Here is a 141,366-nt window from a genome sequence, read left to right on the forward strand (position 1 = left end):
GGACCCGATGGTTCACTTCCAGCTCTAGCTAACCTGCCCATACATCAGCAGCAAATCTCACACCTGCCTTCTGTGGCATTTGCCCATTTACACAATTAACCAGCTAAGGTTGTCAGAACAGTACTGCATTGCTATGAAAGGCATCCAAACATATGTGACCAGCCCAAATTTCTATCCCCACTCTCACCCTGCTGCAGCTGTGGAGGTGACCTCTTGGGGCTGCTACAGAACCTCATTTTTCAGCTAACACCTGGGTGTAGTAGCCAGAACCAGGGGCTTGACACATCCGACTTTTGTGTAGGAGCCCATGGAAGGGGTAGTTTCATTAATACATGTGTCTTGTTTAACTTGGACATTGAAGTAGCTGAACTTTTTGTGACTTAGTTCTCCCTGTATATATATATCACACTTTCCTGTAATCAACCTTTCCTTTTTTCCTGACTTGGCCTTTCCCAGCGAGTTCTTGGGTATTGGTTTTCTTCAAAGCTGCTTTAGTGCTGCTGAAGGATGTTGAAGTGACAGCTCTGGTGATCCAGGCGCTATACTCGCCCACAAAAGCTGTCCAGCTCAGGCAGCCGCAATGCAGGCTTCACAGCTCCTCGCTCCCCTGGCCCCGCTTCCAACCTAAGTATGACCTGATTACAGCAAGGGGTGAAAAAGCTAAAGCAGCCAACAAGAGCAGCACCTCTCCATAACCATCAGAGACTCCCCTGACTTCCTTTGTATATATCCTTTAGCAACCATGGGTGAACACCAAGCTGCTCAGCTGCATGCAACTAAGCCCCTGTCACATCAGGCAAGAGCAGCTGTGCTGATGCACGACACACAGACTGCAGCTGGCTCTGATTCGGTGCCCAAGGGGCTGCAGCAGAGCTGGCAATCCCAGGGGCTTCATGCTCCACTCTCAGACCCTTTGCCAGGGTCTGTTGGGAAGTTTGCCTGAGGCTCAGCCTCATAAAACTGCCAAGCCAGTGCCCTGAGAAGGGATTAGATGCGAAAGTCTGTGACCTCAGCTGAGTACGGCAAGTCAAAAGCACTCTGACTTCAGGCTTATTGCCCCACAAAAACATCAGTGAAATCATTTCATTAATCCCCAGGGCCTCATTTCCTTCCTTCCTTCCCTCAGCCAAGCTGAAGCTTAAAATAGTATTTTGCATTCCTCATATTTCACTCCCAAACTAATTAACACCCAATCAGCCAAAAAGCTCTTCTCACAGCAGCCTGGCCTGATCATGCAACCTGCCCACCCTTGGCAATGGCAAAAGCACCCTGCCAGGCTCCCAGCTCCTCCCAAAAGACATTTCTGATGGAGCATCTCGAGAAGACTGCGCTAAGGCAACAGAAAACAGGAAAACACCGAAATTAAAGCCCCACGTGCAATCTTACCTCTGTCCCACGTGCACACACAACTCTTAGGTGCCCATAAACAAACTCAACACTATGGTAATTCCCCGGCATCACAAGCACAGCTGCTCTTCACCAGCTTGTAGCAGTCCCTAAAGGCAAAAAACACAAGCTACCTTCTGCCTCCTCTTGTTGGTACCTGCGCTACAATGCAGGGTTGAAACTACACTCCAGCCTGCTTTCCTGGGCTCATGGAAAGAAAGAGGTAATTTTTTTATTCAGCTAAAAGGGCCTGGCAAGGCCCTCAGATTCAGTGCAGGGGACAGGAAAGACGATGGAGCATGGATCTTTCTTCATTTGGACTTCCCAGCTATTTTTCACCCTCTTGGTAGCCCAGGCCAAGCGTGAGTCAAACAAGGTTGTGCAGATGACAGAGTGTACCTGCAAAGGAAGGGATGTGAGCCTAAACTGGAAAAGAAACCTCATCCAGGAGAGCTCTGAACACATCACCCCACGAGACCTCAAGCCCCTTGCTACAAGATCTTTCCTGCTCGAGGCCCACGCACACCAGGCACGGGCTCAGAGGATCACAGCTCTTGGCTGTTTCTGGCATGCAGGGACTATGGAGCAGGAGAGGCTGTAATGAGTGTCCTAAACACATTGGGAAGACATGGCAGCTACAGAGGAGGGAGCAGAGGTCAGTGTGTGCCACCTCACACCAACCACCCCACATTTGACACGTCAGTTTGTTTTTCAGCCTGAACTTCCACCCACGGACCAAACGCAAAGGCAGACTTTACGCTCCAGCCAGTCTCACGAGCATCAGCCCTCGCTCACTGCATTAGCACGACAGCCTCATTAATGCAACCATCAGGAATGTGTGGCAGCACCTCAGATCCGGAGTCAGTTTTGTGTTGGCTACAGCCCATGTCAGAGGACAACCCCAGTCCCCAGAGACAAGGTGGCTTTGTCTCATGGCCTCACCATCCATCCTTCAGCCTGGCCACAGCAGGAGGAAGGCACGATGGCACACAGCCCCCTGCAAGGAGCACAGACCAGTTCTTCCCATGGGCCATCAGTGGGAAGACGAAGCCCTCCCACACCTCAGCTGGGTTAAGCTTGAAAATGTTTCCAAAGGGTAACATGGAAAATCCTGTTGCCGGAGCAGCAGCAACAAAATTCTGCCCATGGGATAGCTCTAAGGCAGATTTACAGCTCTGTGTAACAGGAGATGGCTCATCCCCCCAGTTCAGGCTGAGCACCTAGCAACCCAGCCTTGCATTTACTGCTTAAAAAAACCCCAAACATACAAAAACCCACACCAAGCACCCTGCATCTCTGCAGAAAGATGACAATCTCTCCATCTTCTCCAGCTGACAGCTATGAAGAAGCAGACGAGCCAGACCCTCTCCCCAAAATCAGGGAACGCCCCAGAAGCCACAAGAGAAAAGCCCATCGGTGTTTTTCTCCTCTCCCTCAAGCCATGACTAGGCCTGCTCCTGCTCAAGAGCACGGCCTGGGACAGCAGCCGGTGTTAATCCCTGTTAATCCCGGATCCCCCACAGGATAACTCCCAGGAGGTGCCCCAAAACAGAGAGAAGTCCTGAAGAACCACAACAAGGAATGACACCTCTCCTGGGTGCAAGGGCCACACGCCGGCCTCCTCTTCCCACTCAAGCAACCCTGACACGGGGGGGCCTGCGGGCAGCCCCCCAACCAACCCTGACCTCAAGGACTCCCCAGGGCAGTGGGACTGCCTGCCCCCACGGCCAGCCCCTTCCTCAGGGTCTCCCCCACCCCGAGCAAGCCTAGAGGGCTCAGGGCCTCCCACAGCCGGACAGACACGGCCCTCGGTAGCGCTACGACCCCTCGCACAGCCCGAGCAGCGACCACCCCCCCCTCAGCCCACCCCGCCCGCCGCTGTGAGGCAGCCGGCCCTCAGCCGGCCCTTTTATACCCGCCCCGCCCGACTCGCGCCCGCGTCACGTGGTCCCCGCCCCTCGCGTCATCGCCGCGTGCGGCAGCATGGCGGCCGCGGCCGCAGGGGTGGCGCCGGTCCGCGCCCGGTGAGTGCGGGCCCAAGGCCGACCCGCCCCTCCATAACCCCCGGGACGTGCCCGGCCACGCCAGCCCCACCGCTTCGTGCCCAGTCCCTCCATAACGCCCCCCTCGGTACGTGCCCGGCCCCTCCGTACTCCCTCCCCGCTCTGTGCCGGGGCCTGCCATCCCCCCAGCTACGTGCCCGGCCCCGGCACCCCGCCCGGTGCGTGTCCGGACCCTCCATAACCCCCCCAGTGCATGCCCGGACCCTCCATAACCTCCCCTCGGTGCGTGTCCGGACCCTCCATAACCCCCTCCGGTGTGTCCCCGGACCCTCCGTACCCCCCGGTACATGCCCAGCCCCGGCAGCCCCCCCACTTCCAGGCAGGCAGACCCCCCTCTCCCCCGTCCCCCCGGGCTGTGTTCACACGGGTGCTGTGTTTCCGCAGGTTTCTCACCTCCAAGGAGCAGTTCCATGCCTACCTGCGGGCTGGGGGCCAGCCCGGCGGCCAGGCAGGCAGCAGGGGTGAGGAAGAGGAGGAGGAGGTCAAGGAGAAGAAGGAGGAGGTCGGCAGCTGCCAGAGTGAGCCCCCCGCCAAACGGGTGAGGTTGGAGGACCTCGGTCAGGATGGGGAAAGCCAAGAGGATGCTGGAGCAGGGAAGGAGCCTGCGGAGCGGAAGCGGGCCCGGGGGCAGAACAAGAACAGGCCGTGTATGAAACCCAACCACTACGAGCAGAGCAGGCTGTGCCCCTCGGTATCACAGGTAGGGTGTGGGGGCCCTGCTCTGAGCTGTTCTGGAACGGGAAATCTGGGACCTGGTGGGCCCTTCCTGCTCAAGGGCTGCATTTATTTTTAAGTCTGGGAAAGCACATTGAAGATGGAGCTGCACCAGGGCAAATTCCCAGCAGGGTGGGCATAGCCGGGGGCTGTGCTGGCAAAACTGCCTCCGTTGGCTGGCTGGGAGAGGGTGAAGTGGGATGAGCTGAGCGGGACAAGTAAAGTGTCAGCTTCCCTGAAGCGGTAGTGCTAAAATGTCCCCTCAAGTGGGTACGTCGCTGCCCTTCTGTGGCACGTTCCAGCAGTCAGCTTCCTGGGAGCGTTTCATGGGGTGCCTGATGTCAACCAGGGAGCGATGGGTGCTCAGAGCAGTTCTGGCCCCTCTCTGGGCCGGGGCAGACCCAGGCTTACCTTGCTTGTGCTGGAAGGTACAGGCATGCCCAGGCCAGCAAACGGAGGCCAGAGGTTTTAACCTTGTCTTTATTGTTTTAAGGGGTGTGCAGAGAAGTGCTACTTCGGCCCGCGGTGCCGCTTCCTTCACGATATCGGCGAGTACATGGCCGCAAAGCCAGCTGACCTGGGCCGCAGCTGCGTGCTCTTTGAAACCTTCGGCAAGTGCATTTACGGCGTCACCTGCCGCTTTGCCCAGGCCCACCTCGGGGACGGCTACCAGAACATCATCAACACGGACCTGGCCAAGCAGTGGGAAGGGAAGTCGCTGGTGAGGAACAACCTTTCCAAGGACCTCCAGCACCAGCTGCGCAAGAGGAAGTTTAGCTTCAAGAAGGCTGACGAGTACCTCCGTGCTCTGGCCCAGACCCACGGTGATGGTGGGAAGGGAGGCAAAGCCACAGGGCGCTCTAAAGAGGAGCAAGAGGTGTCCAACTGCACAACACCCCAGGAGGGTCTGGGAGACAGCCCCGAATGTCCTGTCCTACCTGAGCAGGGAGAAGATCCCAAAACAGACGCCTTGCAGAGTCCCGGCCTCACAGGTAGTGAGGAGGCTTCCTCCGTCAAAACAGTGGGCCCGGTGACAGATGAAGACGTTATAAAGCTGCGGTCATGTGAGAAGAAGAAGGTGAGAGTTTGGTCGAGGGCTGCCGTCTCTTGTGTACCTGTCAAGTGATTAAGATTGTGCTTGGGAAGACAGAAGAGACCTCTGAGCTGGGTGAGAGGCAGGCAGAGAACAGAGCTGCCTGGGGACCGTGTTACTGTCATGAGGGGAAGGATGCAGGAAGGTGAGCTCTTGGGGCTGTGGTGGTGTCCTTAGAGGGGTGAGAACCAAGAAAAGCTGCAGTCCCTTGCACGTGAAGGAGGGTAGGGGCTGAGCTCTTAGGGAGGGTGGGAATGATCTGCAAAGAAAGCCAAGGCTGGGGCTGGTTGGTTTGTGTGTACTGCACAGTGCTCTCCTGGGGTGAGAACATTGCCTCCTTCCTCTCCTCCTCGTCACTTCCGTCCTTCCTCATCACCTCCATCCTTACATCCATTAGCCAATCTATCTACCTTCTATATCTGTAACTGCTTTGAGTTTTCTCCAAGCTGAGCAGTGAAAACAAATTGAGCGGTTCAAGTTTCTGGTTCTTTTATCCAAGCGATACATTCTCAGGGAATAGTTGAGGTTCTCGAACAAAACTGGTCACTTCCTGGGTTTCCCACTGAGTTTTTCCCAAAGCAAGTGATAAAATTGCTAACTGGAGTATCTTCCTGTTTAACCACTGCTGGTTCAGCTCAGCTAACGTGCTCCTCCATCCTTGTTTTCCAGCTGGAAATCCAAGGCAAGCTCTACTTGGCTCCACTGACCACGGTAGGTAGATAATTCTGTCCTTTTGTCAAAATTTGCCATTGCCACATTTGGAACAGAGCGCGATCTCCTGACAAACCATCTCTCTGCTGTCTCTTTCAGTGTGGTAACCTCCCTTTCCGAAGGATATGCAAACGCTTCGGGGCAGACGTCACCTGCGGAGAGATGGCTGTGTGCACAAACCTGCTTCAGGGCCAGTCCTCTGAGTGGGCTCTCCTCAAACGGCATCATACTGAAGATATTTTTGGGGTGCAGGTGAGTGCTATCATCTTGATAACCAGGCAAACAATAACTCACTTCTGAAGAGAAAAGCTGCTTTTGAACTCATGCAAACTGTCCCCCTTTGGTAGCTGGAGGGAGCGTTTCCAGACACAATGACCAAATGTGCTGAGCTCCTGAACCAGACAATTGAAGTGGACTTTGTCGACATCAATGTCGGGTGTCCCATTGACCTGGTCTACAAGAAGGTAAGAAGATGTTCTGCAGCATGTTTTGCTTTCTTCAATAGATGCTTGTCTTTTGCCTCATCCCCTGCTATGTGATCTGCTCCTGCCAGTCTGATCCAGAGCTCCCAGTTCATTTATGGGCACTAGACTTTAGGCAGAAGGCAAATGAGCTGTTCAAAGAGCAGGGAATGGTTAGCTGTTTCTGCCTGGCAGCAAGCAGAAGTTGGGAGGGAAAAGGACTGTGGGGTTTTTTTTGTTGAAGAGTCCCCTTTCTCCAAGTCTTGAGATGCTCCAAGCCTTACCTGCATTCCCTGAGTAGAAGGCTGCTGTTGAGCAGCTCCAAGGAGGCTCTTCACTATTCAGGGAAGCAGAAAGTCTTGACTGTGCCATTTTTTGTCCACCAGGGAGGAGGCTGTGCTCTGATGACTCGATCCAACAAGTTTGAACAGATCGTCCGAGGGATGAACTCGGTGAGTCAGAGCACCTGCTGGCAGCCAGAGATGAGCTGATGGAGCCGACTCTGCCTCAGCCTGGCCTCACTCTCCCATTTCTGCAGGTGCTGGATGTCCCACTGACTGTGAAGATACGGACGGGGGTGCAAGAAAAGATTAATGTGGCTCATAAAATAATCCCCAAGATCCGGGAGTGGGGAGCATCCATGGTCACGGTACAGGGATACTTGCTGTGGCGTGAGATTCTTGGCTGGTGTCTGGGGAACTCTGCTTGCATGTCAGCCTAGAGCACGATATGGGGGTGACCTTACCCTTCCCCACAGCTGAGTAGCTCTTTCAAATGCCTTTGACCAGCTGCGTACTACCTTTTAGTGTTTTCTGGTAACAACAGAAAAATTCAGAGAATTTTTCAGAGCAGAGAGCATTTTTCTAGGTGCTCCTGAGCCTTGTAGCCATTACGAAGGGAGATGGTTCCTGCAGTGCTCTGGAACAGAAGTTTCAGCCAAATAAACCTCATTACAGCAGGGCGGGGGAAGGGATAGGACCATCTCATTTGCGTGAGGATGAGTAGTTCCTGCCCACAGTGAATATTCCCTTTCATTGTGAACGGTCACTTCTTGCTCCGGCTTGCAAATAGCCAAAACATTACTCAGAAAGCATCCAGCCCTTTCTCAGCTCTGCTAACTACTTCCACAGCCCGGTCTGTTAGCAACTGGCTGCGCTGTAGATCCAGAGGGATCCTTTACCCCAGCCCGGTATCATTGCCTTTGCTGAAGCACCTTTCTCCAGCGCTCACGTTCTGCCCTGCCTCCTCCAGGGCATTTGGTGAGGTCTCACTGTGACTTTCTTCCCCAGCTTCATGGCCGCTCCAGGGAACAGCGGTACACGAGGGGTGCTGACTGGGACTACATAGCAGAATGTGCTAAAATAGCAAGCCCCATGCCTCTTTTTGGTAGGTGTTTCTGTTGTTTTGTCACGTGGACTGAAAGTGCCACATGTTTGATTTGAAATATTTTTTAAAAAGAAAAAAACCAGGCTCCCAAGGACATTTAGCTGGGGGGAAAGGTTGGAGTATGCTGCTGATGATACGATGGAGTGTTACCAGAAGCTCTTGCACAGCCCAGATCTGCCTGTGCGCTTGGGGCCAGGCGTGACGAGCACAGAGCGGAGTAAGAGGGGAAAGGACAGGCAGGACACAAAACACTTCGTTTTTAGCAGGTGCTTTCTCTCGGGCACCGTGACAGACAGTCCCAGCTAAACCTTCAGGGTAGGAGTTGGGAGTGGAGAATAAGAGAGGAGAAGGCTCTCCTTTTCCTTGTAAGGGGAACATTAATCAAAAGCATCCCTGGGAGTCTCTAAACATGAGCCCCAGAGCCTCTTTGGACAATCTGGCTCTCGGACCCTGTGTCCATTTTGAATTTTATCCCATGCCTGGATTATCTCATTTTGACTTGCCCTCATGTATCACTTTGACCTCTGGCTTCTCCCTTCCTTCTGGACAGGAAATGGTGATATTTTGTCTTACGAAGATGCTAATCGAGCCATGCAGATGGGCGTTTCGGGAATTATGATTGCAAGGCAAGTGCCTGTGTTTCCTCTTTGTTTCTGAGCTCTCTCGGTGCAAGAGTAAAAAATGAATTAAAAAATACCTAAACAAACCCAAAACATGAGAATTTTCCTCTTGGTGAAACTACTCTTTAAAAATTGGTAAAATCAGTTTGCATCTGGGAACTTACAGCAGCTTCCTGTTGAAATTGAAAAAAAAAAAAAATGAAAGCAGCATTAGCTGGCAAGTAAGTGCTGGAAGGACTCCACATAAGTCTCTTAGATTAGTTGGCATCTTCGGAAGCATCAGTCATGGGAATAACAATGCACAGTTTTTTTGGCTACAGAGGGGCACTCATCAAACCGTGGCTTTTCACTGAAATCAAGGAGCAGAGACACTGGGATATCTCCTCCAGCGAGAGATTTGATATCCTCAAAGACTTCACCAACTATGGCCTTGAGCACTGGGGGTCAGATACTCAGGGAGTGGAGAAGACCAGGAAGTTCCTGCTGGAATGGCTCTCATTCCTGTGCAGGTAATTCTCCCCAGCTGAGAGGATCTTTAACGCACTGAGCCTGTACCAGTTGAACAACAGCACACAGTGCCATTACATTTCATTGCAGGTATATTCCAGTTGGCTTATTAGAACATCTACCTCAGAAAATTAACGAGCGGCCGCCTTACTACATGGGGAGAGACTATCTGGAGACGCTGATGGCGAGCCAAAACGTGGACGATTGGATTAAAATAAGGTAATAAAGCATTGAATTTCATTTAAATTGCTAGGAAGGGATGTTGCAGAGCCCCACAAAACCACTGTGCCTGCATGTATCCTCCAAAGAGGTGGTGGTGACTCTTTCCCCTCAGTTTAAGAGGTTGTAAGAAAGCAGCGAGGGTTAACCAGTTCTTTACTTTGAGGTTTTAACTGAGTTTGGAGTTGCCATAAAAAGCTCTCTCAATCCCTGTATCTGCTTCAGCAGGTCATCCAGTACCCACTGCAAATCTAGAATAGCTGGCCTCTCTCATGACACGCTGTTCATCCCAGGACAGTTGTAGGAACCAACAGAGGAGAGTGCAACGATGGGACGTCTGAGGCTTTCAGCATCGGACCCCTCCGTGCTCTGCCCCGACAGTCCCACCCTGCCAGGCCCATACAGATGCCAAGCAGGAAGGCCGTCCCCATCCCCAAGTTAGGAGAGCTGAGCATTTTCCCCATTTTTCATGATCTGATTTCTGAGTTCATGCAACAAAGTCCAGGAAACTGTTTTTCCGCACACCTAGGAGTCCTGAGGCACTGGCTTGAAATGACTTTGCAAGCTCAAAGACAGATAAAACGAGAGCTGGAGCAGCCAGCTGCTATTTCCCATCTCATGGAAACAGAGATTAGCAAAAATAGAGCATGGCTACAGCCTTCTCTGGTTTTGCTAATCCTCAACCATTTTGTTAGTACTGTGAACAGCTGCCTAAAACCACGTTAAAAGTACATCAAGTTTTGATCAGAATTTTTAAATGCCGTTTTTCAAGTGGAACTTGCCTCCATTAGGCTGCACAAAGCTTTGTAACCTGCGGTCTTTACAGTGCCATGTAATAGACATTTATAGCCATAAGAACTCAAAATTTTAAAGCAATTTAGGTTTATTCATTAAAGCTCATTTTAAGGAGATGCTAACCAGAAGCAGGGTTCTCTGAGCACACTCTATTTCTGCTTTTGTGCTGTAGATTCAGGCTCTTGCTATGCAATTCTATGCCCTGCTGGGATACTCTCTCTGACATGTCTTATGGAAAGTTTTAGCGATGCTGTATTGAACCAGCATCCAGGAAATAAGTTAAGCTGCCTTGACTATAAAGAAAATTACTCTGCACTGAAAATACAACGTGTGTTCCAAAGTGTGAAATAGTTGAAGTCTTAAGCTAGGATAAATCTGATTGCAATAGAACTGGCTTACATCATTTTAGGATCTGACCTTAATACTTTTTGGCACTAACAGGGTTTTGGCTCTGCACCAGCACAGCGAGAGGTGGGGAGGAGCTTTTCAGATGCTCGTGTTGATTATAGGCACGTCATTGCCAGCGGCGAGGCTGGTATTCAGGTCACCAAACTTAGGAACCCATTTTGGCATTGACTCTTGGTGACTCCCCAGCAAGAAGGGCATTGCCTTTATCTGGAGGCTGCGTCCCTCCAGTACTGTGGTTCAGGGTTAAAGCTCAGCACCAGAGGTGGTTTTGTGCAGCAGCCCTAAATTTTCGGGAGGGTGAAGGCTTATTTGACACAGCTGACTGCAGTCACCATCACTATAGAGCCACAGGGCCATGCAACAGCTGGGTACCAGTGGCTCTGTTGTACTGAACACAAACCTCTTTTTTTTTGTTGTTTTGTTCTTGGTTTTGTTCTATTCTTTCTTCCAGTGAGCTGCTTCTGGGACCCGTACCTACCAGCTTCACCTTCCTGCCTAAACACAAGGCAAATTCCTACAGATAGGGCTGATGAGGCCCTTTCCCATGGCATCGAGTCAAGAGGAGGCATTAGGATGGTGTGTGTTGAGGAGCGGGGTTGCTCAGCTGCGCTCTGAAATGAAATAAAAGTTTTATGTTTTTAGAAGCGCAGTTGCCTTCGCGCCCCCGGCATCGATCCCTGCCACGAGTTAGGCGGCAGACGGCCTTGCACAATCTGGCAGCCAGAGGTGCCTTGCGAACAGAGAGCAATCTCTTTCATTAACCCTACCAAGGGTGTCCTTGGGAGTGCCAAATCCTCCACGTACGAGGAGGGGATGTACTAACCCCATCCCTGTGGAGCACAAACAGCCCCAGCATCTCATCATCGGACGTTGTGCAGAATCCAGGCCTTTTCTGGGAGCACGCGGCGGCGGGTACTGTCTCCTCCTGGGTGTCACGCACCCAGGGCAAGCGCGGCCCCCTCCGAGGGGGATCCAGAGCTGCTGCTTTTCCGACCGGGCGACTAAAAGCCCTGACAGCACTACTTGAGCCAGGGCTGAGGGAAAGCAAGCCACCGAGTGACACTGCGGGACCTTCCTTCGCACCCTCAAAGTCCTTTTTCCGATTTCTGCATCACTCCAGCCAATGCAGTGAACAGAAGCACGGCCAATAGCCACAAATGCATTTGCCATCTGCCACAAGGAGGCTGCGGTTGCGGCTGCGGCTGCAGCTTGGTCCCCTCTCGGCTCGGCCGAATCAACTAGTTCTTTTTCCCCCAGCGGAAAAATCCTGTTGAAAGCCAAGAGGATTTGCACCCACAGCCCCCGAGAGCCGCCTGTAGGCCCCGGGGGCACCCCAGCCTCCCTTAACCCTTTCCCTCCCCAGGAGGAGCTGGGGAGGTTCTTGGGGGTGGGGCGGAACACAGGGAGCCCCCACATTCCTTCCGGGGAGACGCCAAAGAGTCCTTAGCAGCCAACAGCCAGAAGGGACCATGGCGCAGCCACCGTGGCAGCTCCCACTGCCTGGGCCCTGGGGCCCCCCGGCGCCCCAGCGTTTTCAGGCTTTTGTGCTCCCCGAAACCTTCTACCCTGGAGGTAGGGACCGGCCCCAAGCCCCGCAGCCCAGGGACGCTCTTGGGGGCAAGAGCGGAGCTCACCGCCAGCCATGGCTCCTCTCTCTCTCTCTTAGGCTCAGCCAACCTGTGCCATCTGCCCGGGCAGGAGCAGCCCTTCCCTGCAGCCTGGGCACCCCTGCCAGGGGGGGGCACCCCAGGCACCACCAGCAGGTATGGCACCCCAATCTGCTCTGGCACCTTTGGCATCCCCAGCACACCCGTCCCCCCGGCAGTTTTCGCGTGGGCGTTCAGCAAGCCTGCGGGAGCACACTTGCCCTCGCCTGGGTGAGGCGTGCCCACTCAAGCCAATCTGCAGAGAACTTCCCAACTATCTGGGGCCACCTCTCCCGTTTCACCTCCTGGAAGGGAGTCTCCTCCCCGACGTGAAACCCCGTCCCACCGGCACAGCATCTCCCCACGCGCCTGGCGCACAGCTGGGGGATGGCGGCCATGGGGGATGGCTCGGCGGGTGCCCCTGCAGAGTCCCCCCCGGCCCAGCACGGCTCCCTCCCACCCACGCAGGTCTGCCGAGGGATCCGTGTGGCTGCCTCTTCGACCCCCGGGTCTACCACATCCAGTGGACAGCCACCAACCTGCCTCCACCGGCCAGCGCCACGCTCGGCCAAGGCGCCGCTTCTCTGCCAGGGGCTGCCCTGTGGGGGCCCTGGGGCTGCGGGGCCCCCCTGGCCTGGGCAGCCCCGGGGACCCCCCAGGGCCAGCCACAATACCTTGCCCCCTACGAATATCAGGCAAGAGCGGTGGCCCCAGCCCCTACGGGGCTGCTGATGTCCGTCCATCCCTGCCTACCAGCACATCCACGGGCAGTTGCTGAAGATCAACACCTCCGGCACGGCCACCCCTGCGGGGGCACCCCCGGGCAGCGACGTCCCCCCCAGCCCCTGTGTTGACCCCCACAACCAAGACCTGGGGGACCCTGCAGAAGACCTTGAAGTGTCTGAGGAGATGCTTCTGCAGGAGGCCCTCAGACTCTTCGGTTGTTCCTTGGACGTGGTGGGGGACAGCCAGGGCGGTCCCAGCAGCAGCCCTGTGCCTGGCCACCCCAGTGGCACCAGCGGAGAGAGGACAGGGGTGGCCCCAGCCTGCCCAGTGCTGCCGACATCCATCCCCGGCTACCAGCACATGCAGGGGCAGTCGGCAAAGATCAACACCTCCGGCACGGCCACCCCTGCAGGGGCACCCCCGGCCAGTGACATCCCACCGGGCAGCGACGTTGCCCCCAGCCCCTCCGCTGCCCCCCACAGCCAAGCCCTGGGGGACACTGCAGGTGACCTTGCCGTGTCCGAGGAGATGCTTCTTGAAGAGGCCCTCAGACTCTTCGGTTGCTCCCCGGACACGGTGGGGGCCAGCCAGGGTGGTCCCAGCAGCAGCCCCGTGCCTGGCCACCCCAGTGGCACCAGCAGAGAGGGGACAGGGGTGGCCCCAGCCTGCCCAGTGCTGCCGACATCCATCTCCGGCTACGAGGACATCGAGGGGCAGTCGGTGATCAACACCTCCAGCACGGCCACCCCTGCAGGGGCACCCCCAGGCTGCGACATCCCCTCAGGCAGCGACGTCCCCCCCAGCCCTTCCGCTGCCCCTCACACCAAATCCCCTGGGGATGTTGCAGGTGCCCTTGCGGTGCCTGACGGGGTGCTTTTTGAAGAGGCCCTCAGGCTCCTTGGGTGCTCCCTGGACATGGTGGGGGCCAGCCAGGACGGTCCCAGCAGCAGCCCCGTGCCTGGGGACACTGGTGGCACCCCCAACTGGGACTTCAGCCCCTCGTTGCTGCCTGAGGAGCTGCTCACCCTTGACTCCTGCATCCCCGAGCTCAGCGACACCACGCTGAGCCTGGAAATATTCCACGGCATCGGGATGGAGCCCCAGGAGCCACGGGAGGATGCGGGCATGGACCTGCCACCATCCCCGTCTGCCGTGGCAGAGGAGCGGAGGAAGAGGCAGGCGCAGAGCTCCTTGCCAATGCCACCCAGCAAGCGCAGGGCTCTGGCAGACAACATGGGGGTGTGAGGGGGGGGTCAGACAGGGGTGAGATGGAGATGGGGGGAGTGGGGGGTGGGAGGGGAGGGGGAGTATTGTTTGGGGGGGAGGAGGGGGCAGGGGGGGGCTGGGTGGGGGGTAGGGAGGGTTTAGAGCAGCTTTGGTGGGACCTTTTCTTTTGTCTTTTCGATTAAAAGCTCTTTCTCCAGAACCGCTCCGTGCCTGTGTGGGACGGGGAGGGAGCGCGGGGGGCACCGGGAAACGGCACCCAAGAGGTGCAAAAGCCCCACTGAGCCCCAGATCCGAGCCGGCGAGCCCCGAGGGGAACCCAGCCACCCCCAGGCCCGAGTCACCACCAGCGGGGCAGGCGATGGTGGGGGGGGACGGGAACGGGAACGGGAACGACTGCCCTGTCCCCTTCCCCAGGGGAAGCAGCCCTTTGGTGGGGAAGCCAGGACAGACAGGTCCCTGCAGCACTCACGGACACGGCCCCACGCAGAAAGCAGCACGCAGCCCCTGGGGCAAGGACAGACCTTGGGGGCCGGGGGGGGACACGGACACACACGACAACAAGGGCTGCAAGGCCTTCGTCTTGAACCCCACCAGCGTCCCCTCCAGCGGGGACAGGGCTCGCTGCAAAGCCCTTCAAAGCCTCAAGACAATCACACCCTTCCTCGCGTCCCACCGCGCTCAGCCCCGCAGCCCAGCTTTGCCTCACCGACACAGCAAAATAACCCCAAATCACCCCAAGAATGGCGAGGGAGGGAGCTGCGGGCCAGGCAGGGGCCCTCCGCCCCTTCTCTGGCTGCACCTCGGGCAGCCGCAAGACCAAGAAGGGGGGAAAAAAATGAATATATAAAATCTCAGCACCGGCCAGAAAGTGCCTGGAAAGCTCATCTCTCTTTATTGCCCATTTCCCATCCCAGCTCCACAACCTGGGAGCAAGGCAGCCCACGGCACCTTCGAGAAGCAGCCTCACCTTTCCGGGTCTGCCTTGCAGAAGGTGCAGGGTGAGGTCCCCGTCGGGTTGGTCCCCCAGCACCGAGGGGTTGGGGGGGGCCGAGCCCCTTCCTTCAGGCAGTCCCAGGGGTGCCGCTGGGGCAGCGGGAGCCGCTCCGGACCCCGGGCAGGGGCAGTCCCGTCGGCGTCAGCACGGCGCAGCTCCCGGTGCCGCTGCTGCTCAGCGTCTCGCCCCGCACGCTGACTCGCCCCAAGCACTGTCCTTGCCCCAAAACTGTCCCCTGGAGCCGCTGCACCGCCACCGCCCGCAGCTCTCGGGGGCCACCGAGAGTCCTTCTGCTCAAGAGGAGGAGGAAAAAAGGAAAGAAAAGAAAAGGAAAAGCCCCAAACCCAAACGTAAAGGAGCCTCAGCGCCGGAGGACGAGCTCTCCTCTCCCAAAGCTGCCGCAAAAGCCCTTGGTGCCATCGGGGCCGTGGGGCAGGCGAAGCAGCTCATCCCGCAGGCCGAGGGGCTCAGGCACCCGTTTCGCTGCCGGGGGATTGCCGGCAAGACGATTGGCATCTGGAGAGGGGCTGCTGGGCCAGGGTGCCCAGGCACCCACCCCGCTCCCCCAGCCGCAGCCACGGGTGCTCTCGGGGCTGGAGCAGAGGCCGTAGCGGTTGGCCGTGCCCAAGCCTGTCCCAAGCGGAGGGAAGACTTTCCTGGTGAGGAGCGATCCGGTGAAGGCGTTGCCGAAATCGCCGGGCTTGAAGTCGCTGCCGGGCCAGGAGGGTGCCGAGGGGTCCCTGCGCAGGAGGAGGGGTGGCAACGCCTGGGCACCTTTCGACTCCGGGGAGCTGCAGAGCAGGGAGTCCCCGAGGCCGTAGGGGAAGGTCGCGGCCACCGCCTGTGCTTTCCAACCCGGCTGGTCCACCAGCTTCTCTGCCACCTTCCTCTCGACCCCGGCTTTCTTCTTAGAGCCCTTCCCGCAGAGCCGGACCACCCTGATGTTCTCGCCGCCCAGGCGGCTCTGGCGGCCGAGGTCCTCAAAGGCGCTGCGGGCGCTCTCCAGGCTCTCGTACTCCACCAGCGCGCAGCACTTGCTCAGCAGCTCCGGGAAGCGCGACGTGTATTTCCGCACATCCGAGGGCAGCTTGCGGCCCGGCCGCAGGATGCGGATGGAGGCGATGGCGCCGAAGGGGCTGAACATCCTCGTGATGGTCTCCAGGAAATTCTTCTGGAGCGGCAGCAGCACGTCCTGCTCCGGGGGCAGCAGCTCCCAGGCCAGCAGCAGTTTGCTGGGGGGGATGCTCAGCAGGGACTCGGGGATGGGGACCCGCCGCCTCACTTTGGTGCCCTCCTCGTTCACCTCCAGCAACTCCGAGAACTGCAGGGCGTAGAGCGTCAGCCGCCAGTCACGCGTCAGGTATTTCACCTGCGGGAGAGAGGGGTGAAACCGCGTCACCGGGAGTCTCCCCCGGGGCAGGGACCAGCCTAAACCCATCATCCAGGCAGGCTGCAACCCCATCAACCTGAGGTCATGGCAAGGCGATATCCCCCTTTCACATGAGCATCTTCAGGATTTGTGGGAGAAGGTCCCCTGTGCCCCCGGACCACGGCAACAAGCCACAGCTTCCCTGTACATCACAGCACCAGTGCTTCCCTGCAGTTTTTTGGTTAAGGGATGATCTCTGCCAAAGCAGCCTGGGGGAACCACGGGCAGAAGAGGTGAACCCAGCCCTGGGCTTGCTTTGAGGCAACCAACTGTACACCGCTTCCCCAGCCACCCTCCCTGGTTGGAGAACTGCTGCAGCCCATGGAAGGCAGAGAGCAGGGCCCAGCTCTGCACCACCAGCGCTTTGCTTTGCAGGGACACAGACAGCCTGAGCAGAGCCTGGACCTCCCCGTCCACCTCACCGCAGACAGCCAGAGCACACCCAGACACCCAGGCACCCTCCACGTGAAGGCCACTCTCCACCCCGGCCGGCCAACGCAACGGGCTGCCTACCTTCTTGAAGGACGTCAGCAGTTTGATGCTGACAAAACCCATCTTGTTCTTCTGGACGTGTTTCAGGAGGAAAGCATCCTTGGCCAGATTCTCATCAGAGAGGTAGTATTCCACCTGGGACACAATCCTCCTGACCAGCTGCGGGTCAGGGACAGAGTAGTCGCAGTCCAAGAGATCAGCCCCCAAAACATCGCTCGCAGCGCAGAAGCTCCTGGCAAAGCAGCAGGGACACAGGTGTGCTAGACCATGAAACCAAACCCATCCCAAAAGATGTATTCCCTCGGGGACAAACATGAGGGAAGACCAGGGCTCACCCCCACACACGTATCCCAGCAGCCACGTACCCACTGAAGCTCTTGAAGTCCTCCTGGCTGAGCAGGGCAAACGAGCGGCTCTGTGGCGAAAGGAGTTGCAGCGCTGGGAAGGAATTTCTTTGCGCAGGCAGAGGTGTGCTGCAGCCGGGCTGGGAACCGAGCCCCAAGGCCACCCCAGAGCTACGTGATGACATGGTCCTTCATCTGGGACATTACACAGAGAAAAGGACAGCGCTGGGACACCTCCTGACTGCAGCCAGCCCCAGGGCAGAGCCCAGCTCTGGGCTGTAGCCCCCAAGCCCAGTCCAGGAATGGGGGAGTGGAGGCAACTCATTGCTGTGCCCTTACCTGCTTGGCAGTGTTGGGAAGGGTAGAAAATCCTGGCACTACCTCCTGGAGACCTGCAGGCAGCAGGTCCCAACCCTCCCCAGCCTCCAAACTAGGGCTCCTAAAAGGCAAAGAAAAAAAAAAAAGAAAAGAAAAGAAAGGGAAAAAAAGCCCTTAAGGTGAGTAGGCTGCTGCTTTATAAGAGCAGGCACCCAAAATGAGCCCCAGTGGGTGGTTATGGACCTGCCCCCTCCACGACCCAGCAGGCTCCAGGTGAAACCTGTCTGCAGGTTAAATGGCCCCAGCTGCTCAGCCGGGCCAGGCGGGCAGCAGAGGAGCAGAGGCAGCAGTACTGGTACCAGTACCCCGGGGTACCCAGTGGGCCGGTGAACTTCTGCCATGAGGCATCTCAGTCCGTGCCTCAGTTTCTCCGTGTCTTGCACAGGGACAGTAACACTCACGTGGAGGTGGAGGGAGGGTTCGGTCCGGGGCACTGTTTGGGCTTGGGGTGCTGCCAGAGTGACAGGCAAAGGTCCTTCGTCCTGCAGAAATACCCCCCACCCCAATGAGAGGCAGCAGAAGAGCCCCAATTAGGGGGTGAAGCCCAGGGACGGGCACGGGAGGGGGTGACGCTGCGGGGCAGGCCAGCCCGTAGCTTCAGTACATACAAGATGGGGAAGGAGGTCCGGGATGAAACTCATCCCCGTTGCTTGAGCCCCGCGTTGGCAGCAGCGGGGGGCTAGGGCAAGCGGGGGCGGCTCTGCCGGGCGAGGGGCGATGCCAGGGCACGGGAAGGGGTGCGGAGGGTGCCGTGATCCAGAGGTGCTGTCTGGAGGGATCGATCCTGGGAGCCTGACCCGGCTGATCCTCAGCCTGTCTGACCAGGCACGGGGTTTAGCTGATGTTTCTCGGCGCCCTGTGGCCACAAGGACTGGCCAAGGGCTCGTCACACGTCCACCGTGGGCTCTCGAAACAACCTGTTACCAGACCGGCAGCATCTCCCACACGGGCAGGCCGGTCCCTGGCTGCAGCACTGCCGTCTCCCCTGCCCGACCACCTTGTCCCAGCCACGCAGGGCCGCTGCCGATGAATCCCTGGGCTGTGCCGCAGAGTCCGGCTGAAAGCTCATCCTTCTGGGACGAGTCACAGGGACTAGCAATGCCAAACCGCTCCGGTTTCCCTGGGGTTGGTGCAGTTGGTGTCACCCCCCCACCTCCACCTCCCCTGCCACCTCCCCGCTTTCTCTGCCGGTTGGGGACTGCGGGGCGGTCAGACGGTGGGTGCAAGAGAAAATCCTGGGATGGGAGAGGTGGCCAAGTGCCACCCAGCAGGGGAACTGGGAACAGCCGGGATCCCTGAAGGGTGGTGGCACTTGGTGGCAGGTGGCAACGAGGACACACTTCACCTGAATTTGTGGTGGGAGGCAGATCCACTGCCAGTCAGGACACCGCGGGGCGTCCTTCGCTGGGCTCCCATCGCCTGAGCCCGGCAGCTCCCCAGCCTGCCAGCCCGGCCCTGCGCCGAAATCTCTGCAGGGATTTGCCCATCTAGGAGAGGCGATGGAGCCAGAGGCAAACTGAAGCCGGGAGCGTGTGTTTTAACGTGAGCATTTTGAGCTGTGCTTTGCTTTCCACTTGCAGCTGGGTATGCTCAGGGTCAGGAGGAGCTGCGCGGCTCCCCAGGGGGAAATAACCCCCTTGTTCCAGCCCTGAGACTCAGTATCCCAAGTGAGAGGCTCAGGCTGGTCCAGCCATCCCCACAAGACGGGGCATAATCCAGAGGGAGAGTGAAGGAAGCAAGGACACAGGGGGAGAGAGGCTGAGGCTAAACCTTCCCCTTCCCGAGGGGTCAGAGCAGGAATGATCTGTCACTCACCACATCCCTGTCTCGCTGCTTCCATCCTCCACAATTGGTCTGGAAGTGTAATTAGAAAATGCTTCTTATGGCCCTGTGCTTAGCAGCAGCCTGATCTTTCAGCCTCTTCTCCCCTCTGTGAACTCTGGTGTAATGGGAGTATTACCCCGACCAACTGGCTGCTGTTGCGTGGTGAATGTGCCTTCCCACAGACACCAGATCCCTGGCCAAAATTGCTTTAATGAGACTGCACTAGGCAAATCCTGCATCTCCCCCTGACGCTGCAAGGCTGCAGCATCTGCCTGACATCTCCTTTCAGTGATTAAAGAAGAAATGGGACCACAACAACTATTGTACAGGCCTGAGCATTTGATATATATTTATTGCTATTCAGGTTTAGCTGGGAATTTTGTGCATATCGGGTTTAGGTGGTTATCCAGACTCCTTGCACAGTGCTGCAGAGCTCCAGAGCATCTCGTTTGCACGTCCGTGGTAAGCAGAAGGTGGCTGGGTTCGGTCGGTAGCGGCTGCAAAGAAGAGCCAATGTACCAGCTGAAGTTAATATCACACTCAATGGGAGCAGGGGAGTTTAAGACTTGGTTGCTCAGTTGTTTTTTTAGACCATCTTATCTCATCAGCAGGATCTGAAGTGCGGACTCTGACCCAGGGAGTATTCATTGTTGTTATTTACACATAAATCCAGCTTTCTCACTTGTCTCCTGCTACTTCGATATGAGACATTTACAGACAAACATCATCCTGACAGACAACAGTACGGGACAGTAAGAGGGAAAGATGTGCCACTATACACACTTTCTTTTTACTTTCCATTAGCAATACTTTTTAAAGTGTCACAGCTACCTTAGTACCATTCGGAATGAGTAAATAATATATTTGGATAGAATATACTCTGATATGCAAATGTACACGAGACCCCTGGAAAAGCTCACATCAAATACTGTATCATTAGAAATAATAATAGTAAAAGCTATTTATGACACAGCCTTTATTCACACAGAGATTTGCCCCGGGGCTTTGTTTTTGCAGTTTGGCTTGATGACAGATTCCACCCCCTCCCCGCCCTGCAGTCCACGTCAGCCCAGACCCCACAGGACACGGAAAGGGAGAATAAAACCCCGCTGGGGCAGAAGCTTTCCCAGCTCAGCCCCAGGGGAGCCACCGCCGTAAGGATGCCGCAGGAAAAGGCGAAGCGATACAGCAAGGGAAAATGCCACCGTAGTGTTGAGCAAACCCGGGGCCCATGACAGCCCCTCGCTGCTACATGGGATGGGTTGTTTTTTTCAGGGTCTGAGCTGCGCCGGCTCGCCCAGAGCGGGGAGGGGGAAGCAGGCACGCTGGCCCACCCTAAGGCACTGCAATCACACACCCTCTCCCATGCTCCGGACGCAGCCCCACAGGCAGCTGCACTCTACCTTCAACATTTTAGCAGGACATCAAGCGAGAATTTTACAAAACCCAGGATGTGGGAGGAGTTCCCCTCTGCCCGGGTACCCTGGCGAGGATGGGGATTGCCCGTGGGCTTCAGAGCGTAGGGGGCAATGAACACACTTTGCGACCAGCTGCCACTTCCTCAGAGTCCTTTGGTATCTTGAGTTGGCCTGACAGTGTCCCAGGAGCATTTGCGGATCAGCGATGGAACGCCAAGCTGGGAAGACACGGGAGCAGGTGGGAATGCTTGTCCCATAGTCCCAGAGCATGTATGTGTCAGTCCCAGAGCACATACGTGTCAGTCCCAGAGCATGCATGTGCATTGCTCCGCCGGGACGAGATGGATGTGCAGCCTGGAGCCCTCTCCCCAGGCGGGTACAAGAGAGATGTACTGTCCTGTGCTCCCCGAACGAATGATTTGGCAAAGTCAAAGCCAGGACAGCTTGTCTTGAAAGGCTGGAGGAGAAGGGTCAGGTATTTTTCCTTCTTCTTGGGCACTGATTGGTTCAAGTTTGTATCACAGTGAAGTCTGAGAAGTGGGGAAGAAACCCAAACCATCTTCCCTGAAAGAGAAAGCCTCGTTTGCCCGCCTCGCTCAGGCTGGAGAGGAGAGCCTCTCCTAGCTAGGCACATCCGATCCGCTGCTGACAACGGAGGCTTCCATCGCTCGGTAGCAGACTTTGGACCTTCGCCCTCCGGCCAGCAGTCATGCTGGAGGAAAAGCAGGCGGCCAAACCAGCCCCATCCCACCACCCACCCGGGCTCAACCCCGGAGCCCATCCTCAAACACAAGTAAACATAAAGAGAAACTAAGAGGCACTAATAATGCAGATATGGGGAGACTCAGGCTTGCGACCGTCAAACCTGGCTCCGGATGTCTTCGTCCAGCTGGCGAAAAGCCGAATCCCCATTTCAGATCTCCTGCAGCGAGTGGCCGGGGTCACTGCGTTCCCGTTTCACCAGAGGCTCCCCCACGTGTCGGGAGCCCGTGTCCACCTCGCTGCCCAGGTCACTAATGTCATCTGCAAAGGACAGGTCTCAGCATGAGAGTGGCGACCGGAGGGGAAGAGGTTCTTTTTCCCAACAGAGCAGGGTGGAAGAGCCAAGCACGAGGTTCCCCCTCCCACAGCGATTCAACCCTGACCCAGCAGAACTTCCCTTGAGGGAGAGGAGGTACCTTTGTCCAGCAGTGTTGGGGACAGGGATGTGAGGTCACCAAACTGAAAGAAAAAGGAGTTACAAGTTAAGTGAGGCTTATTGGAGACCCAAGGTGCCAGACAGGCAAGTTGGCATCTATTTCCAAGCAATTCTAACGAGCAGCTTAAGCGCTCAGGAGAAACCACAAGCATCAGCAGTGCTGGTGGTGAAGAGCAGAAAGCAAAACCAACCACATGTTTTGGGGAAAAGTCTGTCTCTGCCATTTAAACCTCTGAGCAAACACCACACGCAACAATCTAGGGCAGGATCGAGCTCTGGAATGAAGGGAGAAATTTTTCCATCTCCCAAGTCACAACCAAGTGCTGCCACAAACCAAAGGGTGGTACCTTTTCTCCAGCCCTCTGCATCTCTCCGGCAACTGCTCAGACATGCCAGCTATTCACCTCTCCTGGGACTCTACCTTCACTCCACCTCTCTGCAACCCTCTGCAAAGCCTTTGCATTCACGTCAGGAGAATGCTTTGGCTTGCAAGGCCACGGTGCCAAGTGTAACCAGAGAGCTGGGGATATATTTGCTTCTGGAGATGTGTTGTCTCCCTCTATGATGAGGTCTGAAACACTAAATTGCTATAAAAATAATGCTGGAAAGTCATGCAAAGTTAGGCAGCAGGAGGAACTGAGGAGAGCAGGAGTTACAAAGCAAGCAATAGAAGTGGAAGGACACGATTCATCCTCTTTTGCTGGGAAGAATCAGCCTCCTCCTGGAGAACAGAAATATTGCAAGAGTTTAATGAAGGCAAAACCTGAAGGATGAAAGCCTCCCACAGCTAAGTTTTGCTGGAAGCCACTCTCTGCCTTTCGTGTTCCTTTAATATCAATAAAGACAGAGGTTTTGCAGGGAATAGTGGGAAGTCACGGCACTGCTATGTGCAACAGCATGGGTCTAACTGGATGGGAAGGGAAAGCAAAAGGCATGCAGTTGATTTGTCTGGCTCCCCTACATGAGCTTTGTGGAAGAAAAAAACCAGCATGAGCTTCAAGGAGCAAATGAGATCAGTTTTAATCTAAGAGTAGTTTCTATACTGCTGTCACAGGTTGATCAGGGGCTTTTAAATATGTGCATTTCAGAGTGAAAAACCGGATGCAGCAGCTTCAGCTAGGCAGGACAGGACCTGCCTGCAAGCCAGGCACCAGATTTACTGTCTGATTTGTTAACCCCCCCAGCCCCCACCCCCTAACAACACAAAAAACCCATCATTTCTCTTCTTCAAGTAAAAAATGGAGAGAGCGGCCGACTGCGCATGTAACTCTCGAGCCTGCAGAGGCCTGAAGAAGTTCAGTAAACAGTACCACTGAAAGTTGCAGGGAAAGTAGCTTTTGGACCTTTTTTTGCTTGGTTTAGTTTTTGTGGTTGATGGGACTTTGCTCTGGCAGGAACCTCAAAGTCAGGTTGGTACCCACAGGTTATGGAGAGAAGTGGGGAGATCATTTTCCTCCCTCCTCCAGGCCTCCAAAGCCCCGCTGATGCCCAACAGCCCCAAAACCCACCAGCTCAGGTATTAACGAGCCAGGATGGAAGATGCTCAAGGAGCTGGATCCTTGTGCCAGGCACCCAAAACAATTCAGTAAATCCTTCCGCAAAGATGGTTATAAAAGCATGTTCAGGACACGTTGCGGTTTGTGCTCTTTATGCGCTGCTTAGTTTGGGTATGTTTCTAGGGAATAAACAATTCTCACCTCTCCCATTACAGCAATTGGTGTCTCCCCTGTTGCCTGGGCAACACGATGCTCTACCAGATAAAACATGTATTCATCATAGAGCAGGCGAATCAGGTGGAAGGAACCAAAGCTGGCAGCACTGCGCAAGGTGAGGTCACGGATCACCATGGAGCTGGAAAATGGCCGGGAAACAAAATATTTGGGTTGTGTTTTACACTTGCATGACGGCTGATGTGAATTCTTGACCCTGAAGGTACTGTGGGACACGGTGCTCTGTTTCTACCTCTAACCCAAGACTATCAAAGCACTTTAAGAAATTAGTTGACGGAGCATCCTATCCCCATCCTGAAAGGACACAGGAGACACAACACTCCCTTCTGTACCAGGGCAGAGCAACAGTTAACCAGAGTCGCATGGGAGTAAAGAACTTAGCATTGGCTTTTCAAGTGGCTATTTACATGCCCTAAGCCCGATGCAGAAACATCTCCAAAATGAGAAAGAAAATGTACCTATAGAAAGACCATTTTAACAGGAACTGCCTGGCTGCCTTGGGGAAGCTGGGACTGCCCTCGTGATGCTTCAGGACTTGAGTAACGACATTATCCAACCAACTAGCCCACTGGTCCAGAGAACTCTGCTGCTGCAGAGTGAGCTTGAAATCCTGCTCCAGCTTCTGTACCATGCCTTCCTCGCACTGGCACACCCACGAGGCTTGCTCCTGCTCGGGAAGAAGGGTTGACAGTTACTCATGCCAAGCCTGCATGGTTGTTGCATCCCAGCCCAGGAATTAAACTTCGTTTCTAGTAGACAAGGACTCCAAACCAGCTCTGAATCACGTCTTCTCCGATCCATCCAGACCACAGTACAATATTATTATTAGAACTATATTATTGTTGGTAGCACTACTTCTTACAGAAGTTCCTTAGTACCTTCTCCACTATTCACAGTGAGATGGCAAACTTACCTGGAAAAGTAACACCAAAACCGTTAAATTGTTTACTTAATTGCTTTTTAGCAATTGGAAATAAGATGCTGGTTACCAGCAGACAACCTCATTATAGAGTCCCAGTTCTAGACAACATGACCTACAAAAAGATACCCTAAGTTACCTGCACATTGGCAAAGTCGACCCGATTGAGATCACTGAGCATCTGGTTTATCTGGGAAGTGTTCTGCAGCACCGCACGGGCAGCCTGAGCCAGGTGGTTCAGGGACGTGTACCTCCGTAATGTCTGCGCAAAGGCACTCACTACCCCGACCTGCAAGACAGCACACAGGGCACCACGAGCAGGAGCCACAGAAATGGAAGCCAAACTCTTCTCAGTGCTGAGCTCAAGCACACAGCACACATCAGCTGGGGAAACCTGCACAGTCCCACCCACGCTGCTGTCCAAAGCATACACGAACGCTCCAGAGCAGCACTTTCACAGCATCTATTGCACCTTGCAAACCAGTCTCTGCATTTCTGTTCTTTAAACTAACAGGTTTTCACATTCTGCCTCCAGCAGAGACCAGCAAGGTGATAACAGGCTGCAAGAATCCATGGCTTTAGGAGAGGGGAAGTAGGAGCCTTAGGTTTGGTCTCTGCAATGCCATTCAGTCCATAAGGTGTCCTGTGCTTTCTAGCAGGACAGCCTCATTCTGGTGCAGAGATTTTCTTCCACAAAGCTATATCTGCAATTTTGGAACATAGGACAGAGCATCATCAGCTTCTGGTACAAAGGAATTGCCCTACCTGTCCTCCCACTCCTTGCTGATTTTGGTTCATAATTATTCATTACACCAGTCCGGAGTACACGTGGCCAAACCCCAGCAGTGATTTGCAGTCACTGTGGAAAACTGCAACATGCACACACACACTCAGTTCATATCCCTGACCTGCACCGTGCTCCTTCTGCTTACCTTGGTCTGGACAACCTGCGGGGGAAATTCATTCATTGCGTTCATCAGCCACCCTTCCAAACTCTTGGCAAAATTACGAATCGCCTGTGTAAGCGTGCCTGCAAAGAAGTCTGCAGTTAGAAAGGCAGTTCTGTATCATTTTTGGACACCACTTTCTAGCTTAGGACTGCTGTGGAAAGCACAGCCTCTGAGCTGGTTAGCTGTGATCTCGATTTAGCATCAAGGAAATCAACTGGGTCCTGAGATGCACTCAAATGTTTCTTATTCTCTAATGTTGTTACTCAAACTTTTCTTCTTATTCTTATTCCTATTGATATTTGTATTCATATTCTTACTCTTTCTTATCCTTTTCTTATTCATGGCGCTTCTGAGCATTTTCCAAATGTTGAAATACACTCTTTAAAAACACACACGTGCCACAGCATGTAGACTGACAACAGGAGCTCAAAGGGACATGGCTTTCCAGTACTGCTCAGTCCAGTCTAGGGCTGAGTTGAGGCCTTGGGGAGACCGACACATGCACTTCACTGAGGAGCCAAATCAGAGAGAAAACCCTCAATATCCCATCATCTCATCTCCCAGATGAAAGCTGACCCCAAATTTCCAGGAGATGCAGTAGGGGACATGACGGTCCTACGTAAACAAAGATACTATCTCCAAGGAAACATCTCACAAGGATTAGCCACACTTACTTGTGCATTAAGCCTATGCTTTTACCTTGACTCCTAGCCAAAGTCAGGAGACGTGATATGCAATAAACCAAATTTTAAAAGGCATGGGAATTTCCAGGGGCCACAAAGTACCGTCGACGCAGAGCAATGCTGCAGGAGGAATATTGCTGTTGCCATAATATTTTAGCTTGTATGCAAAACAAAAACCTCTAAATCAGCTTTTACAATGGAAATCTTCAGGGCAAGTGGTAGCCAGACCGAGTGAGTCATGGATCGCTCTTTGTCAGACCCAACATCCCATGACTCAGCCAAGCGAGGAGCAGGAGCTGAGCAGGAGCGGGGACCACCCGTGACCTCCTGACCACGCTGCAGGATACTCACTGGGCACTGGTCTGAGCACGTCTGGGATGAGAATCTCCACCAGGGCCTGGTACAAGATGTGATCGCAGCTTCTCATCCATTTGAGGATGGGTTCGTATTTGCACAGAGTGATCAGCTTATCTTTCGGGAGGGTCCCTTCGTGTTCTTCTTCGCTGTGGGAGATGGAGGAGGGAGACAGCGTTAGCAGCAGGTTTGCATTCAGTGCATTCACCCTTCCTCTCGATTTCTAACCCCAGTTTTCAGCAGAAAAAAGCCATTCATGTTTCTTTTAAAAGGAAATGTCTGATCGTTTGTACAAGTCATCTTTGACTGTGCAGGCTCCTCTCTGTCCATGGGTCAGAGCTCTAACCACAGTTTTCTCTCAAATCCACATCTCCCTGTGCTTGGCCTTTGCTTCTTCCATCTTTAGCCTCGGTTCCTTTCACACACTCATGTTCACGTGTACCTGGGAATTGTACTTCAGTACAGCCATTTCAGCAAGCAAAGGCTTAGCTGGTTCCTCCTTACAGACCCAGCTATTTCCAAAACCTCCACACCTCTCTCCTGTGCTCTAAACCTCCTCAACTGTAGCAGTGGAGACAAAAAGTTTGCAGCAAATGTCGTTTGAGCAGATAAGCCGGTATCGATAGATACTACGAATGGTTTCAAGGTGTTTGACACCTTCAAATGCTGAATGTTTTCAGAAGGAAAAAGATTTGCTGTTTTGATGAGAACAAAGCATATTGTCTCTAACTGAGTGAGATCAAGCTTGCATTATTTTCGCTTTATAGATATATGGAAACTTCTTCTGCATGATTAAGGCATAAGATATCTGGTTAAACAGCAAGCAGAGAAAACCAAAGCCTTAATGCACTGCCAGAGCATCAAAGCAGAGCTGCTCAGACACTATGCTGGGAATTGGGAATTTGGAAGGGACTTGCCCCATGCGTTACAACAAAATCATTAAAGCCAAGCCTTGGACTTACTATAAAGAGATACTTATAGCCTCTGCCTGAGCAGTTTTAGTAAATGAACTCCACAGGCATACTCCTAGAACACTCACATGGAAAAACTGGCCATCAAGCACCTAAAGTTTCAGTTAAGTGGAACCATATTCTGCATTTTATCATGCTTTCAAACAGTTTGCCACTTTGATAATATTTTGGGTTTATATTTGTATATATATATATATAAAGCAGGGGGAGGGAGTGCTTTATTTACTTATCTTGATTATTAACAATGGTATGGAGAGGTACTAGAGCACATAGCCTTAGCAAGATACGCTAGATTAGACAGAGCCCTGCAGAAACACTGCCTCCAGTATCCAAGTGAGCCTGTTTGTACCTAGCACAGCTCGCTCTGTGGTTTTGCAATATGCCTTGGAGATATACCCTTAAGTAAAAGAGATTTTGAAACAATCAAACACAGCTACAGTGATTCTTTGCGGGAAAATATCCATTGGGTAACATCTACTGAGGACAACAGGGCTATTCTACAGGTTATTATGGGCTATTTGATGGGATATTATACAGGATATTATGGGCTATTATTACTCAAACTTTTACCACTTTTCTTCTGAACGTAAAACATCCATATCGGAAGTCCTTATATTATCAGTAGAGAGGACAATACAGACTTTTAATGCAAATTTTAAGAAGAAACCTTCACCTTTTCTATTTTCTCTATTTTGACTTATTTCCATTCCCCTGTCTCTTGGCAGCAGCCTCCCAACACATGAAGGATGAAGAAAAGGCAAAAACGACGAGCCAGGCAGGAGTACAAAGATCAGAGTAGCTTCATTTGCCATATCTGCCTCAAAACACGAGGCACTTAAAGATCTGGATAGCCAGCCAAAGAAGTGAGTCAGTCTAGATGTCACCAAAACCTCAGAGCCTGAGATGTCACTGGAGACCGATACCTAATGGCACAGAATCGTTACTGTCTGCTCCTGATGACGAAAGCAGCATCCCGTTCTCACTCCTCTCTGCATTCTGGATTAGCACTGGTTGCAGGAGGTATAGGGCGCATAGATGTACATAATCAAAGCAGATGCTTTCCTTGGAGGTCTGAACTTTGTGTGGTCATTATGATATTAAACACTTCTGACACTCTTTGTAATGATTCTGCAGGGAAGTAAATACTTTCAAGTCCTACAAAGCACTCAAAATGCCTAGTGAAGCTGAAAATACTTCATGCATTTTTAAAACTAAAAATACCACCAAACAATGGAGCATTCAGAAATAATCAAAGCACAGCAGCGTATACCTGGATGGCAGGGCAGTAGAGCCATCACTAGATGGTGTTTTAGGACTCCAGAAGGATTGCCACAGTTTCTCAATATAATGAAATTGAAGATTCATTACAACATCCAAAGTTGCCTAACAACAAAGAACACAACTCATTAGTTGCTCTGCTAGCATCTTGTCACACAGTGTAAGCATAAATTTCATGTGCTCCCATTTAGATTAAATTAATTACAAGAAAAATAACAGAAAGGACATTGTTTTAATAATCAACATAACATAAAACAGGTCACACAATGAAAAAATAACATAAAGCACAATATTTGAGTTATAATACCCAGCAAATCAAGCATTCCCTATTATATTCTAGCTTTTCCTAAGAGCAGGATATGAGATGAGCACATGGGTTATGTCCCACATCAAATAATAAATAAATTAAAAATATTCCAAATAATCACCTCGCAGTGTCGCCTGTAAAGAAGCTGCAGAGTTTTCACATCATTCATGGTGACCCCTTCTTGTAAGAGGACGTTACCTAGACGAGGGGCTGGGAACTCGGGAAAGACATGGGTTACATCTAGGGAAAAAAAAGATTGGGAAAGATGGTAAGAGTTAGGAGCACTCAATTACACAGGACTACAGATGAGTGCAAGGTGCTGCTGTCGCTGGTGGCTATCTTTCATGTTTCAGTTGGGGATGAAACAGGAGAAATTAGACCAATAATCTAGTTCTTTCCCAATTCATGCTGCTATGCTGTGCAAAAAGCGAACAACCGCAGCCCATTTTATTCAGTGTGGAAAGGAAAATGTTTTCTTTCTCTCTGTAATAAAAGAAACATGAATACATTGTCCTCATCTACTGTGCTTCCCATTAGATTTTCTCTGAAGCCTGAAAAATGTCTCTCTGTTATTTTGAGAAACGGAAAATATAATTTGACAGCAGACATATCAGGAGCAATTGTAAATTGTATTTCAAGAAGGCTCAGAGCTGGCCGGGATTTGGTATCTGCTTAAATGATGGAGACACATAGATCCATGACCAGCAAAGCCAGAGAGCTTCTCTCACAAGGAGAAGGTCCGTATGTATTGTCTGCAGTCAGACACATATTGCAGCCTTTGCAATGAAGAGAATCGCTGTTCTCCCTCCGGCTGCCCGTCTTAGCAAGGCTCTTCAGGACCTCCACTCCTTCCATCCAATTTGGATAAAACCAGATGGATTAAATACATACTAAGAGGGAACCAACAGACCTGGTGGTACAAGGAAAAAGCCTTCCTGTGGGTATAGGAGTTAGCAAATAAACTTAGCAAGTGTGACGTTACAAGAGCTTATTAGAATACATACTATATATAAAATATATATATCTTATATGTATAATGCAAACAAATGCAGAACAGCCAGGGCTTGCTGGACTAGACCTTCCTTCCTCTTAAAGTTATAAGCCTAGACATGAGATATCTAATACATTAAAGCAGTCTCCTCACCTATGAATTGCAGATGATGTTGACTTTGAGCAGCAACCGATTGCTCCGGCGTAGTGTGTGGGTTACTATTGGACCCACTCTCTGCCATGCCATCCATCTTCTGCGCTGGTCTATACCTAAATTTAGAACGTGGCTTGGGATTTACACAGGCATGAGCAAACATGTACATGGTATTTGCAACATAGTCATGCAGACTTTTGCGTTCATCATGTAATACATTCAAGGCCAGCACTGTGAGGGCTGACCATTTGTATCACCTACTTATGAGAACTTCCTTTTGAAAAGCACTCCCCAAGACAGAATTAAAGGGGTTAAGATGTTTGCCCAAGGTGACACCAAAAAAAGTAGAAAATGAGAAGCAGAGCTGGAGTGGGTGCCAGAGTGCAGACTCTCAGTCTCAGGAGCTGACTTTGGCATTTACTTTCTGTTTTGGAGCTGAAGAAATAAATTCTTCTGCTCCTTCTTCACTCCAGCAAGAACCAGAAGTGTCCATGCTTCCTGGAGACAATTCCAAATTCCTTTGCACATTGTTTTTTATATTCAAAATTACTCAGACACAAGACTAACCACAGCACTATTTAACTTGCACTGTTGCACAACAAAAAAACTCAAACAAAACCCAAAGCCCCAAACCCACCCAAGCAAGACACAAGCCCCCAAGTCCTTTACACTGATTTGGCACAAATAATGCCATAGCCGAGGTCCTAGAACAGTTCGGTCAGAGGGAGGCAGTGAAAAGTGGCACATACGGTGGCATTCTCTGTAGCAGCAGGCTGAATCAAGCCGCTGGCAAACAGAATAGGCAGATAAACGGCATTTCATAGAATCACAGGACAGTTTGGGTTGGAAGGGACCTTTCAAGGTCATCTAGTCCAACTCCCCCTGAAATAAGCAGGGACACCGTCAACTAGAGCAGGTTGCTCAGAGCCCCATCCAACCTGACCTTGAATGTTTCCAGGGATGGGGCATCGACCAGAATGGGTTTGGGACCCTTCCACTACTCAGAGCAGCCAGTGACTTGCAGACCCCTCTTCCACAGCTCAGCTCTGGCAGTTCAGCAACACTTGGGTTTGAACTGTCCCAACACGCTCCCTTTGCTCGCACGGCAAGCCGAGTCCCAAGATGGGGTCTGCAGCTTTCTTTGGCAAAGGATCCTCGCCCGCGGCAGCGTCGGGGCACCGCTAGCAAGATCCAAGATGCTGGAAGCACCTACCTTTGCTTCTGGTGGATGGGCTGCTGCCTCATTGCCATGTACTGGGTGTCCTCCTGCAAGCGGTTCAGCGGAGACTCTGGTTTTAGACGGATCCCGTAATAATGATATTTGGAGTTTCCCCTGGAAGTATCAGCGTTGAAATTGCTCAGTGTAAGCTAGTCAATGGAAGGGACATCGTAGCCCTGTGACTTATTCTTAGGCTTGTTTTGACAATACACCCTACTTCTTACAGCACACGTCGGTTTGCTGCCAAGCGCTATTTGAATGGCTGAACTAATGAATGCCATCATCCCCTATAAAATTTAAAACCACATGTCGCAGAGTTCAGTGACATCCACATTTAAAACCCGGCAAGGTTTGTTCCAAGTAACCCATGGTAACTGGAGAAGAAGAGACAAGTGTTACAATACAAAGTGTTATTAAACAGAATGACAGAAAGACCTCAGGGGACGCTTTGCTATTTGATTAGGGTTTAAGGATTTGTTTTTTCCATAAAAACAAACTTCCATCTTTATCTAGACTTGGATAAAACAAGCCTGACTGAATAGTTAACTATGATAAGAAAACATCTTTCTGTTGCCAGCACTTTCACAGCAACGGCAATGGGCTTTGATGTGGCTTTGTTCTTGGAGTTGCTAATTTTTGTAGTTTTTGTAAAAACTGAAAGCTTTTTTCAAGCAAAAGAGGCTGTAATTCTTTTTCCTTTGCTGGTCAGTAAAGCTGCTGTGATGCTCCTTAGGAGAATGTCTTTCCATCACATTAGACAGATGTGTCAGTTAAAGTTTTTCCACCAAACTGGAATTTTTCAGTCCCCAAGTGTCTACTTTTGGGAACGAGAAGGACAATTACGCAGCCATGGATACATGACAACAGTGTGTCCAACTTGGCTTTAGCCAATTTGTCACTAACAACGGTTGAGCTGAGGCCTCAGTGGGAGAGGAGACCGAGCCAGGGGAGCAGCAGCAGAGCCTCCAGAGCCCTTACTGGCAATGCTTAAAATTCATTTGCTGTGTCTGGAGGCACCCTAAATCCAATGATGCTTCCCATTGGAAAATTACATAGAGAAATTTAAGAGAGGAATATTTGGCAAAGAATTAACTCTTTCTTCCTTGTTGGGGAAATTTTGTTTTTTTCAAGGGCACACTTGAATCAGTCAGTCTTTGTCACTGTACCAAAGTGTTTTACACACACTGAGTGCTCAGGTACAAAGTATGCTTCGGCCATGTCTTAAGTGATTTTAAGTGCCTGCAAATTAAATAACAGCTGCATTGAGGTTTACTGTATCCTTCCTGGCCTGCACATTCGCAATTTTAAGTGGGTTTTTTGCTTGTTTGTTTTTTCTTTAATCCTTGACGGGATTAAAAAATTTCTCTCCTCTAAAGAAATTACTTCAGAGCTCTTGCACTTGAACCAATCTACAAAAATCCAAACTCTCCCCGGCTCTTCCTACGACTGTTGCCTCCACGTTCCAGCTGTGGAATGCCCCAGACACATCTGGTTTTGCTCTTGTTTAGAAGCCTAAATATCTAAGCTTGAATTTTATTACAAAATCTTACACAATCAGAGCAATCACTGTTTCTCTAGTGCATTAGCTACTTTTTTTAAATTAGAAGCTGGGATAAAATGCAAACTCAGCTGTGTAAGCGGTGCAGATACTTTGGATGCTCCCTTGAAGGACACATACGTAATTACAGCAAGTATAATTTCTTACATTATGTTTTTGTTGTAACATCCTATGGATCTTTGATGTTTTAAAACAAAAAATTCTGTCACAAGATTCAGCCTGCCACTTTGGAAATTTAAGAAATAAGCCATTCACATCTGTACAGCTTGTCTGCATCAAAGACGTGGTCACAGGGTGTGTTCTCATCCGCGATGGAGGACCTTTACTGGACCCAAAGGGAGAAACCGTTTCACTGCACCAGAATTTTGGGGTCCGCAGCTGACAGTGGCAATTGTGAAAATTACTTATTTCATCTTTTTGAGACAGTAGTGGAATGAGAAGCAGCCTAAGTTCAAATAAAATATTCTTAGACTCGTTAGGAAATGGACTTAGACCAAATTCCACTGTGTGGCTGGACAAGGCACTGCCACCAGCGACCTGGCGCGTGTCTGAAATTAACTGTATTGTCAAGCCTCTCACACCACTGATTCACGGCAAGAAAGCAGATTTGCCTCGTAACACACGGAAATTACTTCTGTGCCTCAGAATAGCAATTCTTTTTCCCACATGACCATGGTCGGTTGTTTCTGTAGATCTCGGAAGAAAGACCTGTGGCTGCTAAATGATGCTCAGTAGGTTCTCAGTACGCGTGCGAGAAGTTGTAGGAGTTTGGGGTTTTTTATTTAAATGTAGATTCATACCAACCTGGTTCCCAGGCGGCGAGTCCTCAGCCCCATGAACACCGAACGGATCAGTTTTCCGAAGGAAGCGGCGTTCACTGGATCCAGTTTGTGCTCCTGGCAGTGCCGCAGGTAATGGTTATAGAGAGAGCTCCTGGGAAGGCTGACACCTTCCGCTGTCTCGTAGTTGTCCAACAACCACTGGAGCTTTATGTATGGAAAACATAAATAAATAAAGAAGACATGAAAGTCTAAAGAGGGCTGGAATGGGCTGCGTCAAACAGTGTCAAGGCTTAAATGTCAGGAGATCCCATCTGACGTTAAGAGTTCAAGAGAACCTAATGCTGGGTAGTTAATTTATGTAAGTTTTATAACTTATGCTAGTTGCATTTTTATGAAAGTAAAAGGACCCCCAGCCCAAAGCTAATAACCCAAACAAAAATGCTGTCAGATTTTGCAAGAACATTAAAACATAATCCGCCTGCGATCTCAGTGTCCGCCTTGGATTTGGATGAATTCCTGCAGAGCCAAAATAAAGCTGTAAGAACTCATGTTTTCCAAGAATAAAAACGTTAAGATATTGCCTAAGAGGAATAAATTTTAGGGGAACCAAATATGCTGCAAAGTCTTTATTAATTTGAAGATTGGCATGTCTGCAACTGTTCCCTTAACAATAAAATTAACAGTTACCAAAGCAACCTTAAAAATCTGAGGTGGTCCATCTATTTTTCAAAATTTACCGTCTGAACTTCTTCTGACAATTGTTGATTAAAGTTTGCAATTTATATAAATCATTTATACCCAGCTGGTCTGAAAGGGCAGGCCAGGAGCACAATGTCAACACAGAAATTAAAATGCGAAAACCCCCAAACCCCAATCTCCTTTAATTGGCTAAATGACTTCAACATCAATAAAAGAAAGTGCTAGATTAAGTGAATTTTTGAAGGAACTAGATGTACAAATGGACTAAAATCAATAGCTTTGGTAAAAGCCCTTTCATTGTCGTTAGGGATGTTTGGGATTAACATTTTCAAGACTTCCCTCTCCTTCCAGACCTCCATCCCTGCGGGCACAGGAGGCACAGCTCCACCACCAGCAGCTGCATTCGCACCAGATCAGCGGCAAAACAGACTCAGGTTACGGATGCCAAAATATTAGCCACGTCATCTCCTTACAACAAATAGTTCAAGCACATATTGTAATTAAGCACAAACTTAGTCTAGAAGTCGATGGGATTTAACCATGCACATGGATGTACAAGTTGGCCCATGCTTAAGTCCTCTCCACTCATACTCCCATATCTGGCTCTTTTCTACCATTTTCTCTTGCTGAAACCTTGGGGTCCCAATTCACCACTATTCTCGAGTTTTATATCCATAACTCTGTGAAAATACAACCTGAAATGTGCAATGACATCTCTGACACCTCACTCCATTGAGTTATTTTCAGTTTATGTATTTCATATCCCACTTTGCTCTCACACAAAGGTTTTTCAGCACCTACGAATGTATGTTCTGTGGTTATCATTCTCATACCCAAATTTAAACTTCTGCTACATCAAATAAGCTGAATCCAAAGCTGTACAGTTGAAACTATTTCATTCATTAGTTGGGTTTGACCCATCAGTTTTGGTGGCCTTTGGAGCAGACCAGGGGCTGCCACAGCGGGAAGAAGAAAAACCTCTTGGCCATTTTCCCTTCTGTCCTGCTTTTCACAGAGCTGCTTGTCACCTTCCCACCTTCTTCCACTTACACATCACCCAAGACACTCTTTGATGTGTTCTTCCACAGACAAAGATCTTTCTGACCTCCAAACCCTACAGTCCTAAGAGGTGGTGTTTGCTAATGATCCGCGTCCCTTCATGCTCTCATCTGCAGAAGAGACATCCCTGGGAAGCCCCAAAAAGCCGTTCCGTAGCCCTGAGCCTCCCCCACCCATTAAGCTATCTCTAACAAAAGTGGACCCCAGAGTTTTTGACATAAAAGACCAGCTGGAGCTCAATTTTTAATTAGTCCACATCTGTGCTAATTTTGGCCCATCCCCTGTATTTAAATGATTAATGATTAAGAAGGTTCTTTTTTTTTTTTTTTACCATTTATTTTATTTATCCTATGGAAGATACTGAATGTGGATCAGCTATTTATTTTCTAAACCTGTTCTAATTCCAAGCCTTAAAAAAAAAAAAAAGTTGCATGTTACTATGGAAAATTCAGATATAGGTAAAACCCTCTCATTTAAATTTGATCCTAGACATTTTTAGTCTAATCCCCGATATTTCGAGAATATTCCCTTCATCTTCCAGCTTTCTTCTTCTGCGAGTGTCTTTTTATACTCCTTTACACATTACAGAGTTTTACAATATGAACTCCCACGATTGAATTAGAAACCTATTATGAAACGCACAAAAGAGCTTAAAAAAAGAAATGTCAGAATGTAAATAATTTTCAAAACATGATTTTTGCTCTTCCTGCATTAGTAGTAACAGACCGGGCACTTAAAATGAGAACATTAAAGATTCTTTCCATTTGTGTCCCTTATTCTGTTTACTTTTTGAATTTTGCTCAGTTGTGACAATGACAAGATATTCTACACTTTCATTTCTGTTTATACTACAATCAGGTTCCAATAAAATCACTATGCAGCCATATGCTGCTTTGTTTGTTATAGGCACTACAGGGGAACATTGCGATTTCATTTCTACTTTAACTTTATTTCTATTGACTGTTTGTTTTGATTTAAAAAAAATAATCTTCAGCAAAAACCTTGTCCTTGTTCGATTCAAGGATGGCTTTTTAAGGATGGAAAAAGCGACACATGAGCCTGTCTGAGAAAAGAAAAAACCTTTTTTTTCTGAAGGTCCAGGTCTGAAAAGGTTTTCTTATGGGCACTTCTATGAAAAAGAAACCTCTGAGGACACACATTTATGGTTTGTATTTAAGGTGGTTTTATCTGAGACTAAGAGGAGCAGGTTCCTAAGTCCCCGTTCAGTGCAGCTCAGAGTTAGGACAGACCATGGACCACCTGCGTGCCTGCCGAGCATCCCGAGCTCAGCGATGGGGAGAAACGCTTCCCACGCACCAGGAGTTCCCTGCTCGACCCCACCAATCTTTTGCAATTAAAGTTTCATCAAAACCTGTATATTGTCTTGGAAAGTCTCTTTGCCAGAACAAGTGCCTGTCAGCTCTGGTCCCTTGCATAGTTAAGCCCCCAGCAATCCGTGTACATGAGCACAAGCTCCAGCATCTCCCGAGAAGGAGATTCATCCTTCATTAGGTCATTACATTCCACCCCCGGGCAAGGGAGAGTTATTCCCTTTAACAGTTTTCCTACTTCTCTGTTCAGTCTCATTTTAGGTGTTTCCACCTAATCACCGTTTGGGGATAAGATCTTTTCCTCAGGGGAAAAAGTCCATCAGCACCTACCTAAGAGCAATTCACCCACAGGGAAGAAGTCCAGTGTTTTTTGGGGGGTTTATTTTGGTGGGGTTTTTTTTGGTTTTTTTGTTTTACAGGCAGTGAGGAAAAAATGCATTTTCCTCCTATTCCTATGAGTGCTATGGATATCTAGGAGTCCCAGGGCCTCAGGCAGGTTATAGCATCCAACTGCTTCCTTAGGTGCCAGCTTTAGGCACTCGTGTACAAAAATTGTAGTCATTTTTCTCAATTTCTTTGCATCATCTGCCAGCTCATAATTGGCAAAGAAGTAATCCTCTGACCCAGTGACTCTGGAGTACACTTGTGAGCAGAGGTTTTTCAGTAACAGTAATAGATTGACATGATTTCATTAGAAACATCATGTGTCACTGGGGTATTAACATTAGCTTAGGCTTCCAGATTTGATATTTCAAGTGCACTTAAATAACCTCTCAGAGAGTTTTTGAAGCGCAATTAAGTTATCAAGTGTGGCTCCATTTCACATTGACTTTGTTTAAACAGCATTATGTAAAAAAAAATCTCTCTTGACTGAGATACCTTTCATTTTCTTTTTTTTTTTTTTTTTTTAAAAAAACCCCAAAGATTCCTGGCATGTAACCTCTGCTGACGGCAACAAGATAAACCATTACCCCAAGAATTTACAGATTTGCAAAATGGGAAATTTAAAATGAGGGAGAGAACACTTAGTGAAAAAATCTGCAACCTTAAGACTAAAAGCAATTAAGTCACAACTAAGAGTGCAATTAGCATTACCTCACAACTTCCTCAGCTACTAGCTTTTGTCAAGCTCATATTTTGCTTTCAGCCTTGAAAAATCAGAGTCACCTGCTGCTTCACCTTCTGGTTCTCATGCGCAAGCCTGACAATATCGTGTGTCAGTCACACAAGCATTTGGGATAGGTAATCCTCTGTCTGTTTTTTTGTTTTGTTTTTTTAACATAAGGAGGTGGGACTGGGACCTGAAACATCCCGGACAGCAGAAACCCTTGTAACACAGCATGTGCCAGGGAAGACGTGCAGAGAGGCTCAGTGCTGCACCCTCATCGGGCTGTCCCATACACTGTGGTTGGGAGCAACCTCCGGCAGCCTCCAGTCTCCGGGTGGTCGATGCCCCATCCCTGGAAACATTCAAGGTCAGGTTGGACGGGGCTCTGAGCAACCTGCTCTAGTTGAAGGTGTCCCTGCTCATGGCAGGGGGTTGGACTAGGTGACCTTGAAAGGTCCCTTCCCACCCAAATCATTTGATGATGATTCTGTGATTCCAGTCCAGCCTCCTACTCAGTTCAGGGCTCAATTCCAAGGGAGGTCAGGTCCCTCAGTCCAGTCGAAAGGCTCATTCAGTTGAGTCCTGAGAACCAACCCAGGCAGAGGCTGCACAACCTCCCCAGGCAACAGAACTGACCTTCCTCCAGCTCAGGAAAGAAATTGCCTGATCCGGTTCTGCAATGTGCTGCGTTTCCTACAGGCACTGCTCGTACCATCGCCTCCTTGTTATTCCCACATGTCTGCAGACATCGCTCCGTGCTCCAGAAAGGCAGAGCAAGGACACTGGAGGTTCACGGGGCAGCAAGGGCCCCACGCGTTTCCTCGGCTCAGGCAATTACCCACCCCAGCCCGGGAGCTGCCCAGGGCAGCATGTTGCTTGTGCCTGGACCCACATCTTCAGCAGGGAGGAGCAGAGAGCTGATGTGTACACACATGCTCAGGAAGTAGTTTATTTCCTTTAGAATTTGTAAGAGAACTTAAGCCTTCTGCCAAACTATGAACTGTGATCTGAGAAGAGAGACATTAAGTTCTTTACTTCTACCCTGCAAGACAAGGGTGGGGAAGATCTGATCAGAGGCTGGATCGGGCCACAACTCCATCCTGCGCAGCCTGCAATCAGATGAAATCTCTTTTCTAGCTTCGCTTTCTTTCCTCTGCCCTTTTCCTGCTTTTTTTTCAATACCACACCACGACCCACCCCATCCTGCTCTGCACTGGGACGGACAAGAAAAATTCTGTGGAGCAACATTATCCTTAGACAAATCTGCATGGCACTCAGGACACAGCACGGGCACGTGAGCACGGCCACAGCCTGGGACAGAAGGATGCACAGAGATGCTCAGAACACAAACTACCAGCCTGATTCTGCAGGTTTGTGTTTCACCAACTACAACAAGGAACCTTCAATTTCTAGAAGCTGAAACAAGGATCGAACTCATCCGGGAGCCCTGGCTTGGAGTTCGACTTCAACTTAAGAGCATCAGACTGTTAGGTTTAATGTCCCTTTCATTTTCTCAGGCTATTTCTCTAGGGTGAAGAGGGCAAAGATTTTTTTTTGCAGAACCAAAGAATGACAACAGATCTGCCCCCAAATACAAAGCAAAAGGAAATCTGTTAGAATAAAGAAGTGCCACTTTGTGCACTGTGATTTATCAGTGCAGAACATGCTTCAGCCTAATCCAAAACACAATGAAGTGAAGGCAAGTCCAATGACTTCAACAGGACTTGAATTAGACCCTTCAAATCTCACACAAGCATGTGCTCACCGTTAAGCATTACTGCATGGGAGTCATAAACCATGATGCAGAAGGCCCAGTAGAATAGTGGGAACTTCACACAAAGCAGGGAAATTGTTGGCATAGTGAGAAGAGAGAGGTCTAGCAAATGGATTTAGCATAGCATTGTAACAGTAACGGTCTTCCTGAGGCACAGAAAGAGGCAATAAAGGCATTCACAGGCTTTTGGTATGTGCTATCTAAGGGATATCTGTCATGATTCACGCCAAGTTATTGCTGTAGAATTACAAGTTATTTTCCAGCCATCTTTCAATTCCAGTGAAAGAAAAGAACTTCTTCAAATGTGTTTACCTAATTGCCAGCAATTTCCATTGCAAGGCAGATGAGATAAATAAACACAGGCTAAAGGCAGTTAACAGAATCCAGAGCATCTCATAAACAAACATTAACATCATGGCACTTTTTGCAGATTCTTGTTCCTTGGGAATGGGCTGCTTTGGGCAGCACAGCTGAATCACAGGCTGCTTTGAGTGGCTCATGCTGTTGAATACACCAAAGGGCTACAAATAATGCTCCTACCAAAGCAGGAAAAAGGTTGTAAATTCCGATTGTAACTTACATGGCTGTTGAGCAAACTGCTTTTGTGTGATGTAATCCCTTCATTTTTTTGTAGGTTTTCAATCGCCATTTCAAGCTAAAGAAAATGTGCACAGGGAAAAAAAAAGGAAAAAAGAAAAAGAAAGGAAATCAGATAGTTAGCAACAGCCAGGATTATTATTTCTTTATTAATATTTGAATGATTAATGCTTTGTATCAACAGGCTTGTGAAAAAGAGGCAAACAGATGAGGCACAGTCCTTATGGGATGAAGCTGCAGAGACGTTATTGTATGGCATGCAAACTAACAACACAGCAAGAATCCCTGTTAGGGTGAAAGAGTGAGACCGGGGGAGGGCTTTTGATGTTCCACTAGATGCACTGCCCTTTTATAAAAGAGAAGCAGTTTTCCTTCTCCTTTCCCCTCCATGCCTAGACCAAACCACCACCAGACAGATAAGCTGCAGTAGGTCAAAGGAGATTTGCTCCAGAGAAGGTGCATTTTACCCAGACCTTTCAAGGAAAACTGGAAGTAATGACTTCAGTTATTATTACTTCTTAACATTTTGATAAAAATCTAACGGCAACTAAATAAAACAGGGGCACAAGGAGGGTTGACACAGAGAATAAATAAGCTGGAAAGGGTAAGAGCTCTTTGCTACTGAAGAGAACTGCAAAGGGACTCTGAAGGAAGAAGACAGATTTCAATTAAGCGAGCTTCTTCCTGCAAAGACAGCCTGGCACATCTTGATGCTACTTGTGCTCATTTCCATTGATCTCAGAGCTTCTGCAAGCAGAGTCACAGTGAGGCATTCTGGCCCCTGAAGAGCCTCGTTGCTTCCCTCTGTGTAGCTCCTGTTCTACTCTCAGCCTAGCTATGGCTGCTGCCTTGTGCTCGGACCCTCTCCTGGACCCCTGTCTTCTCCTTTCTGCTGCTGGGGCTCCCTTGGCAATCTCTGGCAAACTACTTAGCAGATGACTGCTGGTCCCAGAGCTCTAGTGCTCCTGAGCACAAGTTTTTTGCAAGTGAGGAAGGAAAAAAGAACGCCAAAACAAAAAAAACCCAACCAAACCAACCACATTAAGGGACTGGCAGGAGCAGAACCTGCTGTTTCTCTCCAGTAGATGTTCTCAAAACCCTGTTATCTGTGACCTGTTAGTGCAGGCAGGACAAGGCAGCACATATCAGCCAGTAAAACTCCCAGTCAGCAGCTGTCTCCAGCATCTGTCCTCATTTAACATGCAGGGTCGCGCACTCATCAGTAGGCACAAGCACAAAGCATCTGCACAACGATCTGCCAATGGCCTCCTTCACAGGCTAGCTAGCTCCTGTACTCCAGTTTGCACTGACTCATAGCATGGGGAAGATAAAGGTCGAGGTGAAAACAGCCATTTACAAAACCAAGCTCTGTCAGAAAGGTGGGAGAACAGAACAAATCAGATCTAACTTCTGAAGTAACATTCAACAACCAAAGACGCAGTCTGTGCCATATCCATATCTGATACTCTGTCCAAGCACCTCCAGCACACGTCCCTTGGTTTCCACCCAAAAATGCCATCACCGTGGCACTTCTCAAGAAGTTATCACTGAATTCAAAAACAGGTCAGTCACACATAGTCAGTGGGGGTTTTTTTTTTGAGAAAACTGTCTAACACACCGTGATGCATCATGAGGAACCAAAGACTGATTGCTGATGCAGCCTTCAGGAAATGAGTCAATGTTAGAGGGAGACACCATTTCCTTCCTCTGTTCAAGGAGCAGCGCAGTGCCAGTTGAGCAACACCTCTTCCGCAAGCACAAAAACACTGCCTGTCCTTTTGGCATTTTGGTAAGCGTCCCATACAAATGGACACCTTGCATCTGCAGAAAAAAATATTACAGGGGAAAGGCTAAAAGCTCTTAAACACCTCTGCACAAAGGTGAGGAGCTCTGAGGACCCACTTATGGGAGGTCTCAAGGATCTCCTCTCTTGGTATAGCCTAATTTAAATGAAGATTAATAATGCTCTATTGGCACAGGCATTGAATGGGACTGCTTCGTGTCCTGTTTCAGCCCATTTGACAGAGCAGAATGTCATTATTCCAGCAGATATGGATGACGGGTTTCTTTAAATATTTGAAGATTTTATTCTAGTGTACATAAAGTCTTTACCAAATGTCCCTCAAACTCCTGAGGTAGCTCTCACACCATTGCTAATTCTGAAGCGCTACCTTGTTCCCAGTCTCCTCTGAAGATACTCTCCTTGCTTTCGAGGTCTTGGTGCCGGCTCTGCTCAAGCATTCAACACCCTCCAAGCCCTTTCGCTTCCCCATTCCTTGCAGCTGCCTCTCACGTTGCCAAGCCCTCACATTGCTGGCCACTTTGACATCCATCCTCTTTGCACTATATCCCCAAGGCCACACGCAAACACTACGGCTTCCTTGGCTACATCAGCATGAACTGTACTTTTTTTTCTCTCCACAAAGCTCTTAATCCTGCCCTAAATACATTTTGCCAGGACTGCAGTCTCTCCAGCCTCTTTAACACCAGCCTTTCCTATTCTCTGTTTAAGCAAGACATTGCAACAAAAAATAATGTTCCTACCCATTGATGTGATTTAGTCATTGCTCTCCTTAAGCCTTCCACTATCTGTCCACCCATTATTATGTGAAATTCAAAGCAGTTATCATGGCTCTGCTCTATCCCCCTCTGACTCTGGTCTGTGCTGAAAGAACTGAAAGCCACACATCATAGACACATCCCTATACTGTCTTCCATGCACTATTTCACCCTCTTGAGCCCCCCCCCAAGATCCACACACATTTTGTTTTAAAATACCTTCAGGAAGTTCATTCCTACATGCAACAGACTGAATTTATTTCAGATGCATTTTCATAAAGGTCGCTTTTAAACTCTTTTTTTGCTGAACAGCTTTATCTCATGTGATAGACAGCTACAAACTAAATCTGTTCATGGGACATTTCTATTGACACATATTCTACTCAAGCTTTTTATATTGTGCCCATCATCATGGAAATAAAAAAAAAAAAAACCCAAAACCAAAAACCAAGAGTAATTTTGTGCAGCTTTGCAAGATGCAGTCCCACGCAGGTGACAAGATCAGCAGCTACTTCCTTCAAAATAACAAGCTCGAGCAAAAATCAGAAGATGGTCCAATGCTAGTTTTTAACTATGAACAGTTAAAATACACACAAACACACACAATTCTCACACAAGAAATGAACCCCAGCTCATCCAGATGCATCTGTCATTTTCTTTTCCACCCAAGTCTAAGGACTTTTCCCCTATTTTGACCTAAGGCAGAGCACATTTACTCCAGGATCAAAGGCAACCTTTCAAGCCCCAAATATTCAAAAACCATTAAGTCCATATTCTAAAACTCTGTGGGAAAAGAAAGTACAACCTAACCAACCAGATTTTCAAGAGTACTCAGTAGCAAACAGCTCCTGTTTTTTTCCCTGGGTGGTGCTGTTTGCATCTTAAAATCTGGCCACATACACTGAATTACACCTACATTTGTAATTATGTTTACATAACATATACAAATGTATAAACATACACAAGGCAGTCTGGAAAGGAAGGGGAGCAGTGTCCCAGAAAATGAGCTCCAACCCACTCCTGGCAGCAGTTGCTACTAAGGGCTGGTAGATTCTCAGATAAAAGTCCTGGTAGCTTCGAGCTGCGGAAAAGCTGTTTTGGGTTAATAGTTGTATCCCCCTGAGTCCCACACAGCTGTACAGCTGTGCTTCTAGCAACCTGGCACCTCAATTGACAGTTGGAGGGACATGATTAAAAAAAATTAGAGCTTTAAAACATTTCTGTTTGATCAGTATTGTCCCTAAAATACATTTTCTGTAACATATGGCACGGACAGAATACACAATGGTGTAGGAGATACATACAAAGACTTTTCGATCACTGTGCATTTGGCATGGTCAGCTTGACATACCTTATGTGCTAATTATCCACTGTGTTAGTAACGGATTTTTCAGGTCTCTTCATAATTAAAAATATATTTATATATTTCTTTATTTTGGGTAAGCCAAACCCCGTGTTCAGATATTATACTTATTAGAAAATGTAAATACAGACAATTCTTTTGAATTGGAAAGACAAAACATTTTGCTCTGGGAAAAAAACCAAAATCCCCGAGAATTTTCTTTTATGTCCATGCTGCATAATTTCAGTGATCCACTAGAAAGTTTGACAAGCCTCTGCCCAGCAGCAAAAGAGACGTTCCAAACTCCCGTTGAAAAATATCTGTAGTACACCAGTGTCTATTCTCTCCCTTGCATTTGCATGGCATGTTATACAGACATATACACAATGATAATGATAGGAATTTTTATTTTCTGAAGGCTTTTCAGTTCCCTTGGAAAAATTCCTGGCCCCCGAGCTGCAACATCTGCAGGGCTACATACCGTTGCTGGAGAGGAGCGTGAAGTATGTGACAGAGAATGTCTAGTGTTTTCCATCCCCCCATGAATGAGATAGGCTCCCGAGCCGGAGAGGATCGGACTTCCCCCAATGTCCATGGTGATGCCCACCATGTTGTGAGAGGGAATGGCTGTAGGAGAGGATGCCGCTGTAGTCACCTGAGCTCCACCTCCCTGCGATTCGAAATAGGATGCTGCGCTGCTGGGGGCGTAAATCTGAGCTTCGGTGTTGTAGGAGTAAGCGGCTCGTCTGTCAAAGGAACAATAGGGTCAGGAGGGGGAGAGTGGCTTGCAGATCTAAAGTCATGGACAACAGTTTCTGAAATCTGGACCACCTTTCGAAAAAAACTCCATTTTTGGTGGGATTTGCTCCATTGAAATGGAACCCTGTGCTGTAAAAGTCAGTCCTGACAATGTTAAGCAGTCCTGTGACAGCCCTGGAGCAAAGGCCCACAGCCACAGTGAGAGCACAGAGCCCAGGAGTTGCTCTGCAGCCATTGTAGGCAACCTCGGTGCAGAAGGCTGAGAGCATCCCGGAGGGCAGCAGGCCCAAAGCAGGGGGCACAGCAGACAGGACGAAGAGGAAACCTTACAAAACCCCCGTCTTCCTCTAGCAGTTATGCTCTGGTTTCTAAAGCTGCCCCACCTCACCACACAACGGGCTGGGCAGAGGAAAATATTGGATTCCCTGGAGAACAGTCCCTCCATGAGGACAGCACCTCCTCCAAGGCTGGAGTCTGGCTGAAACTAGTCCCCACACACAACATAACATGTGAAACAGTTGTTCCTCCTCTTCCTCCTTTTAATGGCGGGCAGTGCCAGCAGCAGAGCTGGGGTGGAAGGAGCCTGGGAGGACCAAAGGGCTCAACCCAGCTGGGAGGGAAACAGGGCTCTGCTACGGCCAACAAGAGACTCTTACATGGTTCCATTGGTATAAACAGCTTCTCCTTCCACATACTGGACCTGGGATGGATATACGTGCTGCACAGATTGCACCTGCAACAAATATGATAAACTTGAGTTACAGATATGTTATTGCCTAGGAACAGCAGGAGAAATTGCATATTACATCCTTAAACAACTTTCAACCTCACCTTGGCATTTAGGCTTTCTTTTTAAATGAGAAAAGAAAAACAAAACAAACAAAAAACTGACATGCTTAGGAATCTCAAAGGACGTATTTATTTTAAAAGGTCAAATTAAAATAAAATAAATAAGTAGTTGCTCCATGAGCAGTGGAAACAATGGAGCTGGGTTTCCTCTGCACACATGTCTCAGGGCTGGTTCTCTGCTGACTAATAAGGGTGAGATCATGCTGCAGCCTTTCCTTCAGAGAGGAGGTTGGCAGTGTCCATCTGCACCCCAGCCCCTTTTTTAATGGTCTGGGAGGAACGTAGTTGCCCTCTGTCAAGTTTTTTTTCTGAAACTGAGCAACCAAATAAAAAATTGCTAGAGGAAAAAGTCAAGAGAGTCAGACTCACTGTACACATGAAGCAGCACCACATATGCCTGGTTTCTTAGGAAACAAGGACTGCAAAAGGCAAAGTTCAGATAAACAAAAACTCTTGCATGGCTCTGTCACCTAACCTTTCTATGAAGCCACATGCAGTCAGTACATTTATTTGTGTAATTAAAAAAAATCCCAAACACTTTGCCTCTAAAAAAGTCTTTACAGAGGAGGACTGTTTTTAAATGGCAATTAAAAGCATCCATCAAATCTTCAAATATATGAAAGACAACTGCTACAGTAAAGGTTCTTTCTAAACTTTACATATCTTGAGAGTCTCTTTTGCCATCAGCCTAAGAAAGGAAGAGAGAGATGGAGAAAGCTGCTCTCACAGTGATCTCCCGTTCTCTAATTGCACACAACAGTTTAATTAAGAGCATGGATTTTTCTAAGCAGCTCTCTGGCACAGTCTCAAATGTTGTGTGGGACGTGGGGTCCTGTTGACACGGGGTCCCTGGGTGGTGTCTCACCCCAGAGGTATTACCTGTTGTGGAACCTGCTGAACTCTGGGAACAGAGATTTGCTGCATCTGCGCTCCTTTGGGAGCGGAGCCTGCTGCTTGGACCAAAACCCTCTGAAAGAAGAAGATATAGTAACATACACTTAATTTCAGTCTGTAACACAGATGAGTTAGGTATTCTCTTTCAAACTTTCATGGAAAGCTTGCCTCCTACTCCAGCAGCAGCAGTACGCCTCACTTAGTGTCCCTGCTGTCCCCATCCTTCCAATGTAATCTGCACCAGACACCAGCCTGAACTCAGTACCCAGATCTTGGGAAAAGCTCGATTCACATTTTCTGACACGCATCATCTTTAAGTCTCTACACAAGGAAATAACAGCTAACAGTTGACTGATGGGAGGAGCTCAACGTGAGGTTCAGTCGCAGCTAAACAAGAACCACTCCTCACACATTCACATTTTCCTCCTACGGTTGCAAAGTTTCTTCTCTTACAGCTGCTATACCAAACCACACTCTGCCTCCTGCAACAAGAAATCACACTCTCCAAGGCACCACAGCCCTTACGGTTTCTACCAGCACCAAAGCTCTGATGGTTCTGCGTCTCCTTTCAATGCTGCCAAGGGCACAGAAACGCTTTTGTGTTGCCTTACGGTGGTCACTCTGTCTTCTACCTCTGCACTGTTATTTCCACCGTCCCCCTGCTCTTTGTGTAATGCTCAGCATTCCGTTTGAGGTTGGACACACATCTTGTAGAGTGCTCAGCACCTTGCAGATCCAGCAAAACAAGCATGGGGATGTGGTGGATGGAAAGAAATGATTCAGTAAGGCCCATGGGAACAGAGCCAAATAGCAGTATGGCCTTTTAAACTGATGAGGACCTTCTCCAAGGAGACAGTCATCCTCTGTGGCTTGAGGCTTTAAAAATACCCAGCAGATTGGGCCAACAGAAAAAAAAGCTGCAAAACAATCCCACATGAATCCTAGAAGAGACCTTGACAATTACTGGCTACCTTATATGTATATATTTATGGGTTTTAGCCCTCTGACACCCTCCCAACATGCCCTTTGTAACCAGCCAGAAATTCTATTCTAGCAGAATTATAGGAATACGATAATTGCCCAGATTTCTAGGCAGCCTCTACATCACCAGTCCCCAGGCTGACCTTCAGCAAGTCTGGATACATTGGAGATCCTGCAGCTGAGCCAGTACACTTATGCCAACCATCACTTTGTCCATTCTCTCTCCAAAAGAGGTTGCAACCAGTGCACAATGGAAACATTATAAGCCGTTTTTCAAGTCATGTCTTGGCAGTGCCACCTACGCCAAAGTCTCAGCAAGATCCTTTCCTTTCTCCTACTTTTTACCCATTCTCTGTCATTGCTTCTACCAAACGACATATCTCCTCCTTTGGCGCAGTTGCCCAGCTCAGCTACTTCTGTAATTTGCCACTGTCCAGTTGCTCCTACTACCTTCCTACCTACAATCAAAAAAATTAATCATCCCCAACCTGTAAGATGAGGCCATCCTGTTCATACAGCCTTTGCTCACACTGAAAGGTAGACCAGTGATCAACAACACCAAAGGCTTCAGCCTCACACCAGTCATGCTGACAGTAGTTCATTCCTAGTATTTTCTTTGTCTTGCTGGTGAGAAGGGAAGGCTCTGGACACTCCTCCTCTTCAGCAATCTTTCACCGTCCTCTGGGTCTTCCTTAATCCATGGAGTTCCACTCGATATTCCGTGTCATGACAACAGCACTGGCAAAGGCTGGACGGGTAATTTCATAATCCAAAGTCGATGGGTTTTCTAAACTTCTTTAAGACGTTGTCACAGTCAAATTCACACTAATGACCAACAATCCCTAAGATACTTGACACTATTGATCAGTGGTATCCACATCATTACAATACGAACAAGAAACGTCACCCAGAGAAATCAAAGATGGGAAGGCTGAGAGATGACAGCGAGCTGGCCAACCATGCACCGAATCACACGATGTGAATTTCCCTGTCTCCTGGTGAATCGAATGCTCCTGCCAATTCACAATTTTTAATTGTTCCTTTTCATCAGCATCCAATGGCAGCTACTTCTGCTCACTTGGGAGCTGGAGAAGGGTGTAGCTAAGTTATACCCACCCATCCTCTTCTCCCTCCAGCTTCCTGCGACAGAAACTTCTTTTGATAGTTCCCCAAAAGGCATAAAAAGGAACCAGTTTTACTTAACCCTTCCCATTTTGCAGTAGCTAGTTTTCATTCATCAGTTGAAGCTATCATTTCTCTCCTATCAGACCTCCCACGTGCATCATATTCATGTATATGAATCATGAGTCCCCCTTCCCCAATTTAAAATGTCAGGATCCACCTACCAAAGGAAGAGACCAGCACGTGGCTCCTCCACCCTCTCCCTGCATTAGCACTCCCTCCACCTCTTCTCTGTTGAGCTCAGTACCTCATTTGCAGAGATGCCTTTAAGGACTATTTCATTTTCTCTTGCTTTTATTGACACACCAAATAATGACAACAGGATATTATACTGAAGCAAACACCAAACTGGCATGAAATGACCTCCTTGGGCAGCTAAGTTAAAATCCAAATCCCATGTTTTAAAGCTTGCTTATTCGTAGGGCTAACACATGAAATATCTATGGCCTTTATCAACACAAAGTCCAGCAACAGGTTCTCCCCACTAGCTCAACGAGCTGATTAATAATCCTCTCCCTCATATAAAAACCCTGGCTTAAAATACATCTACCAGTAAAGCAGCTCTCTTCTCCATGGAAACGGCATTCCCAGCTGTGCATACGTTACCTGCTGAGACGCTGGCACTGGCTGCACTACCGGAGCTTGGGCTGATGCAGAAGTGTGAAGTGCCACAGAAGCTGCTGAGTCTGATCCACCCTCTGAACTCTGCATGCTCACTGCTGGGGAGAGCAGAGAGGAGATCAGCCAGGGAAAGCACAGCTGTACACCGCAGCAAACGCCCGAGGAACCCGTGCCTAAAAGGAACAAAATCCCAGTGGAAGATCCAGGGGAAGTGCTAGGAAGGAAGGTAGCTACCTTCCTACACAGAGGACTCTTTTTAGTCTTGGAGCTAATTTTAATACAGTATTATATTAAGAAAAAAGAAAGTTGCACAATTGTTCCACAGAAAGGAGAGGGAAGGAACAGAAAATGCACTTCTAAATATAACCGAAAAGTAGCATTGGAAAATTATTGTGTCATAGCGAGGATAACTTCAGATCTGGAAGAGTAAGAACATATTTTAAAAATAATTTTTTCCCCCCCTCTGCCTTATCATGTTTAACTACTGCAAAAAAAAATTTTAATCAAATCTAAGTACACGCCTGGAGCTTAGGTGATGCTTTCATTTGGAAAGTGGGGCGGTCAATTCAGGTTTATAATCACAACCAATAATCAAACATGAATAGCAGAACAGTGATTCACCATCATTTTAAAACTCCCAAACCACCCCCACAAAGAACACCTCCATCCTCCCATCCATGCCCTTGCCCCAGAATCCCATCAGCCTCACCAAGGTCCCCAAACACAGACACGCCATCACCCTCCGGTCCTGCTCCTACGCTGCAACCCTACGGAGCTGATGCCCTCAGCATCTTCAAGTCACCCGGGTGCCCCCGTCCCGGCACTCACCCAGCAGTGCTCAGCCACCTTGGGACACATCCCAAGGGCCACGCGGGAATGTCCTGGGGATGGAGAGATGGGACGAGAGCAGGGCTGAGCGCCTGCCCTGCAGCACAGGTTCTCCATCCCCTGGATCTCCTCGTTCCCTTACGGCACTGCCCCGGCACCCCGTGTCCATCCTCCACGGGACACGGGGCATGTTAAAGCCCAGCTGCCTGAGGGACACCAAGGGTTGCTGCGGTGGTGCTTCCTGAGAGCAAATAATGTCATTTGGGGGTTTTTGATGTAATATGGAGGGGTGGGGGAGCCTTTTTTTCTCAGTTTCTTGTGAAAGTTCCTGTTTAAAAAACTATTTTAGGAGGTTTTCTGCTGTCTCTTCAAAAGATTTAGAAACATCCAGATTTTAAGCAGTGTCATTTCTCCTTTCTCAGCCTTGCTGCTGAGCGTAACGTAGCCTCCAAATAACGGCATGAAATCTTTTCTGTTTTATTCCCCTTCTCCATCCAATATTTAAACTTTTTCCTCAACTTTGTGCAATTTGAGGCAAAAGGAAAAATGAGAAACCGAGCGACACTGCACCCTGCTCATTTGATAGCTCTTTGCGGTAAAAAGAAACACAAGGGGGAGGTGAAGTTACAGAAGTTACCTGTTTATTCGCCTTCAGCCACTGAAAAAACCCCCGAATATTTAGATTCTTCACAAAACAGGTTTTTAAGACTTTTTTCCAGTCAGTGCTGACGCCATAGTCCCATGCTACCCATTAGCAAATTATAACAATTACTCTCCTGACTTCCCCGAAACCCCACAGCTTGCATGCAATTTTCTCTTTCACATCATCTTTCTCGCACCCAGGAGAAAAAGTAGATACAGAACCCACATAGTTACTGCTCCAAATACAGCTACCAGCTTAATTTAACAGGCCAGAAACAAGGCAAAGAAATTTAGTCACTATTTATCACCATCCGTAGCCCTTCATAGCCCTCAAGTCTGCCTGTAGCAGACGTGCACAACCCCATTCCCTGCAGCTCCACTATATAAAGGCAGCACCTGCTTCTCCCCATCACTGTGTCTGCATAGTTTTTAGCCAAAACCTCTTTGTGAGAAGATACCAGTTGCAATAGCGCTGTGCGATCATGAAAAGAATAATTCTTGCAGTAAATTAATGAAATAGCCTCCCGCCTGTTTCAGCCCCGAATTATTTGCAACTAAACATTTGGCCAGCACTGTTGGCAAAGGAGGCAGGTTTATAAAGCTCACGTGAAGATGCTCAGGCAGAAGAGAGGGGTCACTTTTAGCACACATATTCTCCTAACTTTTGCAAGAGTGTTTTATTGTCTATCATTTGTGCCCAGGGCTCCAGTTCCTGGGTTTCTAGGGTTTTGCGAGTGGAAAAATATAGCATGGTGATGTTACAGAAGAAAGGCGGTTAAGTTGCCAAATACATTTTAATGATCTATATGAGAATGATTCTGGCAGGGTCAGATCTTGGCATTTCAGGTCTCTTTTCAAGTGTAGTTATAATCAGAAAAGGACACTCAGAAGAGATCCTCTCTCAAAATTACCACCTACTCATCTCTGCTGATAAATTTTGTCTTCTGGTTTCCCTCAGTGACCAAAAGAGAGCAGAGAGAGGCAGGCAGGGTAGAAGATTAATTGTCTGCTGCCAAAATAAATCATCAACATTATTTTCCAATTTGTTACAAAATGCAGGCTCTGTTAATGATGACAACCAAGCCAGACACAAAGACTCCGATGAAATCTGCAGCTGGTACTTCCAGACAAGGTAGACAGACACAGAAGTACTGGACCGCCAAGGCACACATGCAAGACTTCTTATTGTTTTGTTTATCAGTGAAACATCCTGGATAAAGAAGAATTTCCCATTAAAGCCATCCTGTGCTTCCTGAGAATTGGAGAGACAGATACATGTGCACCATCTGCTAATATCAATTTGCGCTGATGAAAAGCTGACAACGTAAACAGAATTCCTACACTCTGAGAAACCATCGCAAGGTGCTACAAAGCTTTGGCGACGTCCTGGGAGCACAGCTACCAAGTGAGCCAGCACCCGAGCCAAGGCTCCAGAGGATGGATAAAGCATCAGCTTTCAAGGAGGAAAGGAAACGTGGCAGCCGAAGTCTTCCTCTTCTCTATTCTTGGGAGCTGTGTGTGCAAAGTAAGGAACAACCTTGTAGCTCCTCAATGAACATCAGCTGCTGGAGCTCGGCCATCCGCTTGCACAGCTCTTGGGCAGTTCTGCCACGTCCCCAAAGCAAATGCCCATGAAAGGACTCGCTGCTCTCCTTCGATCTCATTTTTCACCTCCCACAGGGGAGGAGGTTTTACAGTGTTCTTGATCATCCTCTCCTAACAGAGACTCAGTGGCTCAAAAGCGAACCCTCCTGTTTCCCAAAGATCTAAGATTTGCTGCCTGCCTCTTAGATCTGGTCTAAGAAAGAGAGGTTCATCCCAGCCGCGCTTGCTTCCCACTCCTGGCTGGGGGAGAATGCTGTAGCTCTCTCGCAGCAGAAGTGACCAACAGAAGCTATTAAAAGGTGTCTCGTGGCTTCTGACAGTCTGACAGCTTGGCAGCCCCCCTGGTACCGGGGAGTTTGCACACACTGAGAAGCTAATTAGTAGTCAACAAAGCTGCTGGTGGGTCACAGAAAGGATGAGCAGCCACAGTTGACTTTCTCAGCTCCAGAGCTCCTTACCGGGTTAAGAAGAGCAAAAAGACAAGTCAGTTATTATGCCAGGGGAATGAGCAGACGGGACCTGACCTTGCATAAGGAATAAAATCGCCGTGAGAAGGTCCTTACTTAAGACATTGGCATTTCAGGTAGAGGCAAGTTTAAAAGTCTGGTTGCTCAACGTGGCTGGTGATGTCACATGCAGCATCAGGACTGTGGAAAGCATTGCAGAAATCTGGATTCCAGGTTGCATCATCACTGAATGAATCAGGCAGATAACAAGGCTGCTGCCTCTGGAAACCGTCTGTTTACACACAGCTATCTTGGTATCCAAGCAAACAGCAGTGACAGGAAAGGAAATACAGAAAAAACTATTAACTTCTGGGTGCTATTTCTGGTTCTGCCACCAGCTTGCTCTGTGACCTTGAACAGGATGCTTCCCCTTCCCCGCGCTTCAATTTTCCCACTCCTAAAAAAGCCACAATACTCCCCTAGGTAAGGTATTTTTTGAGCACTGGTCTCAGAGGGCTGTCAAAGTCTGAATGCATTTGAGAAAGACAAGTAGTAATATTGCAAGCCTTGAGGGCTGATAAAAACTCCAGTTGTCACCGTTTCATTCATAAGCCACGTTGCCTTCATGTAAATAGCCTTGCCTTTGTTAATCTCTCCTGCGTAAACCAGCTCCAAAATGCTGGGAAAACAGAGATAAGAGAAGCATTTCAAAATATTTTCCACATTCAAATTTGCAGTGAGACGGGGGAGAAAAGGAGGGGGCAGCAGAAGAATATCACACAGCTTTCTCCTGCGAGTCGCCTTCGAGTGCCGAGAAGGGAAAGCAGCAGCATCCTCTGCACCAGTCCCCAAGCTCCCAAAAAGAGCTTGGGAAAGGAGGGGGGCTGATGCAAGAGCCCCCAGTAGTGAGAAGGGTGCCCCTGGGTGCTCGGTCTGTGCTGCAGCCCACGAGCTCTGCCATCCAGGAGATAAGGAGGAACAGCAAGTATTTTTCCACAGAATGTTTTAATATAAACGATCAGCTCCTGAACACTCAAACAAAAACGTTTCGGAGCTGAACACCGAGACCTCAAACGTCTAATAACCGCGCTGATCAGAGCCAGAGCAGGGAGTCCGCCCCAGGGAAATATTTGGTTTATTTTTCTTTGGTGCTCTGGTCCTCACTCAGCGGGACATGGAGGCACACAGCTAGCTGAGCACCAGCAGCCATCCCAAGGGCTCCAAGACTTCGAATAAAAGAGGATTTAAGTCCCTGCCTTCCTCAGGCCTGCGGTCGCTTTGGTTGTAATTGTGGGTGTTTTTATACTAGAAGAAAATGCTACCATTTGAAGTGAACGTAACTTCCCCCCCTCCCCATTTTTATTTTTTTAAGAGCCGCCTTACATAAATCAGGGGTGGGACTGGCACAGCCTTGGCTCTCGTGGGGTATTCAGGTCATGTATTTACATTTCTTTATTTTTTGAAGGTGAAAATGTAAAAGAGATTAGCTACACTAAACCAACAAGCAGTGAATGCCTTTTTTTAATCCAGAATAATCATACAATCATACTAGTGTTGCTTACAAAATACTAAAATTGTTACTGTTTCAGTGAATCACTTGCTCATTTGAAGACAAAACATATCATTAACTATTTTATTTAATTTGCTTTTCAAAGATTACCTTGTCATCCTTTAATCTTATTTAAAGTTTCTAAATTCCTTTATTACATCTTTTTTTTTTTTCTGGCAGACCTTTTGAAATAGAATATAATACTGGGACAAAAATGAGGGAAAGGAAAACGTCTTTGATGAGGTTTTGGTTGCTGTTTTTTATGGTGAACAGTCAATTATTTTACCTTTGGGACAAAGTTTCTCACAGCTACTTATATCTAAGCTTCCCAGTAAACCTTGGTGGGTGTTATTACCTCTATTGAGTAAGTAATTCCCTCCATTTGCCATTTGTAAAAACTTCTTCTCAAAGAGGATTTAAATGTGGGGCATAAAAATCCACCAGGAAAATGACTGCCTTGAAGTACAGCAATCAATGGTGAATCAGATTTTTGATGACTGAAGGATGTACTTCATGGCTTTCATTTCAAATTAAGATATAAAGGCAGAAAAAGTTTATTCTTCCAGGTGAACCTGCTATAATTATGCTTGCCTTTTTATTAATGAGATTTAGTATACCCAACAGCCAGGATGCTCAGCTGTGCACAGTTTGTGCTCCAAGTTTTCTTTCTGTTCAACGGATCTTGGGCTGACCAGGGGGTAAAATAACCAGGGAATCACATACGGTCACATTTCCATATACAAGTTCATGATACAGCTATGAATTTTTTATACAAATCTCCTGATACCTGGTATTTTACTGAGAATAATAGGAAGGTTGTAGTTTAATTAAAAAAATGAACTATTTCTCATCCATAACATTGACCTGCTAGGATCAAAATTCAAACCCAAGTTTTTGCTGTTTTTTGTTTGGCTTTGTGCATTTTTTGCATACTTTGAAAGGAAGGCTTACATATAAAAATAGTTATTTGGTTTCTGGAACTTTTATTCAGGTTTAGTTGGCTTGGAGCTTAGATAAATAGGAAAACCAGAACAGCAATAACTGAATTCAGAAGAAATAAAAATGCCATATAACCATCACATTCCATATGGGCTCTAAGTGGCATTTTCTCCCCTGACTACAGAAGAAGGAACTATGGTTTTTACATTTAATAGATTCAGTACTGAGAATCCTCAACGCTCTCAAAAGTGACTGAAAATAATAAAAGGAATGCAGGGAATAGCAGCTTTTGACTTTCTTTTCTAGCAGATGCACACTATCCATCAACTTTATCCACCACACTCTATGCCACATTTATTTTACTAAAGAAAACCTTCTCTAAATATTTTCCATTTCATTCAACATTTTTGGCTTCGTCTGTATTTAATAATTTGCCCTGAAAAGGCATTAGCTGTGTTTTAACCAGAGCACAGAAAGGAAGTGTTTGGTTCTTTGGAAGAAGAAACTTTTTTATCTGATGTGAATGAAAATGCGACTGAGTGAATTACACCACCTTAGAGCAGGACTAAGGGAAATACTTGTATCAAACCCAGCTTGCCTCCTGCCTCCACATGCATCCTTTATCCCTGCTGTGCATTCTCCAAAGCATGATCTCTGCAAGAAATAACAGGCGTTCCCCTGAAATTCCAATCAGGAAAATATTTTTTTTTTCCATTGCCCAAAAAACTCACAAGCCAGAGGAGCACACGAGCAGGCACTTGCAGCCTGCCAGCACATGGCTCTGAACCGAGACCAAGGGCCAAGTATGCACCCATCTTTGCACCCTCTTTGGAAAAACATGATTCCAGCTCACCCATCTGTGAAACCGAAAGAAACTCTTTGCTTTTGGATGGCTGAGCCAAAGACAACCTGCTCTGAGCCAAAGAGAACCTGCTCTACCAGCATCCCCGTTTAGGAGTTCTCTTTTCCTTCAGACTGTACAAGGGATGCTCGGAGAACAAAGCTCCCAACATGGCTGTTAGCAATGGGTGCAGCTCAAAGCATCTGGAAGTCTGGCTGCTTAGCACCTGAACTTAATCCCTGTCTAAAATGTTGTACAACCGGCAATCATGATACCAGCTTGACTTAGGAGAGCTACATTACTTCCTGGGTTTTTAACTGCTCTAAAAGCCTTGGAAGAAGAGCCTGCTATTCTGGCTTTCAGAGGGAGCCAGAAATCACAGGAGCAGGTTGGGACTGGACGGAGTCTTGGCTCATCAAAACCTTGGCGTCCGCACCAAAACCCCTCATTCCACGCCGAGGACAGTCCGTAACGCCTGCAGCCACGCGACACAGAGCCTGGGATACTGCGGGATGGTGCCCGGCATCCCCACTAGCAGCAATAAGCACTTGTGTCCCGTTCGCATCCCGAGGGCTGGAGCAGCATTTGCCTTTCACAACCAGCCCCTCCTAAACCAGCATCCCCTTCCAGCAAAGGATGGGGGAGAGGTTTGGGCCATCTCTATACTCGGAGCAGTGTGAACATGCCCTCATCCCCATCGCAGCTGAAAGCGAGCTCTTCCAGACGAACAGGAGCTGGCACTAAAGAGTGTCCTGAACTGCATGTCGTAACCTTTAGCCTTTTAATAAGCAGTGGTAAGTGGAGGGGATGGAAGGGGGAAGCAAACATGACAAGGAACTTGATAATAAGCTGATTCTGGAGAGGCTGCTTATTACATTGCTTCAAAATGTTATAAACAGAGAAGGCACCAGAGCCTTCCACTGATTAGGTTAAATTAATTTAAAACAGAAGCAAACGCGGCTTGTCTAAGAGCTCTAGTTACCTGGAAACACAGATAAACCCAAAACATGCGTTTCAAGGGCAGCAGGCAGTATAGCTGGGTTTTTTTCAGAGACCTGGTCCTCATGGAAAAATACAAATTTGGAAATGGCTTTTATTAGCAGGTTAATAATACACCGAAATACAAATATACACTCAGTCTTTAATTAGATTTCATGGAATCAAGTCAAGTAATATACACACACACACGCGCGCGCGTAATTGTTGCGTAACAGCAGTTCACTGATCTTTGCTGTTTCTTTAAAAGTAACTTTCAGACAGGCAGAAGAGAGCGAGGAATGTATCTGTGCTGGCTGTATAATTTGGAGTTTCCTTAAGAGTCAGCTGAGACTGAATAGCAGAAGCCGTGATGGTTTAATGTTGCTGGCAGCAGCCTGTGCACAAATCCCACGTGCATGGACCTCAGACCTGAACATGGGCAAAGTAACGTTGCGACCCTCCCTCCCATACAAAAACCTGTGCTATTTTCTTTCTGCGTTAATAATACGAATACTCTTCACGTGTCAAAAGCCAGGACTGGATTCCTTCAGATCTGAATGCATCCCTTCTGGTGCTCAGAAATGCAGGGGCCAGCATACAGCCCATTTACTGCCGTACTGCATTTCACCCTCAGTCTCCCAACAGGCTTACCTGCACGAGTCCCAGCTGTTTGTTCTTAAGAAAAAGTTCCAGATTTTTAGCCTAGCACAACCCTGTCAACAAGTGCTTGAAACTCCTTGTTTCTATACTAGCTAAATCTTGACTTCAGAAAAGTTTTGCTACAATGATGGCAAATAATGCTACCCAAGAAACGACATCTTGGTATTTGCTGAGCAGTAAGGAAGCTTTCACATCTGGAAAGAGGAATTAAAAGTCATACACTACCCTGTAGTCCATGTCCAGGCCCTTCAGATACCGGCTGCAACATATGCATTGGTGCTAGCTGGTGAAAGCAAGCACAAGTCCCGGGCTCAAATTAATAATTTTCCCACATTTTTAGTATGTGCACTGTACAGGTTTCCCAGGGCTGTGATTCAACAGGGGAAATACAACATGTCAAGCAAAAATCTGGCACAAAAGCATTTCAAAGGTTCCTTTCTAGGACAAATCTTAAAGTTTCAATTGTCAGCCAAACCAGAACATCTGGTTACTCGACCCCTGTGGTCTGTAGCTCTGCTATCTGCATGCTCCCAGGATGATCCCAGGTACCTGGGTACAGCTAATCCTTGCCCGACTGAACTGGGCTCATTTTGGAACAAGGAAATGCAAACCTTGGTACTCGACCACGTTTCTGCAAGACCCGCTTTTATAGCTTGTCCTATGGCAGAACTATGGAATATGTCACTTATTTTAAATTAATTTCAAGAGATCAGCTTAATTTAAACCTGTACATTCATCAACCCTCACTTTTTACTTGTTTAGACTAGACAATCCTTTCAATGGTCTTAAGGTTAGCCAGCCTTTTGACAATTTAAGTGTGAAGTAGGAGATTTGCTGCAGTATTTCATTTTGATGTGGGGCAGCAGTAGCAGCTGTTTCCATCACGCCTATCCAGTGAACAGCAGAAACAACCACTGCCAACACAGCCCAGTATATTGTTATTTATTTATACAGCACCATTCACAAGCATTGTGGTGCTTAACAAAGTTAAGCAGAACAAGCCACAAACATAAATGGTAGCTGTTCAGAGCAGAGACGACTTTGTCCCACATTTTATAGCATCATCTGAGTCCCTGCTCCGGAGGCCTCCGGAAGAGATTCCACCATGGGGTGGACTGAAACATGGCATGAGGGGATAAACAAGTGGGCACGAGTGTTACTGTTGCTGTGGGTTTGTACTGGAGAGTTTGAGAAGCTAGAAAGGAGAGCTGGAGCAAGAAGAGAAACAAGAAGTGGTCACTTTTCCCCTCTGAAAGGCAGGTAGTGCCTGGGCAGGCAGGAGGAGGAGGAGGAGGAGGAGGAAGGCTTTGCTTTCTCCTGATACTAAGGGCAAGTTTCTTTGTCTCTCTCAAACATCTGCGTGAGCTCCGACCCCACTGTCCTTCTGCCTGCACACGAGATGCTCTTCCAGGCTGTGCTAACTCTGCACGCTCCCGGGGAGCATTGTCCTGAGCAGGGACTGGTGTTACTGGGGAGGAACCACCACACAGGTCTGGGCTCTGCTCCTGCACGCCACAGAAAATGGAGTCTCACCCTTTATGTGATGGTGCTGTTGTCCCACAAGTGGGGTCGTTTACCCGGTATGCGAAACGCCAATACACACAGAGCGGAGGTATTTTATCCCAATTCATGTTTGCGCAAAGATGGGGGCTAGGTGGTAATCCACAAAGCTAGCACCCCTCATGCCTAAACAGGCAAGCAATTTACACTGTTCAGTTATACATACCTAATTTCCAAAGTTCTTCCCCCAAACTATTATTGGTAGTTACTTATCTAGCACAGTTTCTACTGGGCTGAAGTTTTCCCCGCTTCAAATTAAAGGTCCGGTGTTCTTTTATTCTACAGCACATGCTCAAGGAGAGGGGGGGGATAAATCTTTTTGGTCTGGAGTTGAGTCGGCGGTCATGATCTCCTCCTGCCACCTTTACCTTTCCTCCAGTTATCGAAGATTTTGGCTGACTTCCTGCCTATTAGCAACTACTCAAGTTTTCGGCGCCTCCTGGGGCAGAATGTTCCCTTCTTATCAATCTTTTAGTTCTTCTTCAGGGGCACAGTGGCTAGCAGGGCATGCATTGGTTATACAGAGCGAATCTTGTTTCACAAGACCTTTGTGGCCTTTTTAAAGTGGCTGAAGTACCTCATTTCTTAAGTACATCAGTGCCACACCAAAACACCCTCATGGGGACGTGCAAACTTTTCTCACGTGAGTTTGGGATTTGCTTGTTGATGATTCTGCTTCTACTCCCCAAGCTCAAAATCCGCATTGCCTACGTGCATTTGCAAGTGTGCTCAACGGAGCCACAGGCTGGCATGGGGGGGGTCTCAAAACTAAACTCACAGTTGTTATTCAACTGTTCCATTGCAGTATTCAGTGCATGTTTCAGCAAGTAATGGGACAGAAGCGATTGCTTTCCAGACCAGTGCACTGCTACCAGTGAAGAAGGGGAATGAGCTTGGTTTTTTTTCCTGTGGAAATTTAAGGTTCATACAGCTATTGGTGAGTGGTACTGCGGGCTCCAGGACTAAACAAGACCCCAAATAGAAGACACAAACTACCTAGAGACATGCAATTCTTCCTGGAAAGGCAAAGAAATGAGAAGCCTGTTTTAGATGCCCTAGAAACGCAGTTTGGGAATATGTATTTGAATATTCTGCACTTGGAGAAAGGCACTGCTGTATTTTTGGTGAGGACAGTAATAGGACAGACCGTATTCTAGATGAACAGGGGAAAATAAAGGCTTGCAACAGCTGTACACGGCTCTAACAGTTCACACTCTCCCAAAGAAAGAGAATTGACTGTTACCGCACTAGAATTAACAGAGTTCTATCTTGTTATCCAGGCAATAAATTCCTGTGGGCAGTGTTTTTGGCTTGAAGACACGAGTGGGTGGCTTCCCAACGGCCCTCTGGGCCCACTAAACCTTCTGTGCGTAGTCCGGCCGGAGCGGGGTTCAGAGAACCCCCCAAAACCCACTTACGTTTATCCATCCACTGAAGCGGCCAAAGGCAAAACCTGCCGTTTTAAAAGCTCGTCATCCTCCAGCGCTGGGCTGACGGACCAGGATCGGGCTTAAACTCTCACCAAGCCGAGTGGGAAGATTTAAATCCTTTTGAATCATAAAGTAACTCGGAGGGGGGGGGGGGGGGGGGAGTTGTCTTTAGTCCTTGGAGGGGTTTTGGGGGCAGGGGGGACCCCCCCGCACCCCGCAGATCCATGAGAAGCGGGTGCGGGAGGAGGACGAGGCGGATGCTGGAGCGGGGGGGGGGGGGGATGCGGAGCCGGGGCTGTTTGGGGAGCAACAGCGGTTGCCAGGGGCAACGCGGTCCGCTGGCGTGTCCAGGGCGCGTTGCTAGGCAACGGGGGGAGCGCTGCCCAAACCAAACATCGCCCCCCCCGCCGCCGAGGCACACTCAATATGTCAGCGGGTATTTTCAGAAGCCCGGGAGGACTGACAAATAATTTCTTTGCTATAGTAACTGGGAGGGGGGGGGGGGAGGACTGCGGGGTTTGGTGCTTTGTTTGGGGTGGTTTTTTGTTGGTTTTTTTTTTAATTGTGATTTTAGAATAAATGGATTAACAGGCTGGAGGGTGTTCTTCAAAGCAGATGTCCAGGAAACGAACCCTTTTTTTTTTTTTTGTTCTGTTTTTAAAATTATTATTAAGGAGTTAACCTCTTTTGGAGACGGTAGGAACTAGTCATTACGCAAAGCCCCGTGTCCCCAGTTCGCTGCCCTGGGAAGCACCGCACAGGCACCAGCATCGCACGGCCAGAGCTACCCGCAAAAACCCAAGTCCCTGAGCAAGTACTCTTTCAACTTTTTTTTTTTCTTTTTTTTCCCACCTATTTGTAGATTCCTAGAAGTTTCCCAGCAGAATTTAGATCCCTCTAGAGCAGGATTTAGCTTCCTTAGAACAGGTTTGCTTTTCTTGGTGGTATCTCTGAGCCCGGGGAAAGGTGGTCTGGCTGGGAAATCAGTTTTCAGGAGAGGGCTTGTGTGGTTTTTGAGTGTCCTCTAATTTGATGGAGAGGAGAAACTCACCAGAAAGATGTTTTTCCCATGTTAATGGAACTAGAAGAACTAATTTAAATTCTCGAATTTGTAATTTTTTTACATTAAAATTTGAGGCAACTAATCCTAAGCAAAAATTTATAAACACTCGGAGGATTTTAAGGGAGAGCTTGCTCTCTGTGGAAATAAAGACTAGAGATAGGCTTTTGTTGGGCTGGCGGAAGCAGATCATTGTCCTGGGAGCAGTGGTATGATCTAAAACATAAAAGTTCTGCTGTGCTTGCTAATCATCATTAAGGCCACATGCTGCTGTCACAGGTTCCCAGATTCAATAGGAGCAGAATTTGGGCAGAATTTGTCCCTCCAACTTTTAAATCTAAGCTTAGGCATTGGCATCACATCAGTTCACCTTCACAGTGATTAACAATAAAGCTTATCACTGAAGTTGCTGATTTCCAAGTGTGGGCACTGCCACAGAATTGCAGCAAGGCGTTCACTTCTCTGAGGCAGATGTCATGAAAACCAGAAATCACTCATCTGCCGGATAAAAAATAAAAAGTCATAGTACTGGGCCACTTTTAAAATAAGGTCTTTCAAAAATTCTGTTCTTTGTTTAAGGATTTTTTTTTTCCAAACTATTGCTGACCTCAGCCCCCAAACTACTCCTTGGTCTTCTAGCATTTGATTGCATTTATCTCCTTCTCAGGGGGACTTGCATGCCTCTTGCATGAGAACAGTAGACCCAGGAACACTTTGAAGGAGGCAGCTTTTCTTGTGATGTTCAGAGCAGGATTCAACTGAGAGCAGACACTTGTGCAAGACAGCCAAGAGCTCAGCATAGCTTGGTAACTTAAAAATGACAACTGAAAATTAAGAAATATCATAACTTGAAGAATCTGCCCAGCAAAGGGGTAAAATACGCACCATTTGCAGCTATTTGAGGTGATCTGGTAGCATTTGCACTCATTACACAAAAAAGTAAAATCAAAACAAGCTCCTTTACTTAAAGGTATCCTTGCCCATCCTACCTATTACCTTACGGTAGACTTCAGCATTGAAGTCTCCAAGCTGTGTGAAACATGGTTAAAAGATGCTTTAACATTGCAACATTTGGCCAAGTAAAGGACTTTAATAGATAATTCTGGCTAAGAGGAACATCTCTGCCAAGACAGCAGAAGCAGCATAGATGAATGTGACCAACTTCTTGATAACTCTGGTCTCACTCAAATGCCAGCCTGTGAAGCAAGCCAAAACTCGCTTTCTAGACCCTCTTGGCTCCTTGGTCCTTCCACCAAAATTACTAAAGCGATATTTTTGCTGGCATCGATCCAAGACCTATCAACTCATTTCAGAGTGTAAAAGAGGTTAACTGCCTTGAAAGAGCCACTATTCTTATTCCTTAAGATGGGCAAATTAAGTCCAAGATTCTTCTCATTCCATTCCTTTCTGCTAAGTGCCCTCGTTCCTGCTTTAATATGCTAAAAAGTTACTGCTGGGATGAGGAAAACACATTGAAATTGAGAGCTGACACCTCTCATCTCAAGTTAGGATGCTAGTGGGGGGTTTTAGGGTTTCAGCTGCTAGAGTCCTGTTACTCCCACAAAGCTATGCCTGGCAAGAAAAAGGGTTTCTAGCTTTCCAACTTTTACTGACAAAGTAAAAAGAACCACCCAATTTCAGAAAGTCACTATTTAAACAGCCAGTCTTCCTTATTTTTATCTCCTAGTGGTTTTTAATCCAACCTTATACTTTTGGGAATTTCTGGCCTCATGGGGGAGGGAGCAGTCTATCTGCAATCATATAGCAGCTCAACCCCCCCCCTTTTTTTTCCCCCAAGTATCTTTCTACTTTTGCTTTCCAGAAAATGAAATGTACATCCACTTCTTGCAAGAATGAGAGCAATGTTAGAAGCGTTAAGTGTGACTGCAGGAGCTATTTCCAGTCTATACAGCATTTACTGCATGTGCTGAGCAGTATATTGAAGAGGCCGTGAAATGCTAATGATCTCCAGACTGCTAGAGATACAGTCCTAAATAGAAGGAAAAAGTCTCTTTTGAGAGATTTTTTGCCCATTCCATCTCCAGAAACCATACAAAACTTTAACACCTCCCTTTGGCTACAGCTTTCCAAGTTACTCTTGAAAAACTGAAAAGGAAAAACAGATGGGGGTGGGGGAGTGGATAGAGATGATCCGACAGAGCTAAAATATCCATTAGTGGTAAATTCCACCATCTCCTCCCCCTCCCAGAAAAACGGACTGCATGGGTCAGATTCCACCCGCAAACCAAGAAACCAGCTCCAACCACATTCACTCAGACAGCCCTTTTTATTCTCTTGCTTGTCTAACCGGCTGCTAGGCAACCTGAGGAGCATTGCTGCTCATATGCATTAGGTATTAACTATTATTTCATTCCTTCCCCCGTATTTACAAAAAGGCAGCAACCTCAATTCATAGCAGACTGTTCTTTTCCCAAAAGCTAATGCTGGCTAAACTAAGCTGGAGACAGAGTTAAAGCCATGTAAGGGTTGAATATACCCACTTTAGCTATAGGATGCTCTCGATGTAGGTGCTATGGGGTGCATAGAATTTCCAGCACCCAGCATTAGCCACCTACCCTAAGTGCCCTCGTTAGGGACTGAAGAACTCATTTTTGGTATACCAGGAGATGCAGCTACTCTGAGCCAACCTCTGGAGGTAACTGCCTCTGCGCTCCCTGCACTGAGAGTCTAAAATCCTGATTTAAGCTTAGTGCCCAGAGTGAAGCAACGCAAACATCCCCACTGCTCCTGCTGCATCCAGCCCTCGAATGGTGAGAGACTTTCCCTTTGGAGGTGGTAATCTGTGATATCTCCTGCCATAATAAAGCCCTGATTTTGGCAGGATGAGTCACAAAGGTGTAAAGCAGGGGAGATGGACAGCACAAAGGATGCCCTTGCCCTGCCTGGGAAGCTAAGGTGGAATTTGAGAAACTACACAGTGTGCAAGGCTTTCTGCTCCCCTCCCTCCTGTCAACCAGTTCTGCAAGTAGCATCTCCATCTTTGCCAAAGGCAACTCTTCCAGCAATTTCAGTAGACGTTTTGCCTGAAGAAACAAAAAATCAAAACTGGGACAGGACAAAAGAAAGCAGCAGCTGCCAGTGTTTAGAAATGGCCGGGATACTTCAGCTCAGCAAAGAAATTCAGCGACATACTCAGCTCCCCTTGAGAGCCTGGTCCCAAACTTTGGTGACCTTCCTGTATCGAAAGTAATTACCAGAACGACCCTTTACACTAGAGGAGGAAGGTGCTGCTAAGGACACTAAGGTCTGAGAACAACACATTTTTCACCTGCAGGAAGACTCCAAAGGCAGGAGAAGGAAGTGGCAGCACACGGCTGGAAGCCCTGGAAGGAAAGGCTGCTGACAGGCAGAGCCCAGCACTCTTCCAGCTCAGTGACATTTTTGAGTAATTACAAAACCTTAAGATCCATTATAATGTTAATTTGCTGGCTACTTGTTGTGGAGAAGTGTAATTAGATGTTTTGTAGCTACGATGCAGACTGGAAGGAATGCTAAGAATGCCTCCGCTTGCAAACTAAGCAACAGCAGGAAGACCAGGAGCTGGAACAGAAAGGAGCATCCACACACCTTTAGAGCCTGGGAAGGAGTCCAGATAGACAGCAGGTCCTGGTATCAGAAGGTCCTGGTATCAGAAGGTCCTGGCATTAGAGCCCCTCTTCAGATGCAGAAGGCTCCACTGCAGTCAAAACACAAGCTGCCAAGCAATGGCAATGTTCAGCCAAGCCACCAGCTAGCAAGCAATGAGAAGGTCAGGCATGCTTTGCTTTACAAAGTTACGCACTCCTCCTCTATGCGTGCATCGGATCAGGGACTAGAAGGGTACCGCTCTGTATCACACCTCGCATTGCCATGTTCCGCACAAAGAAATAAGTATTTGCATCAACTGAGAGTATCCTACTGATTTATGTCACCATCTTAATTCAAGTTTTCAGGCTAAATGTTTCCTCCAAGACAGGCCAGCCAGAAAATGTTTCGTTTTCAAATTAGGAGCTATTTCCTGGGTTGGGGCTGCACTCCTAAGCAAGGATAGTGGGCTACAGCTGAGGATGACAAAACCTTTTCAAATTAAAATGAATCTCTTCATACACAATGGCTCTGCCCATTTCACAATTAAGAGAAGCAATAATTGTGGGTTTTGGTGGGTTTGTTTTTTTTTTTTAACACCGATGTCACAGCACATTTGGAACCAGAATCAGACATCATTTCATTTCTGAAACACACCTATTAAAAGGACTGCCAGATTTTATATAATTTTTCCCCCGCAAAATCAATTGATTAATTGAAAACTAAATTGGAGTCCCTAAAGCTTTGTAACAGTAAACTTCATGTAACAGTTTTGTAATTTGCAGGTGGAATTACAAAAAAGTACTCATTTGCAGTCTAACGCAAGTACCTAGTTACTCTGCAAAATAATATTTTTAAGCTATCAATAGTATCTAAATTATTCAGGGCTGGAAAAAACAAATCCATCTCCTCTAGAAAGGAAAGCCATCAGCAGCTGAGAACAAAGTAACTATTCTCCTAAGGCCAAATAATCAGCAAAGCAAATAGTAGTAGAAAAGTGCAGCACCATTAGCAAAGAGAAAAGTTTTCTAGGAATACTCTTGCAGTCAAAAAGTGTTCTGTAACAGAGCAAGTTTTATATTATACAGTATTTTACAAAGGAGCAGAAAAGGCAGAGTGAGAAGCAATATCCTAAGCATCACCATTTATTTTCTCCTGAGTGATTGCATGGGACAGTGAATCAACCTGACAAAGTGAGTGATCGCGAGGCTCAGCACTTGGGACACCTGCTTATTCTTTTTTTCATAGATATTTCACATGGCAACAGCCTGCCACACTTGTTCAGTCAGGCGGAGTTTAAATGGCGAGAGACCCCCTCCAAACAGGACAGAGGGTCTCTCCTGTGCCACTCCATCACCGAAACGGCATATGCTGTGCTCTTGTGTTCATCTCACCACGATAACCTGCACGGTCTCGGTCCCTCATCTGTAAGACTTGCACAGATTTTAATTCTTAAATCATATGAATGAGATGACGGTGATAGAGGACAAATCGGGGCTCTTCTGCCAGGTTCCTGAAGGATGGTGGAACTCTCTTGGCCACCCAGATGTTTGCAAATTCACACAAAGAGCCTAATTAACAGTGCAAGGATTAACAAAACTTGTTATTGTTATAAGCAAGGTCAACCTCCCTCACACTGACACCGCAGCCAACTTTTGTATCAAAGCTGCAAAAGCCAGGAGCAGCTATTTTCTTTCTGGAACAACTAAGGAGGTGGGAGGATGTGTCCGAGCTGTAGCACCTGGACACCCGACACCCGTGCCTCCAGGAGCACCCGTTGAACACTGCAGTTTTGAGCACCCTCCAGAACCGCCTGAAGCATCGACCCATTCTGTTTTTTGCAAAAAGCACAGTGCAAGAAACACAGAATTGCTCTGAACCATCAGCAGCAACTTTTCTCCCTTATTCTGCTGCAAAGAACAATGAAGATTTGTCATTACATGAAGTAGAGGGAGATCAGTCTGAGACACTAAGAGCCAAGACCCTGCTCCTCTGTGTGGGCTGTGAAGCTTTCAATGGATTTTTCCGTAAGAGAGACTGCACAGGTGGCTTGATTAAATCACCTCAAACTGATTCTCCTGTCTGAGCTGCGCAGCTTCAAAAGCATCAGAGGAATCAGTCAGCATTCATACCTTCCAGTGGTATTGGGGATTCACTTCTTAAATTATGAATTGTTTAGCTATCGACCCATTACCACTCTCTCTTAATTTTCCTTTCATTGACTGAATTGCATAAACCTGTCTTTAAAAAGAAAGCCAGAAGATGGGATTGAGTGCACCCTCAGCAAGTTTGCCGATGACACCAAGCTGCGTGGTGCGGTCGATGCGCTGGAGGGAAGGGATGCCATCCAGAGACCTGGACAGGCTGGAGAGGTCAGCCCGTGCAAACCTCATGAAGTTCAACAAAGCCAAGTGCGAGGTCCTGCACGTGGGTCGGGGCAATCCCAAGCACAAATACAGGCTGGGTGATGAAGGGATGGAGAGCAGCCCTGAGGAGAAGGACTTGGGGGTGTTGGTTGATGAGAAGCTCAACGCGACCCAGCAATGTGCGCTCACGGCCCAGAAAACCAACCGTATCCTGGGCTGCACCAAAAGCAGCGTGGCCAGCAGGTCGAGGGAGGGGATTCTGCCCCTCTACTCCTCTCTCATAAGACCCCACCTGCAGTACTGCGTCCAGCTCTGGGGCCCCCAACCTGTTAGAGACCTGTTAGAGCAAGTCCAGAGCAGGGCCACCAAGATGATCAGAGGGCTGGAGCACCTCTTCTGTGAAGACAGGCTGAGAGAGTTGGGGTTGTTCAGCCTGGAGAAGAGAAGGCTCCAGGAGACCTTAGAGCAGCCTGCCAGTACCTAAAGGGGCCTACAAGAAAGCCAGAGAGAGACTTCATACACGGGCATGTAGTGACAGAACAAGGGGTAATGGCTTTAAACTGAAAGAGGGTAGATTTAGATTAGTTATAAGGAAGAAATTCTTCACTATGAGGGTGGTGAGGCACTGGAACAGGTTGCCCAGAGAAGTTGTGGACGCCCCATCCCTGGAAGAGTTCAAGGCCAGGCTGGATGGGGCTTTGAGCAACCTGGTCTAGTGGAAGGTGTCCCTGCCCGTGGACCCAAACCATTTGATGACTCTATTAAGATACAAGCTAACACTAATCTCACCATTCCATAGGGCAAATCCCCTGTTTGCAGCATGCTTCCCCGAGACAAAGAAGAAAAAAAAGACATTTATGAAGCGGAGAGAGGACAGGTCAAGGAGCATTAATTATGGATGAGTTTTGGCACTGTCAAATGAAACATCAGTTTATTCTGTTACTTGAAGTATTGGGACTGGGGTTTCTAAAACATCCATACTCGGCCCTTTCCTACTCCCTGACTCATAGCTCTCTCATGGGCTATGATCTGTAGGTATTTATGAGCCAAACGTGCTTCGAATAACTCAAAGCATTTTAGAAAAAGCTTCCAATACCTCTGGAGAGCCTCAGATCAGCAGGTAGCCAGTAAAGACCATTGCACTGCCAATTTTAAAAGCAGAATGATTTGTTCTCTTAAAAAATAGTTAACCTTTTCAGGGGCTCCTTTATTTACCGAGAAGAGATTCGGGTGGGGAATAGAGGGAAGAGTTTCTTCAGTGCAGCCAGATGGAATTCCAAATCCAGACAGTTTAGTCAGGGAGCTAAGGGGAAGATGTCAAAACATGCTTTCCATTAACGTAATAGCAGAAAACACAACAGGTTTAAAATACTATATACAAACAATTACTGTTCTGCTAACAGAATCTTTGCCAATACCAGTGATTTTATAACCATAGTTAGTTTAAACCAACAGCAACAGAGTTGTAAGTCAGCGATATGGTATTTTATTCTTAAATATTTGCTTGGGATGCTACTTGACATCAGACTTCAGTCAAAATAAACTTCAGAAAAGTCAAAATAAACTTTAGCAAGTGATATGTTAAATGATCCCATCTGCCTGTTTCAAAGGCAAAAAAGTAGATTTTGTTAATCCTGAATTTCCAGTTCAATCTTCCAGGACAGAATGGTCAGCTTCTGTTCTTGTTTAGCATGTTGTAAATCAGAAGTGAATGGGTTTAGTTCAGTGGTATAGGTCAGAGGAGTACATACAATCAAGACATTAACAGCAGTTTTTAAAAATCAAGTATGACAATTTTCTTAGTGGTGAAGTTCTACTTTCTGCAGATGGAGGGGAAAAAGAAAACACCATCATCTTCCCTACATCTGCACTTACGTTGCTCAGGCAAAAAGCACTCCAGTAGAAATAATGCACATTGTTCAGCTGAGCATTCACATCAGATTTTTTTTTTTCTCCCACAGTCGCTATATGCCAAAAAAGTCAGCTAGCTCACCCTCCAACACTGACATGAAACTACAGAGGGATCTTTCAAAGACACAAGTCAAGAAACGGACTCGAAGTACTACAAGCAGCTTATATTAAGTTCACAAGAGACATTGTCTCTAGGAAAGAGGCAGTTACAGCAACAATGCCAGAAGCCAGTTGCAAAGAGAAAAAAAAAATTAAAACAAAATTGTTTGCAGCCTTGAACTTCTGCGAGTGTATGCACACGTGTCCAAGCGAGAACCTTGTTTGTGCTTCTGCAGTGGGAAAACACTGACTGTTGTTATAAATTCGTACAACGGTATCAGTACAGAGATCAGATTACCTTCCAAAATAGGTTTTCAACGCACTATTGTCTCAAAGGAATAAGACACTCAACTCGCTGTACCCCGCTGAGTAAGATTTCTGGGGGGTGAAGAGGGGGGCAGGCTTTTAAAATTAAAATCCTCTGTTATTACATTATTGGACCATATTATTGCATACCTTCTTTAACTGATCAGCATATGCTACTGCTGATTTGGGGGAAATTCATGCTTCCAGGGAACAGGCAGTAGCTCAACCATTACCTTTCTGATGCAAGAAAATTAGTAAAATTTTTATAAACCTGATAGAGAAGAAGGTATAAAAATTATTGCAGAGAGGCTACAGGCTGTCAGTTCTTACCAACTTTCAATTCACTGTTAGTCTAGGATGGCTATAAGCCAGAAGTGTAAAGTAGAAATTAATCCATAGACAATTTACTTTTCTCCAGCAGAAATACTGCATAAGTTCTGGCTAATCATGTAATTCAATCCTCATATATGAAGAAAGCAGTTAGAAATCAGGAGATGCATTCAAAATGTTCACCGTGGAACATTTTGTTGTCCAACATCATAATATAAATTCAACCAAGTAGCTGCCAAAATGAAAGCTATCACAAAAATTCCTTAATGATAGACTAATAAGAGACTCATCACCAAAGTATTAAGTAATTCTTCAGGGAACATGAATAAGGATTGCAATGTGTGATGTATTAATTTAGTTATTTGGTGGCATTTAAGAAAAAAAGCTTGAGTTTTAAGGACCTGAGGTTAGAATACAGCTGGAAAAATTCAATCCACGACATAAATTGTCTCTTGAAATGTGCAAAGAGAGGGAGTGTCACTGAAACTATTCTGTGTTTCTCATTGGGTACTGCAAACAGAGCAACATGGAACAACAGAGTCTAGCTTTTCATCTTCTCAACTATTTTGTTCCAAAATTCACTTTTTGACAGCACTCTACACGTGTGTTCACTTGGATTGTAAAACAGACTGAAGAATGATAGTGGAGTCACTTCAGCAAGAAACCCCCCAATCCCTCTTTTCCCCCAAAAAACATTTATTCGATTAAATAATTTTTCCAGGGGTTGGTTAGTTGATTTCCCTCTCTCAATATATCAGGACCAAAACATGGCTCTCAGCATGGTTTCTGCATCTCCACAAGCCAGCACCCTGCAAGATTGCCAGCACCCTGCAGAAGGGAGAGCAAACTGGGGGAGGAAAATCCACCAAGTAGGTGCTTCTCCTGGAAGACCATTCCCATGCACATCTAGGGGAGCAAAGAGAAGCCAGCAACTGCATCGAAGTTGCATCTTATGCTTCTCATAAGAGGACACAGAGCAGCCAGAGCCGTGCAGCATGCACCCCTGTTCTCTGTGTCCAGAGGGTAAAAGGCAAGTGCCTCTGCACAAAGCATTCTGAGAGGGCATGAAGCACAGCGATGATCATAGAATCATTTAGGTTGGAAAAGACCTTTAATAATGACACCATCCAAAAAATGCATATGTGATTTTGATCAGCGAGTAAAGCAGCAATCACTTGAGGATTTCAAAGCACTTTACAAATATTAATCCTTACAAGTCTACCCATCTCAACTTTCTGGCTCCTGGAAAAAAGGCAGGTATTGAATTTTTCCCTAATGGAAAATGGAAATGAAAGCACAGAGCAAATAAAGCAGGGTTTCCCAAACAGACTCAGATACCAATAGACTTGGATTCTGGATCAGAAAAAGATGGGACTTGCTATATCAGAGATTAATTTATGCGTCAGAGCACAGTCCCACAGGACAGTCTACAGTGGCACAGACACCCCAGCGAGGACTGGGTCCGGAGGCAAGGAGGTGTATCAGAAATGTGGAATAAACATCCTTCAGCATGGTGTACTCTTGGAACTACACTCTATCATAATGTATCTATATGTACATATACAGGTATATTTATATATGTATGTGTGTATATATATAAAAAAATAAAATACACATGCATTTCCACATACACAGATACGGATATAGCCCCAGGGCCTGCATAAACATACAGAGAGCTTTTATTGTGACAGACAAACCCTCAGATGTTTTGACATTAAAATGTCTCCTTTCAGTCCGCATCAAGGAATTGATGATTAGTGCTTTTTACAAATGAGATACAAAGACAGAGCTTGCATGGTACCTGTGGAGCTAAAGACAAAGTACATTTCCCTACAGGGCAGTAGTAGGGGACTTAAAAATTCCTCAGCGTTACAATAAGGCAGATCATGTTTTTATGAGTGATTGTATCCATGAAAAAGATGCAGAAAAGTACCCGGTCCGCAGCTTGTACTTAGGAGAGACTTATCCTGCAATCCTCTACCCTGCTCAGCTGTAATCCACCATGACAATAGATACAGTGGAATAAACAGAAAGGCACTGCCTGGCCCATAGTTGTGCATGCTCCGTCTGCATGCCTTGCTAAGAATCAGAATACCGACTCCCAAAAATCAACTCTAAAAATTAGGCGTTTGTAGTTTGTTTATTAAGCACCAACATGACAGCTCGCATGTCATGCTTTTCCTCTGTGAAGGCACAGGAGGGTGTTTGCTCTCAGTGAAGTTGATCTCTAAAAGGGTTATGTATCTTAAATAGCCTAAAGATCCTTTAGGTGAAGGCACATCGGGCTCTTCCCTAGTAACGCAAGGCTGTGGCGACAGCTCTTCCCAACAGTACGGAGATGACGCAGCAGCTGATGAGGCATCACACTGGAATGTCTTGGATGGGGACTGCAGAGGAGGTTTCTGTGAGGGATAAAACACCGCTGCCAGCACAAAATAATTAACCCCCATCTTTGGCGTAAGACAATCTTTGCTCTGCCTCTCCCATGAAACCACTGCAAGCACTTTGGGGCAGAGAGAGTAACAGGTCATCGGGGTACATGGGCTTCCTGGCACTGTAACAGCTCAAACAATCATGGTTTTTAACTGACATTATCTAATGAGTCTAAAAGAAGCTATTTCTACTTAGTGCCTCTACCTCAAGAAAGACTAAATAATGAACTGACTCAAAATTTCAGTGGCCAGGTAGACCTCCGGGAATACACAGTTTATTAAGTGTTACAGAAATGTTGATTGCACTTTTTATCTAAAGACAAGTTGGGGTTTTCTGTTGTTTTTTCTTTGTTTTCGGTTTGTTTCTTTTCTTTTTTTTTTTTTTTTTAAAGATTTTTAAATTCTGAGCAGCATCCAGATTGGGAAGAATGAAAATGTGGAAAATAGCAGCGATAAGAATCAAAAAGCACTTTTGCTGCTCCAGTATAATTTGAAACATGAATTATCTGGCTTACAACTCCTTACCTTACACAATTATCTCTAATGGTTGCAGCGTACAAGACAATACCCTGAAATTTAAATAAGTCCATTTATTAGCACAGCAAGCAGCATTTCTAACCATCTAAAGTGCCTCCTGCCTGCCAGTGGCTCCTATCTGGTGAATATTATTTGATCACGGTGTTGGGAGCAATCTTATGGAAACTACCACAGTAAATGCTATTCCTAAAGGAAAACATTGACACCAACAGATCCCTAGGCTAAACCACGAGTAGGAACACCCTTTGCTTTTGCAATGCCCAGCTCAAGTCAGAGTGCTGCAGGTTGCCAGCCTCCGCAGGTGAATGTAACAGAGCTGTTGCCCAAAACATGAAGGGTGAATTTTGTATTTACAGTTTGCAGGAAGGTAATTAATATAGAAAAAACTGCATTATGAGTTCAAACAACTGTGGAGGATGGGTAGCCTGCAGGCAAGCCCCAGTTTCTTCAAGGGTTTTAGGACCTGGCTGAGGGATATTTCACTTTCCTGGTGGGTGCAAGTCTTCTGAACAATGGCGCACATCTATCATATTAGGAAGAATAAATATTTGCTAGGAAGAAGGAAGCACTGAAGATTAGCTTGGTGACCAGAAGCCATTATTTTTCTTATTATCTGTACCTATTAAAGAAAAATTTCCTCCCATGATTGGTCATTTAAGGTCATGAATATTTGAAAAGATCTGCATTTCATCTTCTTTTGGGGGGAAGAGGGTGGGGGTTTAAACAGCATATAAAATATTTTCTTTAAATGCAGAGACTGAAGATAAATTAGACAGAACTAGTCCATGTGCACTTATTCACATCTACCCCCTCATTTCACAGCCCAGAGGTGGATTTCAAGTTGGTTTTTTGACTGTACCATCCAAGACAGCTCAGGGGAGGAGAAAGAAGGAGAAAGATATCCTTGCACAGACCAGCGAGGCGACACCACTGATAAACAATGTACCTACACCAGACTGAGAGGTTGGTCTTATCTTGGAACTTGCTTCCTCCCCGCTTTCTGCAAGCTTCGTCTTATCAGAGGCTATGCAAAAAATTCTCTTTACCGCCCAAACAAGAACACAGTTTGCGTAAGAGAAAATAGGAGACTACTGCCTGCTGTCCAGAAAGGCCCCAGATCTGGCTGCACCAACTGGAATATCCAGCCCTGTGCAGAATCCGGCCATCAGCCTTGCTTCCCATAAGCATGCCCCGGCTGTATGGAGACGGGCCATTTTCCACTTAATCACACACATCTCCAGATGCCTTTTGCTTCCCTTCTCCAGCGGTAGCGTGGGTTGCAGCAGCCTGAAAAGGTTTGGCCAAGCCGTGAAGAACAGGCGTGCTCTCCCGCAGGAGGCAGCGATACCCTGCTTGGTAAGGACAGGCTGCCTTCTCCAGCCCTGCTTTGTCCAGGTGGAGACTCAGTTCTGTCCTCAGACACCGGTGAAACCCTCTCCCACCACAGCCATGAGGCGACAGGGAGAGGAATGGCATTTGCATTTGGAGTTACTGTCCCTATGCCTTGTTAGCCAGTCCCACGGCCTCATTTATATGCCAAGTAAAGGATACTTAAGAAATTGTCTAATTGTGAAATTGTCCATTACCAGCAAGGAAAGCCCTCTGAACCCATCCTAGGCACAAGAAGCACTAATCCAACTCACACATCATCAAGCACTGGTTCAGCTCAGGATCAGATCCTGGAGAAAGCCAAGCAGGCAAAAGAAAAAGGCCTTTTCACGTGAGGCAATTAGAGCTTCACTACGTCAGCGTCTAGTCCGAGCAACAAAACATGGGAAATCCTCCATGCAAAAGCTATCATCAGATGCAACGTGCTCAGATTGTCTAGACTGCGCCACTCCAGAAGACATATGCATCCACCATAAATAACCTTTCCAAATCAAGTGAGTAGAATAACTTCAACCAGTGTTGTATTCAGGCCATCACTGCACCACAGTGTAGGTCTGCTGGATGTCTATACATGATAACAATAAAAATTAAATGCTCAGTGCCCTGGTTTCTCTAATCACTGTAGCACTGTTTCAGGGGAAAAAAAAAAAAAAGAAAGAAGCCCTTGTAAAGTGTCCCACTGTCTACCTGCTCAGCTATGCACAGGCAGGCCTGACTACGGGTTTTACCTGTCAGCGTGAGGTTCCTTTTTCTAAAACCTGCTGAACTCCCAGCATCCCAGATACCCTCCACCAGAGATTAGAAGAAATAGAATAACTAATATAATTCCCCAAACAAGGTGAATGTTTGATCAGCTGTGTGTTAAGCCAGAAATTATCCAGAATAGTTCCGTGGTTGTCATGGTGGCAATGGGATCTTAAGCTGATACTAAAGAATAGTCTCACAATGACTTACTAGGTGGCAGCTAAGGAAATTGCTTATTATGCTTAGGTTGTTTGCTTATAATCATTCCACCCGCACCTCTTCCTTTCCCTCTACTTCCCTGTTTCTTGTCAGTCTTAGCTAGTGACATCTCCAAAAGAAGCAGCATCCTTAATTACAGGCTCAGTTCAGTGGGGCCTTTGCCGTGCATTAACCTCAAAGAACCACCAACCACGTAATCCCAGACAAACTTCTAGATAACTGGTGCATCACCGCATACATTCAGTATTGATTTCATCCTAGTGCTTCCCAATGAGTTGGGCACTTACAAAACTCAGCTATGGAGACAGAACCATCTTTCTTCACACCCAGATTCACTCATGCTGTGTGGACTTTATAAGGATTCACTCATCCATAACACACCTGCAAAGGAGATGCGTGCAGGTTTGCAGCACGCGTCTGCTGGTGCGTGCGAGCATGGGTTCAGTTCCCGATGGGAAAGGCAAAATGCGTACTCCAAAGCTGTGTGGGAGAAAAGTAAATCCAGCCATGAACCTCTTCTCTAGAAGGGATGGGGAAAATACAATTTCGCATGCAAACATCCCCATCTGTGTACAACACCAAGAGCCACTCGCTGGCTAAGAGAGGAGGCAGCAGGACTGGAGGCAGGTCTCTGGCCCCAAAACCTAGAGCTTGCTGACACGTACCACAGTACAACACAAATCCTTTCCTATGAGGACAGCTGAGCAGGCAACGTTTTGGAAACCTTGACCCACACTGAATTTCTCCCAGCAGAACAGCGTCAGCTGGCAAGGGTGCAGAAAGGAAACACACCCTTCGGCACTATGTACAGTAGCAGAAGTCACGGCATAGATGCAGCAAGCAATAGAAAAGTGCTTTTATCAGCTCAGCTTGGGCTGTCCTGAGAGGCAGGACGACAACTGAAGAGCAGGTGCTGATCGCCATGGACAGACGCTGCTACATGCATCTTGGACACGGTGGCATCCACAGAAGCCTTCTTGCCTCCCGCTTGTGGTTTGTTTCTGGTTGTGTTCTGCATTTTCTTTGTAAGGCTTAGAGACTTTGTAAAAACTAGCACTGCCCTGAAGAAGTCTGAGCATGAAGTCACTCTGCCACAGAAGACAGGGACGTGTCTCAGACTGCTGGTCTTCATCCTAGCCTACATGCAGGTACCTGCTGTTGTTTCTCCTCATACACATTCAGATATTCCCACACATAAAGCCAGAGAAGAACCACCTCAAACAGAAAAAAATAATTTGTGGAGACTGGACGGTCATAATATGCATCAGTGAACTACATGATGCAGCAGTGAGGAATATCGCTGCAGTCAATGCAATTATTTCTCCTGCTGGCTTCTTGCTAGAGACACTGAGGATTTCCTTCAGCAGAGTATTGATTTGTGACAAGAAAACAAAGAATCTGATTTTTTTTTTTGCATTTGCTTTATATAAAGTCATCATTGGCACAGCATTCTGTGACCCCCGTTTCTTTGAAAGCAACTGCAATGTTCAAGTGTTAATCTCTTTCAAAGCTTTATCTCTACATTTGTACTATGCTGAGACTTCTTCAGCTTATTTATTAAGCTCAGAAAAGAAATTCTTAATTTCTTAATAGAAATCTAATTTAGGAAAAAAAGCAAGCTTATCAATTGCCTTTAAATTACTTTTCAAATGGCTCCATTTGGCACTTCTACAGCTCTCAACTCGGGTGTAATACCAGATCAACAGAACAAAACAGTTTATAAACCTCTGTTTGGGAGGACTCTTGCTTCTGTTGCAATTTAAAATACTCCTTGTAAATCCTTGCTGGATAGATACTGCCTAACTCCCCAGTGTCGTAAGTAAGCAGGAATAGCATCGGAAGAGAAAGATTTTTGCATTCATTGACATGAAATCATGTCTATACGTAACTATATATTGTTTTAACAAGTCAGCTAAATTAAGGAAATTTAAACTTTTCTAGTCCTTGTGTTTTAGCTGGTTGAAATGCAGACATAGCCATCTTCCATAAAAAGATGACCCAAAATGAAGGTGGGTTTGGTTTTTTTCCCTTTCCCCACTAACTGGAAACAGTTTGTATACTGATGTGCCCTGAAATAATTTCCTCCATGCTTTCTGTGTTAAGAAAAGTGATTGTCCGTAGGTAGTGCCCCATACGAAAGGATTCCTCTTTGTTCAGTGTATTAAGGGGTACACGGCTTGCGCTGAAGAAATGTTTTGTCATCTATTTATGTATCTATGGCATAATTAGTTCATATGCAACTTAGATGGAAACAGCCTAACGTGAGAAAGCCAGCACATTCTTAGACAATAAGGTGGATTTGTGAATGCATGAACACAGGAATAAAGAACTGCCAGTCCAAATAAGACGAAATACCGAGTCTCAAAGCACAGATTACAGAAGGAAACCTTGCATATGTTTCAAATATCAGAAACATAATCCCGGATCACAGAGCTGCATGCACTGACACAGGGGGAGGTTAGGCGCTCCTCTCCGCAGCACCCACGGCAAGCCCTGGCACGCTGGTGCGGGCAGCGCTTTGCTCCAGCTGGCAGGCATCCAGACATTAACTGCGCTGGCATTTGTTTCGAGGGAGGGAAAGAGGGGAAAACTTGGTTTAAATATAACTCGGCAGCCTCCAGCAGAAACTTTGGCTGCGAAGCCGAGCGGTAAGATACGCCTGTTGAATCAGCACTGCCCTCCTTGTGCTGTGACTCTGCACGCCGCAGGACGCTTTTAGCTCTCGAGTACTAAAACTGAACAAGGAAAATATGCTAGAATATGTTAAAACAGCTATGTTTACAGGCCTGTATTAAAAGCAAAAACATGTTGTGATTAAACATAACAGCTGTCAATGCTCTGAGGTGTTACAAGCATGAGACTATTTAAAGACAATGACTGGCGCCATCTATTTTACTGCGATCGAGCTAGGAAAAGCTGCAGTTATTAACCACTGACTGAGGCTTTACATTTATGGCAGCCCTGAAGAAGTTGTCACAGAGAGGGTAACAAGTACAGAGGTGACTTAGTGGCAATGAATACTCTCCACTGGAGAATTTACCCCAACAGATAGCCAGGACACATGACGTCAGTGGCACTGGCTGCTCATGTCTTCATCAATTATGGCCTTAAATTTCAGATTTACACATGCAAAAATATACAGAAAGCATGTTTTTAATGTACCTCCACGTACATAACACATGTTTTAACAGCTACTCTCTCAAGACTGCACTCAGCCTTAAGTCTTGAGGTGGGCGACCCCTTCCCTCCCTCCCACCCCTGCTGCAGGGGGGGACTCAACAGGACACATGGTGCCAAGTCCCTTGATGAAGACTGGCCTCCATTTATATGCCAAACTACAAATTTATAAGCCAAACCTACAAACTTATATGCCAAACCTACAAACTTATATGCCAAACTGACAAAATGCTCTCCCTGAGAGGGCAGATCTGATGCTAGAAGAGAATTTGCTGCACTGGGCCGTGGCCACAGCACCCAGCATGTTGCCTGCATGTCTTACACCCTCTCCGGTTGCTGTAGCACAGCGTTGGGATTTTGCACTTGCTCGGACCCTTCCACAGCAAACAGAGCTGGCACGCAGGGCCCCAGGACAGGGACACGGTACTATGAGAGGAATTCATGAGATGCAAATGGCACAGCAGGGAAATGCAAAGCAGGGACTGTCTGTGGGAGTCCCATGTGAAGTCTGATGGACCTGGCTCTTGTGTTCCTCTGTGGCAGCAGATGCTCTTACCAGCATCCACGAATGCATTGGGATCATTCCCTGTTTTGCAGAAAGCAAGCTGGGATCATTCCCCATTTTGCAGAGAGCAAGTGGGGACAAAGAAATTCCAGTTGTCAACCCCTCGCTTGCTTTTGTGTGCACTTTCACCCTTAAGGCCAAGATCCCGCAGCTACCTGAGAACCCAGATTCCATTTAAAAAGATGAGTATTTCCAAACCTCACTGGTACAGGAACAGCTTTGAGAACATGAACTCTAAAGGCTTAAAAAAAAACCGACCCAGAGCATGCCCACACCTTTCTGCAGATGCAAAACATCTCACAAAATTCACATAAATTTCATGTCCCTTGGGACAGCAATATTGAGAGGTAAAGAACCAGTTGATGTGTTGGGTTTTTTTAAAGTACACACTAAGATTTTCAAAACGAAACAATGAGCATCACTGTCAGAGCCACCACATCCCAGTCCCGATGTCAGGTATCCAACACCCATAGTTTGGTCCTACAGCGTGCTTTTTCCTCACCTGACTTCAGCCATCTAGAAGTCAAACTTTGCTCATCCTGGACTCCCCCAACAGAGAAAGATACCTTCAGAGGCTGGTTCAGCCCATCTTGAATTAGGTAACCACGAGAGGACCATCCAAGATGCCTTCCCTTCCACAGACTGCCTTCCACTAGATGTGTAACTTCAAAATAAAACCCAAGATAAGACTGAATTCATCTTAAACTGACTGAAGCAAACTCACACCGAACAGTCAAACAGCAGAGGCAAAGAAGGAACTCCAGCCTTTGGGAACCTAAGGTTTATATTTTGAGACTGATTTTTTTTTCTTTTTTTAAGCCAGCAATTACTCTCTATTCTCAACTGATTTGTAACCGAGATAGAGAGTTGAAAAGTTTGAGCAGAAGCAGACAAAAAAAGCCTTGACTAACAAATGAATCTGAAGCTGAGCACGGTCGGTTTAAGGATATTCCAAGCACAAAAACATAAAGTAGATTTAATAAAATTATTATTTATTCTACTTTGCTCTTTAATTAGAAAGATTTGCTTCTTTCAATAGCAAAGCCAAAAAAACCCCCACTTTAGAGTAGTATCTAAGTAAAAAGAATGGAAAGATTTAATCAGACTGCAGGCACTCACACTTGAAATAGGCACATACACAAAATCTGCTTTAACAGGAGACGAGTCTTGTTTCACAACACACTTTATTCAAAAAACAAACAGGAGAAATCAAGTCAAGAACAGACGGCAGATGCTTAAAAATAGGTCTTATTGCAATTTTCGTTCGTTTCTAAGACCAACAAGAAAGCAAGTGCCGGGATTTCAGAGCTCTGGCAAACTATAGGGATGAGCCGGAGTTGAAACCAACCCCCCCCACTCCCCCCAGTAAGACTAGGAGAAACGCCCGGGGGAAAACGGAGACACCACCAGGGGTATGCAAGCTTCCTCACGGGAGCGCAGAGGGGCCGGCCGGCCCGTCTCCCCCCTTCCCGACCCCCCCAGCACTTCCAGGCTCCCACCGGGGCGGGAGCGGGGTTGGGACACGGCCCCGGAGCCCGCCGGGGTTTGTAGCAGCCGAGGTTTCTTCCGAGCCTGATGCTCAGAAGAGGGAGTTAAAGGAAAATACAACCGGGGGAGAAGTTCGTTACAGCGGGAGGGGTGCCGTGTCCGTGTCCGTGTCCCCCCCCGCCCCGGGTCGCCACAGGCACCGCCACGCCGTTTGGATCCCCGTTCCCCGGGCGGGGACCGGCACCGGAGGGCGGGGGAGGAAGGCGGGGGGGGGGGAGGAGGAGGGAAGGGGGGGGGGTGTCGCCTCCCCCCCCCGCTCCGCCCGGGTGCGGTGCCGCTCCCAACTTCCCGGGGGCGGCGCGGGCAGCGCCCTCAGCCCCGGGCGGCACCGAGGGGCGGCGGACCCCGGGGAAACGAAACCTGCGGCCGGGACGGGGCGGAGAAGCGCAGCCGGGGGGGTGGGAGGTGGGGGGGTGTGCGGGGGGGTCCCCGCCGTCCCTTACCGCCCTCCGCGGAGGCCGCGAAGCTCCTCACCACCCCCCCCCCCCATCCACCTCACCACAGGTCCCCTCAGCGGGCGGGACCCCCGCGGCCGGGCTCCCCCCCCCCCCCCCCGCGGTCCACCATCCCCGTCCCGCCCGGCGGGTCACCGCGGCCCCCGCTCACCTGCCCTCCCCGCCGGGCGCCGCGGGCCGCGCTGGGCTCCGGCCGCCGGGGCCGCGCGTTGCTCCCGTTGGCAAGTAACAGTCTCCAGGGCTACGGTCACTATGGCGCCTGGCGCCGGGTCTCGAGGCAACTGTTGCTACCCTCTCCCCTCACGTCACCGCCCGGCCACGCCCACTCCCGCTAGGAGGGGGTGGGAGCAGGGGCGTGGCCCGCTGGGCTCGCCGCCGGCTGTTGGAGCGCCGGCTGTCAGTCGTTGGAGGGGCGGGAGGCGGCGGGGGTAGGCCAATGGAGGTGGGGAAGGGGCGGGGCGGAGAGTTGGCGCGCGCTTTGGCGCTTCGGAGCGGGGCGGGGCGGGGCGGGGCGGGAGGGGCGAGGGGGCGGGGCGAGGGGTGAAGGGGCGGGGCGGGAGGCGAAGGGGCGGGGCGGGGAGCGAGGGGGCGGGGCGCGGGGGGGCGGGAAGCCGCGATCCCGCGAGCTCCGCGTTTTTATCTTGGGGGGGGGGGGAAGAAAAAAGTTCATTTTTCCTCTATAAAATATTAGAAAGTTCCCGTTGACTCCCGGGCAACGGCACAAAGGCGGTCGGCACACCGGCGGGCTCGGGGTTTCTCCCAGTTGCCGTTACCTGAGCTCCCAGTTCCCCATGACGTCAAACCGTTTCCATAGCGACCGGCTGTGACGTCACAGCCAACAGAAGGGGAGCGGCAGGGACGGATGGGAGCTGATGGGGAATCAGGGGCCAGGGGTCCTGGTTTAGTGCAAATTTTAGAAAGATAAGTGAATTGCTTGGCAGCATCCTCCCGTGCCCCATCGGTCGGGGATGCGATGGATGAGGAGAGAAGCAGCGTCATGATGCAAAATTATCTGTCTAACAGCATCCGTCATGGGGTTTAAAGAATGGGTTAAGTCCACAAAATGCCAGGCTCGAACCCCGAACGGCTGCAGCAACAAACGTGTTTTCTGGGGAGCTCCGTGCGGAGCCGGAGCGAGTCCGGAGGAGGCATCTGCCAGCAGCTCCAGAACGGCTCCCGATGCCCGCGCTTGGCCGGAAAATGTGCAGAATCCGGTCACCTCACAGATACATATATTTGCACATGTGCAGAACAACAAGGCTTTGGGATACTGTGCAGGGGAAAACCCCCAGAGCAGCGGCTGATGGGTGGGAAGAGGTAAGTGGTGGTTTTGTGTTGGTGGTGGAGAGAAAATGAAGCCTCAACTGTAGTCTCTGGATGCAGAGAATTGCAAAAGCAGCAGCTACCTCAGCTCTACACTTTCTCCCCTTGAATGAATATCCGCTCTACATCTGCGGTGAGAATCAGTGTTATCCGGCATGGACATCCTCTGCCCTCCTGGAAGCAGTTCAGGCTGGAAACTCAGCAGATTTCAGGTGGGATTTCCTTGAAATCCCTTCCCCTGAGTGACCAGGAGAGACTCGAAACATTGTGCTGTGTGAAGAAGGGGATTTGTAGCCTTAAGATTAAATTTCCAGTCTGGACGTGACTGCCTGGCCTTGCCAGCAAGGCAGTGCCGGGGATCCTGAACGCAGGCAGCCTAAAATCTATCCATAAGGATGGCTTTTATTCCTTCATCTGGGGGGGAAAAACAGGCTTTCTGTAGTGGGCATCACTACAAATTCTGCCCCTGCAGGGTTGGGATGCTCCTCTGGATACAGATTCCTATAAAAACAAATCAGCATGTACAAACCTGTCCAGGTAGTTAAAGCAAATCCCTTGGAAATCAATATTAAGTAGTTGCAAGAACCCTGGCTCATGCTGAGCCGTCTTGTCCCGGTCTTTTTGCAAAGAACGGCCAAATCCTCTTGTTTTCTGGCATTTCATGCAGGCTGAGTTTTGTGTCTGTCCCTAAGAAAGAGTTGGTGAAGGAAACACTGACACTGCTATTAATGTGATTCTTCTCTTTTTCACCTTGCATTGGTAAGAGGTGACAAATTTAAACATATTTGAAAGTTAAGATGGTTCCGTTGTTCAAATTCTAAGAGGTTTCTCCTTGCAGCCAAAGGGTCTTGATAGTATTATGATGCTGATGAGCCTGGTCATGGCTTTGTGGTTAAGGTTAAATGCGGTTTTGCTCCTAAAGAAGAAATTATGAATGGAGGCATAGCTTTCAAAACAAGCGGGGATGCGTCCTTCCTCTTACTGCAGGTAACTACATCTCCCACCAACACGCATCAACCTCGCTGCTTCAGAGCTGGCCTGACCCATGCCGAGTTAACCCAGCCCTATATCCCAGGCATTTCTCTGAAGTTTAAAATGACTGATAGATCTGAGGTGGCTAAGACACTTGCTTTAGCCACAGGAGAGGGAGGTGCTCCGCTCCCCACGTCCTCTCCTGTTTATTTTGATTCTGGCAGTAAGGGCTGCGTAATGAAAACCAATACATGCTCTAGGTCAGTCTCAGTTCTTCTCTATGGTTTTTGAAGGCAGGTGCTGCCAAGGAAAGCAGCATTTTTTATAGAGCTTTACAGAATACTTTTGTTTGTGGGGTTTTTGTTGGTTTTTTCCCCCCGTTAAACCCAGCAGAATCCCCACGTGCGCCTTCCAATTGCTTTGAAAAATCCCCGTCAGACATTTCAAGATTTCAAGGATCACCTTATTGACATGCAATAAAAAGCTTTTATGATGTATTTTTCTGTAACGTTTTCTGAAAAGTATGTCACAGCCTAAGCCAAGGAAGTGTGTGGAATTTGTACCCATGGAGACTCCAATAACACAGCCAGCTCCAAACGCCGCAGGATTATTAGTTTTCTTACCTAACATATCAGGAAAGGAGTTACTGGAAAAGGGAGAGATGGAGAGAAAGTGACTGAGTGAGGCAATATAAATTGGAGAAACTGGACTGGCTGGGTAGCATTTGGTCTGCCCGCAGATTTGGGGTTGGTGTACCTGCTTTTGATAGGTTACTACGAGAGTTATACTGGAAAAAATCACAGAGTTGTGTGTCTGAGCACTGAGGACACACCAGGTGAGATTTCGAGAAGCTCCGAAGAAAAATAAGTCACCTTCTTAACGGGTTGTAGGCCCTTAAGCCAAGGATATTTAAAAAGATCAACTTTTAGGTAAGGGTATCATTGCTTAATAAACAGTAAAATAGAAAATAGAGATGGAATAGTTTTTGAAAAGTCATCTAATGCACATAAACATCCACCTTTACCATGGGAAATGGAGACCAGATTAATATCTTTTTCTTAATAGCTCCTTCTGATGTGTTTGAAGATTGTTCTCATTCCTTCCCTCTATCTCTTGTTTTCTAAATTAAACAACACTCTGGCTTTCCTGTAAGAAAAACCCAGGCCTTTCCTACAGAAGCACTATGTAAAGAGTTATTTGTGATCCTGCAATACCATGGTCGCTTATTCCTGCTTAAGCACCGTCCTTTGCATTCAGCCGTATTGAATTGCATCATGTTTGTTTGTTTTGAGTGATCACTCAAATTTATGAAGAGCTTAATGAAAGCCTTCAGAAGTGCCTGCGGTCCTTCCCAGTTTCATATCACCTGGAATGTGTTATGGCAGGTCTGTTATCACTTTAGTTTTTAGGGCACGATCCTCCACTGCACGGCATCTGTACCTCCGCGAAAGAAATGTAAACCACATTCGGATGTACTCTTATTTTTTCCAAAGTGTCTATTACTGTATTAAATCCAAAGCAGATGTTCCCTGTCTTCTTGTACCCTGCCAGCAATATCCCCAAATTCTTGATAATGCCCAGCACACAACCTTTGATAAAGTCCTCCAAACCTTGGAAGTTAGCCAGTTGCCTCCTGGGAACATAGGGAGTAATCACAGGGCTGTTATTTTTAATTAGGGAGCAGTCTGTCATCTCTTGTGTCAAGGTGATCGGTGGAATGAATTTTTTCCTTGTTTCTTGTCACCTGTTGCCTAAGCCAGATCTCATCCCTCTCAGCCTATACAGTATTGGGGTGGGTTGGGGGGAAGGAGCCTTATTTAAGAAAGCCGCTGGTAAAGAAAGAGAAGAAACTAAGCCTGCTTGCAAAGGAGCACGCTTGCTGCAGCTGTAACAGATACCCACAGGAGGGCATGTTCCTCAAAGCAAACTGGAATTCAGCTAAAATCCAATCCCGCTCCTTGATTTCACTAAAGGGAGATTTTGACAAAAACTAGTCTTTTGATGGAAGCAAATGCCCTGTAAAGGTAGTGGGATCCTTTGAAATTTCATGTTTATCCATGAAAAATACTGTTGTTTTGGTTGCTGGTAATGAAACCTTAAATGAAACTGGTCCCTTGAATTGTTTTACTGAAAAAATGAAAACATTCCCAGAGGATTAAAACCAATACAGAACAAAAAATTGCCTTTGGGATTCTTTGTTTTAAAAAAAAAGTTTGCTTGTGTTCAGCCAGTTTTAACGGGGAGAATCCCTATTTTTATAGAGGTACCAACCCACACAGCACTTCCCTACCTAAAAGCTTTCTGTGTCAAGATCCCCCCCGTCCATGTTGTATTTATCTGACTCCTGAGTGATCCCAGTGCACGTGGTGCAAAATCTAAGGAGCCTGAACTGGTGGGTCTCTGTGCCCACTCTACCATATAATCAGCATCATCCCATGCAAGCTAAGAAAATTGTTTAAACTGCGCTAATGGATTTTCTTTTAATGTATCAGTGATAAAATTTAACTTCACAATCGTTTCAAATTGTGATGCAGTTGGAATACGTTCTGGTTTTGTAGACAGGTAGGTGCTCAAGAGAAGCACTTGAGACCCGAGTAAATCTCCATACCAGGTACTCCTGAGGAAACTTCTTCAGAGGGATGGACAGCAAACTGAAGCGATGGCTTTTCCTGCACGGAGCTGCCACGTCCCTCGGGCGCTGCAGCGTATCGATAATGCTGGGTGAGAGCCTGCTCCAGCCATGGCCCCAGGAGTGTTGTCTTCTGCATCATACATTTCTGAACTTTCTGCTGGTCAGACAACAACCCACTTCAGTGCTTTTGGCTGGGTTTAAGAGGATAAATCTGTTGAGCGTGGTTGTGCCAAGGCCATGCTGGAATTTCCCAATGGCATCGTGGCACACGTCCTCCTCTGCTCATGCGTCTCTTCAGCAGGAAAATGAAATCCAGGCTGTCACTGCTCCAGTGTTACAGGATGCTCTGTCCTGTCCTGACAGCCCACCAGAGCTCTGCTTTCCTTCCAGCCTTACCCAGCCTGAAAACAAACAGGTGAGTGCTGAAGATGGGAGAAAGAAGAAAGGGCAGTCAGCCCTTCCCTTCTCTTTCTTCTATCTCCCTTGGGTGGCAGCCAGTATTGCAACGGTCCCTGGCAAAGGCTTCCTGGCTCGCCTTTTTGAGGACATGGACTTTGAAGAGGTTACTCTTCTCAACCTCGTGCCTTCCCCCTAATAAGTTTTTAGCACAGCTAGAAACCCAAATGCTTTCTTCCCCCCACCCTGGAAATTTCCTTTCAGCAGAATTAAAGGACGAAGCATTTATCTGGAGTGTTATCTGTTTGGTTTGGCTGTAGCTGTCTGGAAATTCTGGAAAAAACACTGAGTATGGTCATGGAAAAACTAGTATATGTGGGTTTATACGTGCCACACCCCGCGGGGAGCTGTAGCCTTCTCAGCTTGCAGAAGCTAGAGGAGGATGTGTTCATGACTTGGACGTAATCAAAGATAGTCATGTTGATATAACTAAATCAATATAGCTTATGTCAACACAACTTTTGTATGGAGGCAACATCTCTGTAATTAAACTCTCAATGACTGAACAGCTCTGGCATAAGGTTTCAATGGAATTTCTGTACAATGCGGAACTTCTTTTCTAGGGCAGTGAGTTTAAATGAGTCTCCCCCTGTTTCCCAAGTAACCACAGGCACAAAGAACGATGGGGAGGGACAGAGTAACCAGCAGCCTGGGAGGGAGTGATGGCCCAACAAGCAAAGGGCCTGGGTGATGTGACGGGAAGGGGTCACAAAATCAACAAAATGGCTTAAGCGGTGTCACCTTCAGCGCTTGCATGTGAGCAAAGAAGTGCTTACAAGGCACGGTCATGGAGAAATTCCCAAAACCATTTCTAGGAAGTCAGTGTGCTGGAGTGCCTCTCTGAGGTGCCTGTACAGTCATGCCAGCAGCACAGGGAATAAACTGGAGGAACTGGGAGACCTGCGTGCAGCTGAAGGGCTACCATCTGCTTGGGATCATGGAGATGTGGTGGGATGGATCCCATGACCATGAGTGCTGCAACAGGGGGATAAGGGGGGATAAGGGGGATACAGGCTCTTTAGGAAGAAGCTCACCTGGGGACGGGTGCAGCAATGTTCTCTGGGAGTGCAGAAAAAGAAACCCCAAACACAAACCCTGTACCTCCAAGCTGTTACTACCACTGCTTCCAAAAACGCACTACATGGCTGCAGCTATGCTGGCAAAAAAGTCCTGTTTTGGGGTTCTTTTTTCTAGTTAATATTATCAACAGACAACTTCAGGCTGAAGATGTTAACACCTTCATCAGTTTGTTGTCTCCTAATAGGCAGGGTTATTTCCCCCACCTCTCTCCCGGCAGAGCAGTATGTGCGTCCACTGCCCAGCCTGCAGCCACGCAAAATCAGTCACTAACTCAAACCACCTCTTTCTGTGGCTTACACTAAAGTTGTTTGCCTCCCAGATATAGATACGCTGGTGGAAAGATTACTGCCCTAAATGTGCACCACCTTCTCGTGTGTTTTGGAGGTGAATGTTACCAGCAGTGAAGTTGAGAAATGATCACTGAAATTGCTGTATCAGGCAAAATCAGCTACCCCAATTTAGACAAGTTATTTACGTGATTTAAGCCATATCAGTTGCTTTTGCCTGCAATAAAAATATACAGGTATGGGTAGTAGCTTGGCGTAAGAACTTCACTTCTCATCTGCTGGATCTGACAGTGGTGTGATGTGCTGTTGAAGATGCCTGACTCTGCTCTCAGGCAGGTGGGAAGAGCTATTGGGTTTCTGTACCAGCGACTTGCTGGAAGAAGGGTCGCAGCAAACAGCTTCAGCTGTATTTAAGGGAGGTGTAGCTGAGTCTTTAAGGTTTTGATGAACAGGCTGTAGTGAACTGCCATGTCTGTTCACACTTTTCCGTTTTAACTCTGCCAAAAGCCATCATCTGCCCAGCAGTGCCAAGAGAAAGGTACGTGTGCTTTTGCTTTGGCCACCTCTGTGCACAGCCTGGCTTTGTAGCCTTGACCAGCAGCAAAATGAATGAGCTGCGACACTGTGAACTGCAGCAGCTAAGGTAAAGGCGGGGGGGGGGGGGAAATGAGAGGCAATAACTACCTCAACTGCTATAGCATGATTTCTGTGAGCCATTGTGTTGTGGTTTTACGCCAGCCGGCAACTAAGCACCACGCAGCTGCTCACTGGCTCCCCGCCTCCGGTGGGATGGGGGAGCAAATCGGAAGCGAAAAAGTGAGAAAACTCGTGGGTTGAAATAAAGACAGTTTAATAAGTAAAGCAAAAGCCGTGTGTGCAAGCAAAGCAAAACAAGGAATTCATTCCCTACTTCCCATCGGCAGGCAGATGATCAGCCATCTCCAGGAAAGCAGGGCACCATCATGTGTAATGGTGACTTGGGAAGACAAATGCTGTAACTCTGACCATCCTCCCCTTCCTTCTTCTTCCCACAGCTTTATATGCTGAGCATGAAGCCCTATGGTCTGGAATATCCCTTTGGGCAGTTGGGGTCGGCTGTCCCAGCTGTGTCCTCTCCCAGCTTCTTGTGCCTCTCCAGCCAACTTGCTGGTGGGGTGAGGAGCAGAAAAGGCCTTGACTCTGTGTAAGCACTGCTCAGCGATAACAAAAACATCTCTGTGTTATCAACACTGTTTTCAGTACAAATCCAAAACACGGCCTCATACCAGCTACTATGAGGAATATGAACTCTATTCCAGCCAAAACCAGAACATTCTCCACCTGTTATTCCATACCATTTACATCATGCTTAGGTCCCACACTATCCAATACAGCCTCATTAACCACCCCACACTTCCCATCCTTTGATATAATACACGGATACCATTCCATTAGTCTACAGACCACAGCTATAAAATGTCCACAAAATGTCCATGGAGTTAATTTAGTCCATGACTTTGGGCTCCATGTCTTACAGTGGTCACTCAGGACAGGAGAGGTGGTGTGTTGTGTGGAGTTATTGGGCACCAAAGCCAGCTTGGGTCGGGTTGCTGCTGCACTTGCGCTGCTGCTTGTAAGATTTGCTCTCCACTGGGTCGGGTGGTTCCTGCTATAGTAGTTCCTGTAACATGCAACTCAAATCCTGGGTTACAACAACTGGAGGAGGGACAATTTTCTTCTACAAAAAAATCACCATTGGGAATTGTGCTGCAGTGGCTGTATGGGCACAGCTGGCCGTCCTGCGGGACAGATGAGCAATAGGGCAAAGACCACACAGCTGAATATAATGTAACTCGCATGCTGACCAGGTAAGCTGGCACGGAATTATTCTGAAAACCAGACTGTGGAAAGTAAACCACTTTCTATCTGCCCACCTTGTGAATGTTTTCAATGTTTCGGGTCACTTCTTCCATCCTGAACTGGGACAAAAAGTTGAAGTCTTACGGAATTTTGGAACCTGAATATTAAACAGAAAGGTTCAGCTTGTTCATACGGGGAAGTTCAACATGCTCATGACTGTGAGCATTTTAAAGTTCTGTAACTTTTTTACTACAGCGAGTTTGTGTTTAAAAAACACAGAAAAATATTAAGTAGCCCTGTGGATTATTAACATTTCAGACTGAAGTACAGGTACATAGGTCTTGCACAGCACTCCAACTACAGTCAACCATCATCATCAGCTCCTCTGCTTGTATTGTCTCACAGCACACGGAACGGTATCTGGACTCGATAAGTGATAGAGCATGTTTCCATGTTGCTATCTCTTACGCTGGTTACACATTCATCCCTTTCCTGGTTACAACACAGTTTAATTGGGGAGCACAGACAGGGCACAGCCTTGTTCTGCTTTGGGCTAGACCTGCCTGGTAAATATTGTGACACCATTGCAAGAAAGTCCCTTGGCCTGGGAATTGGGAAGCAAGCCCCCTGTTCTCATCCTACAGCAGCGAGAAAAAAGATATAATTCTTTTGTTTATTGAAATTCCGGAAATGCAACTCAGTTTTTTTCTGAGCTGCTGGAAGCAACTCTTCTACCTGTAACTTCTGTATGCAGCTCATTTTGCAGCAAATGGCTTTCCATCAAATTCTTCAAAAGTGGAATTACCTGTGGGCATAAATAGCATTGCAATTTGGTTTTAGCTTTAATGTTCAGAGGATATAGGCAAGACCTCCAAAGAGAGGTGATATCTAGCATCAAACTAAATTATTATATAGGCTAGAAATTCTAATTCTCCACTGCCTTTCATGCTTTATAAATGCATATGCCACATACTATACTTTGCATGTTGCATAAAACAAGAGACAGCTTTTGCCTATATTGTGTTGTTTCAAAATCCACAGGTTTTAATAAGTATTAAAAAAATTAAAAGGTTTGTGCCTAGGTTTGTGCCTATGACAGACAGGGCAAATACTTTTTGCTCCAGTATCATTTATGAGAACAAAATTGCAGAAGAGTCATGTTATTATAGACAGAGGCAGATAAAGGTCAGTTATCAGCTGGTGTGTTGAGGTGAAGACTCCTTGGCTTTGTTGAAGCTATGTTGATTTGTGACAGCTGAGAGTTGCATATGAATCTAGAACTTAATCTGGTGGGCGATTTTAGAGTGTGTGTGTCCTTTTGTGTGTGTGTGTGGGGGGGGTGTTTGGGTTTTAGTTTGTTGTTTTTTTTCCAGAGTGACCTACATCTATCTGCTGTAGACCCTTTCACATGACCAGAAAAATGTTGCAAGTCCTTGGTGGGAAAGATAACTTGACTTGTTTAAGTTTAGAAATGGCTATGCTATAAACAGACTCTTCTGTCTCCCTTCCTTCCCTGTGACCATGTGTTTACCAGCATATTTTATCAACGCATTCATTCTCCTCTTGTTAAGCTTCATGTGGAAATTGCTGAAATAGTGTATTGCCCCCCCCGTTATCTTTCAAGTCAATGTCCTGAGGTGCAACTACATCTTGGGTTGAGTCACTTGCTACCACTGACTCTGGAGTTGGAAATTTGTGAGCATTATCAGAGGAATGCTAGCCCAGAATAGCTTACAGATCCAATGCCAAGGCTGGATGGGAAGGGTGATAAAAGTGAAAAGTTGTGTAAACTGTCTTGGGTCATTTAGGTGGCAGATATGACTTGTTCCATATGGGCAATGATTAAGCTGAAGAAGAAACTTATTTCCACTCTCTCTCTGTGTCCACAGCTGTATGAAGGGATGATTCTTTGCTTAAGGTAAGAAAGAACCTGCAGATGGAATTTCTTCTGTTTCACCAGAAAGTGAGGTGATGTTCTGTAGGTCACAGGAAACCTGTGACCAAGATGAAGAAGAACGCAGCTCTCGGCAGCAGCCAGCTTGTGCCGCACCAACAAACTAAACCCTGTCAGGAAGAAGTTTCTAACCACAGTTGGGTGATTTGACATACACATGCCTAAAGTACCACGGCCCCAATCTGCATTTATCCTGGGCCTTGTCAAGGCACTTATCCTACCGCTCTTGTCTTGTGTGGGATGCCTCTGTCCTTGATGGCATCTTCTTCCACCTTAGTCTTCTGCTGCAGCATGTTAAGTACTTTCAAATGTCAAGGCAAGACAGAAACATGAAGGCATCATAGAATCATTTAGATTGGAAAAGACCCTTAAGATCATCAAGTCCAACCATTAACCTAGCACTACCGACTCCACCATTAAACCATGTCCCCAAGTGCCACGTCTACACATCTTTTAAAAACCTCCAGGAGTGTGTCTACACTCAGGAAAAGGTGACTTATATCGCAGTAGCCGACAAGCTGTAGCCTCCCAGGCATAGACAACCAAGATGCTGCTGTCCTACTGCAAGTGATCCAAGCAGACTGTTAACTGGAGGTTTTATCGAAATCATGCATATATCTGCATTTTCAACTCGTTGCAATATCTGGGTATCCTTGCCATAAAATTTACCAACAGGAACAAAATGGATTCTAGGGAGTTTTTGGTCCTCCCTTCAAGGTCGAGCCTGTGCTATTGACAGAGCTCGAGGCTGCTTAACCTGCAGCCATCGCCCTCTCTCTCACAATCTTGCTCACAAGCACAACTTAAAGGTAATGTGAAACTTGGATTGTTAAGAGTGACCCTATAATGGAAAGGCATCTTCGAAAGAGCAGGTTTTTTAGCATTTCTTGAATACTCCGTATTTGCCTGGTATCTTCTGCAAGCTTGGTCCGCAGTGAGACTCTGTAACCAAGAACTCTTCCCCAGCTCTCACACTTCACAACCTGCCTTTTCTAAGGGCAGCAGATGCGACAGTTCCTCAAACCTGTGTCAAACTAAAATTATAACTTTATACTAGTATTTGACAATTTATTTTATTTGGATAATCTATATTAACACTCCAATGTGGGCTGGCTGACCATTTAGACAATGCATTTCAATTGTTAGGTCTGCTTTACAGAGCCAAACACTGAGGCACTATGCTTGCTTATCTGCTCCTTTACTGTAAAATACACAGCTTTGCTTTGGATGTTGGTCTTGGCAGGAAGCACACCACAGGGCATGGCTTCGTCTGCAGAGCTGTGTTGATTGGCCTCAGATGAGAAACTGGCCTTTATTCCCTTTGAAGTCCCAGAGACTGAAAATATCTCTGCAGACAGTAGATACTATTATACTTTTCTTCACTTGCGTCTCTCCTCCCTGTAGCCAACAAATGCAGGATTAAGACATGTATTTAATGGCTTTTTTTTCCTTTTTTCTTTTCCCACGTGCTGATCTATGTAACTTATGCTGGTTGCAATTTTCATGGCATGAAAATTCAATAAGATTAATCACGAGCCAGTGATTGGAATAACTGATACCTGCAAAGACTTTCCAGTCTTTCCTGGCCTAGCCAGCCATTGCTAAAATCCAGCCCAGGCGAGCAATTCTGTACTGTGCTAATATTTCCTGGAGCTGCTCGGGCCACCCTGCTCTTGGTGCCTCGGAAAATGAGAACCCTGGGAGTCCACTCGAGTTAATTGCTAGTAAATATAGAGCCAGCAAAGGCGATACTTAACAAAGGGTGCAGCTGCTCCAGTGCATTTGCTAGTTTAAGCTTAACTACTCCATGTTTGTTTAGAAAGGGCAGGGCTGTGCTACCACCGGTCAATAGTAACGGTTCTTGTAGTTACTCCAAGGTATAAGCTGATCCCCGGCAGGCAGTGAGAATGGTTCCTCTCCTCCCCGTGGCAGAGTTGCCTGAGGACCATCTGCACTTATCTTTGCTCTTATCTGCTCCTTCACCAGTAAGGTGGTCCCCTTTGGTCCCAGAATTGATGGGAGTTTTGCAAACACCATGGTATCTACCTTGGTAGCGATGCAACCTCAGTTTGATAGACAAGGACACTGGGAGCACAAAAAGCAGCTTGCCCAAGGTAATTTGTTGGCTCAGGGCATGGCCAAAAATAGAACTGGTTACTCCTGCCACTTCAGTTAACCTTTGGGCCGTGCCACTGAATCTTTTCTTGGTTTGCTGAGAATTACGTGCCCCTTGTCAGCACAGCAGATACTGGCTAACAACCAAGGCATCACTGGAGTAAGCAGGTTAGTGGTCTGCTAAGTCTACAGATCTTTCTGATTTTCCAAATGCTGTTTGTATCCTTAGTCTTCAGAATAGATTTGCCATCTGAATCAAAACGGGGCCACGCAAAGGATTTGGACAGGCTGCAGAGAGGAGGAGATGAGATAACTGGGGGAGAGAGGGCAATATAGTGGAGCTGCAAGGAAAGGCTCAGACTGCAAGAGATGGCAAACAGGCAACAAAGCAAGCACTCCTGGGTGCCTGGACCTGCAGACGGCACGGTGCAGGGCTCCTGGGGCTGACTTGGCAGTCACTGTCTCACTGTGCTGCTGCTGTTTTGCAGCTGCAATATCCTCGGTGCTGTTCTGTCCTCTGGACCTGCTGCTGCTCCAGCTGCGGCCCTGACCTTCTGGCAGGAGCTTCTCTCATGACATATTCCTTAGGTTTGCTCATCAAGTAAATGGCATGAACCATACCCTCCCCACCCCATGTGAGTGGGGAATATGTCTGGGTGGTGGAGGGAGGGAGAGAAGAGTTCACAGGAAAAAACCCAATGTTTAGGAATTCTTGGTCTGCACAAGCAAAATAGCAGCAGTAATTCATTTGACAGATATAGCTGTTTAGCTAACAGGATAAACAAAATTCTGGCTTTTGTGCAACTTTATCAGCTAGAGGCAACTGAGGACAGTTAGATGATCTACCTGACCATAACCTTAAAAAAAAAAAATGTAAAAAATGTGCCACTGGACTTTAGTTTCAATCAGCAAGACCCAGGGAGGGCAGGAGATGGTGGAGCCGGTACCAGACCACAGGTTCTGCCCCAGGTCCGGTAACGGTGTGCCCACTGCCGCCACAGCCAGAACCACCCGACAATGCTTGTGCCCATAACACTGTTCCACACAGATGCAGCCCGTTTCCTTCACTTATGCTGATCAGGAAACAACAGCATGGGGCTGGTTTTGGGGGTTTTTTTGGGGGGGAGAGGCCCATCCCCCTCGTCCGCCGCAGCGAGCAGCCATCGCCCCACCGTTTCTCTTCCTCTCGCTTTTATTTCTCCTCGCTGGGCAGAGCAGGCCGCCCAGCAGCCTGCTGCCCACACAAACACCTCACGTTTGCGGCCGAGTACCGATTTCTGAGGTGCAGCCGCGCTCCCCGGTTTCGGGGTGACGGGGGCGACTTCACGCCTCTCCCACCGCTGCGCTGGCTCGGCCCGTCCTGCCTTCAAGCCTGGGGGAGCTGACTTGCGCTCGGAAGGGCCGCGGTGCTCGGCCCGGGGCCGGCGGGCGACGCTCAGCTGCGGCCCGGCCGGCCGGCGGAGGGAACGACCGCGGGTGACCTCCGCCGCGGAGGCGGGAAGCGGGAGCAGGAAGGGGGGGGAGGGGGAGCGGGGAGGCGGGGCCTCGCCGCCTTCCGACAGGCGCCTCGCCCAATGGCGCGGCCGCGCGGGTCTTTCGAGCGGGGCGGGGGCGGGGCGGAGGGAAGAGACCCGCCCTATCAGGGCGGTGGCGCCGCCCCCGAGCGCTCTAAAGGGCCCCGCGTGGCGGCGCGCGGTAGCCGCCGTCGCGCCGGGTGGGGGGTCGTCCGCGTTCCTGAGGTAACGGCGCGTGCGCGGAGGGGGGGGGGGGGCGGTGTCGTCCCACGCGGGTGGTCCCGGCTTCCGCTCGCGGTCGGTTGCGCGTGGCGAGGGGCGGTTTCGGTTCAGGAAACCCGCTAGCGCCCACGCGTGTCGTGACAGGCCCGTGTCCCGTCCCCTTCTCCCCCCTCCCGGCCCTGGGGGGTCGCGGGTCAGCGGTCTCCGGTCTGGCCGGGCCCACGCGATGTCCCTGTGGACCTCTGGGTGTCCCGAGTGGGAGACTGCGCGGCCGTGGGGCTGGGGTGGGTGTTGAACCCGCGCCTGACCCCACCCGTCTCGGGGGGGGTGTGTGTGGTGTGGATGTGTGTCACTCTTTCACTGCAAAATTGATCTTTCTGGCAACTGCCGAGCTAACTTCTCTCGATGCCCCTTTCACGAGTGGGGTGGCCCAGCCGACAGAGCCAAAATACTTCTGAGTTTTTGGTTAAATAAACCCACGGTCCGTTTGGGGCCGACCCCTCCGGTCAGGGGGGCAGCGCTGTGGGCTGAGGCTGAGGAGAAGGCCCGTCCCTTCCCCGTGGGCAGCGGTCACCAGTGCTGTCCCAGTACGGACGGTGAATTAACGTGAGGTGACCTGAGCGTGCTGGGATGCTCCGGTCCCGACTGCGTCGCCGGCTCCGAGGCGGGCTGGACTTCAGGTGGAGATGCAATCTTGGGCGGTGTGGAAGCTGGCAGGAACAGGGGTGATGTGTCTCTGAAAATGTATCCCTGTGCTGTCTTACTCTGCCTGAGGGGATTTCCCACCCGCGGGCAAATGGGTGCAGATGGTGTAGTAAAGCGAAGAGCGGTTTAGGAAAGAGGAACTTAACAGTCTCCTGGTGAGTCACATTGCTGGGGATTTCACCTAAAATATCCCGGTGTCCTGGAGAAGCCTTCTGCATCAAATTTAGAATAACAACTTCGGCGGTGGCCGATGCCTCCAGCCCTCAGTGTCAGCGCACGCCGGTGCCCTTCTCAGGATGGGCAAGCCCTGGGTCTGGCTGACAAAGTGATGTTCTGTGGGCAGCTTTGTTCAGCCCGAGCTCAGCTCTGAAGGGGCTGTGGTGAAGTCAAATGTCTGCCTGCAGTCGTGTCGTTCGTTCAAGATCTTTGGCGTGGTATCATCCTTATAGAGGTTGGGGTTATTTTATCTCGTGTTCTCTCCACTCCTGCATCAGGAGGGCATCAAATAATTTCCCAGCACAGCTGTATGCCGACCTGTGGTACTGCCCAGAAGAAGACTTCTAGTGCTTAGGAAGTTTTTATCACTGCTCTTTTAAAAATGGAATTTATTTAAAAGAGGAAGAGGGGGTTGCTTGGCTTCTGTTTCCTCACTTAATAAATATATAAAGAACAAAAAGGCCAAGTTTCAGTTTTGGTGGAAATGTGGAAAGGCAGTGGGAGAATGTGGCAATCTCCTAAAGCTGATCTGTGCAGCAAAAATTGGACCGGATCACACATGATGTCTTTACCAGTAAAAAGAAAAGCAATCAGCCACAGGAAGCAAAGTGGGCTGTGCTGGAAAATGTCAAGACGGCTGATGAACATATGCAGTAATTTGAATTTGAAGTGATGTTTTTGAAACTCTATGTGTGTTTTAAGTAAAGGCATGTTCAGAGCTTATTATAAATGAAACCTTCACTCCTGTCTCATTGACTGTCATAAGTTTGCATATAGTCAGAACTTTTACTTTGTTTTGTCAGTGAAGCTCTGCAGCAGTTTCAGTGGAATCGTTCACCAACTTCTAGTTCTTCTAGGACAAAGCGCTCCCTCAAAGCAGAAGCAGCTTTGTATTTAAATGGCTTAGGTTGTCACACAGGCTTAATTAAAAGGGAGGTTTCTTTCAGCAGGTTTTTGTTTTGGGGGTGTGTTCTTCATGTTCCTGAACATCTGTGGTGCGTCACAGTGTGTTAACTCCTCTGGAAACAGCATGGGGCAGGAGAGGATCATTCGTGATCCCATTCACCCCCAATGAGCTACCGTGAGCGTTGAGCATGGCTCTCGTAAGCATGTCCATGTTTTCCAGTGGCTTGTGTAGCATAACTGTGTTGGTAACTGAGCACCAGAGAAGGAAGGGGCTAGCTGCAGTACTTAGCAGAGTTAGTGAGAGTCGATATATTGGCAAATTTTTGTTTCTATAAATTTGTTATATAAAATGCACGACTGACTTGGGATTCCTGTAGCCTGCGTTCACAAGGAAATTTAAATTTGCACAAGCAGGTTGCACTTCAGCTTTCTGTTTCATGGTGCAGGTGTATGTGGGCACTCCAGAAGTTCTGCCGCTGCTTGTGCAGCGAGGTGCTGCTGCCCTCTTGGTGTTGAGGGCCATGTGGCATTAACACCTAGATTCTCCATGAAGAACCCATCCTGCTGGATGTGGTGGTGACAGTGACGTCCTGCTGTCTCTCCCTGGACTTTCAAGTTGTGCAGCCTCGTGTCCTCGGTCTTTGTGCCATACCTGCTGTGCCCACACTTGGGAGCCAAACACCCATCAGCAGGAGACCCTGCTGTCGGGGTTGTGCCCCGTACAGGGGGTCTTGGTGAAGAGCACATGCACAGCGCAGCGAGGGTGGAATGCAGTTACGGTCTCCAAAACGCTTTTTCCTCTTGAGCGGCTGGGGATGATGCAGAAACCTGCAGCCTACCAGCCTGTCTGGGAGATGAGACTTCTGCCTTTCTTTGCCCAACGTGTTTCCAACCAACCTCCGCCACCCAAGAGCTGGCTGGGCTGAGCTGTGAGATAGCTGGCGTGAGGACACCTCCCACCCTTTCCCTTGAAACTTTCTTGCTGTGTTAAAGAGCAGGTGGCAAGAGAAACTATAATTAGTGCAGAGAGAAAAGGTTCCTTCAGGGACATGGGGGGCCTTAAACTCCTTGTTGTGGGGCACTGGGAAGGAATGTGGGTGCAGTATTGCGAAAGGGGGTCAGACCTGATGACAGCTTCGTCCTCACCTCGTGCCTGGGACTCTGCTTGAGCAAGAGAGGCAGTGGTGACACCTCCAGCAAGCACAGCTCAGGCTGGTAACTGGCATGCTCTTCTGCATGTGGGTTTGAGTTTCCCCAGGCTGGGGAGGGAATTACAACCCAGGTTTCACAGGTCTGGGTGGCTGCTCCTAGCACTGGGCCGCTCTGTAGAGATAATGCCCCTTTTCTCACAGCTGTCCTATTAAAAAAAAAAAAAACAACAACCCAGAATAAACCGCTCTGGTGTTTTAGCCTAGAATGGGGTGTTGGGTGATGTCTGCCAGTTATCTCGGAGCTTCAGAGATGGGATTTTTTGAGACATCCCTTTCTCAGCTGCTTGTGAATTCAACTATTTTTTGTGTTGTGAATTGTAGCCTGTAGCAGCGCGTGGCGTGAATGGCGACGTGTCCTTGCGTAGATGAGTAAGTGGAAGGGGGGGGGATGTGCTTTGGGATGTGGTTTTCTGGGCTGGAGGCAGGTCTGCCTGCTGTGAGTCGTGGCTTTCCCCACCCGCCAAAGGCAGAAGGCTGCAGCTTGGCTGTGTCGGATTCGTTGGATAAAAGGGCTCTTTCCTGTTGCTCCTGTCTGTCATCATTGAGACAAACATGCTCTTCACATTGCCTGCTTTAAATTGCCTCTGTCTAATGCAGGTACAAAATAGCATGCTAAAATCCACTTTTTTAAAAAGACCAAGGTTAATGAGATTCATCTCCAGTTGGTTAGAAATCCCTTGAAACAATTAAAGCTCAGCCTGTCAAGTCATAAGCATCAAAGGCTTTTGACAAATGTAAACCTTAAATAAAATCAACGTTGCTTTCAGTGTTAGAAAACATTTCGTTCGGGTGACGACATCCCCTAACGACAAAAGTACTGAGAGCAGCGTAGGAGCTGCTGAACATGCAACAGCTGCAAAAGCACTGATTTTTATGAAAGCAGGTTAAATCTCTGGGGTGTCCCAGAGCTGTGTCCCCCCAAGAGGGACCCCAAAGCCCCCTGTGTGCCCAGATCTGATGGGCAGGCATGGGGCCAGAGCTTCCTTAAGAGGCGGCGGTGTGGGGTGACGAGCCGCTTCCAATTGCGAGGCAGGCAGCACATGACATAAGATGCTCCAGATCTGCCTCCTGGGCGCTAGTTTAAAAATAAAGGATATTACACATCATCGTCAGCGCTGGTCCGGAGCGGCTGTGGGAGGAGAGGCTGCACAAAGGCGATGCGTTGTAAGGCTGGACCCGGAGTCCTGCGGTGGTTGGTTTGAGGGGGGGTGTCTGAGAGCCGAATGGGAACGTTTGGGGCAAAGGGAGTGTAAAATTTAAATTGTTAGGCTCGCGGTGCTCTTTCAAAGCTGTAATTGTCACACTTGTATTCGGACGTGGGAATGGATGTAGCATCTGCCACTGATCAGGTTTTTGGAATGAACCGAGCGTGATGTGGCGTGAGCCGCGTCTGCTGTTAAAATTTACCGTATTTCATGCAAATACATTAGTCTCAAGTTGTGCCTGTTTTGGGATTGCCTTAGTCAGATAGCTACCTCAATGGAAGCTGATTTTACTGTAGCATTTGATTGTATTTTAATTTTTTTAAACCTGTTTTTACAGGGACAATGCTGTGTGAGTCAGATGCACGTATGGCACTTGCGGAACCCGTCCCCACGGCTTATTTTAATTCAGATCCTCAAGGGAACTGTGAGGTGTCACTGGATGATGTACTGCTCAACTCTTCAGCTAGGTTTGTCTAATTTAAGATTTTATTTTCTCTCTGGTGACTTGTATACATAGGATATAGTTTGTATTCTATCATGTTTACTTCGATTAATTAAGATTTTTTGGGAACAGAATTAAATTTGCTGTACATAGCTATCACACAGAGTATGGAGCTTGAAGTAGTGTGCATTTAATATAAACTTAAAGCACAGGAATGGTAGAATATTCTGTGTAGTCAGAAAGATCATATCTTACAAAGGAACCTCGCATAATTGTTAATTCTATGTAATTGGGAGGGCACTGATCAAATACTTAGAATACCTAGCAAGTACTACATTGTGAAGTGGTGTTGTAAACAGAGGTGTGCCTCTGTAGGGGATAGCTTCTGTGCAGTACCTATGCTGATTTTCATCAAACTAGTCTCTCTGTAAATCTAAGCAGACTCTTACTAAAGAGCAGATTAGTGTTTAAGGGTCTATATCTCACCACAGTGTAATGGGATATAGCTGACAAAAACCTCTTTACTGAAATTTTTTCAGGCTGCATTTGAATTACATGTAGTAAGGGGGAGAAAAAGATGACTTGATTGACTGTAAGGGAAATAGCTGGGGCTTTTTTGCCCATATTACTGAGTCATTTGCATACTTTGATTGTAAAAGCTGGTGGAGAAATGGTGCAGAACTATTGCAACTGAGGATTAATTTGTGCTGAAAAATGCTCTCAATAATGAGGAGGAAATGCGTAGTAGGGAACATCTCGTAATTGCTTTGGGGGAAATAAAGAAAAAAACCTGTTTACTTCCCTCTGGTTTCTGGCTTGCAGATTAGTTAGGGGAAGCAGTTCTGCTTTTGGACGGTACATGGGAGTAGCCATGTCAAATCTTCTCTATGCTTTAAACCTTATCGTGTGCCCAAAGCAGTAGTAGTTGACTATCCCCTAGAAATTAAGAGAAAACATAAAACAGAGGGAAGCAATTTACCCCTTACATTGAAATTCACACAGTGCCTTGTGCTGAGTTATCTTCTCTTTGGTCTAGTAGAAAGGGAAGAAAATGTGGGGCTTGGTGGGAACCCTGCCTGGATTAGGCTGAGGAGTTCGCATGGGACCAGAGGAGCCCCTGCCTGTGTGCAGGTGTGTTACGATCGTGACAGGCCGAGATGTCGGGACTTCGGGTTGGGGGTGTTGTGATGTCAGTGGTCTGCACCCCTTCTAGAAGACCCAGGAATCTGTGCTGGGGAGAAACCTTGCACCAAACATTGCAATGGGGAAGAGTGAACACCTAGCACTGGCATGAAGAAACAAACACCTTCGTGATGGCCTGGAGCGAAGGGCCCCAGCAAGGCTGTTTGGCAAGGCAAGATGGAAATTTTGGTTCTCTGGAATATACTCTTGGGTCAACTAAAACTTGGACCTTAGCGCTACACCGATGGTCCAAGTGGGGTATTGCCCAGGGTAGGGGAACAAGCATCATCTGCCTGTAGCTTGGAGGGTGGGATGTCCTTCTAGGGAGCAGAGCACAGGAACTCGAATACCAGACCTCACAGGGTCTGGCTTCTGACTCGTGGTCTGAAGTGGGACATGCGACTTCATTATTCCTTATCCTCATCACTTACAGCTGTGAGAAAGTCCATCTTGGAAAGGGACGGAGGAAGAACACTGTTCTACGACTGTGGGCAGGTGGTGTTTCACCAGATAGTGCAAAGCTGAAAGTAAAAGGGACAACTTTTCAGCTGGCACCGCAGGACAAGTTCCTGGTGAGGAGCACGGCTGAAGTAGACAGGGGATGTGCCTGTTTCCATTCCTTCACAAACATCTGGTGGGAGCCCGATGCACTAACTTTATTAGGAATACCTAAGAACAAGATTTCCTGCTAAATCAATTTCCTGCTCTTCAACTGGCCTGGCCTTCTGCAGGAAATCTCTGTGGGTTTCCCCACAGGGTGATGGGCCAGGGGAATTGCTGTACTGCTTAGGAGAGAGGCTTCGTTAAACTCGCATATTGCAGACAGGAGATAAGCACCAGATCCATGTGCCCCTTCCTGCCCCCCTCCCCCTCACTGCTGTATATGCTTTGTTTCAGGCACCTAGAGCAGACCTCTGGTATTAAATTATCACTGTTTTCTGGATGACGCGTTTATGGATTCTTCTGCAGCTTATCTGAAATGATAGCTACAATTAGGACAACATACATGTGTTTAAAAGCAGTGCAGGCAAAGCTTGCACGCTCTCTGAGAGGGACCTCTTTCGTTGCCATAGCCATGCAGGCTAGTAAAATTAATAAAGTCATCTGCAGAACATCAGGAACCACTAATCCTTTTTTGACACCCAAGGACTAATATAATTAAGTGATGGAGCAAGCACGCCTAAGGTGTTCTTCAGCCAGTGTGCTAAAGCTTATCCAGCGCTAATTGCTTTTGCCTTGCAGAGCTGTTGAGGCCCACAGCATTGAGACAGTTGAAGATACTAAGGCGGAGGGATGTCGGGTAGACACGCTTGGTTGCAAAGGTAAGTAGAAGGAATTTTTAGTTACTGTGGTGTGCATAAAATTATTATTGAAATGAGAGAGGGATTTATCAAACCATAACAATGGAAGAAGAAACTCAAATTGCACGATGGTCTGTCCAGAAGCCTCTTGAACTTTTACTTTAAAGCACGCATGTGCTTTGAGGAGTAAGATAGGGAGTGTCACTGCCTAATGCTTGTCTACCAGGTAATAATGTACTACTTTCGGTCCTCCTTAAAAAAAAAAAAAAAAAAAAGAGGAGAAAAAAAAGAAAAAAAGTACAGTGTATATGATTGTTGCAGGAAGCTGCCACCTTACCAGTACAAGTGCTTTAGGGCAGCCATGCAGGTTAGAGGGGGATGTAACTGGGAAATGTTTAACGAAATTTTGAAAGTGCTTTAGAGGCTTTATCTGTTAGTCCTGGTCTAAAATACTGGGAGTCATATGGCAAACTTGCCAAGAATAAAAGGTCAAAAAAGGGGCGTGGGAGGGGGTATATTAGCATTCGGTTTCATATGTTTGATACTTGTATTTGTATTTCTGCTACGGCAGCAAGCAATTTCTAAATGTAAGATGCTGAACACTTTTCTTTCAAACCAGCCCCTTCACCTCCTGCCTCCAGTGTGTGGACAACACGACGAGATGGAGAGGTCAGACTGAGGATGGATGAACAGGGCATAGGCAGTGAGCCACCAAAGACCGTTCATGAGCTACTGCAGGAAGCTGCTAGTAAATATGGTGATTATTATGCCCTTGCATCCAAAAAGGGTGGCCAGTGGATAAAACTAACATTTAAGATGTACTATGATGAGTGCTGGAAAGCAGCAAAAAGCTTTCTGAAGGTAAGCTTTTGATTAATTCTGCTCCTCCTTCATATTCAATTTAACTGGTGAAACAGCTGTGGTCAACTATATCTTAAACCTGCAAATTCTCTGAGTGAGTCTTAAAGTGACAGGGAAATACCTGAACAAGCCATGAACAGCTTGGTAGTTACCACAGTGTTTTTGTTTGAATTTCTTGCAAGTTGCTTCCACATTCAACTAACAAAAAGTGCATAAGGAAACATTTAAAGAGAGATGTTTGAGGTATATGTCAAACCTGTACAACACCCCTCATGAGGTGTGTCAATTTTAATCTTTCTAAGAAAAAACTTGAAGGGATGCTTATGAATCAGACTCAAATGTCCAAACTGGCTGAGCTTTTTGCCTGTACTGTTAGGAGTTAAGACACTCAGAGAGAGAAACCAACATTACATGTACTTACCGTTATCATTATGAAGTCTTATTTCTTGAAGTTAATGCCACTCTGGTTTTACTCCTATGGTGGGATCTTCCAGTCTACATACTTCCACTCTGGGACAAAACCAGAGAATGGCTGAAGGAGATTTAAAGACTGGGACTTCAACAGCTGGAATTTCATAGCAAAGTGTCTCTGACTGTCATTGGAGCTTGTTGCTTGTGTCATTATTGATGTCTGACATATCTAACCTGTACTAAATGACTAAATGTTTCAGTAGATGTTGTCTGACTTGACCTCTCACCTTCTCATTGCCAGCCCAAAGGGAACTGATGACTACCTGGGTTGCAGTTTTATAGTACCGTTAGGATCAGTGAGCTAGTGATACTGAGTGCAGACCTAAGCAAATCCTGTTTTTTTCCCCACCTACTGATAAAGTGGGACAGTGTCTGATCTGAAACTTAACTGGTTCCATATTAGGTCTTGGGAAGTTTTTCAATGTGAATTATCGTATATAATAGCATGAATTTTTCTCTTGACATTGTGCTCGCAGCAGAGATCTGTAAATTAACTCTAAGCATTCGTCAAAGGGAAAACAAGATTGCTGTAATCTCATCTCTTGTTTACAGCTGGGACTAGAGCGTTTCCATGGAGTGTGTATCTTGGGATTTAATTCTGCAGAGTGGTTTATTGCTGACATTGGAGCTATCCTTGCAGGGTAAGAATGAGTGTTGTCCCTTGACATGCATTTTGCTTTAGCATTCAGATAGTAATTTCAGTATTCATGTGAGAAGCAGTTTTTGATTAAAAACCCACAACAAACCAAACAAAAAACCAGAACAAAACCAACAGCTTATATCTGAGTTTAATGAAGATAGCTAGAACCTAAACTCTCTCTTTATTTCATTATGAATTAATGAGACAAATTAATTTTTTTTTTTAGCCAGGTGCTTCTCAGAATAAGATGAACAGTAGGTTAATCCAAAAGCATGCTTACTTACACTGTGATTAAAAATATGATGGGAAATGTCAGAGAATCACAGCACTGGATTTTGATACCCTTCTTCCACCTGAGACATTTTGGTCCCTTACACCATTCTGACATTTCCCATGCCCCAGAAGAGAGCCTTTGCTCTTGGAATTAAGCCCTCCACTTTTTGTTGTTGTTTTATGGGATATTCTTCCTAAAGTTTTTCCTCTGTTAAAGTTTTAAATGGTCTGAATTTTGCCAGCAACTCTGCTTATCCTCTAATTATGTGTTTTGCTTTTCTGTTTTGTTTCTTTTCCTTTTCTTTTGTAGTGGAGTGGCTGCTGGTATCTACACTACAAACTCTCCTGAGGCCTGTCATTATGTAGCAGAGAACTGTAGTGCTAATGTTCTGGTTGTGGAAAACCATAAACAGCTGCAGAAAATCTTAGAAGTAAATACACTTTTTAAATGGCTGGGGGCTACAGCATCCTATTGACAGATGTGGGAGGGTAATACCTGAGGGAAATGGTGGACCTGAAAGCAGAGGTGAACCCATCGAGCCTACTTGGTGTGCTCCCTGTTCAAGCCAGATGAGTAGTCACGAATGCTAAATCTCATGAGAGGTTAAATGGTGGTTCCACAGCTTAGCAAAGCCTTGAGCTTAAAATCTGAGAAGCCAAAATGAACAATTGAGCATCCCCTAGGTTGTCTGGCAACATCGCACTCCAAATGATTACTGTCTCCAGTGAGGCTTCCCCATTCTTTTTCAATAGCACAGATGAGATTCTCTTAGCTTTACTTAAAATGGCAACTAGCAGTAGCATGTTAAGTGGTGGGTTACTTAGGCTTAAAAGGGACAAGCAGGATTTATTCCTTCTTAATCTCCCTTCTTAACACAGATTCAGCATAAACTACCTCATCTGAAAGCTATTATCCAGTATGGGCAAGAGCTAAAAGAGAAGAGACCAAATCTGTACTCTGTAAGTACTGGGCATCTTAATGGCTTGTAAACACTGGCTGTGTTTAGCTGATGGCTTGCAAGCAACCATCACCTTCCACGGGACTGTCATCATGTGAGCTTGTGTGGGTTTTAGTGAGGGATTGCTTGCCTCGCTGAAGCAGTAGATGTCTACTGTTGTTCAGACCTCGATAATCCATGTTGTAAGGGAGGGTGTTAGCATACTGACCTCTGCAAGGCAGCCTCAGGTCCCACAGTTATTCCAGCTCAGCACTCCTGGTGAATACCAGGGTTGCTACAGAGCTAGTAAGCTTCCACAGGGTGGATCAGTCTCCTTTTCTGCTTCTTGCCATGCCTCTTGTGGCAGTCAGAAAACATTGTGGGGCTAACTACATATTTACAACCTCTTCCAGATTATGCCAGAGGTTTGGATGTAGGAGACAGTTTCTTTATCTTCATGTGTAGCAAAGGGTTTAATTTTGCATGTGAATGATAGCCTACAAAGTGATTGAGCTCTTCTCTTATATATACAGTGGAGTGAGTTCATGGACCTTGGCAAAGATGTTCCAGATACTCAGCTCCGTGAAATCATCGAGTCACAGAAGCCTAACCAGTGCTGTACACTAATATATACCTCGGGGACAACTGGACAGCCAAAGGGAGTAATGCTCAGTCATGACAACGTAAGTATCTTTTTGTATAGCTGCCCATTCCAAGAACTGTGACCTTAGGTGGGTGCTGAGGGAGGGCACAGATCAGCTGAAAAACATGCCTGATGTTAAGATCACAGGAAATTGTAGACTTTTTTTTGTGAGCTGCATGCTCTGTGTTGTGCCTCCTCGGAAGAGCTGTCACTAAATACTGATGTGGGTTCTTGTTACAGTTGACGTGGACGGCATTGGCGGCAGGGCGTTGCATAATGCTGACAGATGCTAAAGAAGAGCAGGAACTGCTGGTCAGCTATCTGCCGCTCAGTCATATTGCTGCACAGATGTCAGATATTTGGTTGGCAGTGACATTCGGTGTACAAGTTTTCTTTGCTCAACCAGATGCATTAAAGGTAAAAACGTAAGATAATAAAAAACCCTATACCCATCCACCTGCTTGTAGCTGGGCTTCATGCTTGAAAACAAACATGGCTGACTTATTTCATCTTTCTGAAAGCTGTGCTAACTCGGTTTGTTTGCATAGTGACCAACTGCTCCTGTTTAAGGGTCTGTTGGTTTGGCAAGTATAGCTGCTCTGACCTTTGCCTTTTGACTCTATTGCAAGCTAGGATAAGCTGACCAAGCACTTCACAACTAGGAGCTTCTGGGTGTCTCACCTGACACCAGTTCTCCGCCCTGACAGCTTGGTTGAGCAACGGCTTTGCATTTGCTCTGTCCACATTGCAAAATGCCACCACCATTAAATCTGTGTCCTGAGAAGAGAACGATTCTTCTCTTGGTGTGGTATCAGTGTTGGCACTGAAAGCATCAACCCTTGCTGTCTTCTCGAAACCACTGTGGCATTTGAATGCTCCTGGGGTGCCTTTCTCTCGGTGGCACTGCGGTTGAAAATGAGCAATTCCTCGGAATTGATGGCCGAGTTGTAGGCCTCGGCTAGTGGCCAGTGCTGACCTGAAGTCTATAGTGAAGCAATTTTGAAAGCTGTATTAAATTCCGCTTTGCTCAGGGCACCTTGGTAGACACCCTGCGGGAAGTGAGGCCAACTGCTTTTCTGGGAGTTCCTCGTGTCTGGGAAAAAATGGAAGAAAAAATGAAATCCGTGGGAGCAAAATCGTCAGCATTCAGAAAAAAAGTGGCATCGTGGGCCAAGGGAGTCGGGTTGCAGACAAACCTGAAACGGATGAATGGGTAATTATGAACTACGCTTAAGGGAGGTTACAAATATTAGGAGAACTTTTCTATCAGATCAGGAGCTATATCCCATCTAACATGCCAGACTTATGGACAGTAAAAGCCAAATGTAGTGCTTGGACCAGAGGGGGAGCAGCAAGGGCTGGCGGGGAAAATAATGAATTTTTTTACTGAATAAACTAAAATAGGATGAAGATGAAAGGAAGAAGGGGGAGAAGTTCTACTTGGTGACTGAGATCTTGTAACTGTTTTTTTTCCTACAGGTATTTGGAAGTCCCGGTGAACTTCCGCATAGCCAGGCACTTGGTGTACAAGAAAGTGCGAAAGGCCATTGGGCTGGACCGGTGCACGAAGTGCTACACGGGGGCTGCTCCCATTACCAGAGAGACGCTGGAATTTTTTTTAAGTCTGAACATTCCTCTGTTTGAGCTGTACGGCATGAGTGAGAGCTCTGGGCCTCACACAATCTCTCTACCTCACGCATTCAAGCTTACCAGGTAAATATCTTTCTGTGAGTAGAGCACTGCTGGCTGCAAGGAAGAGTTGCTTTAAGGTTTCTCTTGCATCTGGCATGTCCATCTTGCCTGACGCAGCTCATCCCCAGAGTTTTGCTGCCAGTAAAAAGTCGCTAGGGAGCCAGTTCCTTTGGTCACATCTTGCAGATGGTGACATCTGCCAAGGGCAACAGCCGTGTTACTTAAATTTAACTTGGCCTGGATTCTCTAGGAACTGAAGAGGAAGCAAAGAATTCATGGGAAGAAGGAAGAATTAGTAACTCTAGCCTACAGTTCACTTTATTGTCAAATTAATAAATGCACTAAGGCTCTGCTGTTGCTTTGAATGGCTTGTTCAGTCCCTGTGGGTTCAGTCTGCAGAGTGAATACCACTGTCAGTAAAAGCTTGCTGCCAAGGACATGAATCTTCTAATTCAAAGCTCAGGTGTATGGGAACAATGGGTGGAAAGCACCAGGTGTGTGAGCACTGATCTCTGCAATAACAACTTCTTCTGTAGTTCCCCTTACATAAGCAGATGCCTCTTAAGTTTATAAGTTCCTTGCTGAAGCAGTTGTAATAAAAAGCTGCCTGGCTTTGTTCAAGTGCTTTAGCTTGAGAGGGTACTGCTATAATCTCACTCTGCTGCTCAGCTATTGAATTTAAAAAAAAAAAAAAGCAGCAAGCCATGGGTTTGTGTTTGTGTTCTCTTTAAGCTGTGGAAAGGAAGTCACAGGCTGCCGGACACTGATTCATAAGCCAGATGGAGAAGGCAATGGGGAGATCTGCTTCTCAGGAAGGCACATCTTCATGGGCTATTTGAACATGGAAGAAAAAACCAAAGAGGCAATTGATGAAGAAGGCTGGCTGCATTCAGGTGACCTTGGCAAGCAGGATAAAGATGGATTCCTCTACATCACTGGCAGAATTAAAGGTAACGCATCCCCTGACTTTGTTGTCTTGAGGTTGCGCAGTACTGTGATATGATGCATTCAGACCCTGCTAATTATGTGGTTGTGGCTTGCACAGAAGAATAAATACTTTTCCCTCTAAGTTTTTAATATGAAGGTGGCTGCAGTGTGTCCTGCCACTGAGCCTGTGACATGGTGTGCGATGGGAGGAGAGGGATGACCTCTGAAACCACTGTGTGTTTGCAGAGTAGGGAAGAAATCCTCTGATTTCAGAAGCAGTAGTTAATGCTTTGTTAGCTTGTTTTACAGTGCTGAACCTGTCCAGGTCCAACTGTGCGTGCTGCCAGCTCCCTCCAGTTTCAGCTAGCTTTGCTAGTTGATCTCTAAGAGAAAACAACAGCTTAATGCAGTTGTGAAAATGGCTTGCAGCAAGGCAGTTCTTGGGACACCACCTTGACCAACCCCAAACAAATGCAATTTCACGCAAGATTTCAACCATCAAAAAGAGATAAATGGTCATGCAAAGGAGCTGCTTTAAGAAATCTATAAAAGACAGCCAAGAAGGGCAGGCTCTCCTCTGCTCTGCATCACACTGTGTAACTTCAAAAGCTCTGCTTTGCCTCAGCAAATCTTTTACTTCAGTTTCTGAACAACTTGGGTACCAACTTACATTACCTCAGAGCGTAAGGTGACTGTGGCAGGGTACTAGGGCACTCATACACCACACCCCATGTTCCCAAACTGCAGACATCTCCGGAGCATTAAAGCAGCTTTTGCAATGCTGTTTGCATGCAGACCTCGGTCTGATCTCTCAGCCAGACTGGAGTCCTTCTGGTTTGCTGCCTTCTCTGGATGTTGGGACACAGACTCACTATTTGATCCGGTAGACACAAAGGAGCTAAAAAGTTACTTCAGACTGTGAAGGAAGGGGGAAAAACTCTAAGCATTAATCAAGATTTGACTGTTTTTCAGAGCTCATCATCACTGCAGGAGGTGAGAACATTCCTCCCGTTCCAATCGAGGATGCTGTAAAAAATGCTGTTCCCATCATCAGCAATGCAATGTTGGTTGGAGACAAAGCAAAATTCCTTGCTATGCTTCTAACGCTAAAGGTAATGGAAAAGAGGATGGGAATCCACCTTTGTTGCTGAATGCGTTTGATTCTAGTGAGGAAGATAATTGTTACACATTTTTACACTGTCTCCTAGAGGCAGGAGGCATCGTGGAGTACGACTTGTAGCTGACTTGCAAACAGCAGTTGTAACTGTACAGAAAAATGAGTGTTGCCACTTGATTTTCTGTTGTTCAGGGCAACTGTTTCTCTCTGTACCCCATCGGGCAGAGACAAACAGAAGTAAAAGACCTAAAAGTGAGACTGAAAAAAGAAACCTTTCTGCTTTTCTTACCCATTTTGAGTAGCTCCCAGAGCAGTCTGGACAGTAACGAGCTGTCAGTGTTTTCTTTTTAAGACACAGGCTTTAAACTCCACAGTGATGCATCTGTGGTGGCCTGCCACTGACTTCTGTCTAGAGACCTTGCTGGCTGGTGAGTTTTCAGGACAGTGGTAATTTGCTCATTAGCGAGACTGACTGCCAACCTCCTCGCCCTTGTGCGGGGGACGCAGAGCCAGGCCCTGGAGGTGGTGGTGCTGTGCTTGTCTTAGTCAAGTGCCACATGCGTTGACTTCCAACAGACCATTAGGCTGCTGTGGGATGTAGGGAAGTAAACTGTGGCCTGGAAAAATGGTCCAGAAAAAAGGGATCAACTTGGGATAGCACAGGAGGAATTTGGAAGATGAGCTGAGCTCTGTACCCAGCTTGCTCCTTGGTATTGACATGGCTGCTAAGTAGACAGAGATCTGATGGAGTTTCATCTGCCTTTTGCCTCAACGGGTTTTCACTTGAAGCAGTGGTTTGTGTCAAGCATATGAAAATTGCAGGGGCTGCTTAACAGGACAGTTGGCACTGGGGTGGGGAAGGAGATAAGGCAAGGCGGCTTCCCATGGCGGTAAGCTCACTTGTATGAAGGGAATTAAGTGTTCAGCTATACAGCGTTACCTGTTCTGGCTTGGCTTGCAGTGCAACGTAGATGTAGCAACTGGCGAGCCAGGAGACGATCTCACTCCAGAAGCTATTGAATACTGTCAAAAACTGGGCAGCAAGGCTACAAAAGTCTCCGAAATCATCAGCAGCAAAGACAAGGCTATCTACGCGGCTATCCAGAAGGGAATTTTGGCAGTCAACGAGGGCGCTGTCTCAAATGCTCAGAAAGTCCAGAAGTGGGTCCTTCTGGAGAAGGATTTTTCTGTTGCTGGTGGAGAGCTTGGTGAGTGGTGGGTGGGGAATTTGGGGTTACCCTGTCACCCCTTCCTTGGATATTGAACAGACAACACAACCAGGACCCCAAATACACAGAACTACCCATGGTCCTTCCTTGCTGTGGCTTTTCCATGTCAAGAGTTTTGGGGAGGGTGGGATGAGCTCCCACTTCTGTCTGGCAGAGCTGAGCTGAGCAGTGCTTACCCTTGGTTCTGTGTTGTCTGTTGCAGGATGGTTGTGCTGTTCCTATTCACAGGGGAAGGAAGGGAGATTTTACTAATTGCAAAGAGGAATTTAGAAGTCAACGTCTGTTCATGTCCTCCAGGCTTGCTTCACTCCAATACCGGTTTGTGTCCCAAAATGGTTCTGTCACCGTTAAAATCTTGTGCTGTATTTTCTCCTCAGGCCCAACAATGAAGCTGAAGAGACCAGTGGTGGCACAGAAGTACAAAGACCAAATCGCTCAGTTTTACATGGATGCGGATACACCTACCACAACAGAGAATGCTCTTCAGCAGTAGTGTGGAGGCTTTGTGCTGTGGACTGCAGCAAGCCTGGAGGACAATTCCCCTGCTGTCAGCCTGGGCTCCCCAGGAAGGATTCCCTGGGTTCTGTCGAAATAAATGAGGCTCGGTCATCACACCACCTTTCTGCATCGTTTAACTGTACATTTTTTGGCCCGTGTACTGCAGTGTGTTGAGTGTGTTTGTGCCCAATGTTTTGCTGTGTCTGTGTTCTAATGCTGAGATATTCCCAAATATCTCTGCTTCCTATTTTTGTTTTTTCATTTTCATAAGGGCTATACAATATTTATCTTAAATCCATATTACATGTTATGTTTTAACCAAAGTTTTCTTTTCCTGAGCTGAATGTAAAACAATCAGGAACTGCACTTTTCCTGCTGAGGGAGAAAGGTAGATTTCTTTTTATAGCGGTGTACTTCACTCCCCCCCCACGCATGTTTAACTGCATGCTGATGACACCTGAATTATTTTAAACCTCTTTACCCACAGACTGTCTTCTATCAAAGATGACAAATGCTGTGTGACCACACACACTGGCTCAGTGTGTACGTGGAACCTCACATTTACTCAGTTTGTCTGTGCAATATTTTGAGTCTGTTTTATCTTTGAGTTATAATGAAGCCATAAATGTATTGTTGAAGTAGTATACATGGCCTGTGCTCTGGGAAGTGTTTTACACGAGGGACTACTTATAAGGCTGTGTACAAATGTGTGTGAAATCTGTCTGTAGTCTTACAATCATAGAAATGCTGTCTAGAGTGTCCTGAAACAGGTGGAATGCTGGCGGGGTGGGGTTGGCTGAGGTTTTGTAGAGAGGAGATGGTTGCTCAAAGGCTGGTTCTTTTGGACATCTGTGATCAACCATTTGAGCAGCAGTAAAGGCCCTTTACATTGAGTGTGTTGGATGGGGGGGGACAGGGGTGGCCTTCTCCAGAGCTCTTGAAGGTTCTACAAGGCTCACTCCAGCCTGCCCAATGCCTGGAGGGGCTGTTAAGCCCAACAGCAAATGAAGGATTGCTTTTAACTAGAAATCATTAGCTGAATACAAGTAGAACAGCCAGCCCTAGTCTTTGGGTCTGGGTAATGTTTCCCATGGCCAAAGGCAGAGCACCAAGCGCTGTCGGGTGCTTTGAGGAGAAGCAGCCACACTATTAAATAACACAAATAGCTCAAGCAAGCTGCTGGCTGCAGCTCATAGCTGTACCTACAGCACTACTTGGTATTGAAACCTTGCTGTGGTGGGCAGTAACAGTACCTGGAATTGGGCACCTTAGGTGGGGTTTTAAACCTAAAGCTTTGTATCTGATCTGATCAGTGAAATTCCCCTTACACATGTGCCTACAGCACCTGTACAGAGTGGTGGGTAATGCATTATTGTAACCGCTGCCGATCTGCAAACTTTTGCGTTCTCAGCTGTATGAATCTGAAATGTCTCCAATGTTCAGAGGAATGCATAATAAATAAACTCTGCAGTTTGTGTCTCTTAATACTTCAGTAACTTCTGCAAAATAACACTTGACTCCATGGTGAGGTCAGGGTCCAAGGTGACAGGGTGGTGAGCAGCAAAAAGGTTCATTTGCCTTATCACAGCCAGAGCCCATCCTTGATCATTATCAAGGGTGAAGATGCTCCTCACAGCAGCAGGAGACCCATGTGTACAAAACACTCCAGCAGGCAGAAGGGGAATTAAGCTCCTGGCCTAAAGCTTTGCTGACAGCCTGTGGCCCAGGACTGCCTGTGCCAGAGCTCTGCCTGTCACTGCGTGCCAAGTTCTGAGACAGTTTGGGAGCAGCAGATAACCTCTCAGCCCCCACAGAAGCAGAGAGGGAAGGCGTGCACCCACCTGAGACAAACCTCTGTTCTGGCCTGCTCACTCCACCCAACACTCACAGCTCCTTCCTGCTGCTGGCAAACTGCAGGGAACCCAAATGTGAAGCTGCAGTGGCAACAGGATTTAAGCAACCGACTTAAAACTCCACTGGTTTAACAGCCATCTGAGTCTTCCCCCAGACATACTGTGCTTAAAACAAGTTTGCTTTTCATCTCCTGCGCCCTGGCATGGTGCTGCCTGCAGGCAAGGGGCTGGCAGAGCTGCAGAGCAGCCCCTGGCCTTGCCAGCTTCTGTATTGCTAATGGAAAACTGTCGATAAGAAGGCACTTCGGGAAAGCCTCGTTGCTGTCCATGGAGAAGCAATACAACAAACAAAAAACGCTTGAAGTTTTACTTTTCCATCTTACTTTATTTCACTTTTTCTAGAAAATTCCTCCATAGTTCCACAAATTTAACAAAAAGTTTAAAATTCAGGACAAACAATCCTGTAACGTATTACAAACATGATTTTTTTTTTTTTAATCTTGAAGTTAGTCTTGGGCCAGCTGAATTTCTTACAGCCGAGTGAAGAATTCATTTCCCAACACAACTTTTAAAATCCTCAAGTGACAAGGTATTTAATACCTCGGCTCTAGGCAGAAATACAATTAAAAATTATCTAGAAGTTGAAGTACTTACATTTTTCTTTAGGAGTGCAAACTCATCTTGTCAGTTTTTGATGGCTATTTCTCGCCCCCAGGAAAGCAATACCAATCGATTTTCATCTTTTTAGAAGTAATACTCATACAAGGTGCACGATGGTTGTCTACAGCATCGACACGAGCGTGCCAACTAGTGAGTGCCAGGCACCTGGGCTAGGAGAGAGAAGCTTCGTCCGAGTACACCGCCCGTGCTCCAGTGCGTTCGCCAACATGGCAGCTGAAATTTGCAGAATCAGAGTGACTCGGGTCTCTGCTCGCAGAGAACGTGACAGGGCAAGCTCCGTAAGGGAAGTTTAAACCTCTCTCACCATCAAATACGTTCAAGATCTGACAAAAACTGCTTCTGGATTGTTGCATCAATTGCTTTGCTAGTTCTGATGCTACCACCGCACACAGCAATAGAAGAACTGGTGGCAAAATCATTGCACTTCCATGTATTCAGCCTGACCACGGCACAGCCAGTCTCGTTACCTACATGTCCAATATTCCTCAGCTGGTGTTTTGGGATCCAGCCAGCCTTACTATCCTTTTTTTTTCTTTTTTTTTTTTAAACAGTAAATGTCAGTAATCAAAGCCTCAAGGCTTAATACATACGCAGACCAAGACAACAGGAAAATACTCCTGACCCCTCTTTTGCCCTTTAATACAAAGGCCAAGGACAAAGGAAAAGCTGTGTCCTGATCTTACCTCCAACACGATTCAATTCAAAGCAACTCTGAAAGCCTTCAGACTGATCAGCACTTGTTTGTGCCCTCAGTAACAAGATGAAGGACACTGAAAAGTAACAGAGTTCTGTCCATTTTCCTTGGAAAAACCATTATGGCTAGAAGTCAATTTTGGATATATTTTTTTTTTCCTTTTTTTAACAATGCAAGCTACTACACATCCTCGAAGACCTGAAGCAATGCTGACAGCAGCACTGCCACCTCCTTCCTATAGTACAATAATCCATCCATGCTCTCAAGAGTGACACAAGAACAAACACTTTATCCACAAATACCTGTACACGGCATGTTCAGAACAGCATTCAGCCAGCCTATAGAGAATCTACACAGGGAACTCGTTCATATGTAACTAGAAGGGGACACAAGATGAGGCCCAAATTTGACCATTCTTTGTTTGCAGAGTCATTCCTCCTGTGGTCCCCGATGCTACCACATACCCCATAAAACAACAACTCTGTAGAACAACTAAGTACTTGCAAGAAACCTTTTAGTAACAAATCAGCATGTGCACACAATGAAAAAGAACTATTGCTGGGGGAACAATCCTATTTCAGGTTTTCAAGGAGATTATAAACAGTCTAAAAAAATCCATGTGTAAAATACTTCTTATAAAAACCAAACAAAATTCCTATCAATGCTCATTAGACTTCACGAATAAAGTCGGTTCCAGGACAGGACGATGCCACAGCTGCAGGCAGGAGCCCCGGGCACTTCCAGCCAAGTTCAGGAACACCCTCCCACACGTGTTCTTGGACTGGCTGGGAGCAGCGTGACCATTCAGATCTTAACATAAGAAGAGGGAAGAAGGGAGGTGGCACCTCTGATCCCTCGTGGGGTAACTCTGGAGGCTACTGACAGTCCCAGGAGAAATACTGCCAGGATGGGCAACACGGATGCAACAGCTGTGGGAGTAAGTTACCTGGGTGGAGAGAGGAGGCAAAGACCTCAGGGGATCTCGGGCTCAGGCTGAGCTACCACCTCTGCTCCTATTGCTTCGGGGACAGGACAATGTCACCAACCCCACCCTTCACTGGGGGCAGGAGGCATCATGCGCCAGGGGCTGCTCTGCACGCCCAGGGAGCCAAGTCTGGGGCCGTAGCGACCGCGCAAGGCTTGCCTCCTCCACGCTACAGACCCAACAGAGACCACGAGTAGTTCACACGTACCCACCACGCCTAACACAGCACACGGGAGAGTCTGTGACACTCGTGGACTGCGTCTGCCGTCCTCCACCACGGTGCATCCTACTGCCAACCAAGACAGGACTGCCGCTCCTCCTCTTCCCACTGTCCTCCACCTTCTCAGCATGTGTACATTTGCGCACAGGGTTTCTATCCAGGCTTGGCATTGTCCATCAAGAAAGAAAACAGCTGAGATCACTGTTGTGACAGGGTTTGCACCTGGTATGAGCTTGATTTTTTTTTTTATATATATATATATATATATACACACACACATATATATATATATATACACACACACACATACACACACACACGACACATGAAAGATGGTACAAAGACAAAATTAATGGGAATCGGGTCAACATGACCCAACTCAAACAAGCTTATCATCATATTGCCACTTAAGTTGATTAGTTGCAACATTTCCATGATAAAGAAAGGGGTAACCCAAAACAAGGGACTGTAATTTCATAATGGAGAAGGGACAGCAAACCCTGGAGTGATATAACCCCCCAGCTCCCACACGGGGCTTTCACAGATATGGGAGGTCCACTCATGAGCAGAGGGCTCCTCTGGACCACAGCTCTCCTCCTCACTGCCTGCAGCCCACTTAACATTTGGCAAAAGCTTAGACACTGATTGGAAAAACTGAGCAATTCTTAAAAAAAAAAAAACCCCACCCCCCACAAAAACCCCCAAAACAACAACAAAAAAACCCAAAACACAAAAAAATCAAAACAAAAAACAAAACAAAACAAACCCAAAACACCCCCAAAAAAATGAAATTAGGGAACATGAGTGTAACACAGTTTGGATGAAAGCTACAGGACTTTCCTCACACCAACCTAGACAACACTTGGAAGTCAATACTAGTTTAACTAGAAATATATGAATGATTTTAGATTAGTGTTTACTGTTTCCTGCCATTTCTTGAACAGGCAGCAGGGTGGGAGAGGGAAGAAGAAACAAACCTGACTTCACTTCTTTTTACATCAGCGCTTTCCAGGTGTGTCCCAAAGATAAAATTCTCCCTTGTTTTGGTTTTCCCAAAGTACAGCCACTACTATAGGGGCCACTGTAGGAGATTCCTCTTTGAGAACATAGAACAAAACCAATCACGTATTTTGGCAAAGTTATTAAACACTGACAAATGAAAAGACAACAGGTGAGCCCCTTCCAGAGCACAAAATGCTTTGAAGATTGCTGTTCAGCTTCCGTACACTAAAAATTGTCCACAAGAGGCATTTTAACAAACAAGTCAAATCTTATTAAGCGCCCTTCCCCTGCCATAGCCATTAAAAAAAAAAAACATAACAGAAAAACACACCCTTAAGATCATAAGACCCAACTAGGCCCTTCTTATACATACAGTACATACATATATATAATATATATATAAAATATACAGCTTACAGTTTTGTAGTCCTATTACAGTTAAAGCAGACTGAAAGGAGTGAGACTTTGTTTAGGAGCTCAGATCAACAAACAAGACATCTCAAAACCCCAGCGGGAGACAGCAGATTCTAGAGGCCTCTTCAAAGAGCACAAACTGTCTCTGCAGGAAGCTGAAGGTCCTGCGCGTGGAACGATGCCCTGTAGGAATCGGGAGCCAAATTACAGCAGTGCTCTGTACCGAACCGCGGCAGAACTAACTTGCAAGTGATCAAAACTGGAATCTGTCCACTTTCCTCTTTAGCAGACCAGCAGGACCCCTGGGAAGCCTCCTCTGTCATCAGTCTCTTGGCTAGCTTTGTAAAAGCCAATCTCGCTTACACAGCATGAACGCTTCTTCACAGAGCTGGAGGAAACGGGACTCGCTAGAGCTCTCCGCAGGCAGGCTGGTCCCTAGATTTGGTGAAGAAAACATCATCCACACTTCTTCAGATCTCAGAGACGCCTGAAAATGTGCTCTTAAAACACAGTTTCTCGAAGTAAAACCAAAAAGGTCACACTGTGCAGCTAAGTGCAGCACATCTTTTGCTCTACTCAGGACCTGTGCCCAAGCGTACTTATGAAGCTAGGGAGGACAGACTCAGCAATATGGGTGCTTGTTTGAAGCCTACAAGAAAGTGCAGCTGGCTGTGCATTCATAGAGCATGGCTGTTCTCTAAGGCAGTGCTTCGGGTGAATCAAGATAATAAGAAGGCCTAGTTCCATGGGTTCGTTTCCTGGTACCAATAAACGGGATTTCTGGTTTCAAAAGCAGCCTGCTTCTAAGGCCAAGCGTCATGTTGCTACTGCTTCCAAGTAGCTCTGCAGCTTACGGACGGTTGTCTCATCCAAGGAGAAGAGGTCAAAGTCAAAGGTTGTGTTGGTAACATTAAAATGCCCGGTTTCCTCAATGAGATTTACAATCTGTACAGAAAGGAGACAAGCAAGGATGTATACAGAGACCCCATAAAGATTAAGTACAGCAGAAAGGCCAGCAGATACAAAGCAACCCATCCAGTCCTTTTCTCATCCCTTTAGAATAGCCTCAGAGATGAGAATGTCTTGCAACATGAAGGGAATGCTCTCCCAAAAAAGCAAACCAGCTCCTCCTGCATGCCTGACTAGCTCAGTCTGGGAAGTGAGGTGGGCATATTTCTTTCCTTTTAAATTAGACCAAGAGAGCCCAGCTTTGGGACCACTACCTGGATGGCACAGGAAAGATGCACAAACCACATTTCTGTATCTTTTCCAACAAAAACATTGCATGCACATCTGATTTTTTTTTTTTCTGACATATCTTTGCTTTCAAAGTGAACCAGACTCTCTCATGAAGGAGAGGCAAGTGAAAGGTCAAGCATCACAGGGGTCCAGCTGAGACCCTTGGACACAAAGATTACCAGAGTACAACAGCTTGCTAGAAAGCTGACAAATGATCTCTACCTGCTGTAGCACATTGCGCTCTCGTAGTGCCATTAGTCGCCTGTGAAGCTCCACTAATTCATCAGTGTAGGCCTGTAAAGGAGGCATGAACAGAAATAGTGACATATGTGGCATGTTTGTATGACTGCTAAAGTGACTTGCCTAATGAGGATCAGAGGAACTTGAGGCCCTTTCAGACATGTTCCTATTCCCAATTTTTCCCTAAATTTTTTACTGCCTCCTCCATCCTTATCAAGTACCCGAGACTAAAGACTTCACATAAATAGGGATGGTCTTCAGACCATCAGCAAGACTATTTAATGACACCATTAAACAAACACCTGTAACCAGCTTTAAGAAGTGGTCAGAACCTTTGAGCTTAGAGGACCTCAACAAGGTGAAGTTCACCTTGGTGAACTTCAGTGTGAATTCTTCATCAGCGGGTTGTACTAATGAACTACTCATTACCTGAAACTACCTACATCAGTGACCAATATCCCAGCAATCTGCTGAACAATGATTTGTTTTTAGGTAAGGAAAAATTCTTTGAGTGCACTGCATTCCCTGGTAGTTTTACATACACCACAACGGTAAATGCAGAATTGTTTAAAAGCTCAACATGTTAATTGTTCTTATATAAGGGTCATTTGGTTTTTCTCTCTTTTTTTTTTTTTTTTTTTTTTAATTTAGGCAGCCAACAAGGCAAGTTTCTGTTGGCACACTATCGCTTACAGGGAATAGATTCTTAATCTGTAGATTGAAAATTGTTCATGTCTGTATCAGCAAAACTGAACTAATTTCAGTAACTGTACCAAGGCAAAAAAAAAATCCTAAACTCATCCCCCCGCAAAAATTTGTGAAATATACCCCTCCCCAGCACATTCACACAGAGACAAGCATTTTTCCCAAAACACCCAAACAGTACTGAATGCTATGCTTGTTGGGAGAGCTAGTATCTCTTATAAAACCTCTGACAGTTGGAAAAGCTGATGGTATTTCAGGCACTCTCTTCAATGGGTCTCAAGGGTGATCCCCTTCTATCTGTATTAAGTAGTCTAATAAAAGATACTATTACCTACAAACCTTGCCCCAGATAAGCCATCTCAGCTATGGTTAACAGCGGAAGATTTTGTAGCTAGCAGGAGACTCAGACGCAAGTACCTCCAAGATCACACTTAAATCTAACATGAAGTGATTAACCCATGCTGTATTGTCCTGTTGAAAAAGTGTTCATACACACAAGTGAAAGCTAAAGACTGATTCTTTGATTACTGTAAGGACCTCAGGGATTAGACTAAGGAAAAGTATTAAGCTCCCATTTAATTGATTTCTTTACAAAAAAAGTCACAGTGGGAGAACCTTCTGGACAACTTGGGGTTTGGCTATTTGCTTGCGAGTTAGCCATGCCTTAAGAGCATGTACACTGCTCTGCTTTCAGTGGAGGCAAGAAAAAGGGAATTTCATTGAACAAATAAAGGTTTCAACTAACCCAGCAAAGCGAGCATCAAGCAATTTCTAATTTGTAAGATCAAAGACAGATGAAAACTGCCTTTTAATGAAGAGGCACTTGCCACCACAGCAGTGGCCAGATCATTGGTTCAGACAAAGGGCAGACAAATAAAACAGTTCTAACATTTTGCATATGGGAACAAACTGGGGGTCCATCTATTTAATATACACAATTTCTGCAGTGTCACTCTCCAAAGCCTGTCCTTTCAACATCTGTTTTTCATTACACTCAAGCTTTCAACCTGCTGAGACAGAACAACGTGAACAGGCCAGGCTGATTCAAATTGTTTTCTACACAGAAACGTTAGGGAGCATCCAACAGTTCTATGATATGCAAATCCTCAGACATACCTTGTCATATGTTCCCTTCTTCAGGATCTTCTCTGGCTTGTTACAAGACTCTGGGCTTTTTCTTCCAGATGCCTGAGGGCAAAAGAAATCAACATTAAGGGGCAAAGTTAGTTCAGACAACATGGTGGTTTAATGGCTTGGATGCACAGCACTGAACAGAGAAATTACCTGTCTGATGAAGACAGTGAAATAGGGAAAATTTGGTGCAAGTCAGAACTAACACCATGGACTGAATACAGTGCAGGAACCAAGAGTGGTGGAAAGTAGTATTGTAATGGCATGTAGGATGCAGTACCTTGTTATTTGCTGGGGGCAGTTTCTGACCAGGAGGTGGCTCTCGACTTGGCAGGCAGGAATCTGCACTGTTATCACTGTCGCTGTCACTAAGGCTCAGTCTGAAAAACAAGCAGCAGAGAATTAACATCATCAGGTAACAGGAAACTTACTTAGCTGTCAACTGAACCACATAGCTTTAAGTGAAATTCTCTTATTTATCATAGACTTATAAATTGTCTGGGAGAAACAGTCAGTCTGTAATTTCCAAGAATCCCTTTCTTCCTAGCTGATGGCACCTTTGCCATCTTCCATTCCCTCAGCAGGCAGAGTAGGGAGTTTTAGTTTACACATCACAGCTAGCAGTTGAACTCTCATACGCAAGTCCACTTAGAACAACTGAGTAAGTACCACCTGATTTTCACAAATGGCAACTGTTCATTTGGGGGATTCATTCCAAGACCACCAAGTACCTGCATGATCAGCTTACCAACACCTCCACTGAAAACATAGGCCAAAAAAAAAAAAAAAAAAAGCATTTAGTGTTTCTGTTGTGACCTTTGAGATTTCCTATTTATTCTTGTTCTTCTTGTGGCCCTACAGATGTATTATAGCAGGTATCCTACTTTTGATGAGCCTGAAAAACTCTTTATTACCTATCCCTTAAAGGTCTAAAAAACATCCTTCAAAGTCTCTCCATTCCTCTTTTAGTTGATAATGACAGAGTGCAACAATGGCTTTTTTGTTTGTTTGTTTTTGGTGAGTGCAAGCATCACTTGAAATTTGCAGCTGCTATCTGGGCCAAGCCTTTGGTTTCAAATATTCAGCCTGAGACTCCAGATTTGGCTACAACAGCGTTTCCTGAGGGGAGAAGGATGAAATTCAACTATTTCCATTGACTAAAGCAGGAAACAGCTGTTAACCAAGTCCCATAGGAGTCAAGTAACCAACTGTCAGCACACACTATCGGCAGACTAAGACTTCTCAGTTTTGTATCAGTCACATGCAGTAAGAAGAGCACACATGCTGACAGCCTCCACAACACTTCTCTAATCTCTGCAGATCAAAGGTGTCACACACCATTCAGCTCAGCAGAGATCTGAAGACAACAATTAGGTGACTATTTTAAGGGGCTCAGTCACTAACACCTGCAAAGCTCAACACGTACCACTTCGCAGTGGCTTCCTCTCTTTGAGCTCCGGTGATCTCTCCTCATCCAATTCTGTTCCCAGCCTGCTGTTGTCATTGACTCTGTATCCCTACTCTGTGCTAAGTACTCCACACATCTGCCCTTTCTCTCCTTCTCTCACACTTTCCTCTCACGCATAGCCCCATCACTTTGATTCCTCTCTCCAAACGGAGGGCACACAAAAATACCAAACATGGAGGGCAAAAAGACAACAAACATCTTTCTTCCTGATTTGTTACCACCTGGAATCCCGGCTGACTGGGTTTGCTTTGACTGCTGCCTCTTCTCCAGAGGAGCTGTCATCATCATCTGACTCCTCAGACTGTAGATCTTCCACCATGGAGCGCAGTGGGCCTGGGATCAGAGGGGAGAAAGCAATTCAACACCAGGACACATGCAGCAGAACTCCATCCAAGCTATCTGATCTAAACTGGATTAGTGATTATTAAGATACATCAAGATTTCTCAATAAGACGTCACTGGTATTTTCATTTTGCACAAAGATATTGCTAAAAGACACTGTATTCCAGTCCCAAAACTAAAGCAGAGTCGACAAACCTTACACCTGCCATAAAGCCACCCTAGCCTCCCCCCAAATCCTCCCACTCTCTTCTGAAATGAAAACAAAAGGACACATTTTTCAGGCGTTTGGGGACTATTTTAAATGTCACTCAAGAGACAGTACTTGTAGTAACCCAGCATATGCTAAGATTAGAACATTTACTATTGCCGCAGTATATGTCTTTGGATTATTAGTGGAGGAATCTGAAAAAGAAGCTATGTTATGCACTGGCAAAGTGATGAATGTCACATTTATAATTTTTAATAAAACATATGAAATCGGAGAAGAAATATTCTGGTGACACTATAGATCAAGCAGCAGCAAACACATTTATAAACTGAGGCAGAAACCAAAGTCAACAGGGAAAGAACCAAACCCAGAGAGATACCCTACTCATAAATTAACTGCCAAAACAAGAAAAATACTTGTTCGTGATTATGCTACGACATTATTGCCTTTTCTTGCTGAAGCGTCACAGCTTCAACACATGGTTGCATACAAGAAACCATACTAGCCTTATATATGTTGCTGGGAAAACAGATCTAATTCTCATGAGCCTTTTAAGGTTATGCAAGGAAGATTTTTAACAAATTTTATTTCTTGCAACACACCTTGACTGTGGTTCTGAGATGGCTCGAAATCAGAGTCAGAGCTGGAGTCGGAGCTGGAGCTGGAGTTGGAAGGGCTGGACTGGACAGACTTAACCCCCCATAAAAGGGAAAAAAAGAAAAACAATCTTAACCTTTCTAATCTGGAAAACCAGTGCAGAGCACAAAGCACAGTGAGACAGAAGCATTGGAGCACTCTACAACATCGTACATCACTGAATGCAGCTCTTGGAATTACAAAAAACATACGAAATGCAAGGTGAATAAAAACAACATTTACGAAAACTGTAGCTCAGCACTCCTGGGCAGTGGCATCAACAGCTCCCACCAAAACTCTTCACGCCACTAGTTTCAAATAGCCTCAAGTAATGAAATATAACACCTGAAAAATGTCGAAGTGAACATCCCCTTACTTTGAAGTGTGAAAGATGACTTGTATACAACCTAGAACAAATATCAAAGCCCTCTTAAAAAAGTATATTTATTGTAACCCACCAACATTCCCTCTGAACACCCTGTACTAATCATTAAACACAGAAAGGACACCTATCCTAACTAGCTCACTTGACTCCAAAATTAGTTCTAATTTATTAGTATACCCTCAAAGCAGTTGTCTCTACATCAATTTGAGCAATCCACTGTACTGTTTCCAGTTTATTGTGAAAACATAACATAACCAGTTAAACTCTTGCAAAACCAACTCCACTGACTGTCAGCATTCAACAGAAATGCCAGGAGCATACTATGCAGTAAGAGTTAGTAAAAAAGGTATAACGAACTACTGCTAATAACATCATCCAGAAACAAAGTTTTAGTGCTACGTATGTGTTTAACATAAAACCAGATATTGTACAGCAATCACATGCTTTAGCTTAAATGACCGCGAGGTGGCAGTGAAGGCTAAATCAACTATTTCTTCCCCAATAGCAGCAGCGACTATTACAATAATCTTAAAGGGGTTTTGTTACTCAGTAGGATCTAGTTTAAAGATTCTCAATGTACTGTAATATTATCTTGCCTTTTTAAAAGCAATTCCCTTGAAATTTAGCATTTCAATTTCATTGCACCATTCCTGGGAATACACCTATTACTTCCACTACCAAATCCTTATGCTAGAAAAATCACACATTCCCATTGATCAAGAAACTTTACTACAGAAAGCGTTAATACTATAAAAACATTGTAAACGGGTAGAAAGAGGCACATTAGCAGCTTTGGGCATTAATAAATGAAAGCAGTGGCAGGACTTTCATCCCAATACCACCCTTCCCTATAATTTATCACCCAAGTATTGTTAAGAGTTTCATTTATTCAGCTGTAAGAAGGCAGGGAAAAATGTCAAAAAGAGGTATTACAACCCTTGTGAATTATTCAGTAGCAAAGGAGAATAATTTGACAATTCCAATATCTGATATATTGGCACACTGCAGCAGCCCTATTTGTTTAGAAAAATTACTACGTGAAAGCAAAAGAACAGTATTTTCAAGACAAAGGAGCACAGCTCTTGTGTCTTACCCACAGATTCAATCCTAACACCCTTCATTCCTGATAATCTAGCAGGTGTTCCCTTAAAATGACTTAACAGGACCTCAGAAGCAGAGGTTGGAAGTTGTATAGACCCCTGTCTTTTCTTTTGCCGTTAACCCTATCAGCTATTTCAACCAGGAGGCATCCAGCTGGACATGCTCTGCATGCTCAGGCTGCAGTTACTGTCACCGTGATATGACAAAAGCACATGCCGACAATGGAAAAAAGCAATCCTGCTCTCACATCTCAGCCTCTCCCTTTTGTCAGCACTAGCATTTAGGCAGCCAAGCATGAGGCCAGTTCAGGGAACTGGACTTGATGGGGGAAGGAAAAAAAGGAGAGAAAAAAAAAAAAAAAGAAAGGACAACTAACTTTCAGCAGGAGCTGAAATGGAAGGAGAAACTCCTCCAGCCCATTGCAAAGTCACACGAGCTCTCATGCCAGCAGCACAAATGAGAGCAAGACTGTTCCTTTCAACAGCAGCCTGCAAAGATGTCAACTCAAAGCAATCGTGGAGTTGCAGCCTCAGAGCATGTTGCACAATACGTTGGCTGCAGCAGCAAAGCTGATTTAAGAGTTTCCGGGCCCCGGTCCACCTCCAGCTGCTCATTCGCTTTAGTGATGTGGCTTACCACACAGATCCACAAACAGCTGTACCAGTACAAACGATGGAGTAGCAAACTGCAGCGCTAGGAGCAAAAAGAACCCCCCAGGGTGGAAAAGGAATTCAAACAGTCTTCTCTGCTGATGCCAATGCATTATGCAGTTATACCCTTAAGCTTCAAGTTCCACAGAAACCTAAGCTGATCTGACTGGCAGCTGCCACGGTTCCCCCTCCATCACACTGAGTATTCCTACCCTCCTGGGCTAGCACTCAAATACCTCTGTCAAGCATCCAACAGACACAAGAGCTGGTGCAAGAGAGGACACAGAAGCATAGAAAGCTTGGTGGGGCAGGACAGGACTGCAGCAGACGCTGTGGACCCACAACCACAGTTTGTGGTTTCACGGAACAGTCTAAACAGCACTATCAGCTTACAGCTGCGTGGTGAGTCCCAAGAGGATGGATGACACCTAAGAAATAATGAAGTACAAGACACTCAGGGCTTAACAGAGATCAGCAGAGTACAGAAGCTCACAGTGAGGGCCATGTATCTGGAACAGAAATGACAGGCTTGCTACACACTGATGCACTTCAGGTATAAGGCTAAAAGTGGAGAGGAGTGGCCTCTTTTTAACACACAAGCTACACATTTAATCCATCTGGAAAAAAATCTTTGCAGAGTAACTTGAATTAGCACTTCCCCAATAAACTCTTCTACTGGGAATCCTTTGCAAAAAATCCTTTCCGAAATAAACACATCAATACTTACTGTATCATGGTGCTGATTAAATCATAATATGAATTGTCCCTAGAAGATTTATTCTTGTAAAACAAATCTTTCTAAAAGTGGTCAGTAGGAAGCAGTTTAAAAATTAATGTGACATTATCCTGTGAATCCTATTAGAAGATATATGGCTTCTTTATAGCTAATACAAAATATACAAGCAAAAAGTAGCGAGAGTTTGGATTTAGGTTGCGACTTTCCCCTCCTACTTTTTTTTTTTTTTTGCCTTCTTTTGGAAAACAATTTTAAGATGACAGAGGATGAGGAATGTTTTTCTTTGTAAAAAGGAAAAATATTTAGACAGCTTTTAAAAATAGTAGTACAATAACATAATTTGTTTTATGTTTTACAACACAACTTATTTAGGTTTAGTGGCATGCGGTTGTATTTTGAGCTTTAGCCAATAGCACGTTTCTTACGGGCCATGTCAGGAATAGGGGTTTTTATTTACATTTTAATACTGGTTGGTTTTTTTTCCAGAAACAAAACTGAAATTATTTGCTCCTTTTCTGAATCAAGATCACGTTCAAAAACATTATGTTATCATAAGCAGGTAGAAAGCTTATCTGTGCGTACTATACTCTAGCTCTATAAATGTCACTGCAAGGGATGAACAAGACCCATAACCTTAAACTCCAACTTTTAGATAACTCTGCCTGCAGATAAATCTAAATAGAACTGCATATCTGAAACAGGAGGTAAACCAGGCAGCAGTAACGATAAATACGGATAGGATTTTCAAAGAAGAGTTTTATTTGAGATACAACCCAGCCTAAGCATTTGCCAGTCTGGTTCTCTATCTTGCCTGAGGGAGTATTTTTGAACATCTTTTTCACGCGCGGATTTAAACAGCATACTTATAAAATTCAGGTAAAGGACAAATCCCTACTCACCTCTGACTTGAAAGAAGTTTCATCCTCTGAATTTGACTCCTCCATTTCCACAGGCTTTTTGATCTCCTTGGCCTCACTTTCAGATTTTACCTTTTCCACTTTGGCATTCATCTTCTCCTTGGTTTGTTTCTTCTCTGGATATGAGGAAGACGAGGTTCTGGGAGATGTCCCTAGGATATTCTTTACCCCTTTGGAGCTACTCTTTTTTTGTTTTTTGGCACTAGGCTTTGGTGACTCGACATTGGAGGGCCTCTTGCTGGAAGACTTTAACTCCGGCTGTGGCCCGCCCTTTGGAGAAGTGTTCTCCAGTTTGGTCTCCTTCACGGCCAGTTTTGGTTCCTTGAAAGCAGCTTTTGGAGGTGCCTTCTCCTCCTTAGGCAGTTTGTTCTCAGTTGGTTTTCTGGAGGAGTCCTTCAAAGGCTTGTTTTGTTCTCTTTCAAGGTCTTTGGAGGAGTTTTTGCTCTCAGAGTCTTTTCTTGGCCTCTCTCTGTGCTCCTTGGTTACTTTGTGTGGCTTGGATGCCTTGCTACTTTCCTTGTTTGCATCCTAAAATTCAGCAACAGAAACATGCAAGCTAGGTATGAAATTGAAGCTCTGCACAGAATTATAAACACATTCTCATAAATCACATTGAAGCATTTGTTTCATGTAGACATCCACCCACAGATACCTAATGTACTTATCTACCTCTGAGGTAAACATCTAGATTTCCCTAAAGCTGATGGAGAGAAACTGACAGTAGGCACTTAAACATCTACCTTGGAACAGGATGAAACATGTTTCACAAATGCCTGTTCCTTTCCATGGTCTATAAAAGGAGGTCTGTAAACATCTATAGATGTTTAGTTCAGATTTAATCTGCAGGGTTAACATCTGAAGCCAGATAAGAGGAAACTCACTCTAGCTGTTACGCAAAGTCATACTTCGCACCATATTTCAGAGAAAAAAACCCCAGCAACTAAAGAGTTTTTTTTTAAGGTTAAATCACATCCATGGCAAACGCCAAGTTATGATCGCAGCCTAGCCCCCAACTCACACATCAACCACATCAACCACACCGCAACTTCAACAAAAATGCTGAATGTCCCTACAACGATAAGAGAGCCGAAGTCTGTGATATCAGCAGGCATTTTACCACTTTTAATAAGAGCTTTAAAACACCAATCATTAGGACCCTGCCCATCCTAAGAGTCAGGTACACAGGAAGGCAAAGGAGTAATATCCTTTGCGAATTGTATGTGAACTCAAAAGACTTATAGAAGCGGGTCTTGTGGGGAGACACTGGAGTATGAACTGGACATGCTGAGATGCAAACACACATGCACCTCTGAAGGCAACCTGGAGGAAGAGAAGCAGGAGACTATTGTCTCTTTGGCTACTGGCAATTTTCACCAGAGCTTGGGTCAGAACCCTTTATTTCTCTTCCGTCTTCTGTTTTCTAATGCTTAATTTCTGACCAAAATTAAATCAGCCACTAACAGATAAGTCACCTTTATTCTGTTTCATAACATCAACATCAAAAAGCATGACTGAAGTGCCAGAAGCGTTTAGAGGCCTGAAGAAAACGGATATCAGAATTGATTTACACTGTAATATGAATTGCTGTTAATATTTGTGACTGTTCAGGCTGATAGTGTACGTAATCTGCTTCAAAACACATTGTTTGTGGATTGTTTCTCCTATGTAGAATTATACAAAAATAATACCATCGCGTAAGTGAAAAAAAGAAAACTTAAGGTTCTTCTGAAGTCTCAAGAACTAGATGCTGCTGGATGCAAACATCAGGTCTTGAAATCACTAGTTTGACCAAGTGCAGCATATTTTATGTTCTTCACACCACTACCCTAAGCAGTCCTAATGACAGAGGAACTGCTGACTCTCTACTCAGCCTTGCTACTAAGAGATGCAAGGACTCGAGTGCAGCTTTACATGACATGTGAAAAGATGTGAAAGGTATGTGAAAGACCCACATAATTCATCCTCAGCATCAAGGATACAAGTCAGAACAATCAGAGAGGACTTCATTCAACTTTATCTTCTGTAGCAGATCAGGAGGAAGATACGGTTCACCAAGAATTCCCAGTCTTGGACATTTAATTTTCTTTTCAAAATTTCCCTGGAGAGAAGTCTAGCAAATCATAAAAAGGCCTCCTAAATTATTATAAGTTCCAGACCATTACCTAGTGAACTACAGAGTACAAGGAAGAAGGTTGCAGAATTAAAGTAGCCAGAAACAGCTGCTAAACAAACTCTTACTAGCAAGTCCTGAAAGACTTCTTCACCTCAGGATGACACAAAAGCATGCTTCACTGACCTTTGACCCATGGGAGGGTTTGGTCTTCTTGGGATCAGAGAAGGCAGAGAGTGGTATTGTGGGTAACATAGGATAATCTGGACTTGGCCTTGAAACAGTTTCTGCTCCTTCTGGCATTACCATTACCTAGTAATAAAGAGAAGAAAAATTATGTATGAGTAAAGTCGCGTGGACTATTAACACATGATTATGTTAAGTCACTTGCTCAATTAACACACTATTATTCATCTTCTGAATGTTTTTTCCCCTGCTTAAAGGCCATAAAAAGATATTGTCTAGGTAATGCTCAGTTTCAAGGCAACTCCTCAAATACAGAACATTAAAACCACAAAAAAAGTGAAAGGCAACATGCAATATCAAGTATCTTTCCCAAAGGGAACACCAATATTCTGAGCACAAGCAGGCAATAAAGCTCTGGACAAGAACTGCGTGTTCTGCTGCAAATGCTTTTACCCTGCAAAAGGGTAGCAAGATAAATCTGGAAGGAATGAGCAAGACTTCATCAATTTAGGAGAAGCTGAATTCACTCATTCGGGCGGGGGGGGAAGCAGGCCTTGGGTGTCTTCCCTTGACAATATCTTAACACCAAGCACTGAGCTCCATGAAACACTTTTCTTCTTACCTCCTCTATATTCTGCCAAAATAATCCTGTTGAAAATTTCCACTAGATGAATAGTATCAACAGTGATTCACAGATGAAACACCTCAATACATAAGGAATACAATAATGCACTACAAAAATCCTAGAAAGCAAATGATGTTCCAGCCATCCTATGGCTGAAATAAACACCTTCCTCTTTGTGCCCAATACAGAAAAGCACTGGCACACCGAGGAAGTTCTGGACAGATCAGCTTGGAATTCTTGCCGCTCCCGAGATTTATTATTGACAAACTTCCCCATAGCTTTTTTACTTTTCTAATTTTTCAGGCTAGAAACATGTTTTTTCAGAAGAAAATTTTGCCAGCAATTAAGACCATCTCAAATAAAGTCCTTGAACAGAACATAATTATACATTACTATATATGGAGGTGTCTCAGAATACAGTCATGACATCCTCTGTCTGGTTAAAAACTTCATGCACTTCATGGCTTGTACTAATTTGCCTACATCTTGTAGTTATTTGAGGATCATTTCTTTAGTTTATCACTGCATATTACTTTCCCAGAAGTAAGAGTTCATCCACTGTAGCAAGCCATATCTTATTGTGCCTTCAAGAGTCTATTTTTTTTCCTCCCACACCCATTTTCACTCTATATTCTAACACTTACCCTTAATTTTTTATTATCTAAGCCACAAGCAGCCGACCTCAGGTTTAGAGGACATTTATTGACCAGGAAGTGCTAAGTATTAGGCTTTCCTGTGGCAAAAGTGAGTAAGGAATAGACTGGAAGCCTCTCCCTTTTCTTGAGCTTTTCTATACTGATACAGCTCACGACACTAGGAAGGTCACAGATAACTGTAACTGCCTGATGGACAGCGTGCAACATCCACAGAAGACATCCATTTCCAGAGGGGTTTTAGTGCTTTGATATTAATGGTCACATTTAAATTGAAAACAAAGTGCCACCAATCACACCAGCAATGGTTTAGTTCTGCTTCAAGTGCTGCAGTCGTATAACCAGGAGTAAAAATTGGCTGGGTCATCCTTTAAGTGAACGTAGAAAACTGTAGCCTGCTGGGCTGCAGCTAAGAAGAAACCTCAGAGCAAAACGAGATCACTACGCAGTTTAGCAGAACCTCTTCAGATCTCCAATCCCTTTGGCACTTACCCCTCCAGCCCTAATGAGTTTGCGTCTGAATTCCTTGGTGGGATTGTTGAAAGTCAGTTTCTCACAACGAAGGTGGTTCACAGGTGGATTTCCCTCCAAATTTAAGAACAGGTCATATGTGAAACAAACCTTTTTCGGCTCCTCCTAAAAACAAAAAACACTTTGGGAAAACGGAAGAAGTTTGGCAAGTACACAAAGTCAGAGGATTCAAACAGTCACTCCTGAAAATCCCAAATAAACCACTGAGTAAGTGTTGCCTTTATAGAGTTTTTCATCATGAGATCAGAGAGCTAGAAATGAAACTATTTGTGCCTAAAGTGCCTGAGGTTAACATACCGTTCATCAGAAACTCAGACATGGCTTTTCACTGCAAAAGCAATGCACGGACAAGGATACTGACTGAGAATTGTCTGTTTAAAGCCATTCAAGTCTTCCTAGGAAAGCAGATTCACAAGCTTTATCCACTATTCTGTTTTCACTGAAATTCAGATCCTATCTCCTTTGGGAAGCAACTGAACTATAAGTATCAATATTAAGAAAAGCATAATCCTTTATTTAGAGAAGGAACAACTTCTAAACTCACAGGATCTCTGCGGGTACTGAGAAAAGATTAAAAGCAGTGGTAAAAGGATGACTCATTTTGTAAAATCCTTTTCAATATGTATATTGCAGGGGCTGAATGGGAACATATCCTAAGCTTTTGAACTTTCCAAGGGCACTTTCACTGAAGAAATCCGGAGTTTGTATGCATGTTGGGGATCATCTGCGCCTCACTGGTTTTGTTCCACCTGCTGCAGAAGCACAGCAAATACTCTGCATTTGCAGTACAGAATGGAAGAAATTTCTTCCTTTTTTTCTCCCCAAATGGCAAATATTGAATACTTCTTGTGTATTACAAATATCGATACGACATTTCCTGGTATTATCTTGTATTCTGCATTTCAAGATGAAAACTCAAAACGTGGCAAACCACACAGAGCCTTACAGTACATTCAGTATTTACATGAATGCATCCCACATGCCTCATTCAATGCGCAACATCAAGCAGCTGCACAGCAGTCTTTTCCACAATTCATATCCAGCAGCTTGATTTCCTGGTGTAGTTGCATTGTTGTATGGGAACAGACGCCGCAGGCTTCTAGCTCAAGCCATTAGATTTGCTGAAAATAGGTTGAAGCATCAAACAGCTTCAGACCACACTGATTCCTGCTGTTTGCTTGGTGGATACTAACGTCACTAGAGAAACCATTTCTTGTACAAACTATACCTCTAATAATAAAAAGTGTGGTAACCACACCTGGTTTACATCAAAATCAGTACCCTAAGCTCACCTGGGAGTCAAGGTCTTGGGTCTTAACTCCCCAAACAGCGGAAGGCAGACATCTAAGCAGACACATACAATAGAACTGTCTCCCATTAACAAGCAAGAACACGCTACCAACACGAGGGTCTTCAGACCCTCTTTTGGAAAAGTCCTGAAGAATCCATGCACACTTGAAGGGGTTCAATGTCTACTAAAACAGATGAATGGCAAGAAGAAGAGAAGTACTTGCAAAATACACTGCATTGTCATTTTCCTCTTTTGCTACAACCATTCTCATTAACTGAATCATTAGTGAGCTCTGCATGTGTGTGCTTACACTGGAGTTAAAACAGCAGCTGTAGAGGGTCCCTCAAAGTCTAATAAACTTAAATGAAGGATGAATAGAAAACCAAATGTGGCCTAAGAATGGTTTCTAAAATGCTCTTCCTAGTTTATAACACAGAGTAAATTGATCTTGGTTATATTAGCAAAAGCAGGCTTTAGTCAAAGCTGTTAAGCCATCACATTATCAGAGCTCTGCTTTGTCATTTGCTTGTTTGCTTTCAGAGCAGGAGAGGGGAAGCAGATTCATTTCCCTTTTATCTTAGGTATCCCATTTTTTATATACACTCAAAAGCAGAGAACCTCCCAAATATTTATCGTACCTCTGTTGAGGAGCTTCCACTTTTTGTAAAATTAAGACAGTTTTTCAATGTGATTTTTCTCCAACTCAGAGATCACGACCGCCCTGGGAACCGAGCCCTAGCCAAGTACCATGATCATTAAAATATCCTTTGTATCGTCTCAGGCCATCAGAAGCCCCCCACCCAAGTGAATAGTTAAGATTACAGCACTCCTAAAAGAACGAGTACAAAAGTCTCAAAGCAAAAAGCTGCAAATAAACATTCTTTCCTTTACTGCCTTCACTGACAGCTAATGATTACAGCTCAAGACACTCCAAAGCTTAACCCATCCGGTCCTCCCTAAAAAGTTCTGCCCTCCGAACAACCACCAAGGGGTGGGGGGTGGGGGGCGGGGAGAAGGAGGAAAAAAAGAAACCCCAAACCAAGGAAAATCTCTCTCAATTGACCTGGACCTACACATCTAACTTTAAATGGAAAGCCACACTGAATCCACAGTGCCACACTTCAAAGCCTTTCTAAATCACATGTTGAGATCTACACATCCTGCTGCTTGGAGTTGCAACAGAGTGTAAGTACTTCTTCACCCTACAAACTTAGGTCCAGGCAGTCTGTTTTCATCCTGCAACACCACTTCAAGTACTCCTGCTTGAGTAGCAATTATATGCACAAGCCAAGCTTTACTCTTAGCTGATTCCACCTTCTGATATTCAACCCTTGATGTCAAAAAGTAAAACTGAAAGAGGGAGAGACTTACTTTCTGTGGATATTTTGTTGCTCTCTGAGACCATACCCTATTCTAAACGGCCTTACTTCCAAGAAAGGCTTTAGAAAGAATGGATCATATCCATTTCTAACTGGTAGATATTGCAGTTATTCAGATTAAAATTCAACGGTCAATTTGGACATGAAATGGTTAACCTGGTATGGGATCTCTCAGCAAGCCACCTTAGAACCCCAGTTTATATCTGCCCCTTAAATCTTACGATGCCATAGAAGTAAACTAGAAGTGTGTACCACAGACCTAGGGCCAAGCTTTTATTTGCAGCCACCATAAATTTCCCTCCATCCAGTGAATCCCCCTACTCCACCTCCAATCTCCAGAGCTGAGCACATCACACTTTATTTTTACTGTTTTCCAGCTTCCTGTCTGCACTGACTGTCACTGCACTGTTACGAACACTAAAGTTGCTTTATTTTTCTTCTGAGTTCTGAAATAATGGGTTAAAGTTCTTTTGGCACTTTTCGCAAGAGGAGGAATTTTTCAAAGTCTTTTGTTAAAATTTCCTTGTCCTGTTTTTAAGGCAGGGTGTGCCCTTTGCCACTTAACACAAATCAAAAGAATTTCACTGGTAGCGCGCGCATAAAGCTCATAAATCACTTTTAGAAAGCCATAAAGCAAAATTATCTACAAAAATCTAGCACACCAAGGAAGCAGACTCATGGTTATTCAATAACTATAACATCTAACACTACTTCCCTTTTGCCATAGATCCAGCCTGACAGAGTCATTTATCCGTAACCGGTCCATAACGTTTGTATAAATGAAACCCCCTTTCCAGGCTCGTACAACCCGTTCGACTAGTCTTCCACCCCGCTTCAAGACAGGACATTTAAAAGCGAATAGCCCAATATTCATTTTTTGAAGCAAGTAGCCTTATGTTATACTCTGCTAACAAGTCCATGAAACACCCTTGTCTTTTTTGAGATTCTACAGGGTTAAGTAAAATAACTGAGAACAGCATTTTGGAACTCTCCCCCATCTGAAGCCTATTACTTTGTTTCAAAATTAGGAAAATATACTCACTGCTCAAAGACAAGCATTTAATAATCTACTAGCTCTTACAAATACATGATATGATGCTGGCATGGCTAGTAAAGCTGCTACATTCGACAAGGCTTCCTTGCCAGGCACTGCAATCTATTCAGCATATGGAGATGCCTATCGATGTGCCACACTGAACAGCTACCAACACACACAGAGCCTGGGTGTTTTGGCCAGGAAAACAGTCTGCTCAGATAGAAGAATGGCTAAACTGATAATACATATCAATTTATGACAGAAAAAGGTAAAAAAAGATTCACCACTCAGCAGCAGCACAAAAGAAAGTGCTGCAGGCTTGGTAAGACAGACCATACAGAACAGACCTAAAAAATGTCAGCAACAAATGCTTCCACTTCAAGGCTAGACAAAACAACAAGTTTTACTCCTCCTTCCACAACTTTCAGCAACGCTGAATAACTAGCAGGTCAAATCTACTCCTCCCTTCCCCAAACCTGTGCAGACCCTGCCCCAATAACACACCCATTTGTTAAGTAAAATCAAATGTTTCATGCAAACACGGGCTCTTCAGCGACCTTCCTTAGGTGTAATTCACAGGCCAATACCTTCCTGATGGCACAGTCCTGAGACATAGTTCTAACTGATCTCCAGTTTCACCTACCCTGCCATACGTGCAACCTACATTCCTCTCCACTGAGTTCCTACTTTGAAACATAAGTAATTTTTCCTTTCCCCAGTATTTTTCTATGTATTTTATATCACACCTCTAAATATTGCAGAAGGGGTAAAACACGCATGTTTTTATTTTGAACCTCACTGGAAAAATCAAACAGATTTCTCTGCTTTCTTTGCTTACCTCCCCTTTCACTAACAGAAAAAGCCCAAGTTACATGTACCCATTATGTAAATACTGGAAGCCTTTTATCTCTAGCACTGAAATTGGGAGGTAGTATCTTTAAAGAGACTTTAATACAACATCTTATCCATGTTGCATTACTATCATCTGCCTTGTATCAGAATAGCATGAAAGTATACTAGACCTTTAGCTTTTGGGGGCGGGGGGGATTGATCTAATTTGATCAGGATGCAAAAAAATGTAACGGGATGAATACCAAAGTCATACCTGTATTACAGCCTCCAGATTACAACATACACCACTATAAGAGATGTATTTGGAGACAACAATGAGGCCATGAAAAAAGTCTCAAGACTGTTGAAACTGAGTGGGGGAGAGGGAAGAGCAGCAGAAAAACAGCGACACATTTATTGTACCCAGTTTGTATTGATTCAAGCACCACAAGCCACTCACAGCAGCCCTCGTTATAGAAAGGAACACAAAGGATTTAAAAATAAAAATAGCATACTAACATTTTCAGGCCAACAATCCCAAATGATCCACTATCATTAGTCAACTGTGCTTTCAAAAGCTTTATCACTCAACCTACTGAGACCCTGCCATTTGTTTTTCAGGTTCAGTTACAGAGGCAAAGGCTCTACCAGGCCACCAATATCAAATAAGACTGCAAGTCCTATGGCCTGTGTAGACCACCACAACTCTCTAGAAAGCTCAGATATACAAACTGTCCAGGTTCACAGCAATATTCAAAATATATATTCTGTAATTCAAATGACAAGACTGAGAAAGCACCTACTTACTGAGGAACTGAACTACAGCACAGGAAGGACAAACACATGCCAACAAGGCATAACTTCGTAGAGGACAAGAACAGGCTCTTGCACCTTTTTTAATGCTCTGCTGACACTTCCCTGTCCGACAGAAAGGCACCAAAAGCTTCAGGGGGACCAAGAGCACCGACTCTACTACTCCAAACAGACAACAACAATATAAAAAAGCAAGTTAATGGGCAGTTTTATGCAAAGTTGCCTAAAAAAAAAAATCCCTGATAAAGTTCATTAAAATCATTCTTAAGCCATTCTTAGTAAAACTGTTCCTCAGCAGTGAACAGGCCCATGCTTCTCTAGCCAAAGCAAAGAGTACACTGGCTCTGACAACCACTATTTATCATCCTAGTAACAAATTAGAACAGGGAAAGGAAACGGCTAAGAAAGCAGGCTTAAACTGTGGAAAAAAAATTTTCAGCCAACCATGGCAAAGATCAACCTCCACAGATTAGTTCACTCCCTCTTTAAATCCTTTCTCTTCTCACCCTTACAAAGCTAAACATGCATCGATAAACAAATCCCAAAGCCTTTGCAAGTCTTGTTTCAACTGAGAGGACACACATCAACAAAAACGTGCTAGAATTTAGGGAGCATATGGCCAGAAAGACCCGCCCAACGACTCCTGCCCAGCCACCTACAAAATAGCATTTTCTACCCAATCCCAGAATCAATCCATAACATCTACTTGAAAAGAGTTATTCAAGGATGAGTCCCAAATGCTGTAATCAATTCAGGCAAATTCAGAACAATATATGCTCTACACACAACAGCTGATCCCCACCAGTGTCAACAGGTTTACAGAGATCAGAGTGAACATATGGTCTGAAAGTAGTAAAGACTTATTTATTTGGTGCTTTAGTGTCATATTCTTTAATGCAGGAGAAAATAGACTGTATTCTAAAGGCTTTGCCATTCCTCCTCCTCCTCTTTCCCAATCTTTTAAATTGCTGCTCTATCCCAGTCTTTGCTTATCTTTTGTCTTTGCACTTCTATCTTTGCAGATTTACCTCTTACATTTCCTTCAACTCCACTTACTGAAAATACTCATAGCTGTTAATATTTCCAGATGGCATTATCACTGGGTAATAGTGGTCAGAGGAGCCAAATTCTTCACATCGTCAGGCAGCTAAGCTTCCAGCAATCATAAGTACCATGCTTAACTTCCAAACGTGCAGAGAATATAACATTTGCTGACATAAGGATGGAAAAATTACTTTTAAGCAGTAAAAGCAAATTTCAAACAACTTCAGTATAGCTCACGTATTTCAAGTTCATGGTTGAACCTGGGAACACGTCTCTGTTCAAATGGCATGCTGGAAGACGGAAGCCATCATGTTTTCCCTCAACCACTGCTTGCCCCAATTTAATAATGGGAGGTGCTGTCTGAAACTCCTTAATTAGTCAATTTGTCAATCAGCTTGAAAGTGGAAAAGAACTTCTCCATAATGCATGCATCTAAAAAACAGGGCAAAGATGAGTATTTTAAAGATTTGTAGTTTTGAAAACAATTCTGCAGCTAAACCTGTTCTCATATTTATTTTTCATGTTTCTGAACACCAAAATGCCAAAACCAAACCGCCTTCTCCTAAATTAACTGCTACTTCCATTGTTTCCAGTAAGAACAGAGACCACCTATTTCCCTTATTTATAAAACCCATCCTATCCCTAACACTAGAAAGAGCAACTATGCAGTCACGTGTTCATAGAAACAATGAGAAGTGATGACCCCGGTGGGTGTGAAACCAAGTTATATTCAGAAAAGCTGCCAGTTCCATATTCTGCAAGGAGCATACGAATATAAGGGATGGAGAGAAAGAAAGCATACGAATGCAGACTACAGTCAATGCAAATAAGTGCACCTACAAAAAAAAATACAGGAGAGGCAGAAATGAGAGAGAAGGATCTGAGGACTTGTGAAAGACAAAGACACTGGAGACCTGCAGGGAAAAGGCAAGTGTGAGAAAAGACTGGGAGAAGAAAGGAAGGAAAAATAAAAGGTAAGAGTAGAAACAAAGCATAGTTCACCCATCACAGTCATTTGAGATTCCCCTTACAAGAAGTTATCATGGAGAAGTTGACATTTTTCAGTCAGGAACATAAAGGTAGTTTTTAAATCTGACCTAAGCCAACATACAGTGCAGATGAAGAGTTTCCTGATTTCCATCCAAAACCTCAGAAAAGCCACCAGAAGTCAAACTACTTTTAAGCTTTTGAGGGGTTTTATTTGCATTCAAGCCGTAGTTTTCAGTGTTTGCCAAAAAAGCTGCTTCTATCAACAACTTTCATCCTCTACTCTAACTGCCATTTCTCTTCACATCCTTTTGGCTTACCCCACCCACCCAAAAGAAAGTTGCGGGCAAAACGTTCCCAGGTTTAGAAGACAAGACTTCTTGTGGTTCAGTCTCATAATTTGGCTTATTACTCAGACTCATAAAGTGGGGTAAGAGCAATATGGTAGGCTAAAAAACAAACTAAAATGTTAATTATTCACAAATGACACCGCCAGGAGAGTGTTCTGTGCTAGACTGGGGCGAGAAGGAAACAATAGACAGATACATTTGTGGGAGGTACAATGGAAAGGATGCTGGAAAGCTAAATAGAATTAGGTTGTTACATGTGGTCTGCTGTCAACAAGACCTGGGGTTATGGCTTGTGCTTGGAGGGTTGAGGGGCGTGGGAGCATACATTATAGTATGTGGCTTAATGGTCAAATTTTTAGTTTATCTAGGTTCCCTCCTAGGGATGATAAGAGCAATTTTTTTCTTTATTTTTTTATTTAAGTAGTAATCAAACCCAGAAAGATTCAGTATTCATGTTTAACAAAACAATTTAACTGAAACTGAGTTAATATGAACACAAGTGCCCAAATCCCTATTTTCATAACCTTCTTCAAGTCATGCAGCACGTGACCTCTGTGGTAAGACTTAAAGCAAGCAATAAATCCCAACTTTTAACTTCCATACACTTGTTGGCAATGCATCTTAAGATTTAAAGTACTTAAGTGTTTTCTTTTTGGAAGAGTACTGAATCAGAACAACGGTATTTTTAACATAGCTGTAAATACTTGTCCTATATATGCAAATGTTTGTCTTGGGCCTATACAAATTTTATACCTCTACAGTTAATTTAATAAGATTGCAAATTAAAAAATTGGGGTTTTAATATATTGCCAGTCAACACAGTATTTACAAATGTTTATAAAAATCAGTGGTTTATGTTTATTTACTACCCTATTGGCATAAAATATTTTAAACTGCTTTAGTATTATCCATGCTAGAGAAGCTTGTTACAAGTGGTACAATCTCTGTTCAGATCTCTAGGACCATCACACTGTCCTGATATTACCTTTCTATACAATTCCATTTCTGCCAAACTCTTTCTTTTGAAGTCTGGCAGGAGCTTCCAACTCTCAGTTAAATTCTATTTATTAGACTAATAAAAAACACACACATAAAACAGTCACATAATTTAGAGTCTTTCTGTCAGGCAGTTTCAGGCTCTGGCACAGCTCAAAACAATTAGAAGACCAGAAATCAGATTCT

The 141,366-nt window shown here is 46.2% G+C and overlaps 6 protein-coding genes across 18 annotated transcripts in view; 3 read left to right on the top strand and 3 right to left on the bottom strand.

Moving 5' to 3' along the window:
- Nucleotides 1-3,341: 3,341 nt before the first annotated feature.
- Nucleotides 3,342-11,007, top strand: DUS3L (dihydrouridine synthase 3 like). 2 transcript variants are annotated; one of them, XM_052801991.1, is made up of 13 exons: nt 3,342-3,410; nt 3,834-4,149; nt 4,657-5,241; nt 5,926-5,967; nt 6,067-6,219; nt 6,315-6,431; nt 6,815-6,880; nt 6,967-7,077; nt 7,718-7,814; nt 8,365-8,440; nt 8,755-8,943; nt 9,032-9,160; nt 10,815-11,007. In XM_052801991.1, exons 1-13 carry the CDS (start codon nt 3,370-3,372, stop codon nt 10,885-10,887), a joined length of 1,995 nt encoding a protein of 664 aa, XP_052657951.1. In that variant the 5' UTR covers nt 3,342-3,369; the 3' UTR covers nt 10,888-11,007. The 2 variants fall into 2 exon arrangements, with proteins under 2 accessions (XP_052657951.1, XP_052657952.1); XM_052801992.1 differs by lacking the exon at nt 3,342-3,410 and adding an exon at nt 3,453-3,516.
- A 1,398-nt stretch (nt 11,008-12,405) lies between these two features.
- LOC128148190 (nascent polypeptide-associated complex subunit alpha, muscle-specific form-like) lies at nt 12,406-14,809 on the top strand. Its single transcript, XM_052801722.1, is given in 3 exon segments — nt 12,406-12,477; nt 12,766-13,987; nt 14,160-14,809. Coding segments are annotated over 3 exon segments (1,944 nt in total).
- A 22-nt stretch (nt 14,810-14,831) lies between these two features.
- LOC128148022 (la-related protein 6-like) lies at nt 14,832-17,422 on the bottom strand. The gene is made up of 3 exons (XM_052801401.1): nt 17,243-17,422; nt 16,899-17,109; nt 14,832-16,325 (listed from the first exon to the last, which is right to left on the bottom strand). The coding sequence occupies exons 1-3, from the start codon at nt 17,404-17,406 to the stop codon at nt 15,318-15,320; spliced, it is 1,383 nt and encodes a 460-aa protein (XP_052657361.1). The 5' UTR covers nt 17,407-17,422; the 3' UTR covers nt 14,832-15,317.
- Nucleotides 17,423-19,744: 2,322 nt separating this feature from the next.
- Nucleotides 19,745-82,201, bottom strand: RFX2 (regulatory factor X2). Of its 10 annotated transcripts, XM_052801076.1 has the most exons (19): nt 82,042-82,176; nt 80,390-80,551; nt 49,675-49,787; nt 46,891-46,980; nt 45,819-45,895; nt 44,885-45,149; nt 40,486-40,560; nt 33,957-34,138; nt 31,589-31,708; nt 30,376-30,491; nt 29,353-29,471; nt 28,917-29,029; nt 26,673-26,824; nt 25,621-25,718; nt 24,828-24,977; nt 24,228-24,436; nt 23,737-23,890; nt 22,020-22,062; nt 19,745-21,864 (listed from the first exon to the last, which is right to left on the bottom strand). In XM_052801076.1, the coding sequence occupies exons 3-19, from the start codon at nt 49,777-49,779 to the stop codon at nt 21,755-21,757; spliced, it is 2,178 nt and encodes a 725-aa protein (XP_052657036.1). In that variant the 5' UTR covers nt 49,780-49,787; nt 80,390-80,551; nt 82,042-82,176; the 3' UTR covers nt 19,745-21,754. The 10 variants fall into 10 exon arrangements, with proteins under 10 accessions (XP_052657036.1, XP_052657032.1, XP_052657031.1 ...); XM_052801072.1 differs by lacking the exon at nt 80,390-80,551 and having other exon boundaries at nt 49,675-49,784; nt 82,042-82,201; XM_052801071.1 differs by lacking the exon at nt 80,390-80,551 and having other exon boundaries at nt 49,675-49,862; nt 82,042-82,201.
- Nucleotides 82,202-96,201: 14,000 nt separating this feature from the next.
- On the top strand, nt 96,202-114,226 carry ACSBG2 (acyl-CoA synthetase bubblegum family member 2). 3 transcript variants are annotated; one of them, XM_052801574.1, is made up of 15 exons: nt 96,202-96,287; nt 100,865-100,994; nt 103,394-103,473; nt 104,072-104,313; nt 105,337-105,425; nt 106,008-106,128; nt 106,577-106,657; nt 107,169-107,318; nt 107,519-107,695; nt 108,310-108,491; nt 108,758-108,991; nt 109,703-109,920; nt 110,870-111,009; nt 111,976-112,222; nt 112,621-114,226. In XM_052801574.1, the coding sequence occupies exons 2-15, from the start codon at nt 100,870-100,872 to the stop codon at nt 112,734-112,736; spliced, it is 2,202 nt and encodes a 733-aa protein (XP_052657534.1). In that variant the 5' UTR covers nt 96,202-96,287; nt 100,865-100,869; the 3' UTR covers nt 112,737-114,226. The 3 variants fall into 3 exon arrangements, with proteins under 3 accessions (XP_052657534.1, XP_052657533.1, XP_052657532.1); XM_052801573.1 differs by lacking the exon at nt 96,202-96,287 and adding an exon at nt 100,355-100,486; XM_052801572.1 differs by lacking the exon at nt 96,202-96,287 and adding an exon at nt 100,421-100,514.
- Nucleotides 114,227-114,958: 732 nt separating this feature from the next.
- Nucleotides 114,959-141,366, bottom strand: part of MLLT1 (MLLT1 super elongation complex subunit) — a 32,670-nt gene continuing 6,262 nt past the window's right edge. The window contains exons 4-12 of the mRNA XM_052801355.1: nt 132,415-132,558; nt 130,645-130,770; nt 128,331-128,876; nt 124,526-124,613; nt 123,595-123,706; nt 122,186-122,285; nt 121,891-121,962; nt 120,052-120,123; nt 114,959-119,535 (exon numbers count right to left, since the gene is read on the bottom strand). Coding sequence (XP_052657315.1) covers nt 119,407-119,535; nt 120,052-120,123; nt 121,891-121,962; nt 122,186-122,285; nt 123,595-123,706; nt 124,526-124,613; nt 128,331-128,876; nt 130,645-130,770; nt 132,415-132,558 — 1,389 coding nt within the window. The 3' untranslated portion in view covers nt 114,959-119,406. The remainder of the gene's footprint in view (nt 119,536-120,051; nt 120,124-121,890; nt 121,963-122,185; nt 122,286-123,594; nt 123,707-124,525; nt 124,614-128,330; nt 128,877-130,644; nt 130,771-132,414; nt 132,559-141,366) is intronic.

Source organism: Harpia harpyja, chromosome 11 (genome assembly GCF_026419915.1).
Source record: "Harpia harpyja isolate bHarHar1 chromosome 11, bHarHar1 primary haplotype, whole genome shotgun sequence".
Classification (NCBI taxonomy): Eukaryota; Metazoa; Chordata; class Aves; order Accipitriformes; family Accipitridae; genus Harpia; species Harpia harpyja.

Coding starts and splice junctions, on each gene's coding strand:
- DUS3L (XM_052801991.1), top strand. CDS start 3,370: ATGGCGGCCGCGGCCGCAGGGGTGGCGCCGGTCCGCGCCCG. Junction 4,150..4,656: donor TGTGCCCCTCGGTATCACAG/GTAGGGTGTGGG, acceptor TATTGTTTTAAG/GGGTGTGCAGAGAAGTGCTA. Junction 5,242..5,925: donor GGTCATGTGAGAAGAAGAAG/GTGAGAGTTTGG, acceptor CTTGTTTTCCAG/CTGGAAATCCAAGGCAAGCT.
- LOC128148022 (XM_052801401.1), bottom strand. CDS start 17,406: ATGTCATCACGTAGCTCTGGGGTGGCCTTGGGGCTCGGTTCCCAGCCC. Junction 17,110..17,242: donor GACTTCAAGAGCTTCAGTGG/GTACGTGGCTGC, acceptor CTGCTTTGCCAG/GAGCTTCTGCGCTGCGAGCG. Junction 16,326..16,898: donor TGCTGACGTCCTTCAAGAAG/GTAGGCAGCCCG, acceptor TCTCTCCCGCAG/GTGAAATACCTGACGCGTGA.
- RFX2 (XM_052801069.1), bottom strand. CDS start 48,488: ATGAACTACTGTCAGCATGACTGGTGTGAGGCTGAAGCCTTTGGTGTT. Junction 45,150..45,818: donor GTTTATACCAATGGAACCAT/GTAAGAGTCTCT, acceptor TTCCTTTGACAG/ACGAGCCGCTTACTCCTACA. Junction 24,978..25,620: donor CGCAGGTTGTCCAGACCAAG/GTAAGCAGAAGG, acceptor GCTGTCTTGCAG/GTCGGGGTAGTGAGTGCCTT.
- ACSBG2 (XM_052801573.1), top strand. Junction 106,129..106,576: donor AGCTGCAGAAAATCTTAGAA/GTAAATACACTT, acceptor TTCTTAACACAG/ATTCAGCATAAACTACCTCA. Junction 108,492..108,757: donor AACCTGAAACGGATGAATGG/GTAATTATGAAC, acceptor TTTTTCCTACAG/GTATTTGGAAGTCCCGGTGA.